The following is a 140738-nucleotide window of genomic DNA, read 5'->3' on the forward strand; positions in this document are numbered from 1 at the left end:
TGGAAGAAGTAGCAGGTGAACCACTGCTGGAGAATTAGCCGTCCAAAGCCTTGTGCTTCGCAGCGGGGCCCTGCTTGGTGCCATACTAGAAGATGAGTCCCTGGGGCCGGAGGCAGTGAGAATGTGACGGGGGAAGAGCTGCCTCCTCAGGGGAGAGCTGGTCTTCACGACGCAGACGGAGTCCAGGCTTTGGGGACCTTCTTTTGCTGACTGGCACGACTCAAGAGGAACGTCAACCGCTGCAAAGGCCCACTGACAATCGGAAACGGGACGTGCAGAGTGGGGGCCTCGGCGCAGGTGAAGCCGTCAGAAACGCAGTGCAGAGCAGGAAGAGCTCTCTCTTGGGTGTTGTGGTTGCTGTTGTTAGGTGCCAACGAGTCAGTCCCGACTCGCTGTGTCCCTGGGGACAGCAGACGGAGGCACTGCCTGGTCCTGGGCCACCCTACACTGGCAGGCGTCAGGGAACTAAAATGTATCCATCCCAGCCCTTCTGCCTCGGACAACCCTATGCCCTACTGCGTTGGGGATGACTCCTGGAAGGAGGAAAGCTGTTTCATGAAAACGTACTTTCCAAATCTATCTCGATACCACGCGGTCAGCAGTTAGAACATCTCCGTAGCCCCAAAGGAAGACCAGCTAAAAGGACCACTGCTAACACATGCGCACCAGTTACTAATGCTAAAGATGAGCACGTTGAAGATCTTCACCAACTTCCACAGGCTGAACTTGGTCAAATATGCCATCGGGATGCGTGGATACCTCCTGGTGATTGGGGTGCACAGCTGGAAACCGAGAAGGATCAGCAGTCGGAAAGCCATGGCCTCAAGGACAGACACAGAGATGGAGATCGTAGGACAGCACTTTGCAAGACCAACAATTTACTCATTGCAAGTTTCTCAACATCAAACAGTGCAGTGGTGTGAACTTTTTAATAGGATTCTCCGGCCATGTCTCTGTCATGCCTCCAAGTAACTGGGTAGGACTATGCCAAGAGGGCTGTGTAGCACTATCTAGGGGACCGGCCGTCACCACCTCCTGGCACTACAGCGGCCATCTTTGAGGCCCGAGAAGAGAGAGGAGGCCCAGGAGTTGGAAGAAAGCATGTTCAAGATCGTTGTCTGCAGTGGCAGAGTCCCAGACTGGAGACACTAGAGACTGTGCCAGAGGCTTTGGTCAAAGTACAGCAGTCCAGCCAAGACCAGAGGTCGGGGCGAGGAAACGAAGAGACAGAAAGGGGAGCAGGGTCGACATTGGGGGACGATGAGGCAGAGTGGCAGGCAGGCTGGCTTCGTGGTCACGGAGGACAGACCCAGAGATCACATGACTGAGAGGCGGAGGACCAGAGAGAGACCTGGCTGCCGGCTGAGGGGAGGTGTCGCTATGAACCGATGACTGCATCCCCATTGCTTACTGATCCCGACTGTGGGAACCCGTTCACGCCTCTAAGAAGTCCTTTTAATGGTGAGTATTGTTTGTGAGTTCTGTGTGGCAATCCCAATGAATTCTGGAGCCCAGCATAAACGTAAAATGGTGTGGGAGGGACAGTTGGGATCAGAACAGGTTAAAAAAAAAAAAAGGAGTGTGGAGGGCTGGCTGACCTCTGCCTCATGGGAAGCCAGAGGAGACCAGATCTGGCCTTGGTGCCCTTTCCACAAACAGCAATTACACGGTGGCCCTCACCAGATGGGACCCACAGGACTCAGACCGACCACATCAGTGCAGAGAGGATGAAAACGCTTAGTTCATCCGTCAGAGCAGCATCAGAGGCCAGTCGCAGAAACGACCATCCATTGCTCACATGCACATTCAAGTTGAAACTGAAGAAACTCCGAACAAACCCACGAGACCCAACATACAACCTGGAGCAGCGTCCACTGAAGACCACGGGAGCTGTGGGAGACCACCCAGACATCACATGTGAAGAAGGCCAAGGTCGTGAAAGAGACAGGAGGACAAGGAACGATCCGAGTGGATGTCGGGAGAGGCTCGGGAACTGGCTCTTGCATGCGGCACATCTAAAATGAGATGTTGACGCAAAAGAGCTGACGCGCGGCCGTCAGTGACGAGAGCACCACAGCACTTCCTCGCAAGACGGTGAGCCTCCTCAAGAGAAGCAAACACAAGAAACTCCACTTAGGGAAGAAATCAAGGGTGACATTAGGGCCCAGCCAAGAAGTTGGACCATCGCCGAGAATCAACAGATAGAGTCACTGCAAAAGTGTGGGGAACCCCGACAAGACCTGGCTGAAGCTGACCAACACCCCAAAGCCAGCCGAGGCACCGTAAGTGTGGAGAAACCTGGTAAGACTTGACTGGGACAGCGAATACGTCAGAGCCAGCCAAGCTGTCCATTTAAGCCTGGGCAGAGACACTGGCCTTTTGGAGAGCTGGGAACCAAGGACATCAGCCCCTGCTCTCTCAACTCTACCCGGGTGAGCGCACCGATGAAGGCCCCGCTGGCTGGAACTACGCTGAGTGGAGAGTGCGGTTACTGGGCCCTTATGCTCATACTTGCCCCAGGACTTTTATCCTTAGTGGTTTGACTCATTGTTAGATCGTTTGAGGTGTGTCTGAGGTGAATACACCGAGCATTCGAAAATGTCTGAGAGCGTTAAGTAATTATTGATCGCGCCGTTCATGGTACGGACGGTGGCCCGCGAGACAAAGTAGAGCGGGATTATACCCCACCGAAATATGCAAAGGCCGGCAGTTAGGAAGCCCAAAGGGCAGACGGCGCTCGATTCTTCTCAAGCTAAAGGAACTGAAGAAAACATTCAAGTCTGGGCTTACATGGACTGCTGCAGGAAGCATCAGAGGAAGATGGAACTCGTCGGCAGTTCCCCGTTTCAGGAGGCAGCATGTGAGCAAGAACCAAGGGTGCTGAAGGAAGGCGCCCAGGCTGCACCGAAAGCATTAGCCAAACAAGGCTCCAGGAATTGCTGGAAGACCGACCGGACTGCTTCAACGAGCCAGTGCAGCCCTGGAGATACTCACTCTTTATGCCAAGAACTTGGGAAGACCACGCCAAGGGATGGAAGAGATTCCACTGTGGCCCTTCCAAAGAAACGTGATGCGTTAAAATGTGGGATTCGTGGCTGTTGTCTGACTTGTTTGTCACTAAAGACTCTGAGTCCTTTCCGATGTTACTTAGATGTGGAAACCAAGCAGCAAGCATTACTCTCACACGCAAGTAAAATTTTGCTGAAGATGATTCAAAACCAGTGGCAGCACCACATTGCTAGAAATTCAAGCCAGATTCAGAAGAGGAGGTGGGATGCGGAAAGTAGAGAATAACAGAAAAGTATTTACTTGTGTTTCATCGACGCTGCCAGGCATTTGGCCGGGTGAATGAGAACACATAGCGATTGACGGAGCCAAGAAAGGGTAATTCCAGAACACTTCATTGTCCTCATGTGGAACTGTATATAGACAAAGAGGCAGTTGTTCAAACAGAATGTGGTTTAATGTCAGGAAAGGCGTGTCAGGGTTGTGTCCTCTCGCCACACTTATTCAATCTGTGTGCTGAGCAAACAATGCGAGAGCGGGGCTACGTGAGGAAGGACGCGGACGCGGCATCAGGAATGGAGGGAGACACACCAAGAGCCTGCGGTTTGTAGATGGCACCACTCAACTCGCTGGACGTCAAGAGGACTGGCAGCACTGGCTGAAGGCACATCAAAGACGGCAGCCTCCAACACGAAGGAGATGTTCTTCACACAATTCTTCGGACCCATAAGCAAAGTCACAGCAGATGGGGAGAACAGATTGAACTTGTGGGGGGTTTCATTTTACTCAACTCCATCCTCAATGCTCCTGAACACAGCAGTTACGAAAAGCACAGGACAGCTTGTGTGGGACAAATCGGCTGCCTGCAGCTTGGGTGGTTGGGCCAGCAGCACCTGGCCATGCCTGGAGAGGAAACTTCCCCAAGCTCCTGGACCCTGCTCAGTGCAGGAGGCTGGGGCTGCCCACTAGGTGGCAGGCGGGTCACTGCCTCTCCTCTGCTCCCCTCACCACCACTGGACTTTGAAACCACAGAGAGAGCACCTGGCTCCGTTTCCTGGGAGCTGGCAGCGTGTGGTTTGGATTCTTCTCAGTGCTGTTTCCCTCAATTGGAGACAAGCAAGAGTACCCCCCTCACCCCGCCCCCCCGTAAAGGCTGTGGCTGGCCAGGAAGCGTTGGGCCAGTGTGGGTGGAGGTGGTAAGAGAGGCATGAAAGTTCACAAGATGCTGGTACTGCCCTCTGGGGGGAGGGAGAAAGGGCAACGTCTTCATTGAAACTTGGCTCCTGGGAGCTCCAGGCCAGCAGGTTCAGGGGGTCCGGGGACTTAGAAGCCAGGGAGAGTGAGACCTTGGGGTCTCGCCAGCATGGTGGTGTTAGTACCTGCACCCCGAGCTGAAGCTCTGCCTATCAACCTTCCATCTGAGCTTCCTTCCTGCACCCCCACCCCAGCCAAGTGCCGGGATATGAAGCGAATGCCCCCGAGAACACTTGCCTCCCAAATCCTAAATCCTAGATTCCATCCCTCAACTGGCTCTAGAGAAGATAGATCCTTCTAAGCTCAATATGGAGATGAACCGGCAGCCAACGCCTTTCACTATCCAACAGCCCACAAATACTTCTTCTATCCTCAATTGGAGCTGTGCCCGGGTCTCAGGCCCCCTGTCTCCACTGTCTTTGGTCAGCAAGAAACCATGCAGAGGACACAGGGGGTCCACACGAGCCCTGTTCTCTGGCCGTGTCTTTCAGAAGGGTGGGTAGTTCCTTAGGGTCTGGCCGTGTTCCTACAGATTCCTAGTCCCTGGGGGGCGACCGCGCTGTGACCAGGTGTGGATGAGGAAAGGTGAGCTCATGAAAGTGAAGCAGCCCGGGCAAGGTCACAGAGCCGGTACGCTGCCCTCAAGTCTTGCTTACCTCGGCTTATCGCTCCCGACCCCTCCCAGGCGCCCGGACACCTCAGGCTCCAGGCTCGGTGTTTGTTTTCTATTTATAGGTGCCTCCGTCTTCTGCATTGGGCCGATTTTACAAGAGACCTGGAATTCCGCTGGGCAGGAGACGGGTTTGGCAAAGCTCATGGCCCGTCGAATCACCTGCCCATAAAGATATCGTGGCAATACTGCCGGAGAAGGGTGACCGGGAGCCCGTCTGAGTGCTGGGAAAGCCTTGACCGGCTGCCACACAGAGCACGTCATGTCCTGCTCTCTCAGCACGCAGGGATTGGCACCGGGGCCCACACCCGGAGGAAGTGGCTGGAAATGGAACAGCCGGTCTAGAGGCCAAGGTTCCTCACTTTACCTACTTTCTATGGGCCCCGCCAGGGTCTGCCATTCCGCCTGCAAAGTAAATCATTTGTAAAGACTCTCCACGGTAGGAAGAGCCAGAAAGGCCAGAGGTCCAAACCCACCAGTGCCTCCCCAGGAGGAAAACGAGGCAGTCTTCTTCCGTAAAGACGTGTAACCTTGGAAACTGGAGGCCCGCTCCTCTCTGCCCTGCAGGGCTGCTCTAAGCCAGCAGCCACTCAAGGCTCCGTTCTCCTGTTCTCCTAACGCTGACCGACACGTCTCACCACCTACGGTTTCTCTGCAGCTGAAGGAGCCATGCCGTGACTGTGCAGGTTCGAGGTGCCCCCGCCGTATTCCTCATGACCTTGAACGGTTCCGGGGAGCCAGCCCATTGAGGGCTGCAGCCCAGAGCTGATACCAGCTAAAAATAGAAGCTTTAAAATTTTTCCCTAACAAGATCTACTGTAAAATTTCTGACTCATCCTTTTTTCACTTAACAGCTTTATTGAGGTACAATAAAGTACACATAAAGTGTGAGTTTAGTCGTCTTGGAGAGGCGTGCCTTCTGATGAGGCCATCCACCACCAACCAAATGAGGACTCTCTGTCTCAGCCCGAGAATTCTTTGTTCGCTCTGTGAAGTTCAGATTCTCATCTGGATCATCTCCCCCTTGCCTGGGGGACTTTAATAATTCCTGTAGTGCAGGTTTTTAAAAATTTTTATTTTATTGGGGCCTCTTACAGTTCTTCCGACAATCCATCCATCCGTTGGGTGAAGCACATTTGTACATCTGTTGTCATCATCCTTTTCAAAACATTTTCTTTCTACTTGAGCCCTCGGTATCAGCTCCTCATTTCCCCCCTCCCTTCCCCATCCTCCCATCCTCGTGAACACTTGATCAATTATAAATTATTATTATTTTCATATCTTACACCAACCGCTGTCTCTCTTCATCCACGTTTCTGTTGTTCATCACCCTGGGTAGGGGGGTTGTGATATGTAGATCGTTGTGATCCGTCCCCTCTTTCTCTGCCCCCCTTCCCCCTACCCTCATGGTATTGCTACTTCCATTATTGTTCCTGAGGCGTTTCTCTGTCCTGGATTCCACGCAGAGAGCTCTTATCTGTTCCACTGTACATGCTCTGGTCTAGCTTGATTTGTAAAGTATAAGGGGGGGCGGGGGGAGGAAGCATGAAAGAACTAGAGGAATGTGGTATGTTTTGTTGGTGCTATACTGCACCCTGACTGGCTCTCCCATCCTTGTGACCCTTTGTGAAGCGATGTCCAATTGCCTACAGATGGGCTTTGGGTCTCCACTCTGCTCCCTGCCCCCACCTCATTCACATTGATATGATTATTTGTTTTGGGCGTTCTGATGCCTGATACCTGATCCCATTGACACCTCATGATCACACAAGCTGGTGTGCTTCATTTTTTATTATTAAATACTTTTTTCCTTTAACATTTATTATTTTAAGCTTAATTTATTCCCGAGCCATGAGTGTTTGCTTCTTCAGTTTCTTCTGGGAGATCTTTTTCTTCTGTGCAACCTCCTCGCTGGTTTGGGAACAATCTGTTCCTTCTCAGGATCATGTCAACGTGGCAAGGGGAGCTCACGGATGGGTTGATCCGACCATGAGCTCTGTGAGTCCGGCGGCGCATCTTGGGGGCTTTGTTCACCTGGATGTCCTCAGTGACCAGAGAATCTACATCTAAACCCTTCGATTCAGCATTACTTTCTGCATTTTTAAGCATGTAAGGCAAAAATTCAGCACGCTTTTTGGGCCACCGACCCTGGGTCCAACCCCACTGTTTGGCCTGGGCACACCTACCAACACCACCATTGTACTATCGGAAAGGGACACACTGCTTCTGCAGAGTGACATCTTTCAAGGATTTGGTGGCTTTCCGGATGTGCATGCCTTTGATGGCCTGGGCAGTTTCACGGGTGTTCTTTAAGTGGACCCGGAGGTTCGACCCTCTTGATTTGCAGGATTTTCTGGGTCAAGTGAGTAGCGAACCATTTGGGCAGGTCACCTCAGGCTGCTACAGTTAGAGCTTTTAAATACTTTTATTGGGGGCTCTGACATCTCACTACAATCCATACATTCATCCATTGTGTCAAGCACATTTGCACATATGCTGCCATCATCATTTCTCCTTGAGTCCTTGATATCAGCTCCTCATTTTCCCCCTCCCTCCCTCATAAACATTTGATAAGTTATACATTATTATTTTCATATCTTACTTTGTCCTCTGTCGCCCTTCTCCCACTTTTCTGTTGTTTGTCCCCCTGGGAGGGGGTTATATATTGATCCTTGTGATCGATTCCCCCTTTTTCCCCCCACCTTTCCCTTATCCGCCTGGTATTTCTATTCTCATTGTTGGCCCTGAGGGATTTATCTATCCTGGATTCCCTGTGTTTCGGGCTCTTATCTGTAGCAGTGTGCATGCTCTGGTCTAATCTGATTTGTAGGGTAGAATTGAGGTCATGATAGTGGGGGAAGGAAGCATTAAAGAACCAAAGGAAAGTTGTGTGTTTCATCGGTGCTATACTGCACCCTGACTGACTCGTCTCTTCCTTATGACCCTTCTGTGAGGGGATGTCCAATTGTCTACAGATAGGCTTTGGGTCTCCACTCCATGACCCCTACCTCTCATTCACATTGGGTATGATTTTGTTCTGGGTCTTAGATGCCTGATACCTGATCCCATCAACACCTCATGATCACACAGGCTGGTGTGCTTCTTCCATGTGGGCTTTGTTGTTTCTCAGCTAGATGGCTGCTTGTTGATCTTCAAGCCTTTAAGACTCAGACACTATATCTTTTGATAGCCGGGCACCATCAGCTTTCTTCACCACATTTGCTTATGCACCCATTTTGTCTTCAGGGATCGTGTCAGGAAAGTGAGCATCACAGAATGCTGGCTTATTAGAACAAAGTGTTCTTGCATTGAGGGAGTACTTGAATAGAGGCCCAATGTCCATCTGCTACCTTAATACTTAACTTATATGTACATAGATCTTTGTCCCTATCGTTACATATAAATCTATTTACATATGTGTGCATCTGTATGTAGACCTCTATAAATGTCTTTTGCCTCCTAGTTCTTTCCTCTATTTCCTTTTACTTTCCTCTTGTCCCACTATTATGTTCGACCTTTATTCGGCTTTCAGTAGTTCCTCTCGGCCACATTGCACTTGATCAAGCCCCACCAGGCATTAGATCTCTTGTTGTTCCCCTGTCCCTGGCTTTGTTGGCTCTCCCCTTTCTGTCTCTGCCTCCCCCTCTCCCATGTCCCCCTGTAGCCATTGGTCCCATTGTTTTCTCCTGGCGATGGTTGATACTGCCTATCTTACATAGATCAACATGAAAAAACAAACAAAAACAAAAGCCTATAAATAGTTCTAAGTCTGTCAGTTGACCTTCATGAATGTTTTTCGATTTAGCTGATGGGGTACCATGCCCTTGGCCGGAAGTTTATTTTCAGGATTCCTTGGGGACTTCGTTGCTTTGCTCCCCTTGCTGCTCCGTGGTGCTCCCTTCGTGCTTTGCCCCAGTGTGGGGGGGTCAGAGCGGGCACAATCCCCACACTGTGTCTCCAGTGTTGGCCCCCCGTAGGTAGCGCAGGTGTTAGTGTCAGTTCTTGTGTCTTAACATCTTTATTTTACCTTTACGATGTTGCTCCATTGTCTTCCGATTTGCATTGTTCCCAACGAGAAATCTGCTGTCCTCCTCATCTTGCTCCTTTTTAAAAAATCACAAACAGCTCTGGTGGATTTTTTTTTCTTCCAGTTTTCTAATAATTTTATTTAATAAAGGAGCCCTGGTGCCATGATGGGCTGCTAACTGCAAAGTCAGTAGTTCAAAAGCACTACACATTCCGAGGGGGAAAGACTCGCAGGGGCTGTTCTACCCTGTCTGATCTCCACCATGAGTCGGCCTCGGCTAGCCGGCTCTGCGCTTATTTAGAGATGATACAGGGACTTCTCGATTGAAAAAGAAGAAAAGAAAAACAAAAGCCACACATTTCCTTGTGTAAGGCCATATTGTATGGTAGCTCCAACTCTGTTCAGAGAGGTAGCTAGAATTAAATAGGACAGCTATATACAAAATGGAAATCGTTCCTCACAAATTTCTACAGCTGCATGTAGGATACATTTGAGCTCAACGACTTTGCATAAGCTTTATCATACTTGATTCAAAACAGTGATAGATGCTAAGAACAAATGTACAACACAACATTTAGTTTCCGGTGGGAAAACAAAAGCCGGTGTCACTACAAGTATCGCATACCAGATTTCACCACCATAAAAGCGTCTTCAGCCCTTCTTTGTGACTCTGATCTTGGCACTGATGCATCTTATTTGGACAGAAGCAGAAAATTGGATCAGCTCGCTCTGTAATGCTCAGAGATCAGAAGTTAACTGGGGCTCATATGTGTCTTACGGAGCGAGTATTTCTGGTTGCTCCTCAGGTTTTCCCTTTTAAGCTGTTTGATGAGGCTGTGCCTTCTTGTGTCTCGTACCTGCCATGTGGGGAGCCTCTTGGATCTGGGAACTTATGGCTTTCATCCAGTTTTGACGACGGCTGGCCATTGCTTCTTCAAAGGCTTGGTTCCCGTACCCCTGTTTGTTGGGGAGTCCTGTATTCAGCGGTGACAGCTGTCTCCAAGCGCACATTCTGTCTGCCATTTTCCACTTGGGAGAGTGTCTATTGCTGTGTCTACAGAGTCACTTGTCTTCCCTTCGGCAGTACCTGACCTGCTGCTTTTCTCTCTAGAAGGTAGAGCTTGGGCTCTTAAACCCTCCATGTCTTGGCTTAATCTTCCCAATCATTCTTCTAGCTTCTTGAGATGCCGTTGTCATAACCATGCCAATGTCCTTGTCTACCAACTCAGTCATCCGCCTCACTTCTGGCTTCATTCTGTGGCAATTTTTCTCTTCATGATGGTTTGTGTATTCTGACATCTTTCCATGCCCGGTGGTTTTCTCTTTATTGTATGACAAAACAGTGGAGAAAATGAGCCATTATGAATGTCGCTGTGTGAAGACCATGTAAGCATTTGGGATGTGGGGTGCTGGTACCCAGCTTCATGCCTCCTGCCAGTAAACAGAGGGGGAAATGAATGAATGATTGTTTACCACCAGTAATTGCCAACATGACCTTCTCTCCTTCTTTGCCTGCCAACTCCACCCCCCAGGAGTCCTGCCAGCATCACCTCCTACTTCCCCAGGGTAGGAAACTCCCTTGGTGGGCCAGTGGGGGCTTCCACACATGGTAGATCCCTGGCCTGACCTGAAATGTCTCTGGAGCACAGAGACCCTCATCAGGAGTGTTGTGAGCATGACAGCTTTGCTGGCTTGCCTCTGGGCCCCCAGGGCTCTCCATGAAGCTGGCTTTCCTGACAGCTCACCTGGGAGTGGGACACATCCCTCACAGGAGGCCTCTCTTCTGGGGTGCACCTGCCCAGGGGCCCCTGGGACCCCATCGGTGGTTGTCCACTGAGCATGACGAGCAGGGAGGAGGACCCCCTTAGATGAAGTGAAGGGACTTGAGTCTCCCAGGAGGATCAAGAATGGGATTGGTACTCTAAGGCTCCGTGTGCTGCCTCAGGTGACCGAGACTGACCCTGTCACCTGTGGCCTCTTCGGAAGACAGGAGGGCCATCACAGCCATCTTAAGTATATGGTGGTGATCCTCTATGGGCAATTCTTCACTCGGCACTGATTCCCAATGAGCCCTGCCACTGTCCCTGCACAAGGGGACTACAGCCCCACCGTGCAGCCCACCTGCCTGGTATGGTTCTGCCCTGTGCCTACGAGTCCTGCTGGGGCCCACCGCTGAGGTCTCACCTGGCCTGCATGGCAGTCTCTGGTACAGACCAGGGGAATGGGGCTCCTGGTGATATTGGCTGTTAATTCTTTAGCTGCCCAACCTGTCAGCTCCTCCCTACTCCCCCAGTCCGCCCCTCCCCATTTAAGTCTCTGCTGGGCGGCAGCCCCAGCCAAAGGCTGAGTGGGGTGGGCGCTTCTGGCTCCAGGTTCAGCAGGGTGTGTACCCAGGACTGTGGCCCCATGGACAGAGTAGAGGGTTTGTGGGCCCCCCTCCCTGCCTCCTGCTGAGCAGTAGCACCACTGCTGGGGCAACTGTGAACAGAGGGCCATCTGACCAGACCCTGGAGGTCAAGACATCTGCAACCTGTGTGGTGAGCCCAGTGTATGCTTGGCACTTCTTGGACCACCTGTTCAGTACCGCCCCCCCCCCCAATCCCATTGCCGTGCGCACAGTGAGACCACGAATCCTCTCTCGAGCCCCCTGGAAGAGTGCCTGGGCACAGTCCCCCAGGACATCACCTGTCCACTTGTTCCTCACATGGCCTCTGCCCTTGATCACAGGCTCCATCCTTTGAGATGACCAGCGTAAGCTGCAGTGACCCGATCCCGCTGGCCTGTCCCAGCCCCCTTGGACTGAATGTCCAGCCAGTACCTGGGGGTGCTGTGGCTGAGCTGGGGATGTAGGTGTCGCCAGGTGCTGGCTTCCTGTGAAATGCTAAGTGAGTGGCATCTCCCCAAGCTGGGAGCTGGGAGGGAGGGAGGGATGGGTGGGGTTAGTAGTGGGTCCTGTGCTCCCTCCCAGCTGCCCCCCTCCTCCAGGGCACAGGGAGGGTTGGGGTGTGTAGGAGGGCAACCTCTTGGGTCAGCCAGCTGCTATGCCCCCGCCTTTTTGGTGGGGTGTCTACACCCCAGGCCAGGTCGGAACCAAAGGGTCCTGCCCCACCTCCAGGAGGCCAGAAGGGTAGGAGACAGCAGTATCCCCGGGCTCCCTGCCTCCCAGGTGCCCCCCCGGCCCCCAGCAGCACTGCGTTCAGAGACACCTCCTGCACAGGTATCTGGGTGCACCTGGCTGCATCATCACCCCGGAATCAGGAAGTCACGGCACAAGCCTGAGCAGCAGCCCCATCACAAAGTCCAGGCACCAAAGTTTTACCAGGAGGAGTGGCCTGGACCCCACATGAGCAACGTTCCACCCAGCAGGCTGCTCACAGCTGGGAGAGCTAGGGCAGAGGTAGAGGCCAGCAGACGGGAGACTCCCCCCCCACCCCCCACCCCAGCCAACCCACAGCAGCAGCCTAAGCCATGCTGAGGGGCCTGTGTCCTGACAGAGCCCCAGGGGTGGCAGGCTCTCAAGAAGCCAAGTGGACTTTCCTCTCCATAAGCCCCAGCTGGCTCCCACCCCCTGGACAGGCAAGGTCACCTCTGTTCCCTCCTTGTCTGGCCCCCACCACGTGGCGGAGCCTGCAGGACTGAGGGCACCCAGAAAGGCAGAGCAGGGTTGGGGGAAGCTGATATCTGCCCCTCTATCCAGGACACTCAGCAGTGCTGACCCACCTCCCCAGGGAGCCCAGTGGCTAGGCCTGAGAGAATGCAAGAGGGTTGTCTGAGTGCCTGTCCAGCCTCCGTGGCAGACGGTGACCCTGTCCTGGCCCCCTACTTCTCTCTGGACCAATGCGCCTGCCTCTCCAGCCTGCCCGGAGTTTCCTGCCCTGCCTGCCCCACACTCAAGCTGGAGGGTCACAGTAGTCATTGCGGGGAGGGATACCCTCCACTGGGGGATCAGCGTGCCACACACCTGGTGGGCCCTTCATTTGGGACTTGGGAGCACAAAGGGCTGCTCAGGCTCCCCAGAACACCCGAGGACCCCCAGTGCGCCCTCCCAGTGTCTTCCCTTTAGGTATTGGGTGAGCCGAAGAGGTCAACCCGAACAGCCCCTGGGCAGTGAGAGCAGTGGGCAGTGGGCACCGAGCGGTGGGCTCCGGCAGCAGGCAGGGTCTGCTCGAGCTGAGCTTCTTCCCTTCAGGGGGTGAACTCGCCCCAGCTGTGTGGGGAAAGTAGCCCTGTGTTTGACATAGCCTCAATTGCCCTCCGGGCGCTCAGGACCTGCATCTGTCTCAGGGGGACACTCAGAGAGGTCGCTGAGTGCAGGAGCACAGGACGGCCGTGGTCCAGGGAAAGGCTGTGGGCTGCAGGCGTGCCTTCCTGGGCGCACTGTTCCACTGCCCAACTCCAGCATGGCCTTCTCTCTGCGTCCCCCCAGATCCTTAGTGGTGGCCCTTGGGATGACGTGACACTGCGTGGTCTCCAGCCCAGCCGCCTTCCCCATGGTGGCTCTCCTGAAGCAGCCAGCACTGGGCAGTGGGCTCCGCAGCTCCTCTGCTGACTGCCCCCAGGGCGGACCTGGGCCTGGGCCTGGGCCTGGCCTCCCAGATGGAGAAGCTCTTGTGGTCCCGGGAGCATTCCAGCTCTGGGCCTGAGCTGGCTGCCACTAAGCCAGGTGGGTTCCCTCCTCCACACCCCAATTGACATGCGCATGCTCCCCAGAAGGTCACCTCAGGCCCAGCTCCCCTCTGGTCCTGAGAAAGTGAGCTGGGTCTTTGAAGGGGGGGGGGTGTCCTGCTCCCACCAGGGTCACACACTCCAGGGATCAAAACCCCCAGACCCTCTACCTGTTGGTCTCTCTTCCTAACCCAGACCCTAATAGGCCACACCCCTGTGGCCCCTCCCCCTTGCCCCACCGTCTGCTCGCTCCTCCTGCCCGCAGTTTAGGTGTGAAAGGGACAGTGATGAGGGCAGGTGGCAGCGGGGGTGGGCAGACACAGAGGGTGAGAGTGAGGGTGAGGGGACAGGAGAGGCTAGTCTCTGGGACAAAGGCACATGTGTTGTGGGGGTAGGTTTGGGGGACTGTGAAGGCACCATTCTCACTGTGACCTGTTTTCCTAGGCTCCATCCTGCACCTGAAGCTCACCTGGGTACACATCGGGTCTCACACCTGGGCTGTCCGTCTATCCCTTCTCAGGGTTACAGGGAGATGTCACACCTGGGCCTGACAGGCTGTCAGCTTGTCCAGGAAGGGGGCCACAGGAGTGCCTGTGGGCGGCCCCACCAGTGTCTTCCTCCATGAGCCTCTTAGCAGCAGAAAGATCTACACCAATGCCAAGACCCTTGGGGATCCCGCAGCAGGAGGCCCCCACAGAGCCTTTCCCTATGTCCTGCCCCTGATGCCCCACCCCCGCCCAGCTGCCCCTCCTGTCTCTTGGCCAGACCTGGGCCCCCTCTGGACCCTGCTCCCGCTGTGGTCTAGCAGACAGGATGAGTCCCCCTGAGCATGTACTGCCCACATGCACACCTCACAGGGACCCTGCCATGGGGGTGCAGGGAAAAATCCCCCATCCCCACCCCCAGGCTGATTTTCTGAGGGAAGTGCTATAGATGGAAGGGGTTCTGGAAACTGGGAGGAGTGCCTTGGATCTTCTTAGGGAGCTGAGGGGGCAGTGGTCATAGCGCTGGTTGCTGACCGAGAAGTCCACTCTGGCAGGGGATGGAGCTGGTGGTCTGCCTGCACAGGAAGCCCCTGGGAGCTGACTGGTACCATAGGGCCACCGGGGGAAGTGCGGCCCTGGGAGAACAAAGAGTGTCCCAAGGTTTCAGACAGGTGGGTGCAGAGTCTTGTCTCAGGGAGGGGCCGGTAGCCAGCCAGGGTCAGCTGGGCCAAGGTGGCAGGGGAGAAACCGCATGGGGGAGCCCCTCCCTGATGTCTCTCCCAGCCCCACCAACTCCCTGTTGGCCTCTCAGAGAGTCTTGGGGCTTTGCTGCTCTTGGGTCAGTCTGTAGCCTGGCCCAGGCCAGCTCCTCCTGGGGGTCCTGCGGACCTGCGGTGGCATCAGCTGGCCGTGAGCCTGGTCCCTGACTATGCCCACTGGAATCATCAGAGGCAGTCACACCAAGGCCACGCTGGACGCCACAAAGTTACGGGCATGTCCTCCCACTGCCTGTGTCCCCACGCTGACGCCTTCAGGCCTTGACCAGCCCTGTGAGCTGACCCCTAAGAGAGGACACTTCAGAGAGCAGCTGGAGGGTGGGAGTGGGAGGCCAGGGCCAGGCACCTCTGACAGGTGGGCAGTCCTGGGCCCCAGGTCCCAAGGGACAGCCTGGGAAACTCCATAGGCCCTGGCGCCACCAGGGGACACTGAGGTCCCTCTAAGGGAGAGGGGTTGACAAGAAGTGGGGAGGGGGGAAGGCTGACTTTCTGCGTGAGGGGCAGGATGATAGAGGGCCCCTCTGAGGAGGCTCAGAGGCTCAGGGAGGGAGCTGGGGCCTTCTCCTGCCTCATCCTGAGGTGGTTTGCTGTGTGGGGCCTGGGGGTTGGAGAGACTTGGGGTATTGCTTTCTGAGAGGGGAAACTTAGGCCCAGGTCCCACAGGGAGGAGAGCTGCCTGTTGGGGCTACCAATTTGTGAATGCCCTGCTGGAGGATCCGTGGTGGGCCTGGTGGCCCCCAGGCCACTGTGTAAACATTAATTAGCACAAGTTAATATGTAATTCCACACCCCCAGCGGGTGCCTGGCCAGCCAGGCTATTGTTTGATAAGGATTTAATGAGAAGGAGCCGGCATAGATAACAGCTTCACTCATTGTGAGCCAAGCCAAGGGCACAAGGTGGGGGGTTGGGTGAGCACATGGGGACTTCTCCCAAGAGGGCCTTCCTTGTCCACACCACCCGCCACGGGCTTGGGGTGATGCTGGAGCCCCGTCCTGCAGGGCGTCTGCCTCTGGGGTGGTGGTTCTTCAGGGAAGCTGCAGCTCTGGTCACGGCACAGGGCGTCTTCTGGGTGCCCCACTGGCCATGGGCCCCATCAGTGGAGCCCAGGGACAAGGTCGGGGCCAGGGAGGGAAAGTCACCGTCCAAGCTCGGGCACAAGCTGTTCCCTTCCTCTCTGGTGACCAGGCGGTCGGAGCTGCATGTGGGGTGTAAAGCCAGGGTGTGACGGACGGGGCACAAACTCTCCTCCCTCCCAGCCCGTCAAGGGTCAGCACCTGAAGTCGAGGTGACGTGCCGGCTGGGAGGCGAGGCAGGACACAGAAGAGGAACAATTCAAGGAGGGGCCGCACCTCCTCCTGACCCTGGCCTCATTCTGGGCACCTTCGGTCACCACCCCGTCCCACCCCACCTCCCACCCAAGACCTTCGCACTGCTCCACCTGGAGATGTCGAGGTAACAAGGGGAACGGAACAGATGTCCCCGTGCACAGATGTGGATGGCCAGCTGAACTGGAGATGTGGCTACGGAGCCTGACCTTGGCCCCGCGGCACGCAAGCTACCTGCACACGTTCCCACACACCACACAGGTACATGCCTCGCACACGTCCCCAGACAGGCACATGCAAAGCACACACATCTACTGCACACTCCCCCACATGCACGCACACATACACCACACAGGCACACACATATACACATATAAACTTGCACACACATGAACACACATGCACGCGTGTGTCTACCACACAAGCACATACCCATACATCACACTGGCACACACAGTCTGCTGCACATGCATACACACATGCATACACACATGCATATGTATACCACACAGGCATGTACAGAACACACATGCTCACACATACATGCATACATGTATACATACACATCTGCATACTCCCGCACATGCACACACTGCAACACAAATGCACACACACAAGCATACATGTCCACAACATACTGCCACACACGTGCACACACATGCATATATACACACATGTCTACTGCATACTCCTACACATGCATGCAAACACTACCCATACACACATGTCTACCGCACATGCACACTCCGTGGACACATCCCTTATGTCTTTGCTTCAAACGTGTGGCCCGGATGCAAGGGCAGCTGTCCATTCGTGTGTGGAGGTCACTCCGGTGCCCTTTGCCAGCCTGAGGCTCTGCTGACACAGGTGGACCCGGAGCTGGGGGGCCATCGGGTGGGTGCAGTCAGAAACCGTGCAGACCTGTGGCAGGCACCCCGCAGCTGACTGTTCACCAGCAGAGTGCCAGGGGGCTGGCTGGCTGGCTGTGCGAGGGCTAGCGGGGCGGGGGGGATGGGGGGCGCCCTGGAGAAGCATTTTGTCTTGGAAACAGCTCTAGGCGGCCCAGCCCCCATCGCCAGCACAATACCTATCCCTAACCGCATGAAGTCAGGAGAGGCCCCTCTCCCAGCACATCTGGAACTTCCCTCCTCACTCCGGGGAGGTCACAGGGTGGAGCTCTGTGTCTCCTGGCTGGAGCTGACTTAAATGGCTACTCTCACATCTGTGGGGAGGCTTTCTCCACTGGTGCCCGCCTGTCTCCATCTGTGTCCACCTGGGGCTAGGTGCTGTTGTCCCTGTGCCCACTGTAGGAACTACTAAACCAGGTGTGAAGAGGTTAAAGGACTCCCCCAAAGCCAACTGTCTCAGGGACAGGCCCCCATGGTCTGCCCCAGCACTGCCTGTGGGTGAGAAACCCCCAGCAGGTGGGCAGAGGGGGTGCAGGGCCTGGTCTGTGACCTGTGTCACCCAAGCCCTCGACGCCCTGGCTGTGCAATGGGATTAGGGTGGTGAAGTGCCCAGGCTGCCAGCGTGTGTTCCCATGCGTATCGGGTGAAGCTGGGTGGGACGTGCTCCTGGGCGCTGCAGGTGTCAGGCGAGGGGCTGTTCTTATTTTTCTGCGCATTTAATACCATCTCTAAATAGGGAAGTTTGGAGGTGGAGGGAGGAACAATGCCCATATTCATTTGCAGACAGAATGAAGGGTGCCCATGGCTGGCCTGACTTGGGGCCCAGATGGGGACCAGGGCCTCGCCACCGCCGGCTCATGTGTGCCTGAAAGCATGCCCCTGCTCGGGCTGTTTCAGTAGCCAAGAGCAAGCTCGGAGCAGGACTACTGCCGGCGAGCCAGGGAACGTGGGCACCAGTCCAGTGAATGACACGCTGATAGGTTTTGCCCTGGTCCCAGGGAGGCCGCACGCAACGCAGTGCCAGTTCCGTGGATGGTGTGGTGTCGAGTGTCCAAAGTAGCATTGTGGAGCAAGGGTGTCAGATGGGGCGGGGATGCTGGGAGCACCCTGTTCTCTCAGGTCGAGCCTCAGGGGCTCTGTGGCCGTGGCTCAGCTTGTCACCTGGCCAGGTGTGTTTGTGTGTGAGGTGAGCGGGGCCTGAGAAAGGACACCATGCTCCTGGAGGGCTGTCCCCAGCCCGTCCAAGGAAAACACCTGCCTTTCCGCATGCCGAGACGGTAGAGCCATGAGAGATTGATTTTAAAAATATTATTCCTGAAATCTGAACTTGCAGCTGGCCGCTGCCTGGACCTGGGGCTCCAGCAGCCATCCTGGCCGGGGCGAGGGCGAAACGGTGGCAACTATGTATGTCCTGTGTGGTCTCAGCAGAGCCTACCTGCCCCATCCTGGCCCCCAGGTGTGCTGGGTGCAGCTGCACCCATGCCTGGGACCTTCAGGCCTCCAGGCCTTGACTCAGTCTGGTGGGTCCCTAGTCCTGCCAGGTCATAGATAGAGAATGCACGGCCCCTGCTTCTGGGGAGGGAAGCCACCCGTCTTTACAGCCCCAATTGGCCTCAGGCCGGCCACCTCAGCTCAGGGCGACCTGTGTTTCTGGCCAGCAAGACCTCAGAGGGCAGGAGTGTCCCGGGATGGGTGAGTCTCTTTGGTGAAGGGGAAACGGCATGGGGGGCCCTCAGAAGTGATTCACATGGTCACTTGGCCACTCCTCCCCTGGAGCCAGGACTGGGTCCTAACTCGGACCACCATGCATCCATGGTGCCCAGTGTATCCAGCCCCAGGCCTTGGGAGTCAAGGTGTGCATCTGCACCCCTGGATGTGGGACCTGGCTTCAGGCAAGACTCTGAGCTTCTGCCAGCCCCCATCTTCCGGCAGTGGAAGGCTCTCCGGACACCTGCATTGCTCCTGGCTCTGCTTCCCCAAGGGGAACCCCCCTTTCCAGCCTGCAGAGACAGTCCCAGCAAACTCACAGGGCCCCATTAGATGCCCACGAATCCTCACGGAGGGGGAGACAGAGGCACAGATGCAGGGCAGGCTCTGGGCACGACTGTCTGAGAGCCATAGCCCCTGCTGTGTAGCCGGTTTCCCCTGTGGACATCCAGGGTCCCACGAGGTTACCCAGGACCCAGGGTCCAGGAGGCTTGGTGACATTGCCTCCTGTCAAGCTGACTCAGTCCACTGCCTCCACCCATAAGCAGTAAGTGGAGATGGTGAGTCAGTGGTGAAGCACTTGGCTGTGATCCAGAAGGACATGGGTTTGAACCCACCACAGGCTGGTGGAAGAAAGGTGTGGGGGTGGGTGTCCCCTAGAGGAGTCATCTGAGAGATCGCTTGGGCAGTGTCCTCTGCCTGCGGGGCCCTGTGAGAGGGGACCCCCTGCAGGGGATTCAGGGAGGGTCAGACTAGAGGCCCATGAGAGAGAGCTGAAGACCACCAGCCAGATGGGTGGAGCAGGTGACAGATGGCCTGCTGCCCCTGCTTCCAGTCAGCCCATGTCCAGTGCTCTGAGTGACTAGCAGGGGAGGAGACTGAGGGTGAGGCAGGGACTCAGAGTCCCAGGAAGCCCACACCAGCAGCCTCAGCAGGATCTCATCTGAAAGGCTAATGAGTGCAAATGAGTGTCCCACAGGAATGCCCTGCCCCCAGCATTCACATTCCTGGTCAGGACGTTTCCATCCTGGGGGCAGGGCTAGTAGCTTGCCAGCAGAGGCCTTCTTTGGTGGCCTCCTGCCCCACCGAGGGTGGAGACCTGACTTAGGGACACATAGGGACATGGGTGTGGAGTGGGCCAAGGCAAGGGCCACCCTGCTCAGAGCTCCTCCACAGCACCCACTCAGAGACCCCTCTGGGGTGTGCAGAGGCAGTTAGGAGGTCTCCCAGTCAGGCCAGGCAGTGTCTGCCCACCCGGACTCAGATTCCAGGCTGAACACGGAACCCAGGCTTCCTGGATTGGAGTCTGTCATCAGAGATGACAAGTCCACAGACAGAGATAGGCCCAGGCGACACACTCTGCTCTCACTTTGGCCATGTGCCGAAGGGTGGGGGCCAGCAGACAGAGAGGGCCTCCGATTCTGTGCTGGACATGGCCCATCACCTCCTTGGCTGCTTCCCAGGCTCGTGCAGGGGCTGCCTCCCACCCAGAGACACAGAACAACAGAGAGTGACGGCAGGTGTGCTGGGTGCCCTTGCTTTCATGGAGGGAGGAGCACTGTGGGAAGCACTGTGGTGTGCACTGGAAGGAGCACTGTGGTGTGCACTGGGAGGAGCACTATGGGGAGCACTGAGAAGAGCACTGTAGTGGACACTGTGGTGTGCACTGGGGGAGCACTGTGGGAAGCATTGTGGTGTGCACTGGGAGGAGCACTGGGAGGAGCACTATGGGGAGCACTGGAAGGAGCACTGTGGTGTGCACTGGGAGGAACACTGTGGGGAGCACTGAGAAGAGCACTAGGAGGAGCACTGTGGGGAGCACTATAGTGGGCACTGGGGGAGCACTATGGGGAACACTGTGGGGAGCATGTGGGGAGTACTGGGAGGAGCACTGTGGGGAGCACTGTGGGGAGCACTGAGAAGAGCACTAGGAGGAGCACTGTGGGGAACATGTGGGGAGTACTGGGAGGAGCACTGTGGGGAGCATTGTGGTGGACACTGGGAGGAGCACTGGGGGGAGCATTGAGAAGAGCACTGTGGTGGGCACCGGGAGAAGCACAGGGGGTGAGCACTGGGGGAGCCCTGGATGGAGGGGACAGGCTGGTAGGGCCACACACACCGTGTCCACTGGCTGAGTGATAGCTGTCGGCCGTGGCCCTGCCCTGGGAGGCTCAGGAGGACAGTCAGCTGACCGTGGTAAGTCAGATACCAACAGTAATGATTGTGTGCTCTTACATCTATGGAATCTCTCCAACAGCCAGGTGGCCAAGCAGGATAGCCGGAGGCTCACTGTGCGGGAAAGAGCCAGGTGTCTGGAGTCTGGGCCCAAGCAGCCTCCAGGCTTCTGCCTGCTTGTGTGCTGTGTGCCTGGGTTGGTACTAAGGAGCATTTGCCCAAACCCTTCTGCTTCCCTCCCTGGTGACCTGGTCTTCACACTGGGCGTTGGAACGAGCTTCCTTGGGCTACAGTGTGCTGGTAGGAAAAGGAACACCCCCCACCCCCCCAACAATGGCATAGGCCCCTGCGGTGGCCAGGATGCACGTGGTGGTGTGGGGGATTCAGGAAATTCCCTGGGTGTGGGCCAACTCAATGTAAAGAAGACCCACATCCTCTCCACTAGCCCACGATCAGTGGGAAATTGAGTGGAAGTTGTCAAAGCTGTTATGGTGCTTAGATCTAGTCAGTGCTCGGGGAAGCAAGAAATCAGGCCTGTGGGGCCGGGAAAGCCAGCTGCACAGACCTCTAGAGCATTGAAGAACAAGGACGGTACTTTGAGGACTCAGATGTACCTGACCCAAGCCGTGGTGCTCTTCTTCGCATCCGATGCATGGGAAAGTTGGGCATTGACCAAAGAGGACCGCGGAAGAATCAATGCCTTTGAACTGTGGTGCTGGAGAAGAATATTCAAAGTACCATGGACCGCCAAAAGGACAAACAGATCCTTTTTGGAAGAAGTGCAGCCAGGATGCTCCCCAGTTGAAAGGATGGGGAGACTTTGCCTCCTGTCCTTTGAAACGTTGTCAGGAGAGACTGGCCCCTGGAGAAGGACATTCTGCTGAGTAAGGTGGAGGGCAGTGACAAAGAGGATGCATGGACAGCATCTGCTACAACGGGCTAAGAGACAGGGACAATTGTGAGGATGGCGCAGGACAGGGTGCAGAGGGGTCGTTAAGGGTCAGAGATGACTGATGGCACCTGGCAACAACAGCAAGGGCCCCTGGACCTACTCAGGGCAGTAGACTCTGGGTGAAAGGAGACCTGAGCCAAGGGGAGTCATGGGCCAGGTCTCACCATGGTCGCTAGTTGGCCTTCCTCCCTGCCCCCACTCTGCAGACCAGGGGGACAAGCCCTTGGCACTGCCCTGCACCATGTGAGGGCATCTCAGGGCATCCCCAGGACCCAGGAGACACTGTGGGAGCACTGTGTCTGTAAAGGCCATGCCAGGTGGGCGCGAATTTGGTCTGAGAGACAAGTGGACGGCTTATATTTGCCCGCCCAGAGGCTCTGCTTCTACCCAGGGAGATATCCAACAGGTCCAGAGACCTGTCCCTGGAACAGGGACAAAGGTGTGTGTCTGATGTTGGCCAGGAGGCTCCATCTGCAGCCCTTGGATGCAGCAAAGGGCTGTTTGGGTGTCACAGGCTGGGAAGAGGTACATGAGAGACACAGCACACGCACTAGATAAGGACGGAGAAATGCCATCGATAGTAGGCTGTAGATAAGCACCAAGCAGAAGGAGGGAGCTTGACATGGCAGTGCCAGTAAGCCTGAGCAAGCTGGGGCAGCCCTCTGCAGGTCAGACGCACTGGGCTTTCCAAGAGACATCTGAAGAGATGAAGAGAGATGCGTCCCAATGCCACAGCAGGCCATCTGGACGCAGCTAACAGGCCAGCACAAGCAGAGCAGTGCCCGCGAGAGGATCACCCCAGGGAGAGAGGAACCGATGCACACTCGGACCTGGGCGAGTCAGACAACAGTACCCTGGCTGAAGACATCAGACACCAGGGACAAATCCTGTCTTGGTCTCACTCTCCAGCAGGCTCAAGAACAAAGGTTGTAGAGACCAAAGATAGACAGACTACCAGAAGCTGGAGGGAGCGAAGTAGGGACTTGTTGCCTAAGGGGTACCGAGTTTCTTTTCTTTTTTTTTAGGGCTAGGGTTAGGGCTAGGGTTAGGGCTAGGGTTAGGGTTAGGGTTAGGGTTAGGGTTAGGGCTAGGGTTAGGGTTAGGGTTAGGGCTAGGGTTAGTTAGGGTTAGGCCTCCCAAGCAAAGACGCTTTTGGTCTGCCTTGGACAATATGCTCTTGTAAGAACTATCTATACAGAATCCATTTCAGTCCTGGTGGCATAGCAGTAACACATTGGGCCGCCAACTGCAAGGTCAGCAGTTCAAATCCACCAGTCACTCCTTGGGAGAAAGAGAAGGCTTTCTACTACCATAAAGAGTTATTGTCACAGAAACCCACAGGGACAGGTCTACTCTGTCCTGTAAGGTCACTGTGAGTGGGCATCGACTCGATGGCAGTGGGTTTACACAAAAGTTTTGATCAAAGTCCAAGGGAGAAATGCCTTGATGTCCGTGGGGAAGGGACAGTTCAGGAAGGAGTGAGGGTGGCAGCTCCTCCCTGCCACTGGTTCCTGGGGAAGCTTTTTGACAGGTATATGGTCTTGTGTGTACATTCTGAACATCCTCAACCCAGAGACTGGTCATTTCTCTGTGAAGTTATGGAAACAATGCTGATGGCGGGGGAAAAAAAAAAAAGGACAATTGATAGAACTGAAAAGGCATTGTGATTTGCCATCACAATGAAGATTTTAACTTGCCTTCTGCAGTTACTACCAGGAGCCCTGGTGGCATACTGGTTACGCATTGGGCTGAGATCCACAAGGTCATCAGCTCAAAAGCACCGCAGCTCCTCTAGAGGAAGACGTGGTTTTCTACATCCATAAACAGGTACAGTCTCTGAAACTCAGAGGGGCGGTTCTGCCCTGTCCTATGAGGTCACTATGAGTCCATATTAACTTGATGGGAGGGAGCTTTGGTTTTCATAAGTCCTTAGAGCAGCAGTTCTCAACCTGCCCAGCGCCACGACCCTTTCATACAGTTCCTCATGTGGTGACCGCCCCAACCATAACATTATTTTTGTTACTACTTCATCACTGTAATTTTACTACTGTTATGAATCATAATGTAAATATCTGATAGGCAGGATGCATTTTCATTGTTACAAATTGAACATAATCGCCTCTCTCCGTTTCTCTGCTACCCCGAGTGTGGTGGTGCTCCGACTTCACCATGTCGTCTCATAAGACTTTCAGGATTAAGAGATTCCTGGCCAAGAAACAGAAGCAGAATCGGCCCATTCCCCAATGGATTCGAATGAAAATTGGTAATAAAATCAGGTACAACTCCAAGAGAAGACATTGGAGAAGAACCAAGCTGGGTCTGTAAGGAGCCCCCTGAAGGGTGGCACGCATGGCCGCATTTTCCCAGGCTCAAATTTTGTCCCCATCTGATGACTTGAACTTCTATTGGCAAATAATCTGGTTTATTCCTTGGTTTTTTGCTTCCTAATCAGGTTTAACAATAAATGATGTAAGGCTGTTAGTGTGAAATAAAATTGAACATAATCAAAGCATAATGATTAATCACAGAAAACAATATGTAATTCTAGATTGTGAAATATTTATTTCTAATTACAAATAAATGACATTTTGTCTTGAAGCCCGGTGCATCATGGGTAACAGTGTTCACGCTGGGTACTCATATGTGGGCGGACCCGCCTGGAGACAACAGAGGAGCGGTGTATCGGTTCCTAAGACCATCAGAAATAGGTGTTTTCCAATGGTCTTAGGTGACCCCTGTCAAAGGGTCGTTCGAGCCCCAAAGGGGTTGCGACCCATGGTTAAGAAACGCTGCCTTAGAAGCTTCCTGGTGGCATAGTGGTTACGTGTTGGGCTGCCAACCACAGGTCAGCAGTTTGAAACCCCTAGCCACCCATCAGGAGAAAGAGGAGGCTTTCTACTCCTGCAGAGTTACCATTTCGTAATTCGCAGGGCAGCCCTGGTGTGTCCCAGAGTCGCTGTGAGTCAGAAGGGAGTTGATGGCCTCGAGGATTTGTGCTCTTGTTGAGTTCGTCCCTTAGTTATCGACACTGGGTAAGAGTCTCACAGATTAAACCCCACCATTTGATCTGAAGGTGATGCTCATGTACTGCCCTCCGCTTACCCCAACAACTGTGCAAGGCACCTTTTCATCCAGGGTGCGCAGAACACTGATCAAAATCCATCCTCGTTTCAATCACCAAGCACGTTTCAGCCACCATAAAGAGCCTGAACTCACAGAGAGCAGTCCCTGCAGTGGTGGCATCAGATGCCATTTCAGTAACTGAAAGACGTCAGGAGAACCCTCCAAGTGGTTGGACAGGAAGCAATTGCTGATGAAGCAATAACTCATATGTCAGAATACTGCCACAATAGAAATCAGGACACTATTGGAACTGAACAATAAAAAGACAACGCCTGAAATTGTTAGGGCTACAACAAAAGGCATTCTCAGCTGGGAATGTAAAACTCACCGAGAAAGTCAAATATTAAGAAACAGAAAACAAAGAAAGCCTAAGGCTAGGCAATGAGAATCAATGCACCGCCATCAAGTTAATGCCAACTCTTTCCAGGAGTAGAAAGCTCCATCTTTCTCCTGGGGAACAGTTGGTGGCTTTGAACTGCCAGCCTTGGGGATCACAGCCCAGTGTGTAACCACTAAGCCACCAAGAAGACATTAAAGCCAGCTGAAGTGAAAATGAAGAGGTGAGAAAAATCCACAGCGCAGACGACAGACACACAATCAGAAATATCCACACAACCAAATTCTAGTTCTTGGGAAAGATGAATAAAGTGATACACTTCTAGACATCTTGATAATTAAAAGGCGTGAAAAGAAAAATTACCCATGGGAGGAATTGGGTGGGAACATCCTGGCAAAGTCCAAAACAGCACCGAAATTCACAGCAAACCCCCTGTGGGCCTCTGATATTGTGATCGTTCATGGGAGTAGAAACCCCTGTCTTTCTCATGTGGAGTTGCTGGTAGTTTTGAACTGCTGACCATGGGGATTGCAGCCCAACACATAACCACTGCACCAGAGCTCTCTGTTGTGGTGTCAGCAGTCAGCCAAGGATATTAGGGGCATTCTATCAATGACGTTATCAAAACAGACTCAAAAAGAGTCAGAAAGTCTGGACAAATTCAATACTTATTAATTCTCTCGCATCGAGTCCACCCTACAGGATGGGGGAGACCTGCCCCTGTGGGTTTCAAGACTGGCACTCTTTACAGGAGAAGAAAGCCTCCTCTTTCTCCCAAGGAACAGCAAGTGGTTTTGAACTGTCAGCCTTGTGGTTAGCAGCCCAGCCCAGTGCTTCACCACTGCACCAGCAGGGCTCCTTGATATTTATTAGAGAAGAGCAATTCACCGGTAAAAACATTTCCCCCACGAGGTCTCCAGGTGCAGATGTCTTCCCGGACGGATTCTTCATAAACGTTTTGGCGTGTTTGGGGCTGGGCGCTTTTCCTAGATGTTTGTCATATTTTTGATGCTGCACAAATAGTGTACATTTGAATTCTAGCTCATTTTCTAAAACAATGTGCTGCTAGCGTTTAAAAATGCTGTGGAGATCCTGATGCTTGTGGGCAGCTTGCTGGAGTGTCTTCTCCATTTGAACGTTTGGTACGTTCTTTGGGCATGACGAATAGATACATTATCTCATGTGCTAAGAATGAATGGTTAGCTTCTCCTTTGTCCAACACTCATGCCTTTATTACTTTTCCTGCCTCCCAGTGCCTGCCAGGATGCCCCGTGCAGGGTTGGGCAGCGGCAGGGCAGCCGGGATTCTGAATTTGTTCCTGGTCATAAGGAGATGGCTTTCTTGTGTTTTAGCAATGAGTGTGCTCGACAGGTGTTGCAGATTGCCTTGACTGAACGCTGATGGCACCGTCACCGCTCCGGGGGCTGCCAACCACAAGGCCAGTAGGCCAAGCGCACCAGCCACCCTGCGGAGAAAGAGGAGCCTTTCTACTCCCACAGAGAGTCGCAGGCTCGGAAACCCACAGGGGCAGTTCTACCCCGTCCTATAGGGTGGCCGTGAGTTGGCATTGACCCCATGGCCGTGAGTTTGACCAAGCTCCTGAGAACTGCATCTTTTTAAGATCGCCCACGATGTCAATGATAGTATTCCATGACTTCCATATTCCATTGGGGCGCTTTTCTTCGGAATGAGCACACATTGGGACAGTTCCCAGTTGGCTGGCCATGTAGCTATCTTCCAGTTTCTTGGCACTGGTGAGAGAGGGCTGCCAGGGCTGTCTTGGTTGGTTGAAACATCTCGGTTGATGTTCCACCGATTCCTGGAGCCGGGGTGTTTGCCAGTGCCTTCAGCGAAGCTTGGACTTCTTTCAGACCACGGGTTCTTGAATAGATGCTGCCGCTGGAAATGGTGGGATGTTGGCCAGGTCTGCTTGGAACACTGCCTGGGCACGCCTCCGTCTTCCCTGGCGGCTTCCTGCCCATGTATGATTTTGTCTATATGGCCCTCGGGGCTGGCTTCCCCCATCTGGTCTCCCAGCGTGGGAAATGCTGAGTCTGTTCTTCCCTCTGGGTTTCCAATGTCAGGTCTCTGCACCTTGCCTTCTAATGTGCTACTCCGTCTTCCTAAGCTGCCCTTGGAAACCTTTGGTCCAGTTCCTTTATGTCATCATTTCTTCCTTCCTTTATTTGTTTTTAAGCTGGTTTACCATCAAGAGCAAGTTTCAGAGTCTCGTTTGACATCCTTTTTTAAAAAAAAAATCATTTTATTGGGGGCTCGTATGGCTCTTACCACAATCCATCCATCCATTGTGTCAAGCACATTTGTACATTGTTGCCATCATTACTTTCAAAACACTTTCTTTCTACTTGAGCCCTTGGTATCAGTTCCTCTTTCCTTTTTTCCCCTCCCTCCCTCATGAACCCTTGATAATTTATAATTTTTTTCATGTCTTACACTAACTGATGTCTCTCTTTACTCATTTTTCTGTTGTCCATCCCCTGGGAGGGGGTTTTATGTTGATCATTGTGATTGGTTCCCCCTTTCTCCCCCCACCTTTCCCTTCCCCTCCTGGTATGGCTACTCTCAATATCGGTCCCAAGGGGTTTATCTGTCTTGAATTCCCTGTGTTTCCAGCTCTTATCTGTACCCATGTACATGCCCTGGTCTAGCTGGATTTGTAAGGTAGAATTGGGGTCATGATAGTTGTGGGGAGGAAGCATTCAAGAACTAGAGGAATGTTGTATGTTTCCTCAGTGATCTACTGCGCCCTGTCTCATCTCTTCCTGTGACCCTTCTGTAAGGTGACTGGCATCCCCGTTTGTCATTTCTTTATTCCCTGTCTTTTTTCCCCAGGCTGTTAATCTTTTTTTTAATTTTTAATCATTTTATTGGGGGCTCTTATAGCTCTTATCACAATCCATCCATCCATCCATCCATCCATCGTATCAACCACTTTTGTACATATGTTGCCATCATCATTCTCAAAATATTTTCTTTCTACTCGAGCCCTTGGTCTCAGCTCCTCCTTTTTTCCCTCCCCTTTCCCACTCTCTCTTCCTTATGAACCCTTGATAAATTACAAATGATCATTATTTTCATATCTTATACCATCCGCTGTCTTCCCTCACCCACTTTTCTGTTGTTCGTACCCCTGTGGGGGGGAGGGTTATAGATCAATCATTGTGATTGGTTCTTCCCTGTCTTTTTAATGACCTTGTTGGTTTCTTTATGCATGATCCCCTTGATGGCTTCTAATAATATGCGTAGTCTTAGTCGTGTTCAATGTGCCAGATTGGCTCCTGTCACGGTGGCAATCCGGCACTTGTTGTCACTTTATTCTGATTCTTCCTGGGCTTGCATACGAGCAACTGATCGTCGGGCCTTTCCGTGACTGATGACACTGGCCTTCCCCACCTGTCCTCTCTCCCCCACAGATGTGGTCCATTTGATTCTAGGGCATTCCGTTCGGCAAAGCCCATGTGTAGTCACTGTTTATCTTGTTGGAAAAATGTTTTTAAAGTATTTTCAATGAAGAAGCTGTCGGTCTTGCCGCATTCTCTCACACAATCTCCAACTCCGTTTCTAACACGGTGTGTCTGGTTTCCCAATGACTCTTCCTTCCTCGTGTCCCCAACTTTTGCATTCTGATTGCCAATAATTATCAGTGCACCTTGACCACATGTTTGATCGATTTCAGACGGAAGAAGTTGGCAGAATCCTTCAATGTCATCACTAGCTTCAGCGGCTGGCACGTAAACTTGAATAACAATTTTAGGAGCTGAATTTCCTTGTACGGGGAGAGATAATAACCAATCACAGACAGCACTGTTCTTCACGACCGTGAATGTTCTCTTTGATGGTGAATGTGCTGCCATTCCTCTTGACCTTGCTTTTCCTGGCAGACTGAACCACATGGTTGTCTGATTCCGATTGGCAATGCCAGTCCATTTCAGCTCATATCAGGTTTTGTGAGTTCCATTCTATTTTTGACGACTTTCAGTTTTCCTATACTAGTCCATATTCTGACTATTATTAATTGTAATAAATCATTTTACCGAATCCATACGTCCACCGGATCAAGTACATTTGTACACACGTCACCATCATCATTCCAGAACATTTTCTTTTTACTTGAGCCCTTGGAATCAGCTTATCTTTTTCTCCCTCCCTCCCCTCGTGAACCCTTGATAATTTATAAATTATTTTTATTTTCCTAGTTTACAATGTCTGCTGTCTTCCTTCACCCACATTTCTGTTGTTGGGCCCCCTGGGGTGGGGATGGGGGGTTGTACGTCAATCATTGTGATCAGTTCCCCCTTTCCTTTCTCCCCCCACCTTCCCCCTACCCTCGTGGTATCATTACTCCCATTATTGTTCCCAAGGGGCTTATCTGCCCTGGATTCTGTGTGTCGAGAGCTCTTATCTGTACAAGTGTACATGCTCTGGTCTAGCCGGATTTGTAAGATAGAACTGGGGTCATGATAGCATATTCCAATTATTAATGGATGTTTGCAGCTCCCCCCACCTCATTCTCAGCTGTGCCCCATCTGCCTATGAGGGTTGTACCTCATCCACCTATTTAAGGTCACCTCTGCCGCGAGAGGTGCTCTTCCTCAGTGGTCTTTGGTGCCTTCTGACCTGAGGGACTCATCCTCTGGCACTATCTCAAGAGTGCTTTGCTGCTGTCGTGAGGTTTGTAGTGTATCAGGGGATGCTCAGCAGCTAATCCCTCCACAGTGGACAACCTCTTCCCTTTGAAGTTCGTTCTCAGTCTGGATGCTCCGCTGAAACCTGTTCCCCTGGGTGACCCTGCTGGCATGTGAAACACCAGTGACGTGGGTTCCAGCATCACAGTGACACACAAGCCAGCACCTGCAACACGTGACAGACCAGGATCAGTACCCTCAGCCTGTCGATTTCCAAGGTCTCCGTTCTTTCTCAGTCTGTTCTTTGGTGTGCGGCCAGGTGTCTGTTTTTCTCAGCAATGGGATGGGTCTTCCTTTCCCCCCCTTGGCTGGGTTTAGGGCAAGGCCGGTGTTGGGTCAGCCCATCTCCCAAGGTCCAGCCTGGGAGGAGAACCAGATTGCTTGTGGCCTGCTGGTACAGGGAGCAGGGGGTGAGGTGGGCTGCCTGGGGTTGTTCTGAGGATCTGGCAGGAATCCGGGGTGCTGATGACCAGCAACTGAGATGGAGATCCATCCATGTTCCTGGGTCATGGGTGCTCTGTGCTGGATGGCGGGCTGTGGGTAGCTGAAGGAGACCGCTGGCCTAGGGCTGCCCCAGGGGGACTCTAGCTTTCAGTCGTAGAGGTCTGAGGCTCTCAGAAAAGGGGGCACGGACTGGGATAGGGGACATCCCCTCCAAGGTGTCCTGCCTCTGGACAAAAGGAGCAGGGGGCTCAGTGGGCGGAACTGGCCTGGCTGGTGGTGATACAGGGAAGGGCAGCAGGGGAGCCCATTAAAAATAAGGCAGGATGGGGTGTTAACATCGGGGCCAAGGTGGAAAGTTCAGGGCTGGCCATGGCCTCCCCAGGGAAGGGGCGGGGTCACTTTGGGAGCGGGCAGGGCCAGCCTGCTCAGTCCTGAGCATGACCAGGAAGACGCCACGCCCACACCCACATCCACAACGTGTCCCCCCCACCCCCGTGTCACCCCACTTACTTCACCAGGGCAGGCCCAAGGACAGGCACTGCGGAGGGGCGGGCACCTAGGGGCCTCTTGCACCTCCCTCTTTCCTTCCTTCCCTTCCCCCCTCCCTCCCATCATCTGTCCATCACCCTCCTTCCTCCCTCACCCTCTCCATCTCCGTCCACCTACCCCTCCCTCCCCTTCTTCCTCCATTCCACTCAGTAGGCAAGGGTGGGTGGGGAGGGGCGCCCTGTGGAGTTTACGCTGGGCTCAGGACAAGGGGCTTTCCCACAGAGCTACCAGTGCAGGCCAGAACCCCAGACTAGGATGGGAAGCCTGGATGGGGGGGGATCGAGGGAGGGGGGGGGCGGCGCCAGAAAAGGGCTTCTCTGGGGTCCTGGAGTCATGGAAGTCGGGGTGGGGGCTTTCCTCTGGGTTGGCGAGTTCTGACCTTACGGATGGGATTGGGTTCCCCTGAGACCACCAGGAGGGATTCGTGCAGGGGCACACTGCTCCCAGGCCCTGGCTTGTGCGGAGGGTGGAGTGGGTCCGTGGAGGTTGGAATGTGGTCGCTCCCGCCCGCCGCCTGGCTTGAGAGCGCAGGGTTCCGGCCGGCGGCTGGCCGCCGGCGAGGACAGCCCTAGAGGCCGGCAGCCCAGCGAGCGTGGGGCGGGTGGGCTTGGCTGGGAGCGCGGGCGCGCACGCTCGTTCTGGCGGGGTCTGTGCGGGTCCCGTGCGCCCGCAGCCGCTGGAGGGACCCTCGGCAGGGCCGGGCGGACGAGTCATCGCGGCAGGCCCGAAACCTGAGGGGGAGAATGGTGGGGTGTCCAGAGGGCGCCGGTCTCTCAAAAGACAAGTCCGCAGCGCCCTCCCCGTGGCAGCGGGGCAGAGGCGTGCGGGGCGCCACCACGGGGCCCCGTGAAGTCGCTAACGAGCTCCCTGCTCGCGGCAGCCAGCCGGGTCGACAGCGCCGGCTCAGTCCTCTGCGCTGGCTCCAGCTGTCCTGCCTGGGGCTCGGGGAGGGCGCTCTCCCGGCGGGGGACGGGGGGCGGCGGGAGTGAGGGGCGGGGCGGGCGGGCGGCCGAGGGCGGCGCGCTGTCACCTCGCGCGTGCACGGCGGGGGCGGGAAGGCCCCGCCCCGGGCGCGGGGCCCGGGGTGGGGGGGTGCTTGGGATAAAGGGCGCGGGGGCGGGCGGGGACGGTGACAGCGTCAGCCCGGAGCTCGCTGGGCTCGGCGCCGCCCGTCCTGCGGAGCGCAGCAGGACCTCTGAGACATGCGTGCGAGGACCGGGCGCTGAGTGGCGCTGAGTGGCGCGATGGTGGCGCGCGGGGTCCGGGGCCCCGGCTGGGGGCTGTTGCTGGCGCTGGCGCTGGCTCTGGCCGGGCTGCCGCGGGCGCGCGGCGTCGAGGTGGAACCAGGCGCGCACGACTCGACCGAGGGCTTCCAGGTGGTCACCTTCAAGTGGCACCACGTCCAGGACCCGTACATCATCGCGCTCTGGATCCTGGTGGCCAGCTTGGCCAAGATCGGTAAGCGCTGCTCCCCGGGGCGCCATCCTACCTGGCGGACAGGAGCCAGGAGCCCTGCAGCCGTGCGCCAGGGGACAGAGCCGGGCGTCCGCCTCCTGCTCTCTGAGGGGTGTGCGCGTTGGCAGGGGGCTTGGGTCCGAGGGGCGCCGTCGTCCGAGCCTGGAGTTCTCGGGGTGAGGTCCGCGAGGTTTGGGGCGAGGAGTCGCGGGCGCCGTGGGTGCGCGGTCAGAGCCTTGGGCTGCGCAGCTTGCTTGCGGGGCGCGCACGGCCCCATCTCTGAGCTCTCTGTATATTCCGCTGGGCTTTCGCATGTGCCCCTCTGGGGAACGTCCTCGCCACGTGATACTGGGGTGACAGCTTTGTTTGCAGTGCAGAGGAGTGACATCCAAGACAGAAACCCAGTGAATTCTTGCTTGGGGGTGGGGCCACTCTCCCTGGGCTCTGGCCAGGCTTGGGCCATCTCCTGCTTTCGCAGGTAGAGTGGGTCTCTCCCCAACTCCAGGCAAGGTGACAGCAAGGTCAACTGTCCACAAAGCAGTACAGGATCCAAGTTTCCACGGGTGGCTGTGGGCAGGGTCCTACCTGGGGCATTGTGTGTGTGTGTTGAGGGGCGCTCTTATTTATTAAGTGGAGGGGAGGGGGCTCCTTGGTGGCCAGACAAGACCACAGCTGTGGTTCTGAGGGAGGTTTCTGAAGGTTTGGGAATAGGGAGAGGGAAGACAAGGGAACAGTCTCTTTGGGGGTTTTGGGAGTCTGGGTCCTATGGTTGGGGGTCGCTTGGGGGACGGGTTTGGGGGCCTTTGCTTCCTGGAGTACCTGGTCAAAAGGTTGGCTGCACTGCCTGGGATCGGCCCTTTTTTACCAGGGACCTCCCTCCCTGTAAGGCTCCTACAGCCTCCAGGCCCTCAGTGCCCCAGACCCTCCCTTCCAGTGTCCCTGTTGCTCCCTCTTGGTCACCTGGGAGAGGTGGGGTTGAAAGGTCTGCCTTCTACCCACCCCTACCAGATGCTGAGGTGCTCCTCTCTGATCAGACTCAACCAGGCTCCTCTCTGCAAACTCCCTCTCCATTGCAAAGCCCATCTCAGGGCAGAGGGGTTCCCAGCCTGGGGGAGAGAGGAGCGGGACGGCAGTCACCTCCAAGACCTCCTTCCCTCATTACCAGTGACTCTCCCTGCACCCCTCCCATGGGGGTCTGGTACCCCCGGTGAGTCCCCCTGTACCCTACCTGTGCAGGCCTGGAGATCTCCCCTCAGTGACCCAAGTCACCCCTCCCATGGGGACCTGCAGGTCCCCCCCACCAAGTGACTCCCCCGTCTTCCCTTCCTGTGTGAGCCTGAAGCCCCCCTCCAGCTCCTCCATGCACCCCTCCCATGAGGGCCTGGAGGCTCATCCCCCAGCGATTTCCCCTACAGCCCTTTGGAGCAGCCTACAGGCTCAAACCCAGAACAGAGTGTCCCACGGGGACAGAACATAGTCTTTATCAGCCCCACATTTCTTGTGCTGACTCCGGGAATACAGAAGTTACCCTGAGACCAGGGGGAAACCACAGCCTATAGGGTCAGCGCCAGGGACATGAGGCACCCATTCCTGTGCAGTGAGTGTGTGCTACCAGTGCAGAGTAGGCCACTGCTGGCGCACACGGTGCAGGGTGGGGTGAGGGGTGGAAGTTGCTGGAGAAGGGCTGGGCCTGAGGATGCTGCTCCCTGAGGTGCCTCTGCCCAGCACTGTGCCCTGGCACTCTGTGGTGGTGATGGGGTGGAAGGAAGCCCGTGCTCATGGGCCCCTGGTGCTACTGGTTAAGTTGATGCATGGAATGAGCCCTGCCCCAGGGGGCCAGAGCGAAGTGCTGGGGGTGGCTTGGGGGGCTCCTAACAAGCAGGAGCTTGGGGAGACCCTGGTGGAGCTGGCCAGGCTTCCCTGGACACTCTTGGCCTGGCCAGACCACAGGCTTGCCGGGATTGGCCCTGTTGTGTGTGGGATGAACTTCACTTGGACCCCACGTAGCTGCCCCTCCCACATCAGGCCTCAGCACCTACAGTCCTCTAGTTCCCACATTTCTCATACTCTCACCCAGCCCTGCCCTAACCAGGCCCCAAAACCCTTCCTTGGGCCCCTCCCTTGGGTTCTGCAGAGCCCACACCTGACCCTCTCTCTGCCCCTGCTTGAGATGTCAGTGGTCCCAACACGTGGCCCCCAACCCCCGTCCCCGGTCCCTTAGCTATTTTCCACCCTGCACCTTCCATGGCCCCGTCCAGGGTCCCAAACATACACGCTGCCACCCCCAACATCAAAGCTCAGCAAACAAGCCAAATCCATTGGAGTCACCTGAGGCTTCCTCACTGCTCCTAGAGCCACCACAGGGGGTCAGCATCCCCCCCTCCAACTGTGTACCACACACAGCCCCAGTCTCTGTCATGCCCACACACACCCAGAATTTCCCCCTAGGCTGGCAGCCCCACCTTCTCCCCTCTCCTCTCCTGGCCTCCCCAGACCCTGGAGGAATTCAGAACACCCTCAGATCAAGGCTGAGCACCTGCTTCCCTAGGAGACCATCCCTGCACCTCAAGCCTGTGCTCAGGGTTTGCCGGCTGTCCCAGCCTTTGTGGGGTGCCCCACTCCTATTTTAACACTGAAGAGGTGTGGGTCACCTCCCTGGGGTGGGAGGTGAGGTGGGAGTGGGTGCTGGACCTGGCCCATCTGGCCTGTAAACTGCTGAGAGGGGCTCTCCGCACAGTCTGATGTCAACCAGAGGGCGGGGCCAAGGGATCAGTCTCAGTCTCAAGGTGGTGGGCCTGGGGTCAGGGACACAGGAGGAGCAGCTGTGGCCCCCACTTTGCCAGCACTTCTGGGGGACCCAGGAGGTGGACAGCCCCTTAGTGGTTCAGGGGTGGGGGCAGCCTCCTGGAACTCAGCTGGCAGCGGAACTGGGCCCTGCACAAGTGGGGGAGGGGGCCTCTCCCTGGACTGGTCTGGACCCCCATGCCCTCTGGGCATTTGGCTGCAGCCCCCTTTCAGTCTCCCTCACACCAAAGTTTCCCTGGTCACTGGGGTGCTTCTCTCATATGAGTGCCCAGAAAGGAGGCAGGGGTGGGGGAGGGGCTGGGCTGCAGGCTCTGAGGACTTTGTCCCTGCTTAGGGCTCCAGGAGGAGCAGGGCCCGGTCAGCTCTGGTTCTGGCCCATGACCCTGGTGGGAAGGACTGAGGGGATGCTGGGGGCTGACCAGAGCAGCTCAGGACCCTTGGGGCCCTGTGGGAACATGGGGGAGGGGTCAGCTGTTCAGAAGGAGTGGACATACCCATCCTCTGGGTGCTCTCCCCTACCCACCCACCCCCTCTGAGCTGCTCTCACTGGTCTGACCCCGGGGACGGTCCATGCAGCCCGAAGACCCCAGCTCACACTGACTAGGGACAGAGGGTGAGGGGCAATTGGCAGAGGTCACCTGGGCCCTTGGGACCTTCATCTCGGGCTGGGGGAGCTGACACCTTATGTGTTCTGGCTGTGTGCTAACTCATGAGTTAGGCAGACCTCAGGAGGTGGCCAGAGACACTTCCAGGGGCCTGTTTGCCATGAAGAGGGCCATGGAGCTGATGGCTGGGGCTGGTGGGACCCCCAGTGATGTGGGGTGAGCCTGTGCAAGTCCCACGAAGGGACACAGTGGATTGGGACTCCAGAGCTGAGTGACCTGGGCAGAGGTGTGGCAGAGGGCAGATGGAGCTTTGAGGGCGCTGATGGGGGCCAGGAGGCCGCTGATGGTGGGAGACAGAGGCTTGTTGGAGAGCCCTCATAGCTGGCAGAGGGGCCGGGGGACCAGCAAGCCTGGCCCCAAGAACTGGGCCAAGCCCCTGGGGTGAAGGTCCTGTGATTGATCGGGGGCTGCTGAGGCTGGGGCTCTGTCACTATGGTGGCCTGTGTGTTGTACCCTGACTGTGGGCTGTGCTCTGACTGTGGGCTCTGGGTGCTGGGCCTCCCCAGGCCCTGTCTGGAGGCTGTGGGTATGCAGGCTGTGCTCACCACTTGGGTGTCCTGTACTGTGGTTCTGGAGGCCCTGACCAGAGCCTCCCACCTGGCCTGCATCCCACACCCAATGCTCCTCTCCCATCATCTGAGGGGCTGCAGGGCTGGGCCTCCTGCATAGGCAGTTGTCACCCACAACTAGACACTCCTTAAGTGACCCCACGAGGGGATCCCAGGAATGACCACAGTCTTCGGGGGGCAGGATGAGCAGTGAGAATTCTCCAGAGAAAAGGAGTCAGAGTTCCCAGTGGACCTTACTTTCTAGAAGAGAAGGCAGAGCACCCCATGGACCTTGAGCTCCTGGGAAAACAAGAGCCTGAGTCCTGAGTGGACCTAGTCTTCCCAGGAGAGGGGTCAGCATTCCCAGTGGACCACATCCTCCCAGGAGAAGAGGAATCTAAGCCTCCAGTGGACCCTGTCCTCCTGGTAGAGGAGGAGTCCAGGCTGGAGCTGAGGCCTCTCCCTGAGTCCCTGCGGCAGGTTTTGAAGGCGTAAAGTCCCATTCTAGAACTGCCCCGGGAAGGAGCTGCAGCTGTAAAACAGTAGGAGCAGAGGCAGGGCCCAGGAGTCATCTGAGAAAGGGGACAAAGGTCGGACAGGCTGATAGCACCAAGGGTCAGTACATGGCGACCCACCATCCCTGCGGTGAATTCCCAGAGCCAACTTCCCGCCAGCAGTGCCAGGCGATGCCGGTCTCCTTAGGGCCAGGCTCTCTGGGCACTTGCTGGCTGGCAGCAAGCAGCCTGTTTCTCAGACCTTGAGCCTAGCACCTACCTCTAGTGGGCGTGGCAGCTCCAGCGTCCTTGCTCAAGGACAGTGACCAGTGGCCTTGGGCCTGCTCCCCCTGGTCCTTTCCACCAGCTGGTCTGGAGCGTGGGGCACTCAGAGAGGGGCATCCACCCCAGCACTGTCCCCATTGTCCTCTCCTGGCTCCTGGGCCCAGGACTCGACTCTCACTGCGTGCCCAGGGGTCTGCGTTTGATGGCTGCTAAAAGCCAGCTTGTGCTTCCTGGCCTCTTCCCACCCATCCTGGCCTGGCTGGCACTGGAGCTTCAGGAAGGGGCTGGGGTTGACTTTCTATGGGGCTCCTGCTGGGGTGCCAGGGTGAGCCTCTGCTCTGAGGCCTGGTCTCAGGGTGCTAGTGTCAGGTCTGATCTTGACGAGTCAAGAGTGAGCAGTTTCCTCTGGGCTGACATGGAGCAACTGGGCTCTCTGTAGATGCAGTCCAGGGTGGACCACAGACCCATCCTCCCCTACCTCTACCTGCCTTACTTAATCTGCCTCTCTGGGCACCTTTATCGTCTACCCCACCCCCCACCCTCTCAGGCTGTGAGGGAGGCAGGCACTGTGCTTGGTTACTCCTTTCTCCCTGGCCACACACCCCAAGGAAGCCTCAGGACTGAGGGGTCATGAGGCTGTTTGTGGGCAGGGGCAAGGTCTTGAAGGGAGCAGGGTGGCCTGGTGGGCACACACACCCCTCCCCACAACCCTGCCCTTGCATGACTTCATTTGCTGCCAAGCACTACCCACCAGGCATCTCTCAGGCCCCTGTGGTTACACACCCTCTTCAACTTGGGTGCTGACAGCCTCTCCCACCTGCCCCAGTGGGACCCCCAGTGCCTGGGAAGCCTCTCCTCAACACAGAGGTCTTTGCCTTAACTGGGTGGGTGTCATTTGGTCTGTTTTGTGCCTGTGGTGGCCTGGTGCTGGAACACCACTAACCCGGCAACGTGTCTGTGTTAGTGGTGGTGCTGTGGATGGAGTGGCCCCGGGCAGGACAGCAGAGACTCCATGGCTGTGCCTGAGCCCGGTGCTGCAGCCACCGTGCCAGTCCTTCTCCAAGAGGGTCTTCCCCTTCTTCACCATCCGTCTACTTTTCCAAGCATGATGCCCTTCTCCAGGGCCTGGTCTCTTCTGACAACATGTCCAATGTCTGTCAGTAGAGATCTCTCTGTTCTTGCTCCTCAGGAGCGCTCTGGCCAATGCATTTGTTGTCAATTTCAAAGTTAATCTCTTACACACCCCACCATGTGAGTGTGTCCCTCCGTTTTCCTTACTCACTGTCCCACTTTCTCATGCTCCTGAGGCGATGGACAATGCCGCAGCCCAGGGCAGTCCTCCACATGAGGTCCTTGCCCGTCAGTCAGCTTGACGGAGGTCTTGTGCAGCAGACTTGCTCCGTGTCATACGTCACTTGGTTTTTTGGCAGCTGCCCCACGAGCATTGATCGTGGATTCAAGTAGAAGTAAGCCCATCCCAGAGCCACCTCTCTCTCTATTGTGTTGCTTTCTGCTGGCCCGGTTATGAAGGATTCTGTTTCCTTTACATTGAGTTGTAACCCACATGGAAAGCTGCAATCGTTGACCTTCATCAGCAAGGACTTCAAGGCCTCCTCACGTACAACAAGCAAGGTGCAATCGTCTGCAGAGGGAAGTTTGTTACTAAGTCTTCCTCTTCCTGATGCCACACTCTTCTTCATGGTCCAGCATGATGTGAATCTGAGAATGTGCGGTAGCACCAAGGATGAGGGAGCCAGTGAGTGAGTGAGTGGATTAATGCACAGAGAGGTGACTTTTTGTGGGTGTGTGAAGGAATGCACAGAGGGATGAATGAATGAGTGAGAGTATAAGTGAATGAATGAATGAATTCACATGTGGGTGGGTGAATGAAGAAATGAGTGGGTAGGTGAATGAAGCACATGGATGTATGAAGGGTGCGTGTATGAAGGGAAGATTGATGGATAAATGAATGAGCACACACTTGAATGAATGAATTCACATGGGGATAAATGAATATGTGGGTGAATGAATGAAGAAATGGGTATATAGATGAACACATGGATGTATTGAGTTAATGGAAGGATGTATGTATGAAGGATGGATTGGCAGATGAATGAACACACACTTGAATGAATGAAGAGATGTAGGGGAATGAATGAATTCACGCAAGGGGTGATGAACCCACAGCTGAAGGGATGAACAGATGAGTTGGTAGAAGGATGATGGATGGATAAGTGAAGGATGGATCAATGGATGGGTGGATGAACTCACACTGTGTGAATAAATGAATGGCTACATGGGGGATAAGTACACATATGGGTTAATGAGTGTATGGTGAATGAATGAATGGATTCACAGGTGGATGAACAAATAGATGGGGGAAGGAACAAGTACACATGTTGGTGAATGAGTGCATGGATGGAGGAATGAACAAATGGGTGGGCAGATGTATGTATGGATGGACAGATGGATGGAAGAAAGGAAGCATGTATATATGGATGGATGGATGGGTGGAAGGAAGCATGTGTAGATGGATAGATGGATGGAAGGAAGGATGGATGGACGGATGGATAGATAGAAGGATGGATAGGTGGAAGGAAGCATGTTTAGATGGATAGATGGAAGGAAGGATGGATGGATGCAAGCATGTATGTATGGATGCGTGGAAGCATGTATGGATGCTTGGTGGAAGGAAGCATGGATGGACGGATGGATGGATGGATGGATGGACATGCGCACTGGAATGAATGGATGAATGGCTATGTGGAAGGATGAATACATGATGGAGGTTGCAGAGACCTGGGGTGTGATTTCCCATCTGCCTGTGAGCTTTTCCAAACCACCCAACGCTGGCCTGGGAGATGCTAGTTCCATAAACTCATGAGCTCAGTTCTCCAAATGCCCCCGCCAGCTCTGAGTGGCACCGCCCCTGAGTGCCAGCACCCCCAGGTGCCAGCATCTGTGTGGGGACAGGGTGCCGTCAGTCTGCAGGGACCAAGACTGAAACACAGCCAGCCAGCCGGTGGGATGGGTGGGTGGGGCTGAGGTGGGCACAGTGCTCACCCCCCTCCTACAGCTCACCCCAGGGCAGGCTCCCCAGGGGCTTCACTATGTCCCCATTCCCCTCACATCCACCTTATCTGAAGGGGCCGGGGGTGTCTCAAACTGTGGTCCTGTGGCAGGCACATCTGGGCATTGCAAGCTCCCACCGTTCACCAGTAGCAAACATTCGGTGACTTGCATGAGTCTGTTCAAGAGTAGACGATGGGGCGTGGGGTGGGGCGAACGGCTCAGGGGGTGCAAAGCAGGCCTGCATTGTGAGGGTCCACCCCACACATCCTTCAGGGAGGGTGGCAGAAATTGCAGCAGTGGGCACCGGGGAGGGAGTTCTGTGGGTGAGAGAGATGGGAACGGCCAGGGCAAAGCTCTGAGGCATGCCTGTGCAGGTGTGTGTGAGATGCAGCCTGGGGAGCCATGGATCAGGCCCAGGGGCCAGACTGTGTCACAGGGAGGCAGGCGGTAGGATTAAGAGCAAGCTGAGTGCAGGTCTGGGTGGAGCAGGGGGACCTCACCTGTTTGCAGCAGGTGAGCGGACTCTGGCCAGCAGCAGACAGAGGCTGGACAAGGCTAGGCGGGAGAGGGGGTGGGCACCCCAGCCCGGGGAGCTTGGCTAGAGGACACAGACTAAGATTCTGCATTTGAGAGGGTTGTGGTCCCGGATAAGAGTTTTGCTCGTGTACCTGCAAGGTCACTTTGGTGCCAGGCTTGGGACCACAGAGAAGCTCTGGCTGACAGTGGGAGAGATGCCCTCACTGGAGACTCAGGGGTGTCCCCTAAGGAAGGAGAGGGGGAGGGCCATGAGGTGGCAGAAGAGGGAGGAGAAACAGGCAGAAGAGAAGGAGGAAGGGGAAAGGCCTGATTATGGCCTTCAGTGTGGGGGCTGTCTCTGCCTCCGCGGGTCTCAGGGGTCTCCTTAGCGGCCCCTGGGTCACCTGTCATCAGGTTCCTTGAGCGAACACCAGAGGGAGGAGGAGAGAGCGGGGAGGGTGGGGTTGTGCGTGTGGAGGCCCTGTCTTCACTCTGGCAGGCAGCTGAGTGCCTGGGCGACGTGGGGGATGCAGAGCACAGAGGTAGGTCACAGAGCGCATGGGCTGGTGGCCCCTGCACACGTGCCAGGTGTGTGGCCATCCCCACCTCAGGTCACAGGGCCCCTCGCAGGGGTGCCTTCCCGACCACACCCACACCCTGCCGCAGGTCAGGTTCTTCTGCATCACGCAGCCAGAAAGCCCAGCTCCTCAGGGCCCAGGGCCTGGCTCCCAGAGGAGAGGGTGTGTTCTGCAGGGGTGCTGACAAAAGGTTCTAAAAGAGGCCTGGGGACATTTCTTGAGGGGGGTCCTGACACACACCACCGCCACCACCACCCTGCCCTGTAACGACAAGTGATTTGCACACAACTGTCGCACAAAACTGAAACCACCCAGACAATTACCAGGAGCTGGGGACACCTCCGCTCAGGGTGAATGTGGTGGAGCTGGATCCCGACCTGGGGTGCCCGGCTGCTGCTCCCAGCCGACACCCAGCCAGGGTGTGTGTGTGTGTGTGTGTGTGTGTGTGTGTGTGTGTGTGTGTGATATGCAGGGGGAGAGGGCAACCCCGCTCCCACATCCACACTGCAGGTACTCTTCTCCCAGTGCCCACCCTCCCTGGGGGCTCCCCAGGGTGGGAGTAAGTTTGAGGCTCCTCCTGGTGGCTGCTGGTCCCTCACCATGTGACTTCCCACTGGACGTGCTCCACACAGGCTGGGCTGCGAGGGTGCTGGGTGTCCGCCCTGAGACTAAGGAGGGCCTCAAGACAGGCCTCTGGCCAGCCTGCTCTCCTTCTGTTAGGATTTGTGGGTGGTTTCCTCTAGGGCAAAATTGCTAGGGTGCAAAGTGGGGGTTACATTTAAAAATAGAATGGATGGGCAGAGTGGCATGCAGGTGTTGGGGGGGAGGGGTGTCTCCAGATGGCCTACTCCCAGGTGGGTGAGCAGGACAGGTGCAGATCCTGCACCCCTTCCTTATACCATCTCCATTCAGGATTGAGTGGGGGACGGAGCCAGGGTCTTGGTTTCGGCCTTCACTCATGAATGTGAGGCTGAGCCGGTCCCAGTGCCCTCTGTCCTGGGCTGGCTGACTCTGCCCACACACTACGTGGGACCCTAGCAGAGCACAGCCTGGCCCAGGCTTGCTGGGTAGCCTTGTATGAGGGCTATTTTGCAGCAAGGACTGTCTGGGCCAGCAGGCCTAGCAGGGGACCTGTGGCCAGACACCATGGGCACTTGGGGGTGGCAACAGGAGGACTCCTAACCCCTGTAAGAGTTGACTGGGACTAGTATCAGGAAAACCCCCCAAGCCCCCAGGCTCCAGGACACTTCTTCCAGACCCTCTCCCAGATGCCAGCCCCTGATCCTCCCCAGAGGCCTCACCCCCACCCCTGGGCCATCCATGGACCCCAGGGATAGAGGATTGGGGTACCCTCCAGCAGGGTTCCCTCTGAGCCAGCTGTGTCCAGTTGGGAAGAGGGTTTCAGTGTGAGTGGGCAGGCCTGAGGGGTCCCGGCTGGCAGCTGCTGACCAGGCTAATGCTGTCACCACGGTCAGAGCTGTGCATCCTGCAGGCCGCACTGCCCATCATGTCCCTGAGGGCTGATGCGGGCTAGTGGTGAACATGGCCCCCGACTGGACTCAGAAGATTTGTCTGTGGGGGCATTTAGGTGGAGGCCAGACCGCCTACCACCTTCCATGTCTCCATGGAGCTTGGCTTGGAGCTCAGTGGGCAGAGCTCCTGCCCCGCCACCACAGGCCCGGTCACTGTTCCCGTGGCCTCCAAGGTCGGCCCCAATGCTTAACTGGGAAGTTAACGTTCAATGGGAACAGGGCCCTGCTCCGCGAAGGGCAGCATGGGGCCAGCGCCTTTACCCCAGGAAGCCCCTGGGTTGCCTGCATGTGTGCACACCCAGTGGGGCATGTGTGCTGGCATGGCTTGTGTGTGAGATGATAGCATGTGCGTGCAGGTGTGATGCATACGTGGTGGTGGTGTGTGCACAGTGGCAGTAGTATGTACATAGTAGTAATGTGTACATGGTAGCAGTAGCGTGTACATGCAGTGGCATGTGCATGGTGGCAGTAGGGTGTGCACAGTGGTAATATGTACATGGAGGTAGTGTGTGTGTGTTGGTGTGTGCATGGTAACAGTAGTGTGTACATGCGGGGGTGATGTATAAGTGGTGCATGAGCATGCGTGGAGGTGCCGTGTGTGTGTGTGTGTGTGTGTGTGTGTGTGTGTGTGTGTGTGTGAAGCGACTGCAGGAGCAGTGCTCAGAGGGCTCACAGTCAGGAGCCTGCAGATGCTGACATGGGGTGGGCAGACTTTGAAGGTGCCTGCCAGGGCCATGGGATTTTGGGGTTTGGAGTCAGTGGCAGGGGTGCAGGGAGCCTAGAGGCTCAGCTCAGGGCCTGCTGAGCTTGGTGTGCAAACCTCTCTGCCTTCTGGAAAGTTCTCTCCCTCCACTCTAGGAGCAGACCCTGCCTGCTGTGGTGAAAAGACCCCCAGGGTCTGTGTGAGGTGGTACTTCCCCCTGCCCACGCACAGGTGCACAATGCACAGATGTGCACACATGTACACATGCACTTGCATGTGTGTGCACACACACCACAAGCCATTAGGTCTCTAACGAGGGGAGGGTCCCAGCCACAGGGCTGGGGGGTGGGGGTGAGGGCTGACTCCTCCCAGCTCCATGCCCTTCCTGGTGTTCCCCCACTGGACCCCAGTCTGGCCAGCTAACCTTCAATGTTGGAGGCACTTGGCAGGTACCTCTGGAGGAAGGGTTTGCCTCCACTCCGACAGGGCCCTAAGTGACTCTAGTCCTGGCTAGCGGTGCTCAGAGGCTGCTCTGCCTGCCTGCCCGCCTCAGCCTCCTTGGGGTGGGTGTCGGTGGTCATGCCCCAAGGCAGGCCCACTCTCCCCACTCACACCTCTTCTTTGCTTCTCTTGAGCCTTAGTCTCGATGACCTGTTACAGCCGCAGGGTGTTCTGTTGTTGTTGTGTTGAACGATCATTTTATTGGGGACTCTTACAGCTCTTGTCACAATCCATACATGGATTGCACCAGGCATGCTTGTACATATGTTGCCTTCATCCATTCCTAGACATTTACTTTCTACTGAGCCTTTAGTATCAGCTCCTAATCCCCGCCTCATACCCCCTTGGTAGATTATAAATTATTATTGTCTTTCCTCACCCTGACTGCTGTCTCCCTTCTTCCATGTTTTCTGTTGTTCTCCCCCCTGAAGAGGGGTGTATGGTTATATGTTGATCATTGTGATTGGTTCCCCCTTCTTCCTACCTTCTCCCTCTGGTATTGCTATTTCTACTCCTGTTCCTGGATTCCATGTGTCCTGAGCCCCCATCTCATAGCTACTCCTGTGTACATACTCTGGTCTAGTCTAAATTGAGCAGCAGCATTGGGGTCATGGTAGTGGGGGGTGAGGAAGCCTCAAGGAACCGGAGGAATATAGTGTGTTTCATCAATGCTTTACTGCACCCTGGTTGACTCATCCCTTCCTGTGGCCCCTCTGTGGGGGATTGTTCCATTATCCACCGCGGGGCTTGGCAAATGCATGATGTCACAGGTCTACAGGGACAGCATGGTAAACCTGCCCCGGCTCTCCCTGGCCGGCCGCCCTCTCCCTCCGCCCCTGGCCACCTGTGCTCTTTCCGCTGCCTTTTCTAGAATGCTCCACAGTCTAGAGCATGTGTCTGCACTGCTCCCAGACTGGCTTCTCTCACTTAGTGGGGTGAGTGCTCTCTCGGTTCCCGGGCCCCCTCTGCCATCAGTGAGCTCCACACGTGGTCAGGACGGGCTGTGACTCACCTGTGGAAGGTGATTGGCCATTTCCCGTTCGGGACAGTGTTGGGCCAAATCCGGGGTGACCATCGGGGTGCAGATTGCTTGGTGGCTATGACATTTCAACTCACGTGAGGGATGACCAAGGACGGGTGTGGCTGATCCCGTGGCCTTGTAGGAAGCAACATGGGAGCTCCCTCGGGCTTCCCAGTCAGCAGAGAAGAAGATGCCTCCGCCACACAGCCTCACCAGCCACAATACCCAAGAGCGGTCAGCGGTTTGGGTTTTAGCTTTTCTGGGAGCAGCCGGGGACCCCATGCTGCGCTTTCTATCCTCGGGGCCCAGTGGCCTGTGAGCCCGGGCCTCCCCCTATGCCAGCTGGCGTGGCGGCAGCAGCGGTGGCAGCGAGCGGCGTGGCTTCCTGGCTGAAGTATTTGCTCAGATCTTCCGTCTAGTTTGTCCGGCATTTTAATGGGGTGGTTTGCTTTCTCATTGTTCCTTCTGAGAGTTCTTTGTATGTTTTGGCTACAGGTCTCTGATCGGACACGTGCCAGGCAAAATGCCTCCTCGCGCCTGTGGCTGCCCTTGTCATCCCCCCAGCAGTGGCTTTCAAAGAGCAGCCACGGCTTGTAATGAATTCCTTCTGTCCCCTCTCTCACGGATCGAGGTTTTGGGGGTGAATCGGAAACCCCGTTGTCAAACACCAAGGCACCACGATGTGCGTCTGTTCCTTCCACACATCTTACCAAGCGCATCTTATACTTGGGTCCAAGACCTGTTTTGTGAGCCCTGGTCGTGGAGTGGTTAGCTTTGGGCTGCTAACCACCAGGTCCATGGTACAAATCCACCAGCCAGCTCCAAGGGAGAAAGATGAGGCTTTCTGCTCCTGCCAAGAGTTGCAGGCTCGGAACCCACGTGGGGCAGCTCTACCCTGTCCTGGAGGGTGGCTGTGAGTCAGAATCAGCTTCCTGGCAGTGCGTCCATCCATTTGTGGCTGAGATCTGTCTGCACGATGGTTTCTTCCCCTGGGACGGTCCCGTGGTTTCGGTGCCACCGTCCCCACGGTGCCACCTTTGGCCCTTGGGCCAAGCTTACGGTTGTGTGAGGCTCTTTCCGGGGTTGTACTGTGGGTCGCTGCTGAGTTGGCCAGTCTTTCGCCAACACCTCTGTCTCTGGTACCCGGTGTCTTCACAATGAGCCCGTTTCACTTCCAGGTTTTAAAAAAATCATCTTTATTCAATGAAGCACAGTAAGTACATTAAAGAAAGTAAATGTCCCTTTGGCTAATATTTTATGGAGGTTAAGGTGAAAGTTTACAGGTCAAATCCGGTTCCTAGGTAATGGTTTCCACTCCGACTCTTCAGTGATTATCAGTGACTTTCTTCACTGGCTTTCGGTCTGGTTGCACCATTTCTGAACTCTCGCGTCCCCACCTCTCACCGTCTCTTCTTCGAGTTAGGGTCTTTTTTGATCGTTTGGTCTCCCAGACGTGGCTTTTCTTACAGGAGCTCGTGACTCACAGGCTGTAGTCTTTATGTTACAAGCCAACTTGTTCTTGAGCCAAAAGGTGCCTGCGAAGGATCATTCTGGCTTCAGGTTTTATGTGTATCTCAGGCGATGGTCTCAGGGAGTCCTCTGGTCTCAACTGGCCCAGTGAGTCTGGACTTTTTAAGCATCTGAATTCTGTTCTACATTTTTATCCCATTCTTTCAGGATCTGTTGCTTGTGACCTTGATCAGAGGGGTCAGGTCATAGTAGCTGGGCGCCGTCTCGTTCTGGTCGCAGGGGAGATGAGGCCATGGTCCGTGCTGTCTCTGTCTGAGAGACTACTTGCTCCTTCTGGGTCTTTGGTCACCGTCTTCTCTCATTGCGGGTGGGTACAGATCAATAATTGATAGGCGCTCACAAGCCATTGAGAGCCTAGGTGCGACTTGCTACAGTGGGGTGTAGAAGCTCGTGCTTGTCGGGTCCTCTGAGAGAGCCAGCCGGTGCTCCTGCGCCAGCTCAGAGACATTGTCTACCTCGGCTGGGCTGCGCAGACCCCACCCCAACCCCAACCCCCCCTCCGCAGTCAACGCTACCTTTCCCATCACCAGACACCACAGTGCCTACCGACTCGAATCTTGGGGGAGATGCTGCCGGAACGCTCCTTAGCAGCAAGATGGCAAGGCTCTGTCCATTTGCTGTGGGCATGTCATCAGGAGGGGCCAGGGCCTGGCGGACAGCCTGCTTGGAAAAGTAGAGGGTCAGCGAGAAAGAGGCAGACCCTTAATGAGATGGACGGACTGGGTGGCTGCAGCAGTGGACTCAAGTATTGCCACCGACTGTGAGGGTGGCCCAGGAGCGGGCAGTGTCTCTTCTGTGGCACGGGCGTCACTGTGAATCAGAACTGGCTCTATGGCACCTGACGACGACACCACCAAAAACAATCTAGATCAGCGGTTCTCAGCTTGTGGGTTGGGACCCCTTTGGGGTCATCACAGTAGCAAAATTACAGTGATGAAGTAGCAACGAAGTAATTTTATGGTTGGGGGGTGACCACACCATGAGGAACTGTATGAAAGGGTCGTGGCCTTAGGAGGGCTGAGAGCCACTGCTCTAGATGGTTCTTTCCTCTCACTGCTCCCGCAGTCCTTGGTAACCCCGAGTGACCACTGGTCTCTGTACAGATCTCTTCTTCTTATAGAAGTGGGATTATACTATACTTGTCCTTTTGTGACTGGCTTATTTCATTCAGCACAATGTCCTCCAGGCTCACCCATGTTCTATTTTGAGATCTTGTGATTGGTTAGGGTTGTGTTGGATTCTATTGTGTGTGTGTACCATATTTGTGTGTGTGTGTGTACCATACTGTTTATCCACTCATCTACTACAGCTGTTTCCATTGTTTTCCAATGATGAAGACCTGCAGTGATCATTGGGTGTGTGTGTGTGTTGGTGTGTGTGTGTGTTTGTGTCACTGCTGTTAGGGTAAACCCCTAGCGGTGAGGTTGCTGGATCACCAAGGTTTTCTACTTATGGCCTTTGGAGGAAGTGACAGCTTGTTTTCTGTATGTGTTTTCCAATGCACAACCCCACCCACAGTGGGTCAGGATGCCAATCTCCCTACCCCCGTCCCCAGCATTTATTGCTTTGTGTGGTCTAAATTGGTGCCATTTTCACAAGAGTGTGTTGGCATCTGATTTCAGTTTTGATCTGCATCTTTCTGATGGACAACGATCACAGTCATCTTTTCCTGTGTTTGTTGGCCACCTGAAGGTTCTCGCTGGTGACATGTCTGCTCATGTCCACTGTCCACTTTTAAGGTGGTCTGCCTGCCTTTCCTTTTCTGAGCTGATGGGAAGGTTTAAAGTCAGGCGGAATCAGTTCTCTGACTTTGTTCCTCATTATTGTGCTAGCCACTCAGGGTCTGTAGCCTGTCCACATAAACATTAACATCAGTTTGTCAGCAGCTACAAAATAACTTACTTGGATTTTGATTAGGAGTGCATTAATCTATGGATTAAGTTGAGAAAAGAAATTGACATCTTAACCTTATTCCCTAGTTGCACCGGTTTGTTTTGTGAGTTTTATGACTGTCCTCATATAGTCTTATGTATATAGACATACATGTATATATAATATGTATTATGTATATATAGATTGATGATTATTTTAGCACTAATGTAAAGGGTGTTGTAGCCAAAGTTTCAAACTGTAGTTGTTCATGCTCATCTGTAGGAAAGCATTTCAGTTTTGTAGATTAAGCCGATATCTGGTAACCTTGGTTTAATCGCTTTTTGATACCAAACCAAACCCACCCTTGTCAGGTCCATTCCAACTCACAGCAACCTTGCAGGACAGAGGGAAGTACTCCGTGGGTTTCCGAGATGTGGAGCCTTTCTTGATGGGAGCAGGGAGTCTCAGCTTTCTCCTGTGGACCAGCTGGCAGGTTTGAACTGCCCACCTTTTGGTTAGCAGCCACACATTGAGCAGCAGGGTCTCACTGTTTGCTTTCTGAAATTCTGCATGGATGGCCTGACCTCTGTGATGCTCCTGCCCTCTCCTTCCCCTCTGCAGAGAGGCCCTGACCCTCAGCGGTCACTCTGACTCCTGATTCTGCTGACTGACTTAGGGTATCTCAGGATATCTTGGCCAGGGTCCTACATGTGGAGAGAGAGAGGGCCTGTGGGAGTTGTGCCGTGCAGGGATGAGTAATGTGGGGTGTTCTGTCCAGAGAAGCCCCCGGAGGACCCCATGGAGCAGCGATCAGACCCTCAGGAGCGAGGGCCCAGGCAGCTGAGAGTGGGCAGGCAGTGGGAGCCATGGAAGCCTTGGGGCACACAATATTGCCCTGGACCCACCCTGGGACCTTCCAAGTCCTTGTCTTGGCTCCTCTTGCCTTGACCTTTCTGAATCCAGCCAGGCTGCTGATGCCATCGACGCACAGGTGACGGGAGTGGGGTCCCTGGCTGTGGCTTGTCCACCCGGCCCCTTGGGGCCACCACTGTGCCTCCAGAAGGTCTCTGGGTGACATTCTCCAGACAGAGCTTCTGGAACAGGAGCCGCTGCCATCCTCTTCCTCCTTCACTTGATCAGATGAGCCATCAAGTGGTTTTAGGCTGGCTTGATAGTGGGGAACCCCTGTACACACACACACACACACACACACACACACACACACACACACCTCGGCTCATCCTGACTCTGCAGCTCTTTCGGTGTGTGTGTGGGGGAAGGCTGCCGTGTCAGCGTGAGCATGTGGGGTCCTGGTCTGAGCCCCACCTCGCTGGTCTTTCAGGGCTGACCATCAATGGAAGGGTTCATGGTCAGAACTGATCCTGTGGACAGGTTTGGAAGGCTCCCATTCACAGGGACATGGCAGCTGCATTGGCCCTCTCTGAGGCTCTGAGGGAAGGCCTGCTCCCAGCGTCCCTGGGCTTCCCACTACTCCATCGCTGGGCCATTCTCTGTCCCTTCCCCTCCCTGCCCGTGTCTACTCTCCTCTCATGAATACACCCGCCATGTAAGCCCAGGACCCACCTTCCTCCTGGCCATTGACAACTTCTTCACAGACCTTGTTTCCAGACAGGGCCGCATTCCAGGCCCAGGGGCTAGGGGACACACCGTCTGGCCTGCAGCAGTTCCTCTCCCTCCCGCACCTGTGCGCCCAACCCCTCGCTGAGGGTGCTGTCCATCCTGTTTCACGGCACTTGATGGTCGTCGCCCAAGCCTGCTTCTCGCCAAGAAGGTGGTCGCCTATGAGCTATTTATCTCCCCAGCGCCTCCAAATGAGGTCATCAAGCAGTGACCTGATTGACAGGCTAAACTCCACCCCTTCCCCCTTAATAGTCTCAAGTTGACAACAGATGATGTAATGACCACATAATCCATTCTTCAATTTTAGAGTTTCCATTTGGTTCTTTTGACAGCTTCTATCCCAGGGGTCAGTAAACTATGACCCGAGGACTAGCCACCTATTTTGGTCAGGAAAATGTTATTGGAACGCAGCCACGCCTCTTTATTTATCAAGCATTGTGATCACTTGTATGCAGAACTCAGTAGATGCCCCACAGATCATTGGCAATACAGCGTCTACAGTATTTACTACCTGTCTCTTTAAGAAAACCATTTGCTGGCCCCGACTGTTTCCTTGCTGAGATTTCTCATTTGTCAATTCTTTCGGGGCGTGTTTTCCTCACACCCTTGAGCCTGCACAGCCACTTCCCATCGATCAACAGGTTGGTTTCCAAAGGCCAGGTCACTGCGGGAACGTCAGGGTGGTGCCAACACTAATGGAAGGTGACCACATCAGGGCACATCGCAGAGGTGGCCCACACTGTGACACAACTGCCAAGTTGTGTCATGACATACCTTCAAGAGCAGTGTGAGTCACGGCCCACCCACGTTGCCGCGTCACCGTCACAACCACCGTGACGCTCACCTAGAGCCACGCTCACCTAGAGCCTCGGCCTTTGTTGTCGCCAGGCTTGCGACTGTTGTCTTCAAGGCTACGTGTGGTCAGTACGTGAGGAGTGGCCACCTTCATCAGGGCGAGCTTTACATCCTCTGCTCATTCCAACATCGGGGTCATCGGGGCACCCACCACTGACTGACTCCGGCCCCCCGGTCCTGCTTCGTCACAAGCCTCCTTGTGTTGAGCTGTATCCAAGACACGAGCACGGCGTGGCAGAGCCTCCGTCTGAGAGAGGACTGGTGGCGATGGTGCTGGTTTTCCCTTGGCAATTGGCTTGACTTCCATGACCATCGCCCCTCGTCCTATTTAGACACAGGCTCGAAGAAAACACGTGGTCCGTGGGGACAGGGAGGACGGTGGGAGAAAGTAAAGCCGCCTGCGTGAACTCGCGGCTTCAAGGGGCAGCGAGGGGATATGTTCTCCAGAGTTAGACCCTGTGGGGGGCATCAGTGGAGCAGACGTTGGAAGACCAAACTTACAGGGACCAAGGGGGGGGGAGGCTTGGGCACATTTCTAGACAGCTACCAGTGACTGTGGGCTGTGGAGTCTGTCTGTCTGTCTGTCTGTTGGGATACCCAGAAGGCCGGGAAGTGGCTCGGAGACCGGGAGAAGGCCCCCCTCCACTCCCCCCTCCCTTCTGTTACACATCAAGGTATCATGGCTCGCACAAAAGCACCCATCACTTCTTTAGGGGCTATTGGTTTATGTTTTATTATTTCATTTTAAAATTGAAATAACCATTTGCTTGAGTTTAGTAAAGTGGAATATCTCCCAGTCGGTGGCTCAAGGACCCATCCTCAGAGGACGAATTATCTTTGAGACCATGAAACAATGTCTATGCACCTCAGACTCCTGGGAGGCAGGCACTTCTGACCAGGGAGCTCCCTTGAGACTCTGCTGGGCGAGCAGCGTCTTGCCCACCCTCCCTGCGACGGCTGGGCCCGCTCCTGCCGCATCCAGGCCCCTCGGCCTCGCTGCAGGCAGCAAGGTGTGGAGGTTGGTTAGGTAATATTTGCAGAGGGCCGTGAGGCGGACACTATAAATATCTCTACTTTCTTCCTGGGCTTGGCGCTGACACACTTACCGTGGGTCCCCGCGCAGCACAGCTGGGGAGCATGGCAGTATTGAGGTCGGGGAAGCAGAGGGTCCCCTGTGGGTGGTTAGTGCTGCTGGGCCGGCAGTGTGGGACAACAAGCCCTCCAATCTGACCGACAGCGCTCCTGGAGAAGTACTGTGGGGGGCCCGTGTGTCCCCATGGTCGTGTGAGAGTCCCGTGTGCCTGTGTGTACCTGTGTGAGTGCGTCTCTCCACATACCTGTGTGTGTGTATGATCTGTGCCTCTGTGCATGCGTATGAGTGTGTGCTTTGTGTGTGCATGCCTGTGGGTGTCCTTTGTGTGAGCGGGTCTCTTTGTGTGGTATGTGTGTGCGCGCACACGCCTGTGTCCATGCCCTCCTACATGTGTTTCCTGTATGTATCTTGTGGTCTTTGCCTCTGTGTGGAGGACCTGTGTGGTTTGTGTGTGTCCAATGTGCACCCACGTGAGTGTCTCTGTGTGTGTGCTCTGCAGCTGTGAGTGTATCCCTATGTGTCCATGTGTGGTCTCTATGGGTGAGTGTGTACCTGTATGTGTGTGGTCTGAGTGTATAGTCTTTGTGTGCACTTGTGTGGGGTCTTTCTGTGTATAAACATGTCTCCTGTGTGTGTGCGCTGGTGTGTCCTGTGTGGTCTCTCTCTGTGTCTGTGTGAGTGTGTCCTTGTGTGCATGTGGGGTCCGTGGCTGTGCGGTGAGCCTGTGCATGCACCTGTGCATGTACGATGCCCCAGCCAGCCTGCCCCTGGCAGGCCAGCTGCAGGATGGTTTCTGGCTGGTCGGCATGGGGCTGGCTGGCTTCAGGCACCCCACTGGCCGGCCGCGTTAAAATTAAACCAGGGGATTTACTGTGCTGCGTGCCTCAGTGGACTCGGCTGAGTCGGCACGTCCCCATGGGTCAGCGGGGCTCTAGGGGACTCGGCCGTGACCCAGGGGTTCTCACGGCGGCTCATGTGTCCAGGGGGTCTGACTGGGCAGCGTCCCCGTGAGCCTGAGCTCCTCACCCACCTTGCCAGCAGAGGCAGGCTGGGAGACCTGCTCTCTGCAGCGGCCCCCAGAGGTGGCTAGTCAGTGGGCAGGCGGGCTCGTAATTAGAACTAAACACGTGCTGCCCGCTTGTTGCTGTCTCTCAGCCGCACCGTTTGTGCTTAATTAGCTGTAACTCGCCAACACTTGACAATCAGTGACCAGTTGGCTTGGGTGTCCTCACATCCCGGGCCCCCAGCACCCTGCGAGTTGACCCCCCTGGACTGTCCTCGCCACGTCGGCCAGCCCTACTCATCTCTGTCCTGCTGTTTCCGTCTGTCCTTCTCTGTCCTCTCGTCCCTGCCGTGCCTGTCCATCTGTCCACCGGTCTTCTCCAGGCTCTGGCCTGTTGTCACCGTGTCTGCCTGTCCCGGGAGTGACTGCACTTCTCGCCCACACCAGCAGGCTGCTCCTGGGCCTCAGGAAAGCGCATCTCCTCCTACTAAGGCGGTAGGGGTTTGGGCCACTGGTGGGGCAGATGTCGGATGCACTCAGGTGCCAACTGAGACGAGCCCACCCAGGGAAACTCGGGAACAGGCCCGAGGTCACTGCTGCCACATAAAACAGGGGACACTGGAGGAGGAGCAGCTGGGCCAAGCCTCATCTCAGCACCGTGCCTTTGGCGCCAACTCTGGGGCAGCTGGCCCCAGGCCTCCACCCTCCCACCAGAGGGCTGGCCGTCCCTGGAGCCAGACACACACAACTCCTCCTGGCCACACCAGGTCCTGCTCCTGCAGGGGGTGGGGAAAATGTGAGTGACAAGGAAGCGTACTGTGTGCTGGGCTTGCCTTTGCTCTTCCCCCAACTCTCTGGGCTCCATAGAAGCAAGACTGAGGCCCAGCCCCTCCACGGGCCCCCTGTGGCCCAGGGGCGTGGCCTGGTCTCCTGCACACTGGCCAGGAGGAGTGGGTCAGCATGGGGATCCGTGTGAGGAGCAGGGCTTGGGAGGGGTACGGGAGACCAGGCAGGAGAACCGATGCAAACACCAGCTTCTGGAAGCTTCTGGATGCGTCCCGCTCTATCTTCTTCCTCTTCTCCACCACACCTCTGGAGAAGGGGGGCTGCCCAGGAAGAGTGAGCGGTCCATCACGCGGGCTGCAGGCAGCCATCGTGAGGAGGAGCAGTTGGCCTTCGTGAGGGGCCAGTGGCTCTCAGTGGGGAATGCAGTCGACCATCACAGGGTGGGCATAGCATGGGGGGGATAACTATCACGTGGGAGGGGCAGTCTGCCATCACAAAGGTGGGGAAGGACAGGTGGGGTAACAGGTGTCAGTCCTCCACCCCCTACAGGTGCACCCACGCCCAGGGGGATCAGGCGGGCAATAGGCTGGGCGGTGGTGGGTGATAGACGGAGGGCCTGGGAGGGGAGGGGCCTGGTGGCAGAGGCTCCGGGCTGGACCAGTTCTTGTGCAACCTGGCGCGCCCACTTTGCACCATTGCCTGCGTCACGGTTCCCATGCCCCGCTGGGTGCTCACTCCGGATGGGTTGGCCCAGTTAGACTGGCTGCGCCCCACGTCCGGTCTGACAAGTGTGAGCTCTGCCTGGTCCGAGTGGTCTTGCTTGCCTCCCTCCCCAGAGGACGCCGGGCCAGGGGCCTGGGCCGACCCCTGTAGACTTTTGCCTCTGCATCACAGTGAGCTCATTAAGCCGAAGCTGCTGTAGCTTGAAGGCCCATTTGCTCTGAGGTTGTGCAATCACGTGCTCAGAGGGACGTGACGGCTGGTCGTTGGGTCGCTGGTTTGGGACGTGACCCTGGGCTGGAGGACGGAGACCCTCCCCTGGTCAGACTCTCAAGTGCTGAGGCCAACTCCAGCCAGAGCACGCTCCGCTGTCCAGGGAACTGGACGCCACAGGGCAGCCAAGCTGAGCGATTCCAGAAATGCCCATTACGCACTAATTGCTGGCCCCCGGGCAAATTGCACTTAAAAGTAATGGGGTCTGCAGCTCCCTTAGCCCGCTGCTGTTCCAGGAAGGTGCCTAGGGCCGGCCCAGGCAGGAACCTGCTCTGAGAGCAGCCTCCTGGCCCATCGGGAGCACGCTTTTCTAGGCAGAGGGCGACGGAGGCCAGCAGCGGCTCCCCTGGCTCGTCACTCCCAGGCCAGTGAAGACTAACGAGCCAGTCGCCAGAGTGGATGGAGCATGTCGTCTCCTCCATCCGCACTCACTCACGGAAGCCAGGGTCCAGACCTCGGCAGGAGAGTGTTGACCAGCAGAGCTGTTCCTCTGAGGACTAGATGTGCCTGGACCAAACTCCAGTGGTGTCCAGTCGCCTCGTACGGGGGTGAAAGTTGAACACCGGGGAAGGAAGGGCTGGAGAAAACTCAATGCACTTGAACGATGGCGTCGGCGAGACTGCGGAAAGAACAGCTTTGTCTTGGAAGAAGGTGGCCCGGGTGCTCCTTGGAGCCAGGGCGGCGAGACTCAGCCTCACGAACTTTAGACAGGTTGTCGGGAGACAGCAGTGCCCGGAATAGGGCGTCATGCTTGGTGAAGGAGAGGGGTGGCACAAAAAGAGGAAGGCTTTTGAAGAGAAGGGCAGATGGACAGACACCACAGCCACAACCATGGGCTCAACTGTAAGCGAGAATGTGAGGACAGGGCGGGGTGCGTGGGGCGGTGTTCCATTCTCTCGGCCTTGGGGTGGCGGGGAGTTGGAACCAGCCCACGTCACTGGACAGCCACAGCAGTGGACACGTTTCCAGGAGGGGCCAGTCCTTGGACATGGGCATCCTGCTCGGTAGACGAGGGTCAGCAAAAGAGAAGACTTCAAGGCGATGAATGGACAGCACGCAGCAACAATGGCCGCCGGTTTCTCGTGTGGGCTGGACACCATGCGGGGTGCGTGGACCGAGCGGTGGACCAAACGCCCTGAGGCGCTTTCTCCGGGTGCGTCCACTAGGAGAGGGGTGCCTGCCGATGGGGCGCAGGGCACCCATGAAGCGCAGGGTGTCTCGGTGGTGGTGAGCACCGGGGAGAGTAGGAGCGGGTAGCAGATCAGCCATCCTGCTGGCCCGTCCTCAGATGAGGTCAGCAACGGCCAGTCCAGGGGAGGAAGTGGGGAAGCTGCAGGAGACAGCCCAAGAAAGTGAGTTTTAACGGGGGCTACTGTCAAGGCCTGATTTCAAGGATGGGAAAATGCTTCCCAGGACCAGGCAGAAAAGCAAACCAACTCGAGCAGCCCAGATGGGGGACACTGGGAACAGGCTGGCCTGGCCTTTCTCCCAGCACCCAGCAACCTGGAGAGACAAGCAGACTCCACGCGGAGCCCCGGAGAAGTCGCATGCAGCCCAAGGCGCCCACCCAGCCGGCCCCTCTCTAAAACCTGCTCTGTCCCGGCTCTTCTTTCTTGGTGGTGGTTAGAACCCCACTTCTCCGCTCCGGTCTCTCTCCTCTCTCTGGAAAGACAGAAAAGATGTTGTAGGCCACACAGCAAGGGGACTCATGGTACCTCCGAGGGGACCGTCACAGCCCACCCTGGTCTCCTTGCAGTGGACTGACCCCATCAGATCGCATCCTGGAGAGTGAAGACATCGTCCCGCACCTGCCAACCACGGGGCACCATTCCACCTGAGACGCTGCCCTCCTGATAGTCTCGCGTGGACCACACGGGCCTTCCAGGCATCCCTTGGAAATCACCTAACAGAGTATCTATCGGAATATCTATCCTCTTGCTTCATCACCAAGTCCAGAGTGCAAATTCTTTTTTCCTGTGGATTTTCAAAGTTCCCTCCTCCTTCTTCTCCACTTGTAACCATTAGCTAGGTGAAGGTTGACAGAACCCACCCATCAGCTTTATACTCAGCGATTCATGGGTGGTCTTTGTTGACGCCTCCCCGGGCCATCCCTTCAGGGTCAGGGACTCACGACGCTCCAGATCAAGTGTCCGAAGGGTCTGGAGGCAGGCCGTTTCTTGCTTACCCCGTTTCCAAATTAATAAGATTGTACAGTAACCAGCAGTCCTCCAGGAATGTGGCTGGGCTCAGGCTGATAGCAGCCAAGAGTACTTTGCGTTTCTAAAGTGCAAAGTTTTGTTGCGGGGCATGTTGAAGATAAGCTTGTTTCCGGGCCGCCTCCCTGCCCTGCTGGCACAGGCTCAGGCCCCCATGGGGCAGCGTGGCTGCCTGGTGACCTGGTCGTAGCCAGAGGCCTCCCCTCTGGCTTCTGAAGAGCTTACAGATGAAAGGCTGAAACTACCTGAGCAAATCGTCCCGCTCCAAGAGGCCGCCCGTCTCCTCGCTGCAGTCAGGGCACTTTCAGAGCTCGCCGGCATGCTGCCCGAGGCTGGCCTGGGCACCTGCTGACCAGCTCCTGGGGACGGGCCATCTCTTTCAATCACTGAATGTCATCCTCCAAGAGGCCCACAGGCCCATGGGGACCGAGGGGTCATGAGCCTCCCACGCCACCTGGATGCTTTATTGGAGACGCACACTCCCCCAATCCTCGTGGCCCTGAAGCAGAGACAGAAGCATACGGGAAACGGGTTGGAAACCAGGGCTTCACCAGGTCTGAGAGGACGGTGAACGTCTCCCAGGCTCTCCCCAATGGGCCCAGCTGACAGCATCACAGTGAGTGGAGAAAAGACAGACCTGAGCAGGGATCTCAGTTCGCTTGGTGTAAAGTGCTCACGGACGCAAACTATAAAGAATGGAGTGGACGCCAGCTCACAGCCAGCCGTAGGAACAGGGCAGAACTGCCCCTGTGGGTTTCTGAGACTGTGGCTCTTTATGGCAGTAGAAGTCCCCCTCTTTCTCATGCACAGCAGCCGGTGGTTTCAAACTAGAGACCCCATGGTTAGCAGTCTGACACGTAACCTCTGTGCCACCAAGGCTTCAGCACATGGAAGCAGCGATCAAGAAACGAGTGGACTCCTTGCATTGCGCCGTTCTGCTGCGAAGGACCTCATCTCATGTACTACGGATGTGTTGGCAGGAGGGACCAGTCCCTGGAGAAGGGCATCATGCTTGGTAAAGTGGAGGGACAACCAGGAAGAGGAAGGCCCTCAGGGGATGGGCTGACACCATGGCTGTGACCATGATCCCCCACTCAGTGATGAGGGTGACCATGGCAAGGAAGGGGCGGGGCTCCACTGTGGCCATGTTCCACTGGTCGCTCCGAGTCAGAGGCGACCCAGCAGCGCTCGGCCACACCGAGGCACTCATGGCTGTCACAGCCCACCTGGGGACCTGCAGAGGAATGGGAGGCAGTGCTTCCTCCCAAAGAGAAAGGATGTGCATTTCCAAGATGGTCCTAATCAGAGCTCCTTGGCATCAAGGCAGACTTTAGGTCACTAGGGAAGACGAGAAAGGGACAAAGGAAGGGAGGATTCCACCTAAGGGGGAAAGGGGTACTTGGCTGGAGATATGGGCGTGTCCCACAATGGGTCCTTCACACGACTGGCGGCTGTGGTGACCCCCCTGAGCACAGAAAGGATGGCACAGCCGGGTGACCCAGCCAGGACCTGATGGGGTGTGCCAGGATTCTCTCATGCGCTGGGAGCAGCCATCTGGGCCTATGGATTTTCTCCCTTCACTGGTACAACTGTCTAGGCCTACAGTGATTCTCCCATCATGCACCGGGAGCAGTCTATAGTGAGTCTCCCATCATACACCTGGTTCAGTTGTCTGGAGCCCATGGGGATTCTCCCATCATGCCCTGGGAGCAGCCATCGGTGCCCACAGGGATTCTCCCATCATGCCCAGGTGATCCTCTGATGCAGGAGACCAGCCTCTGCCCAAAGCTCTGAGATCCAGGGGGTGGTATCCTGCATGCGGCTTCCCAGACCACACGGGGCCCTCAGAGCTGATGGGGGGGGGGGCTTTTTGAGATTGCAGTGGCCCCATCACCCTCAGCCTTGTGTGGAGCAGACCAAGGTGGGGCCTCGCCCTTCCTTACCCCACCATCACCTCTCCAGAGCCTGGGAGGTCCCAGCAAGGGTACACAAGCCTTTGCACCCTCCAGTGTCGCCCTGCACCAGCACCATTGAAGGCAGCCGGAACCGTTCAGGCTGAGGGCCTGGGAACCGGCAGGCCATGTTCTCCTGGGCCAGTCCTTCCCCCAGGCACCACACCCCTGAGCTGCATTAGTCATTGGGCCAGAGCAGTTAGGTAACCACCACCCGTGTGGGGTCATCATGGTGGCGCCTCCTCCCACGGCTGCCAGGCATCCTGGCCTCAGGTCCCAGGAGTCCCTGAAGAGAAGAGCAGAGTCCCTGCGCAGGCCTCCGTCTGACCTGAGGGAAGTTCTGGAAGAACAGCCAGAGCTTGTTCTGGGACCAGGACTGGGGGCGCCACGAACCCCTGACCCCTGCAGCGTGAGTGCAGGTGAACTAGGGCGTTGCTGGCCACTGGAGCAGCACCTCTCTGGCCGATGGACCCTCTGAGGATGTGTGGTCTCCTGCCCCCTGTTGTGCCCCCCTCCAACCTCCCTCTTCGGGCTGATGAGATGAACTGCCAATCACCTCCAGGCTCCATCCAAAGGCCAGTTAGGAAAGGCCCGGGGGCCCCAGACTGCAGGAGCTTCCAGCTCTCCGCAGAGCTCAATGAGGACAGGGCAGTGGTGGGGACAGCCCCTCAGGACCTCAAGATCCTCCCTGCAGCCCTCCTGAACTTGTCTGCCAACCCAGGACCCCAGGGACACGTCCTTTCTGACCACTGACCGCTCCCTGTCTCCCCCCCCCCCCCGACCCCTGCACTGTTCTGACTTCCAGGGCCTTGCTGGGAGAGGCCATGGGACTGAGACTGGCACCCCTGAAGCCCTGTGGGCTATCTTGAGGACTGGCCCACTCACTGACCCCCTCCTGGGTGGAGAGCTGAGAAACGCCCCCACCCCTCACGTGCCCTGAGGGTGGAGCTTCACGGCTGTGGGGTCACCCTGACCATGTGGTCAAGGGCCACCCCAACTTAGTGACCTTCACTGGGTAGAGCCCTCTGAGAGACAAAGCCAGCGGGCGAGGGGGACAGGGTGCATGATGATACACAGAAGAGAATTAGCCAAGAGGGTACGGCCCCTCCTCTCCCTGGTGCCAGACCCCATAATTAGGGGTGAGGACTCATCTGGGTGGGTGGGGCTGACCTGGTTAGGCTGGGAAGTGGGGAACCCTGGGAGGTGATGGGAAGCAGGCAGCCCCACGCTCACTCACACACTCTGAGCCAGGCCAGGCCTGCGCTGGTGGGAGGTGGGGCTCACGGGGACAGGTCCTCTCCCCAAGGGCAGCATGGGACCTCCCCTCCCAAAGGCTCCAGAGAGTAAACTCACCTGACCCCAGGACAGCCGCCCCTGGGGCTGTGCGGGGAGGTCACTCACCTTTGAATGTCCAGGTTTTTCAGTAAGAACTTTTGCAGACTGAAAGCGTGAACTCACCCCGGGATGGCCTCACGTGCAGTCCACTCCTGGTCCTATGTCCTGAGTTCAAAACTCAGACAAAGGGGCTATTTGCCTCCCAGCCCTGCTCATGGCGGGGAGGGCCCAGCTGGGACCCTCTCAGTCCTAAGGACTGATGACTGACAGGGGACCCCAGGGAGCAGGGGCATTGCCAGGGGAGGAAGGGGCCTGTTGTCCGCCCTGCCTGGGAGAACCTGGGGAAGGAAGACCAGTTCTCACTGAGAGCTGATGGGGACCCCTACCGGGGACCCAGACGAGGTCACCCTGGGGCTGTGGGGTTCCGCCAAGGGCTGCTCTGGGAGGCCCCGCCTGGCTGCCGCTCTCTGCTCTGAAACCTAGGCATGAATGAGGTGGGGCTTCCTGCTCTCAGGGCAGGGCTGGCTGTGGACAGAGGACCCCAGCCCCAACCCTTTCTGGGAGTCTCACTTACCTCTGCTCCCCAAAGTGGCCAGGCATGAGAGCGGACGGTGCTGTTGGTGACCACACATGCCGTGGCTGTCCCTGCCACAGCATGCCTCCAGAGCCCGAGCCCAAGGATGACGGGAGTCCCACAGCAGGATTGGATGCGTCCTGGCCCTGAGGGGCTGTGAGTTGGGCCTCACTCAAACCCAGCCCCCTGACACCCCAACCCATGTTCCCCCTGTCAATCAAAGTCACCACCCTTGTATGAGAGTGAGGGGCAGTGGAGAAGGGTACTGCCCATACCTAGCCGCACCCCCCAGGTGCACAAGGTCACCAGCATGGGAGGGGGAGCCTATGGGCTGGTGTGGATGGGGGCGTCATCACGGATGGAGGCTATGGGCAGAGGTGGGGTGTGGGTGAGGTCACGGACGGGCTGTGGGCAGAAAAGCTCCCGCTCATTTGTCCCCTCCCCTCCCCCCCCCCCCCCCGCAGCATTCCACCTGTCCCACAAGGTCACCAGCGTGGTCCCTGAGAGCGCACTGCTCATTGTGCTGGGCCTGGTGCTGGGCGGCATCGTCTGGGCGGCTGACCACATCGCCTCCTTCACGCTCACGCCCACCGTCTTCTTCTTCTACCTGCTGCCCCCCATCGTGCTGGATGCTGGCTACTTCATGCCCAACCGCCTCTTCTTCGGCAACCTGGGCACCATCCTGCTCTACGCCGTCATCGGCACCGTGTGGAACGCCGCCACCACGGGCCTGTCCCTCTACGGGGTCTTCCTCAGCGGGCTGATGGGTGAGAGGCTGGGGGCAGGGTCATCACAGGCTGAGGAGCAGTGCGGGGAGGGGTGTGGGCAGTGGGTAATGGGGGATGGGTTGGGTGGACCACAGACTGGGGGCGGGGGACAGGTGGGTAGAAGACACAGGATAAAGGCTGGGAAGGTGAGGGTCACTGTCCATGGCGGTCTCTCCTGGGCGTCTGAGCTGAGTCCACAGTGGCCTTAGGAACTGGGGCTGCTGTACGTGCATCTCAAGGGCTGGGGCTGGGGGTGGGGCTGGGGGGCTGGGCCTGACGACCGCAGCTGTCCTTTGAGCCTCAGAGAGGTACGACCCCACTCTGCCCCCTCCCCAACACCAATGGTGCTCCAGGTCCCCTGGGAGATGGGAAGAGGTCCCTTTGGGCCTGGGAAGAACAGGGAGCTGCAGCAGATGGGTTGCCCTGTCCCCATCGGTCACCTACTTGTCTGCCCTCCTCAGCACCCCAGCACCTGCTGTACGTGCCAGCCCTCACTTCACAGCTACAGACTCCCACCTCCCTCCCTCCCTCCCTCCCTGCCCTGCCCTGCACATAGATGGGGCTCCCGGCCTCAGGAGAGGGGACCAAAGTCCCAGCCGGGAGAGTTGTCACTTGGGACTTCGTCCTCTGTCAAAGGGACCACACGTGCTCCCCAAGTCAGCCAGCACCTGTTCCTGCACCCGAGGGTGGGGCGAGTGAGCCAGGGCCATACACCTGGCCAGGTCCAGGCCTGGCTGGCTCACCATGCCAGCTGATGGGCCCAGCTCAGGTTCAGCGCAAACCCTGGGGCTATACTGCCCTCCCATTCCCCATCCACCCTCACCCAGCAGCAGGGGGCTGTGGGGTCCACGCCTGAAACTGAGCAGCAGAGGCAGTCTAGCTCAGAGTCAGAAGGTCTCCCGCGGGTGGTCTTGGTGAAGAGTTGGACCTTTCTGGAACTGTGGGCGAGTAGGATGGGTGAGGCACCAGGCCCTGGCCAGCCTGGGATTGGACACCGCCCTGATGGTCTGTCTGTGCCCCAGGGGACCTGCAGATCGGCCTGCTGGACTTCCTGCTGTTTGGCAGCCTGATCGCGGCCGTGGACCCCGTGGCCGTGCTGGCGGTGTTTGAGGAGGTGCACGTCAACGAGGTGCTCTTCATCATCGTCTTCGGGGAGTCGCTGCTCAACGACGCCGTCACTGTGGTGAGTGACCCGGCCTGTGGTCAGCACCGCATCTGGCGTGGCAGGCCTCCCCTTCCACACAGGGTCACCGCTGCCCCTCGTGACCGGAGTTGTAGAGGTTCGCCTCCAGTCTCCCTGGGAATCTGACGCGATGGCACTACCTGCAAGGGCCCAGGGGGCAGAGCTCACTGCTGACTGCCAGGTGGGCAGCTCCACCCACTAGCCACTCTGTGGGAAAAAGATGAGGCCATCTGCCCCTGCATACATGGCACCCCAGGGGTCAGCCGGCCTTTCTCTGTGAATTGCTCTCATGGGAGACGCTCAGTGTGGGAGTCGAGCTGGGCCCCACTGGGCTGGTGTATGACCTGTCTTCCAAGGCCCCTCTAGGTGGTCTTGAATCGGTAACCTTGTGGTTAGCAGCCGAACATGTTAACTACTTGCCCCTGGACCCTCAGGTCTGAGGACTTCCGCCTCCTTTAGCATCCAGGTGCGTGGAAGGGCTGAGGGGGTCATTAAGATGTGACACCAGGGTCCCCACCCCAAGTTCTGCCTTTGTTTGGTGGGCAATTTCACCCTCTCAGGGGGCTGAGGACTCTGTGAGGGCCCCTCAGACGCACACCACAGGGGTGCCTGATTGTGGAAGGATTTCTTGGGTCTCCTCGGTCATCCTCCCTGAATGAGGCTCGGGCCTGTACCAGGCTGCTGGGTTGTAGCCCCTGGGACCTGGGCTGCCTGCTGGCCTGGACTTCCCACCGGCCTGGCTCCCCAAACCCAGGCAGTCTGTCTTCTCAGCCTTGGGAAAGGGGTGGGGGAAGTTCCAGCGCTGACCGCAGAAGTCCCCTCAGAAAGCGTTCCGTTTGCCCTGGGAAGGCTGTGCTTCAGGCTGGGGCAGGGTAGGGTCTGAACGGGCCGACCACCACTCCCGAGTCCAGTCGGCAAAGCAAGGCCTTTGAGAAGTAGTCCAGGGACCGAGGGTGGGAAGAACCGGGTCAGCATCTGGCTAGTTTGCTCTGGAAGGTTCTCGTTCCTTCCAGAATGTTCCCTGCCTTCACTGTACAGACTGTTACTGCCCCAGCGTGCTTCCCCCCTGACAGCTTCCTGCTCCCAGGGGACTCACCTGCTTGACACTTCCATCCCTTCCCTGGTCACCATGAGGGGCAGGCGTGCACCGAGGTGACCAGACGTCTCCTCTGGCCTCCTCTCCCCTCAGGTCCTGTACAACGTGTTTGAATCCTTTGTGACACTGGGCGGTGACAAAGTGACAGGCGTGGACTGTGTGAAGGGCATAGGTGCGTAGCCGGTGGGCAGAGGTGGCCAAATCTAAGCCTCAGCCTCGGTCCCCACCCTCTTCTGCTGGGTCCAGTCACACGGGGGTCAAGGCCATTGCCTGTTTGGCAGACGAGGGTGGGCCTCACTGTGCCCCACGGGGCCAGCCCCAGAGGCAGGTCGTGGCTCCCAGACACAGCCATGGCTGCATCCCCCGGGACAGGCAAGCAGGGGAATCAGCCCTGGGAGGGAAGACCCGGGGGCTGACGCCACGCCTGTCCCTGCACAGTGTCCTTCTTCGTGGTGAGCCTGGGGGGCACGCTGGTGGGCGTCCTCTTCGCCTTCCTGCTGTCCCTGGTGACACGCTTCACGAAGCACGTACGTATCATCGAGCCCGGCTTCGTCTTTGTCATCTCCTACCTCTCCTACCTCACCTCCGAGATGCTGTCCCTGTCGGCCATCCTGGCGTAAGTGCCCGCGCACCCCTGTCCTTGTCAGGGACCCAGCTCTCCGGAGGGCATGGAGCCCGCCGGGGCAGGGAGTGAGGCCAGGCAGGGGCTGGGCTGGGGCGCGTCAACTGCCCACTTCCCCATGATGGGCAAGCGCGTGGATCAGGGGGATGTTTGTGTGCTTGGGAACCCTGTTAGCACTGTGAGGCAAGCATGGGCTGCACACCACAGGGTTGAGGGTTCAGACCCACCAGCTGCTGCCTGGAAGGCAGATGAGCCTGCCCACTCCCTTAGACCTGGGCACTCTTGGGCCCTCCATAAATGGGAGCCTGCGAGGAAGGTGGCTGCTGCACACACTGGGCAGAGGCTGACCTTGTCACAGACCCACCTGCCAGTGATGTCAGGGCTGGCCCCCGGAGGCAGAGTGACTCCAGGAAACCCCATTGCAGAAACATCTGCCCCAGCCTTTGAAACTAGGGGCTGCTGGTGTCCCCACCTATCTTGCCGGGACCCAGAGGCCCGAGTCCACCCAGGGCCCCCTCTCTTCAGGGCCGAGCTTGGAACAGCCCTCGCTCTGTGGGAGGGCCTGGCACTGTGGGAGGGCCCCGCTGTGGGGACACAGTACCATGCGCCCAGGGCTGGGCTGGCTGGAGGTGGTCCCTGAGGACAGTGAGCCAGAACCAGGTTGTGTGGCCCTGAGCCTGAGAGCTAAAGCCACAGAGGACGGACGTCTCTCCAGGATAAGCAGTGTCTGTGATGCCGCTGCCCAGGCCAGCTGTGCCCTGGGCGGGCCCCTGAAGCCCTCGTGCCTGGGGGTGGAGGGGGCCTCTGCAGGATTGGCTGGCTGGGCGCAGCCTCATGCCCTCCATGTTGCCTCCTGCCACCCAGGATCACATTCTGTGGTATCTGCTGCCAGAAGTATGTGAAGGCCAACATCTCTGAGCAGTCGGCGACCACGGTGCGCTACACCATGAAGATGCTGGCCAGCGGGGCTGAGACCATCATCTTCATGTTCCTGGGCATCTCCGCCGTGGACCCACTTATCTGGACCTGGAACACGGCCTTTGTGCTCCTCACACTGGTCTTCATCTCCGTGTACCGGGCCATCGGTGAGGGGCACAGGAGGGCGACTGCGGGGGCAGGGGGTGCTGGGGATAATGATGGGTGCTGAAAGGTGGTTGAGGGAGATGGTGGGTGGTTGGAGGGTGATGGAGGAGATGGAGATGGAGGAAGTGGAGATGGGGATGGAGATGGGGATGGAGATGGGAATAGGGATGGGGATGGAGGAGATGGAGATGGAGGAGAGGAAGATGGGGATGGGGAGGAGGAGATGGAGATAGGGATGGGGAAAGAGAAGATGGAGATGGGGATGGAGGGTATGGAGATGGAGATGGAGATGGGGATGGGGATGGAGATGGAGGAGATGGAGATGGGGATGGAGGGGATGGAGATGGGGATGGAGATGGAGATGGGATGGAAGAGATGGAGATGGAGGAGGTGGGGGTGGTGCTGGAGATGGGGATGGAGAAGGAGATGGAGGAGATAGAGATAGAGGTGGAGGAGTGGTGGGCTCTAACAGAAGGGCTCGTGAAGGTCTGGGCTGGGCCTCAAGGGGCCGGTCCAGCAGAGCCATTGAAGCAAGGGTGGTGTTTGCTGGTCTGCTCTTGCCCATAATCAGAGCCCGGATCCCCTGGCTGGGAGCCTCTCGGGCTCTGCCTGTCCATCCCCATTGCACCCTGTGACTCAGGCACCACAGAGAGATTAGTGCTGTTCTAGTCATGGGTCATGGTAATAGTCTGACAGGGTAGAATGTTCCAGATCCCCAAGGGTGTAGGCTGAGGGTCCAAATGGCATCATTCTGAGGACAGGTCTCAGTGGGTTGGGGAGACTGAACTCAGATGGCCCCGGGCCACCAGCCAGGAGCTCCTGCTTCCCCCCACCTCCTGGTCACCAAGGCCTGGCATGTGGGTGCTGGAGAACAAGAGGGATGCACCCCCCTGTGAGGCATGAAGGCTGCCAGGGTGAAAATGCCAGGGGTTAGTCTGCTGCTGATCGCCACCCCCATGCCCAGGCATGAGATGCCCACAAAGGCCCCAGTGAGGAGACTGGAGAGGCTTATGGAGCCTGGGTTTTCCAGACACCACATGCCAGCCGGTGATGTAGCTCCCCAAGCAGGGACTCGGAACCCTGAGGACTCAGAATGGGTGGGGTGGTGGCGGCTTATTTTCACCCCATCCCTTGGTCCCTGCCCTCCTAGGCAGGGTCAAACACACACACCCCTTACCCAGGATGCTCAGAACCCTATGAGCTCTGCAGGCCCTGGGCGGGGGTGGCCATCACAAAGGGCCACTCACTGGGAGGCTTCTAAGGACAGAAGTCTATTGTCTGGGGTGGTGGTGGTCAGGGGACAGAAATCAGGGTGTCCGGCCCCCTTCTGTCCAGCAGGAAGTCCCTTCCTTGCCCTGTGACGCCGGGGTTTCCTGTGACCCCTGCTGTGGTGCCTCCCTGCCCTGCGGCTCTCTCCTCTTGGACAGGGACACCAGCATGTAGGATCAGCACCTGGAGGGGCACAGTGGCTCCAGCACTCCACTGCGACCTGTTCTTGGGCGTCGGGGGCAGACGGGGCTGTGCCTTACAGAAGGCACACGGGGTGGGGACAGAGCCTGCACCTCAGGGGCCGCCCAGGGCAGTGGGCGAGGGACCCCATCGGTGGCTGAGCGCACGCGCCCCCACAGGCGTGGTCTTGCAGACGTGGGTGCTGAACAGGTACCGGATGGTGCAGCTGGAGCTGATCGACCAGGTGGTCATGTCCTATGGCGGCCTGCGGGGGGCCGTGGCCTACGCCCTGGTGGTGCTCCTGGATGAGAAGAAGGTCAAAGAGAAGAACCTCTTTGTCAGCACCACCATCATCGTGGTCTTTTTCACCGTCATTTTCCAGGTGGGGGGCCCCCCCCACAGGGCCCCACCTTCCTACCCTAGCTCCGCCCCCACCGGCCAGACTTCTGTGCCCTGGCAACACAACCCGCTCCCCGGTGGCCCCGCCCCCACTACCCAGCCTTCCTACACTGGCCTTACAGCCCCTTTGTGGGCCCACCCCCGTGGCCCCGCCTTCCTACGCTGGCCCTGCCCAGTGGCCCCGCCTTTATACCCTGGCCCCACCCCTTCCCCTGTGGTCCCGCCTTCTGTGCCAGGTCCGAGGGGCTGTGGGAAGCAGTGTCGGGCTGCAAGGCGCCGGCCCTAATTGGGTTTTATAATTTTAGTAACATTTTGTAGGTTCTCCCGAGGCCCACTGGGGATGCCACACAGCTTGCCCTAGAATGTTCTTGGTGTCGCTGATTAACGAGGCCGGTTAATGTTACACCGCTGTGCCCAGCAATGTGGGCAGGCCTAGTGCCTTGGGGCCACGGCTGACCTGGGCCAGGGGCGGCAGCCTGCTCCTCAACCCCCAAGGGCTGCTACCACGCGCCCAAGGGCTTCAGGCCTAGCTGCCAGCAGCTGGGAGGACGAGGAGGGGAGGACTCGCACAGTGGGGACGTAGGGAGCAGCTGGTCTTGCCCAGGGGGCTGAGCAGGTATGAGGGCCCCGTCCCCCAGCCCCCTTGAGCGCCCCCCGTGCCCCATCCCCAGGGCCTGACCATCAAGCCCCTGGTACAGTGGCTGAAGGTGAAGAGGAGCGAGCACCGGGAGCCCAAGCTCAATGAGAAGCTGCACGGCCGGGTGAGGGCTGGGGGCGGGGCCTTTGGGGGCGGGCCCCGGGCGGGGCTAGGGGAGGGAACTGAGGAAGGAGGGGGTGCTAGGAGAGGGGGGCCAGGGAAGTGGGTACTGGAGGAGGGGGCAAGGGGCAGGTGTATTAGAAGATGGGTTACTCGGGTGGAGGGGCCCCCCCGAAAAGGGGAGGGCCTGTGGGAAGGGATGCAGGGGATGGGGGTGAGAAAAGGGGGCAGGAAGGAGGCTGTGGCAGGGGGTAAAGAGGGAGGAGGAGCAGGAGGATAATGATGGGGGGAGGGGCATGCCGAGGGCTTGGCTGGTGTCCTGAGCACTAACCAAGCGTCTCCCTCCCAAGGCCTTTGATCACATCCTCTCGGCCATCGAGGACATCTCGGGCCAGATAGGACACAATTACCTCAGAGACAAGTGAGTGCCCCAGGGCAACAATGACAGATCTGCTTAGTTGTTGGCCCTCCTGGCCCCGTCCCCCAGGGACCCCCCCACTAAAGGGCGGCTGGTGTCTGGGACAATGGCTGCTTGTCTGGAGAGACCAAGTGCCACCATCCTGGTTCCTGGGGGGATTCTGACAGAAAAACCAGCTAGAAGACCCCTCGTGGCCCAGCCTTGTGTCCCTCTCCCCCTCCCACGTGAGTTCAGGACCCCAGGTGTGCGTGAAGGTCGGAGGGGTCTCTCCTACCCTGAGGGCTCCTGGACATTCAGAAACAGTGACCCCCCCCAGGCCATCACACTGTCTGGGAGTGGACGGTCAGCCAGCAGCCATCATCATCCTCCCTCTGTCCCCGCGTTTACATTTTATTTGTAAAACACAGTTGGCCCTTGGGACTCGTGCAAATGTGGTCATTGAAAGCCCTCAATGCCCACAGGGTTGGCTTCACACGGGCAGTCCCCGGTCCCCAGCGGCTGGTTCTGTTGCTGCGTCTCTCAGTTACAGCTAGCATCAGCCAGCCAAATGTTTGCCTTTGTCAACAAGAAGCTTCAACAGGCTCGTGGGAAACCCCCACGATCTCTGACTGCCGTGTCCCATGACCTAGGTGCAGCCCCTCGCACAGTGGGCGCTGCCATGAGTGAGGCAGGAAACCACTGCAGCTGCACTGCAGCCTCTTCAGCAACGTGCCACACACTCACTCACTCCTGCCATGGGGTCAGCCTGACTCGCAGCAGCCCCACAGGACGACAGGGTCAACCGACCCCTGCGGGTTTCCAGGAGGAACTGTGTATGGGAGTGGAAAGCCTAGCCTTTCTACCACAGAGCAGCCAGTGGTTTTGAACTGCTGAGCTTGCAGTTGGTCCAAACACCAAAACCAAACTCACTGCCATGGGGTTATGTCAACTCGCAGCAACCCTACAGGACAGGGAGAACGGCCCCTGTGGGTTTCCAGGACTTTAACTCTTTACACTCTGCTGGTGTTTTCCCGCTACTGAACCTTGCAGTTAGCAGGCTCACGTGTAACCACAGCCACACCAGGGCTCCTTTTTATCCCCCCTGGGGATCCCAACTCACGCCCCTGACTGCTGTAATCGGGGCTGCCACTTCATGGTGGTTGCCTGGAGCCCAGTGTCACTGTCTTGGTAGCCAGGGACTGATTTAATCGGATCTCTGGCTGTGTGGCTTCAGTGAATTGATCTAGGGGCTCCATGCATGACCCCTAGGGTGGACATCTTGGTGGGGCCACTCCTGGGACCTCAGGAAAAGACTCCAAACTCCTTGCTATCAACCAAGCCGGTTCCAACTTGCAGTGGTGGCATAGTGGTTGTGTATTGGGCTGCTAACTGCATGGTTCACAGTTCGAAATCACCAGCTATTCCTTGGGAGAGACGAGTCTTTCTACTAATATAGAGTTACAGTCTCAGACTCCCATAGGGGGCAGTTCTACCCTGCCCTATAGGGTTGCAGTGAGTCAGAATTGCAGTGTGTGTGGTATTGTGGTGTGTGTGGGTGGTGTGGTGTGGCATGTGGTGTGGTGTGGGTGGTGTGGCTTTCAGACACCCCACATAATATGTGGTGTTCAGGGCCTGGCTCAGGGTGGCAGCAGCAGGGGTTTGAAGGAAATAAGCAAGTGGGAGCAAGGCTGCACCAGCTCTTCCAGACTCCTGCCTCCAGGGCCACCAGGCACTCCCTCCCCCTTGACTGCTGCCCTTCAGTTCCAACCACACCTACCCTCCCCTGGGGACCTGACTGTCCAATTCCGTTCAGCCTGGCTCCTCATGTCCTCACTCAGCAGTGTGCGGTCCCTTACCTCCCCCTGCTGCCCTTGCCTGGCTTGGCCCTGGTCCTGGCCCCCAGCCCCACACCCACCTACTCAGGGGCCAGGGAGCACCCTGTAACCTGGGGCCATGGAGTCCCCAACATCCAATTCCTGCTGCTGCCAGCTGGCTTTGGAGGAAGGAGCTCAGTCAAGGACACACAGGATAACAGGGGTCTCGGCTGGGTGTGGGTTTCCGTGGTCACTGTACCCATCAATAGGAGGTGGCAGCTCCTGGGTGGCCCCCAGTGTGGTTGGGTATTGGGGGCAGCCCCTCCTGCTGGCAGCACCCTGGTGGATGCCTATATCTGCCCCCTGCTAGGTGGTCCAACTTTGACCGGAAGTTCCTCAGCAAAGTCCTCATGAGACGCTCTGCCCAGAAGTCCCGAGACCGGATCCTGAATGTCTTCCACGAGCTCAACCTGAAGGACGCCATCAGCTACGTGGCTGAGGTCCGGGGTGCTCGGCCCCCATGGGTGCTGGTGGGTGGGAACGCACAGGGCCTGGTGGTCAAGGTTCTTCGTGACCACCTACCCCGCTAGGTCCTCTGGCATCCCACCTGGACTTCCTTACCTGGAGAACTGAGGGCTGGGACCCTGAGGCGGGGGCTGGCACTCCATCAGCTACATGGTTATCTTACCAGTGGGCCTGAGATGAGAGGCCATGTGTGTCCTCAGATCCCTGGCTGGTATCTTCCTCTGATGAGCTAGACAGGGCTGGGGCCAGAACTGCCCAGCACATGCACACACGCGCCACACCAGCACACACACACTCGTGTGCGCGCACACACGCACATGCTTACGCATGTGTGTGCATGCACACACACACGTGCGCACATACGCACGCTTACACATACCCCTGGCTGATTGTCTTACAGGGCGAACGCCGAGGATCCCTGGCCTTCATCCGCTCACCCAGCACAGACAACATGGTCAACGTGGACTTCAGCACACCCCGGCCATCCACTGTGGAGGCCTCTGTCTCCTACCTGCTGTAGGTCCTCAGGGAGGCCTCCCTGCCAGGCCCCAGCCCAGCCCTCCCCACCTCAGCTCTGAGAAATGCTCTCTGGGGGGAGGGGGACGGGTTGTCCCAGGGGGTGGCAAGGAACCAGCATCCCCAAAGCAAGGCCAGAGGCCCCCTCTCTCACAGACACATCCATTCTTGCTGGTCAATCCATATGATGATGTCAGTGCTTGCAGTGTCCACAGAGGGGAGGTGGGAGGAGGGAGAGGAGGACCCAGGAGAGAGTAGGGGGAGGGAAAGGAAGGCTCCCACAGGGCCTGGTTTTCAGAGGCCAGGTGAGTAGTGGTTATTTGTTGGGCTGCTAACCACCAGGTGAAGTTCAAAACCACCAGCTGCTCTTCTGGAGAAACATGAGACTTTCTACTCCCGTGAAGAGTTAGGATCTTGGAAACCCACAGAGGCAGTTCCACCTTGACCTGCAGAGTCGCTCTGGGTCGGAATTGGCTCTGGCTGTGAGATTTGGGGCCTGGCCTGTGGAAGGAGCCCTTGTGGCTCGTGGGCTGCTAGCCGCAAGGGCATTATTTTGAACCCATTATTTGTTCTGAGGGAGGGAGATGAGGTCGTCTGCTCCAGTAAAGGCTCACAGCCCTGGAAACCTTGGGTTTTGTCTGGGGCCTGCTCTGGGTCTACAAGGAGCTCTGGGGGTGCCAACAGGGCCTATGGTTCAAACCCACCAGCTGGTGGGAGAAAGATGGGGCTTTCTGCACACCCCATGAGTCCTTCTGGCACCTGGTCCTGCACTGCAGAGTCCCCTCCCCCTACCCCGTGGCCTCTTCTGGCCCCACGAATTTGTGTTCACTGGGACAAGCCTCTGTGCTCCTGGCTCTTGGGCAGTCAGTCCCTCCAACAGCAGGCTTTCAAGGGGCACATAGCTCACCCCTGAGGGGGGGCTGTGGCCTGGCAGCCATCTGCTGCCGCTGCCGCCAGGGGAAGCAGCCTGCCATGCGCTCCCTTTGCGCCCCACAGACGAGAGAACGTCAGTGAGGTCTGCCTGGACATGCAGTCGCTGGAGCAGCGGCGGCGGAGCATCCGCGACACGGAGGACATGGTCACCCACCACACGCTGCAGCAGTATCTGTACAAGCCGCGGCAGGAGGTGGGCGCGGAGGCCCCTGAAGGGGTCCCTAGGCTGGGCTCTGGGGTGGAAGGAGGTTGGGGTGGGGTGGGGGGAGAGCAGGGAGACTCAGGCTGCTGTCTCGCAGTACAAGCACCTGTACAGCCGGCACGAGCTCACGCCGACCGACGATGAGAAGCAGGACAAGGAGATCTTCCACCGGACCATGCGGAAACGCCTGGAGTCCTTTAAGTCTACCAAGCTGGGCATCAACCAGAACAAGAAGGCGGCCAAGCTCTACAAGCGGGAGCGCGCGCAGAAACGGGTAGGGGCGGGACCTCAGAGAGCCGGTCTGAGGGGCGGGACCTCAGAGGGAGAGGAGGCCTGAGGGGCGGGGCTCGGAGGGGCGGCGGTAGAGGTCAGCAGAGGGCTCCGCGGGTCATCACATGGAAGCGGGCAGCGCAGAAGGGCAGGGTCAGCCGGGGCCCTAGTAGGTGGGGAGGTGGCGGGACTGGAGGCAGCGGGCGGCCCTTGGCTCACCCACCGCCTCTGTGCGGCCGCATCACAGAGAAACAGCAGCATCCCCAACGGCAAGCTGCCCCTGGAGAGCCCCCTGCACAACTTCACCATCAAGGAGCGAGGTAAGCACGGCCCTGCGCTCGCCCTGCCCCTCGAGGAGGGGCTTCTCTGCCGCTCTGGGGTCCGCGTATGCTTCATAAAGTAGCCCTCCCAAGCCTCCTCTTGGCCCCATGGCCCCGGCTCTCCCTTCAGCCCCCAGGTCCCCGTGTGCATGGAGACACCGGGACCTCAGGAGGTGTCGCCTTGCCTGGCCCCTGGCCTTCTCCTGGCGCCGCTGGCCTGTCAAGTGTGCTTCCCCCCTTGTCCCACCCCCTCCTTGCAGATGACCTGGAGTTCTCCGACCCCGAGGAGACCCAGGAGGACAGGAGCGGCGGGATAGAGTTCCTGGCCAACGTCACCAGGGACACCATGGCAGACTCCAGTGCAGGTGAGGGACAGGGGGGGATGCGCTCGGGGTGGGGTGGGGGGATGGGGGTCCGCTGGCTGGAACCCGGCGTGGTCTGTGCACAGTTGGACAGGCCTGGGGGCTCACGGGGCGCTGCCAGGGCCTGCCACTCACGTGCTGGCCAGCTGAACGCCTGTGCCTGCCCACAGAGCCATGGGGAGCAGTCCCTGGTCCGTGGTGGGGGGCTCTGCGACAGGGGAGCTCCTGCGTGGTCCAGCATCGGGGGTCTCTGCGACGTCGGGGGGGGCGCGATGAGAGGCTGTGCTCTGGGGGCTCCGAGATGCGGGTTCACAGTAAGAGTCCGTGGTAGACGGTCCCGCTGTGGGGGGCTTTGCGATGGGGGGGGGGGGGGCTCAGCCCAGGTCCAGGCTGGTTGGTGCTCCGCAGGACTCGACCTCCGCTTCCAGATCGCTGCAGAGCGCTGGCGCGCGGAGCCTGAGCCCCCGCCCTCTCTTCGTAGGTGTTGACAACCCTGTGTTCTCTCCGGAGGAGGACGCGGGCGTCCTGGCCAGGGTGCCGCCGTGGCTGTCTCCCGGGGACACCGTGGTGCCCTCCCAGCGGGCGCGGGTGCAGATTCCCTGCTCGCCTGACCACTTCCACCGCTTGTCCCCCATCCGGCTCAGCACCAAGTCTACGGGTGGCGACCCCGAGCCCGAGGAGGCGCCGCGCGCCAGGCCGCCGGAGTCCACGCACATGTAACCGCTAACGCTGCCTCCGCCCTGTCTCTCCGCAGGCCTTTCCCTCGCGCGTCCTGGCCCCAGCGAGCTTCGGCGGGACTTCCGCTCCCGGCGCCTGCCTTTCCGGTCTCCTGCCTCTGCTTTCCTCGTAGGCGACGCTAACTGACCCTCCGGGCCTTGGTTTCTCTAAGTCACAGGGCTTCCGCGGACGCGGGAGCGGCTGCCCAGCACGCCGTCTTACTGGAGCTTGCCTTTAGACGGCGCCCTGCTCACAAACTAGGCAGTCCATGGGAGAAAGCGGTCCTCCGGCTCCCCGAGGGACAGGGACGGCAGCAAAGGGGGTTACGGACCTGGGGGGAGAGGAGAACTGGTTGCTCAGGGGGAAGAAGGGATGGAAAGGGGGAGGGGGACCAGGAAGAAGCGGAGGGGGAAAGAGGGGAGAGAGGAAAGGGGGAGGGGAGAGAAGACAGGGGGAGGGGCGAGGAGGGAAGGGCAGGGAGGGGAGAGGAAGGGAGGAGTGGGCAGTGTAGAAGCTAGGGAAGGGAGAAGAGGGCGGGGTAAGGGGTGGGGAGAGGGCAGGGACCCCAGGAGAGGCACCTACTCAGCAGGCCACAGGGAGGGCTCCCCTGCACCCGAAGGATATAGAATTTCGTCTGGTTTTAAATGGCTGGTCTGCCTTTACTGTGCTGCCTGCCCCCCTCCTTCCCCAGGGAAGGGGGTTCTAGCATCAGAGACAGGCCTTGGGTTCTTCAGGCTCCTTAGCGGGACAGGTCGGTTTCTCCCCTGTGGCAGGCCTAGGTGAGGGGGCGTGGAAGCCCAGTTGGGGGACCTGCAGGTGGGCGATCCCAGGCAGCCCCACTTGAACAGCTACGCTGGTGCTTTCCTCTTGAGAGACAGTGGACTTTCTTTCTCCTGAGCCGCTGGGTGATGCAGGGTCGGTGACACACCTGGCCTGCACCCGCACTGGGGCCGCTGGGCACACACTCTCAGAAAGGGCCCTCGCAGGACTCTTGCTGCGCTCCGTCTGCTTGCTGTCGCTCCTGGGCCGCCTTCTTCGTCCCTCTAACCTCTCCTGGTATCCCTTATCTATGGCCCGTGTGCCCAGAGAGGTACACAGATAACGTGTCGGGGCGGAGGGCACGATATGGGCCACGCTTCTGTGAATCGGACCTATTGGCCACCCTGTCTCTATGCCGCCAGCGTATGGCCCCAGAGCGAGGGGTGGGGCGGATTTGGACCAGGTTTGGGAGATCAGCTTGCGGTGGCTCCCTGTAAATCTCCCTGTGGCTGAGTACCCCACCAGGGGGGCTTTCCAGGACCCAGCTATAAGGGCCAAGGTAGGCAGAGGGGCACGCCGGAAGGCCCCCTGCTCCCAACCCACTCCATGCCTGCCATGCTCTGGTCCGCAGGGCGAGACCCTCACAAGTCCGGACCCCGTGCCCTGGGGAGGACCCGCGGCCCGCAGCCGCTCTGCCCCATGCCTGCTGCGGGCGCGCTGGGGGCGTCCACGGAGGAGTCGCCGCCGACCACTCGCTGTCCTCCCGCAGGTGACACGGGATCCGACGTGCCGCTGACCGGACGCTCCTCCCCGCGCGAAAAGCCGCCCGCCGCCCCCGAGACGCCCCTGCTCCCCGCGCGGCTCCCGCGCCCGCGCGTCCCGAGCCCCACGCCGCCCGCCATGCCCGAGCTGCCCGCAGCGCCCGCAGAGCCTGTGCGGAGCCCAAACCCGGAGCTGGGGGCGGAGCCCGAGCCGGGCGCGGAGTCGCGGCCCGAGCGCCGGACCCTGCCTAACGCGCACGCGCGGTCGGCGGCGGCGCGCCGCGTGCACAGTCGGCGCTCCTTCCAGCGGCCGCGTGCCCGCCGCCGCCCCGCGCTGCTCAAGCTGGCGTCTCTGCAGCCATCGTGCCACGCGCCGCCGCACTCGCTGGAGCAGGAGGAGACGCCGCTGTGAGGGCGCGGGGCGCGCAGCGTGAGGGGACTCCCTAGGGATTGGTGTGCCACCTGGGGATGGGAAAGAGCAGACCCTGGTCCTGACCCAGCGAGGGCCTCATCAGGTTGACACCCGGACCCCAAACGTGTCCCTGACCCCCGCCGGACGTTGAGGTTTCCGGGGATGGGGAGGGGGGCGGCGCTCCAGCAGACAGAACCATCAGGTGGGTGGGGGGTCAGCAGGGGGTGGTGAGTTCCTTAAGCTTCGTGTGTTTAACACAGAGAGGACAGGTACTGCCGCCCCCTCCCCGAAGTCGCTATCTGTCCTACATGTGCACAGGCCCCCAAACGTCTCTAGGGCCGAGATCCTGCAGAAGGGATATTGGCTGAGACTACCCCACCCCCTCTCCTGTCTCCGGAAGCCATCACCCAGTTGCCACCCAACCGTACCAAGTCTCAGGAACATGTCCTCAGAGGAGAGGTGCCCCAGGGAGCTCCAGTCCAGAAGAGGCCCCTGCCCCCCTGGTGCTGAAGCGGGCGCAGTGACCACAGGCCACCTGCCTTCCTGCAGTCAGGTCTGCCTCTGAGGACCCCCTGCAGGAGTGAGGGGTGCTGACTGGAAGGCTGCCTCTGAGCTTTTCCCAAGCAAACCAGACTGCTCTGCTCAGGAAGCATTCAAGTTCCTCATCTTCTGATCAATTTGTGACACTTCAGGTTCTCAAAGCAGCCACAGGTGAGGCGCGTGTTTTAGCAGCTTGCCCTGTGTCCTGGCTGCACATTGAGTCCTGGATCCACACTGTCCACAACGATCTGCCCGTCACTTTACCGCAGGAAAGGGGTGCCTAGAGAACCAGCGTTGGCCCCTGGCCGTGTGGTCCCTGGAGTTCACTCACTGTCCATGGGCAGGTTCTTCTTTTGTGAATCACTGGCTTGGCTGTTACCCGAGGGGGGGGGGTGCATGGCATGTGGCCGCCAGGGGGTATTCTGTAGACTTTCCGACCGTGTTAATCGACTCTCTTTGAGCACAAAACTCAGCCCCCAGCTATGCTACTAAACCACCTCGGACTCGCCCCCGCCAGGAGCCTCCATCACCAGCCCTGGCCAGGGAGCTGCACTGATGGCTGCCCTCACTGTGAAAAAGGATCCGTTTAGAACAAGCTGAGTCCTGGCCTCAGGGGTCCCACTGCCCCTGGGGGCCTACCCAGTTGCCACATCTGCTTTGCAGCGGTCTCGGTGGCCAGAAGGAGCAAGACCACCTTTCCAAGTGCCTCCCAGGAGCCCAGAGCAGAGCGAGAGCAGGCATCTTCCGTGTCCCTGACTGGAGGCCCCAGTGCCCGAAGGAGGCCAGGTCCTGGGCAAGGCCCGTGGGAAGGTGCAAAGCACACCTGCTAATCTGCTTAACAAAGTGTCCATGACTTCCGGCCCAGTTTCCAGGGGGCTCTGTGTTTCTGTGGACTGCACAGGTTAAGCAGGTTCACGTGGCCCTTTGCAGGTGCGGGCTGTTCTCTCCCCCTGCCCCACCCCCACCCCACATGTAAGGTCCACCTCCCCGCTCCTGGCCTGTCCTGACCTGTCGAGGGCCGCAGGCACACGTCATCCCTGAGGGCGTGCGCTCCATTTTGTCATCGTGAAACAATGTAAAACATGAATGTATTTCCTTAGGAAAACTGTTGTAAGAGTTTGACTCAGAAAGATTTCCTATTTATTTAATACTGAACTGTGGCCGACGGTGTGGTCGCCCCTATAGAGTGCATGCGTTTGAGAAATCGTTGGTTCACATTTTGTTACTGTGCCCACGGGGCTGCGTCCAGCCCGGATGGGGTTCTGTTGCCAAAGGCAGCCTGGGGTTGAACTTCACCCACTGCCCCTGGAAATGCCACAGGGGAGCCGCCTGGGAGGTGGCCAGTTGGTTTGGTGACTGCAGTCCCGGTATCTGTGTCATCCCAACCCCAAGTGCCTTAAGATGCCCCTCCCTGTGTGCTGTTGGGAGGGGATGGAGAGGGGGCTGCACCAGACCCCTGCAGCGCTTTCTGGATCGATTCCATTAAAAACTGTTTTCCAGGCTGTTTTGGGTGCACTTTGTGATTTGAGAACTCATCCACAGGGACCCCCTTCCCCGAAGGCCAACATGTCGAGTGTGAGTGTGTGTGTGTGCGCGCGCGCTCAATGGCTCTTCTGGCCACCAGGAAGCCACAGGCCATGGGTCTCCAGGCCATCAACACTCAGGTTATACTGGGGACAAGAGGGGTGGGAGGGTGGGCAATGACCACCTCGGCCCAGGTGGAAGGTCAAATATCTGAGGCACCAACAAGCTAAGTGGGCTGGGCCCCAGGGTTCCCCCAGAGGCCTTGATTCTAAGAAGCTGGAGAGCTTTGAGCAGCTGACGTGAGGACATGGACATCTTCAGAAAATTGTGGTCCACATGGCAAACGGTCTTGGAGACTAGTGTGGCGGGATCTGTGGTTGGCCAGAGATGGGCATGTCCCTCTAACCTGGCACAGGCTACTCTGACTGGACCCAGGGTCCCCACCCATCATCCATTCTTGGACTCTGGGGGCCACGGTTCCTGTTCACCAGGTCTGCATTAGCGTGGTATGAAAATAAGCCAATCAGCCAGGGGTCTGGCTGGAGCTGACAAATCATTTCAAGCTGGTGGCAAGTCTGAGAGAGGGAGGTGTGCACAAGCCCCGCCCCCCAGTCAGGGACGCCCACTGAAAAGAGCAGAGAATCAAGGCTTCCCATCACGAGAGGCTTCTTGCAGAGGAATCATGGAGTCTTTCATAAGGGAGGGGCCACAATTCAGGGGGGAGGTGGCACCGTGGTCAGAAAAACACCCCCTCAATGAGGTATACCAGATCAGCACCCCCAGGTGTACCTCATCAGACCTCTCCACTGAGGTGTACCTGACCAGATGGTGTGCACTTGATCAGGGCTCCCCAAGATGTCCTCGATCAGCATCCCCCTACACACACACTGTGGTGTAACTGATCAGCCCCACCCTGCGAACTGTACATGAACAGTTTCCCAACCCTGCCACCAGATGATCTCGATCGTACTCTTCCACAAGGTATACCTGATCAAACACCCCAACCCCAGCCCGCGACAGTGTTGATGAAACCCTGTTAGGTGGGGGTCTCTAGAGAAGCAAAACCAGGGACACTTAAGAGATTCTATCAAAAGAGCAGTCCACAGTCAGAAGGCGGGTGAGCCAGCCCAGCTCGTCCCATGGTGAGAGGCTAAGGGGGAGGTTCTTCCCGAGAGAGGGCTGATGAGCTAGGAGGTGGGAAGACCACAGGTTAATGGAGGCAGAGTCCAGTCTAAGCAGGGTCAGCAGGCAAGGTGATGGGCTGCCAACAGCTCCCAAGGTTGGCAAACATGGCAGGCCACCAGCCCAAGTCCCAAGAATCCAGATGCAGGATCCAGGCCAGCAGGAAGATGAGCATTCTCCACAGTATCTATTTCTATATGTGGTGCAGGCCACCCCCCACCCCCAGGAGACATCATTGGGCTGACCTGAAAAAAGCAGTCACACTCTACCCTAATCTTGCCACAACTGCTTTCGACAGTGGTTAGGTCACTTGCGGGGGAGGCCTTACCACATGGTAGCCAAGTTGAAAGGAAAACTGACTATCACAGACCCTCCCCAGTATACATGACCACACCACCCCCCTCAGATGGTCCTGATCAGAACTCCCCCGCCCCATTCAATAGACCTTATCAGACCCATAAGCACCTGATCAGACTTCCCCTAAGATGTATCATACCAGAGCGCCGTGGCCAGTGGGCCTGTCTCCTTCTCTGAACCCACTTTTCCAGAAGCATTCGCAGGCCGACCTGCTCCTCAATGAAGCAGCCCCAGCCTGTGGGTTCACACCCACCCAGGCCCACATCCCAAACCTGTGCACCCCACCTTAGGAAGGGGCTGGCCTGCTTGCTGGAAGTTTGGGGAACCCCTGAAGCAGAAAGGATGAGGCCGCAGCTCTGTGTGCAGAGGTGGGAGCCTGGGGCAAAGGAACGACTAGGTCCTTCCTCTTTCATAGTCTTGGGGAAAGGCGGGGTCCTAGGGCGAAGTTTCAAAATAAAACTGGTTTCAAATGAATGAACAACACGTAGCTGATACCACTGTTGAAGGCAGGCGTGGCAGAGATGTGCCAGTACAGGAAGGCAGCAGTGGAATGTGCACACCATCCACAGGGCACCAGAGTGCTGCTGCAAGTGCTCCTCAGCACCTGGCATCTCCCCACGGCATGGCCCCATGTCCACCCTCTGCAGGAGGCAGGCGGTGTCCTGAGGGCAGTGGCATCAGGGGCGGGGCTGGGGGGCCACAGCAGAGGAAAGAACTCGTCCTGATCCTGGATGGCCCGTGGCTCCTCCCGCAGGGCCCACAGCCTCGAACCTTTGGAGCAGCGGGGGTGGGGGGGGGGAGGCGCCCAGTGACTGACTGTGGGAGACAAGACACAGTCCAGGCCGCACATACCTGCAAAGGGCTGGAGCAGCACACAGGCCACAGGGTGCGGAGTCCCCGACACCCTTAGTTGCTGTGACCAACGACCCAGCAGGAGAGGCATCTAGTATCTGAGTCCCGGCCATCAGAACCCTTGGTTCATCAAAGGCCTGGTCCAGGGCAGCCTTAACGACAGAGCTTCAGCCCAGGAGGGGGCCGGTGGGCTGCAGAGAGCAGAGCCGAAGAGTGGCTGGGGGCCAGGCTGGGAACATGCTGGAGGGAGGGTGGTGGAACTCGGCACTGCCCCACAGGAAGCTGCAGCACCAGCTACTTGAGGAGCTTGGTCACGTTCAGACTGGGCACGATGATGTCCTTAAAGAGCGGCACGTAGTCTGGGTTCGTGGGCGTGGAGCCTTGCTCCAGCGTCTCGATGATCGTCTGCTTCATGTCTCGGCTGGCGTCCCCCCGCACGGCCAGCAGCGCTCCGATGTGCTCATCCCTGGGGAGGGGCAGAGGCATGCCCAGGTGAGGACGCTGGCTTGGGGAACCACCCACTTCGGTGCCCTGAGAGGGGTCCCTTCAGGCTGTGGGGGGGGCGGGTTCCGTCACCTGATGTCAGGGTACTTGCTGACAAGCGTTGAGACCTCCAGGTACAGCAGTGAGGGGTCCGTGAGCTTAATGACCTCGGCAATGGCTACGATGGTGTCACAGTGCCCGGCGGCGTCCTCCCCAAAGCCCTGGGAGCAGAGGTATGGAGGAAAGGTGGCGGCTGGATCTGTCCACAGGTCACCCTGCAGACCCAGTTGCCCACGTCCCTGGGAGCGGGGCTCCTTGGGGCTGGGGATGCACAGGGAGTGGAGTAGAGGAGATCAGGGGAGTGGCCCAGGGTGGTCTCATGTAAGAGTCAGGGACAAGTCGCTTAGGGGTGGGGGGGTGACAAGTCGCTTGGAGGGACAAGTCGCTTGGGGGGGGCGGGCAGGAGCAGGATACTGGGATGGGGGTCTCCAGTGGGTTGGCACTCACTGAGGCCAGCTTCCGGAACAGGAAGCGGAACTGCTCGGCCTCCTTGAGCATGCGCTCGGCTCCCTCCTTGCGCTCCTCGGCAGTGCGGAAGGAGATGCGCTTCTGCATGACAGCGCGCAGGTACTCTACCACCACACGTCGGTGCGCCTCGGCCGCCACGCGCTGCCGAGCATGGAGAGTGTAAGGGGAGCCTGGCGAGCAGAAGGGGGTCCCGCGGGAGCGAGTGCCTGCCCGACAGAGCCACTTCACACGTGCCACTGCCCCACCTCCTCAGGAGGCCGGGACCTGAGCGTGATGAACCAGCCCCCTGAGTCTCAGGGGTGCCACGCTCCAGACACAGCTTAGCAGATGGAGACTCTCCAGAGGGGTGTGTGTGGGGAAGGGGGGGCAGGTGGCTGCAGGGGGTCCTCGGCAAAGAAAGTACAGAAAGAAAAGGACAGGCCACTTCCTGTCAGGCACACACCCAAGAATGAGGAGCCCTGGGCAGTGCGGGCACCGTGGGGCACAGCGTCAGTGCCCCCGCCACACTGCACCACAGGACCCGTGGCTGTTGCTGATGAGCTTGGGCGAAAGGCCTGGCAGCGGCTGCCCCGCCGGCTTACAGGCAGAGCAACCTGTGTCGGAGGGACCTCAAGACGACCCAAGCGAACCCAGACGCAGGGGTCACACGGGGTCCAGGCCGGCCACTCGCAGAGAAACAAACTGCATCAGCAGGCATTCATGAACGCTCGCAGGGGACTCAGCGCCCACAAAGCATGGAGGGAAAGCCCCAGCTCGGCTAAGGTCTTTTCAGGGGGTGGTTTGGGTTTGTCTGAAGCCACCTTGAAACCATGGAGCCAGGACTGAGCCCAGCACCTGCCCACCTGTGGGCGGCAGGCTACTAAAGGGATGCTGGGCCTGCTGTCGGTCCAGCCATCCAGGCCTGGACTCCTGGGTGGACACATGCTGGTCCCAGCTCCAAATGGAAAGGTCATTAAAGTAGCTGTCACCCAAACCCTTCTTGACACCACAGTCCTCAGGGAGTCCGCTGCGGGAGCTCTTAGGCCACCAATGGCGTAGCCCGCCCCTCCCGCTGGTTCGGGCTGCTTAGAAAGCCTGTGTGGCTGCAGCAGGCACTGCCACCTGTCTCTTCCTTCACACGCCCACCTCGGCTGCCTGTTCACCTCTCAGCCAAGGTGACCACCTCCTGTCTCTCCTCCCAGATTCCTAAACTCAGCTGTGCCCGGGGGACTGTGGCATGGCGCCAACCAGGCAGTAAGGTTGGCAAGTGCCTACACGCTCACCTTTTTATATGGCTTCTTGATCTTTGCAAAATCGTTGAAATAGTCTTCCACGGTGACACAGATGGTGTCCACGGCGTTTGACCCTAAGAGCCACTTCTTGGTCATCAACTCATTGAGATGTTGCTGGAAAGCAAACCCAGAGACCCTTCTGAGGACGCTCTCCCAGAGCAGGGCACGCCTGCACTGTCAAACATGAGATTGACACTGTGCATGGAATTCTGTGGGGTATGTCAATGTATGGTTTACTTTTGGTAACCACGGGTTAATGACAAAGGGGCTAAAAAACAAACAAAAATAAACACCTGGGAGGGCTTTGAGACCAAATGGGGATTGAAAAGTCGTGGAGTTTTCCCAGGAACCTGTGGCAGCAGCCCGGTCCGGAAGAGCTGCCATGTCCTCACGGGGAGTCAGCTTTCACAGATGTGTGGAGCCGAGTTTGTGGGGCCCTTTGTGGGCTAGTGGGCACAACTCAGAATGAGTAGTAGCAGCTGCAAACCACTATCCACTCATCACCTGACTGCGAACCGGACCGTGTGATCGACACAGACTGGAGGTTCAAAAAGGTTCAAGTGACAGGGCACCCACACAGATGGGTCGTCTGGGCCTGGACTGACTGAAGGGGACTGGGACTGGCCATTCTGTGGGGGACTAAGCCAGGAAGAACAGGCTACAGAGGAGTGACATCTCATTGTTTAAAGGCAAGTGTCAGGATCTGTCCTGATGCACGAGTTCATGGAAAAATTCCACAATCTTTCAATTCCAGCTTTCCGCAACTTTCTGAAGCCACCGTGTACAACACGGTCAGTGAGAGGATATTTTCTGTCACTCAGAGTCACTCATGCCACAGATGAAGGGTAAGCGGGAAGAAGACAGGCCTGGGATCTACTTCCAAGATCACAGCCATGAAACCCGCGGGGACAGCACTCGGACAGGGTCGTGGAGAATCGGATGGCCTCCGTGCAGCTGGGCTTTGGTGTCATTTGTGGCCTGGCATGCCCCTGGCCCAGTGCTCCATTCATGCTGTGAATGGTGTGTGCCACCTATGTCCATGTGCCCGGGCTGTTTAGGTATCAGGAGTAAGCCAGTGACTGGGGTCAGACTCTATCCTGTCATCCACCAAGCGGTGTACTATCTGTCGGACGGCTGCTAGGGTCTCTACCCAATTGTGTCATGAGGTGGCCCCAAACCTGAGCCTGAGCAGCGTGCTGCATTGGAAAGCCCTGGTTGACATGTGTGCTACACCTGCAAACAGACTCCCTGCAGGTCCCTCCTGCCCAGACAGTGAGAGGGGCCCACCTCCAGGTCCAGGAAGACCTCCTCCAGCAGGCTGCTGCAGCCGTCCTTGGCGATTGCGTCCAGGACGGCGTCCATGCTGGGCTGGCTCATGGCCAGGCCCTCTTCCAGGTCGCCTTTCAGGTACTTCCTTTTTAGGCTGACAATGGACTCTCTGTAACAGAAGAGCCGGGAGCCGTGCTGGGAAGGTGTTCACCTCACCCTGGCTCCTTAGCCCCCAACGCCACTGCCACCATCGCCCTCACCGGAAGGTCTGGCAGTTGTTGACGACGGCGATCATGTACTGGACATAGCACTGCGGGCACTGCCGGTTCCTCAGATGCTCCTCCTTGTACAGCTGCGCCTCCTCCTTGTATCTGGGAGACACGGTCGCCAGACAGGTGACCCAGCGTGGCGGTGGGCGCCATCTGAGCACACTGACCAAGGCTGCAGAAATGACACTCCAGGAGCGCAGTGAGACCAGACCAACCCCGGGCCCGGAAGTGGACCCTGGACAGGTGTTCCCATAGGAGGCAGTCGCAAGTTAGGTTTCCCCATGCATAAGCAGCCTCCTTTAGCACATATGGCTCCCTCCAAGGAGGTACAGCAAAAAAGGCAGATTGTCCCAAGCGCTCCCTGAGTCCAATCTCGGCAGTACTGAGCACACGGCTCAGACTGGGGCGGCCGGCCAGCCAGCCAGGGGTGTGATGGAGGGGTGGGTCCCTTCAGAGTCCTACTCCATCTCTCAGTGTTTCCAGTGAACAAGGGGCAGTGAGGGACAGGGGACCCCTGGGGGATCTTTCAAAACCAAACCAAAGGACAGGCTTAGCAGGAACTACAATTTTTGTCTTCTAATTCCTAGATACACACTTTAAAAACGAACGCACTGGCAAAAATACATACCTATTTAAGAAAGAGTTCATTTGCTGAAGACACAGGACCAGTACCTTGATTTTCAAATCTTCGCTGATCTGCGCAGCCACTTGGAGGTTCTGCTCAAACATCTGCAAAGCAAAGAGTGGCTGGTCCTGACCGAGGCCTGTGTGAGGGACCGAGAGCACCGGCAGGTGGAGTGCAGCCCAAGCCATGGCCACTCCACTGACTCCGACTCCTGGAGACCCCGTGGGACACAGCAGCACTGCCGTGGCTGGCGGGTTCCCTTCGCAGCCCAGTGCTTAGCCCAGTGTACCACCAGGGCTCCCAAGTCGGATAAGATCATCCAAATCCGGAGAAAAACCACACTACCTGAGGCACAATCAAGTTAGCCTTAGGGAAAAAACGAAAACAAAATCCAACCCAAGCCAACATGCTCCCCAGCTAAAAACCAAGTGGCTCACATTCTGACTCTCTGGGACTGGGGGGTCTCTCCCAAGGGACTAGACAGACCTTAGCTGGTGGAGCTTGTTACCCTGAGGCCCCCAGGAAGGGGGAGGGAGGCCTGGAGAAGTGAGTGACAGGAGTCACCTGTCAGAGCCAGGTGTTGGCTCCAACTTGGGCATCCTGACCTCAGCCTGTTCCTGAAAGTATCTCCAGTTCTAGGTGTACAGTCTGTAGAGACATGGGAAAGCCCCCCATGCTGTGGACAAGAGCCGGTGAGCTGGGGACAGAGAAGCTAGGAGGGTACAGCTTTCCTCAGGTCATCCTGTACAGGACGTCACAGGGACAAAGAGAGCTTCCAGAGCACAGCAGCAGAGGATGACCTTGTCATGGGAGCAGCCCACTGTCACGTGGCTGATGCCCCAAGCCTAACTCAGGGGACAGTCTGAAATCAATGTCCTAACAAGTCAGCAGCTCCTCTCCTCGGCCACTTGTGAGGCGGAAACGGTGAAGGGAGGGTCCAAGGGAAGTGACCCTGTGAGTGAACAGGTCCCATTGCTATTTACAATGCAGGGTGACCAGTCACAGGTGTGAGGACCCAGGCGGCAGCTTCTAGCGCAGACCCAAGAGGGCACAAGGAGGCAGCCTCTGCTCCAGGTATGGACAGATGCCAGGCTTGTGTGCTGTACCGCAGCCCCCGCCCCAAGGCCTCCCCGGAACACACCTGGAAGACAATAGCGGGGAGCGTGGTCTGGTAGTAGCCGTCCTGGTCGGCCTCAGGCTCGGTCTCCTTGACCCAGTCCTTGCGGTCCGTCTCCAGGGCTTTGCGCAGCCAGGCAATGATGTTTGACTACAGACAGTGGAAAGAAGGAGCAGCTGCTGCAGCAGAGACAATTTCCCAGCAATGGTGACGGCAGAGGGGTCTCAGCCCCACAGGTGACTCGAGCCCTTACGTCTCTACCCAGCTCCAGAGAAGCCCCTCCCACCCTCTGCAGACTTGAAGCAACATCGCTCAGTCTGAAGAGAAAGGACTGGGCAACCCGTAGTGCATGCTGAGTGGGGGTGAGCCGGGCTGTGGGAGCTGAGGCATGGGTGGGGCACTCACCCATGTTACAGACGGGGAGCCCTTGACCCGGCAGCAGGCTGGCAGTGTCACCTCCCACCTCTAGGGCAGCCAGCCCCCAGAGAGGACCCTGCCCTGCACGCACTCACGTGGGGAGCCAGATTCCTGAGTGGCCCAAGCAGGGGAATGCTTGGCCAGGCTCAGTGTGGCAGGAGCCGAGCCTGCGCCCCAGCCAACCAGGTCTCACCGCCTCTGGGACCGAGAAGAGGCCTGTGTCCCAAGCCTAGGGGTCTCCTCCCCTGAAGGGGCTTCCTCAGGGCTGGGGTCCTGGCATCATAAGTCAGATCCTCCCCAGACTTGGGCCAGGCCTGCATGGTGCTGTCCTCACCTAACTGGTCTCTGGTCATGGAAACAACCAGGGCACTGCACATGGGCTACCCCCACGTGCCTGGGGCACCAGCACCTAGGCAGACCCCATGGCCACCCTCACCCACCTGGGCAGAGAGTCCCGCTCTAGCCCTGCCCAGCAGAGCTGTCCTACTCACCGTGAGCGTGGACATATACGTGCCCAGCAGCTCTGCGACCACGTGCGAGGACAGCAGGGGCCCCAGGGCATCGGTGTCCACTTCTGGGGCCAGTTCTGAGTTTCCCATCATCTCTGCGCTGTGTGGAAGGGGATGGGGGTGGCGAGAACCCCTGAGGAGCTGACAGTGTGGGCCCCCCTACCACCGTGTCTATTGACACCCGATTCCTGCCAGCACTTGGGGTCACTAAGCGCAGGCTCCACCTTGGCCCTGCCCACTGTGCCCAGGCAAGGCTGTCTCCCGCTCGACTGGCCACCAGGGGGACACCCTGAGGGCCAGTGGGCAGTAGGTTCTGATAAAAGAGCATTGGTGACAAGCACGTGACTGAAGCACCTCAGGCACACAGGTGCTCTTCAGCCTAGTGGGTGGGGATGGGGCCAGTGCACACCACCACCACCCACCACCACAGGGGACTGAGCAGGGTACTCAGCCAGCCTGCTAGCCTCCCCAGGAGCTGTGGACATATCCACACTAGCATGCAATAAGCCCCCTGGGCAGGACCAACACACAGGCCAGTGGCTGGCCCACTTTCACTTGCCCTTGCCAGGCTGGTCCTCATCTAAAGGACACAGGGAGGGTGTGAGGACCCCCGAGTGGTGGGGCCTGACACAGCTCAGGAGGCAGCGCCCTGACATGCTGGGCACGCTGGCCTCGGGGAAGTGACAGTGCAAGTCAGCCTCTCGCTGTGTCCCTGTATTGAAATACTCAGTCTCCACTAAAGCAGGGAGCTTAAGAAATCACACCAGACAGCAAGCACACCCAAGGACAAGCTTGCTCCCGAGTCCTGAAGTAACTCATTTCCAGCACAGCAGTCAAAGGGGAGATTTTATCCACAAAACCAGGCTAGTGAAAACAACCCACCCCAGCTGGCCACTCCTAAGGCACTCTGGAAAGCGCATGGCCTCCTCCTCCTTGTTGTCCCAGCAGCGGACAGCAAGGCCTGCATTCCATGCAAGGCCCATGAGCCTCCAGCTCAAACACTCCAGGGACCCAGGGCTTCTGGAGTCTGGGTCCCTGTGACCGGTGTAGTGGGGTGCAAGGAGCAGAGCTGGTGGCCTCACCCTGGCCTAAGGCTCCTGAGTCCACAGGGTCACCAAGCAGCAGAGGGGTCAGGTAAACGCCCTGCTGAAGCCACAGGCCCCAAAGCCTAGTGCTACCACAGTGACCAGAGCTCGGCCGCTGTGATGGCCCCCACAGATGGCCACAGACACGCCAGGATGCCCCCGCAGCGGCCCTACCTCGTGTAGGTGTTGAGGACCCAGGTCAGGAGGCTCACGATCTCGCTGGCCTCCAGGCCCTCGGCGGCCAGCTCCTGCATGCGCGTGCTCAGGGCCTGGTGGTACATGGCCAGCAGGCTGTGGAAGATGTCGTAGTGCGGGGGGAAGCATTGCACCGCCAGGTTCTTGGCCACAATGAGGTCGTCCAGCACGTACTTGCGGATGATCTCCAGGTGGCGCACCAGCCACATCTTGTCTGATTCCCGCGTATCGGCCTGCGTGCCCTCAATGCGTGTGGTCACTGTCTTGTCCAGCACGGCGAACATCTTCTCCTTCCACTTCTTGGGCCGGCCGGGTGGGATGAAGCCTGTCTGGCGGCCACGGTCCAGCATGCGCCTGTCGATCTTTTCCTCCCGCTCGATGATGCGCACTACAGACACCAGGAGCGTGGGGTCGCGGCGGACGGTGACCAGGGACCGCTGCAGCACCATCCACAGCTGCTTGGCCAGCTCATCCGAGAGCCGCTGCATGCTGCCGAAGTAGCTCTGGATGAGTGTCATATCATGCGCGTTGCGGCTGTCCATGCGGTACTGCTCGTACAGCAGGCCGTCCCGAGAGCACTCCAGGTCCACCAGCCTCCGGTGAGCCTGCAGCAGCTCCCCCCGCTCCGTCAGGTCCTCCGTCTCCCTGACAATCTCCGGCACTGGGGGGGAGGGGGCACACACAACACACGCCTCAGTCACAGCAGCAGAGCTACAGTCCTGAACCATGGGCATCGAGGGTGTTGGCGGGAGCCCGCCCTCCGATCGCCAGAAAACCGACTGCTCCCAGCAAGGGCACTGTGGCCCTGGCCTGACAAGACTGGGGGAAGTTGGAGGGGAGTAGTACGACAGGGAATGAACTGGGCAGCTTGTGCGTGTCACAGAGGAAGCTGGGCAGGGCTGGGCACTGTGCAGTGGACGGGAAGCCATGGCCTGAAGACTGCGGAGTGAGCTGTGAGGCGGTAGGACACCCCCGTCCCCAGGGTGGGGGTGAGGACAGGGTCAGACATGGCGGCCGTGGGGGAGTGGGAGTGCACAGTAGACGTGACACAAGGGTGACTCCTGGGGACAGCAAGTCAGCTGAGAAGCCAGGGCAGACACTGCGATGGGGCGGGCAGGCCTCGCACTGGACTTCCTGTCTGAGTGGGATGAGGGGAGCCTGCAAGGCAGAGGCTACAGTTTGAACCAAAGCTGGGGGCAGCTAGCCTTGTCCGGAGATGGCTCCAGGTGGGTGCGCAGCCCCTCACCCCGTGGCAGGAGGCCCCCAGCATGCCTCCCCCATGGGGTACCAGCAGGTCAGGGAGTGAGGGGCTGCCTGCAGCTGTCACTGAGCATCAAGAGTGCAGCCGGGAGAGGTGCCCTCAGACCCCCGCTGGCGACCACTGAGCTTAACACCACCTTGACCTCGATGCCCAAAGAGGCCTGCAACACAGATGGGTGAGAGCTCATCTCGAGTGCTGCTTGCCCCACAGAGAGCAGGCATCAGAGGGGTACCTGAGAAAATGTTCTTGAGGTTCTCCACGGCGGCAGCGAGCTGGCTGTGCTGCACCACAGCCTCCTTCACGTCGCGGAGGCTCTCGATGGTGCTGATGCTCTGCCGCCAGTCCTGGCTGACATCGCCCAGGGACTGCTGGATGGCCCTCACGTCGCTGAGTGCACTGTGCAGCTGGCTCAGGCCCGTGCGCACCCCATCCAGCTGGGACTGGATCGCAGCCTGTGGGCACAGCTCAGTGAGAGCCCCGCTCCCCTAGCAGGGATACCTCCCCTCAACTTACACTGGAACCAGATGACCAGCAGGGGGAGTCAGAACTCAGTAAAAGGTGATGGTTGGGGGGGGGGGGCACACAATAATATAAGAAACAGGGATTTTCATGCACTTTTGTGTGCTCTTCCCCTGCCTTGTTTGCATTGCTGTCTCTAGATGGCATGGCTGGGGAAAGCTTTGTGGTGACCCCACAAGTCGGGCCCCCAGCCCCTCAGTTGGAAGGTGTGGACACACCCAGGCACGGCTCCCAGCCCTGGCACCTCTGTGACAGGCCTGCATACACACATCCCTGAGGCACCACATTTCCCAACCAAGAACCAAGTCAGAACTTCATGACCAGCTTTCAGGGGCAGAGTCTCCTCGTCCAGCCAGGAGGCCACTCTGCCGGAGGGCAGCCAGCCTCACTGGGGCCTGAGGGCTTCAGGGTGACCACCAGAGGGAGAGGGTGGAGCCAGGCAGGGCAGTGGAGGGATGGTGTCCCAGTCAGAGCCTGGAGCACCTCTCTCAGGCACCTAATGACACTTAGAAACATGAGCAACCATGACCCATGACCACGCGAGGCTTCTACTTTATGACTGATGACGGTCAGCTCATCTGGTCACTTCTCAAATAGGTGAAATGCCCAAGATACAACTATAATTATAGGGGGATGGACAACAGAAAAGTGGTGAAGGGAGACAGCGGTCGGTGTGAGACATGAAGGAAATAATTTATAAATTATTAAGGGTTTATGAAGGAGAGAGGGTTGTGGAGGGGGAGGGAAATGAGCTGATACCAAGGGCTCAAGTAGAAAGAAAATATTTTGAAAATGATGATGGCAACATATGTACAAATGTGTTTGAGGCAATGGATGTGTATGTATGGATTTTGATATGAGCTGTACAAGACTCCAAAATGATTTTAAAAGAAAAAAATTTCCACAAGAAAACAAAACACACACAACCCCCCCCCCCCCTGTTTCAAATTGTTCTTTAAAGTTACTCTGTGCTTTGTTGATACAATGAAGTGCTTCGTATCCTAGCTCAGGAGCTCCGGTGGCACACTGGTTACCCACTGGACTGCAACCTTCAGGGTCCGAGGTTTGAAACCACCAGCCACTCCTCTGGAGACAGAGAGGGCTTCCTACTCCTACCATGTCTCACAGGGGCAGCTCTACCCTGTCCTACAGATTCACTCTGAGTCGGCATTGACTCGATGGCAGTGAATTCAGTTTATTTTCCTCCTGTCTCATCATACCTGCTAATACCTTGATGTTATTACACATTTTTCAGTTTGGGGATGAAGTCAATGCCATATCAGTATGGGAATTAATGTCCTCAAAGGCATTCTGGTGAGTCCCCAAGGCCATTCTCCTCTCCTGCCAACTACAGCAGGAGATGCACCGAGCCTGCCCCTCCAGTAAGGCTCCATCTCTCACATCCATGGAAAGGTGCTCGGACTCTAAAAGGCCTGAGAAGGAGGCCTTTCTTTTCCACCTCCACCAAGTGCCCAGCTCTTCCCTCTTCCCTCCCCCCCCCTTCCTTCCCCAGGCCCAGCTGAGCACCTGGCTTGCCGGCAACATCTGCAGAGATGAGCACTCACTGCACCCCAGTGAAGCGCCACAGAAAAGCCCTGAATGAGGGAGAGCTGTGGCTACCACCCCAGGGTCATAAAAAGGGGTAACCGCTCCTAGAGGCTCACGGTGTGCTTCCAAAGGGGGCTGCTCTGGGAGTGCCAGTCCCACCAGGTCCTTCTCTGCACACTGACTGACTGGTGGTCATCTTGGGACGAATTTGCTGCATCAACGTGAGCTTCAGCTTCACCCTTTCCCATTAGTGCAGAGTGTGCTTCAACAATTACAAGGGGGATAATTCACTCCCTACCATCAAGTCGGTGCTGACTCACAGTGACCAACAGGACAGAGTAGAACTGCCCCCCCCCCCCCCCCGGTTTCCGAGAGCCCCATCTTTATCCTGGAATGATGACGTTAAGCACCTAAGAATGAATAATTCAGTTCGCGACTCTGAACGTCAAGAGCTCTGCCTCTGTCTGCCCAGGCACAAAGATGGAGGGAGCTGGTTTTCTCTGCCTCCGTACCTTCAGCCTGGCCTCAACAGAGGCCTTCTTCCGAGCCTCTCTTCTGCGATACTGCTCTACTTTGTCCAGCTGGTCAGGGCGCTGAAGCATGCCAGCCACCCTCTGGACTGCTGTCGCCACGGCTTCCCGGTCTGTCTCCTCCATTGTCAAAAGGCAGGTGGAACTCTCATCCAGGTCATGCTAGAGGATTCCTGGTGGGCGGAAGGAGGGTGAAGTGTGCTGGACAGGCAGGGGTGTCCGTATAAACCTGAGCTCTCCCCTGGAAGTCAGTGGGCCATGATGGGGAGATCAGGAGAAAGTTTGAAAAAGATCATTGATAAAGTAAACTGGGGGCGGGGGGGAGACGAACTAGGGTTATAAACAACTAAACAGGGAACAGGAACTCTCAGAACTACAATATGAACAGGACGGCTTCGGTCAATAAAATAGCAGCACTTCGCAGTCATGGGAAATGTAAACTCTCCGAAGACAAGTCCATCCTCGCTGTCAGCAGCCAGTTTCTAAGACGTGTCTCTTCCTCAAACAAGGCTGCTTCCGCATTTCTGGAACACGGGCACCATCCTTGGCCAAGCCAGTGAGGCAGCCCCGGGAGCCCATGAGGAGGACACACACACCACACAGGTATGACACATGCCGCCAACATCCCACGACAGGCAGACAGACAGACAGGCACACACCTCAGAACCCCTCACTGAGGACACACCCACTGCCACCCCCCCAAAACTCCTAAGAGGGGACACACACACACACACACACGGCCGCTACCTCAGGGGATGTGCACACACTGCCGCCAGCACGGCAGATACGGTGGGGACATCACTTCAGGGGGGGTGCACACTGTTCCCACTCCGACCCCTCAGCAGAGCACACACATTAAGCCCACGTGAGAGGGTGTGCACACGGACTGCCACCATTCAGCACCCTCAATGGCCGCCAGTGACAATGGGGGTACTCCCCGCAATCACTTCGGGGGATGTGCACGTACCCCCGGCACCGCCTCGGGACGCCTCGCCGGACCGCCACACACACTGTCTGCCCTCGGGGCACACGCGCGCACCGCTCAGAGGGTGTGTACGCACCGCCGCCACCCGGACCCTCCGTGGGGACCCTCACACACACTGCCACCAGGGTCTCGGCAGAGGGGGCCATGGGGGGCGGCGGTCTGAAGCCTCACCCCGAGCTGTCACGCCGCCGCCCACCGCCCACCGCCGCCGCGGCCGCCCCCGGGCCGGGCCCACAGGGCACCGAGGTCGGACCCGGGCGACCTCCGGCCGCACAACCCGCGCCGCCGCCCCCGGGCCTCACCGTCCTCAGACCTCCGCCTCCCGCTACCTGCCGGAAGCGGACGCTGCGGGGAACTTCCGCTTCCGGCGACGCGACCGGAAGGGCTGGGCCGGCCGCCGGCGCCGGGGAGTCGCGTCCAGGTCGGCCCGGGCTGGTGGTCCCGGCGGGTGGCGGCCCGGCCGCGGGGCGCTGGTCCACCGGCTGCTCTCCGGTGAGTGGGTGCCAGGAAGCGGGCACCGTGACAACGCGCCACCACGGTCCCTTTGGCCGCGTCCCGGGAGAGGACTGGGCAGCGCGCCTGGTTCCGGCGAGGCGCCCCGGCTCCACGCTAAACCTCGAAACCGCCCCCCGCGCCGCCTGAGAACCCCCCCCCCCACACACACACACCCTTCTGACCACGGGACTGCCAAGGGGGGCCCCGGGGAGAGGCAGTAGCCCTGACACAGAGCAAGGGCGTAAAGGGAGCCTCCCTCCTAACGAAGACCTGCCCTGCCCCGTTCCGCGCTGTTGGATCAACCACAGCAAGACAGCCCTTGACTGTCTTTACCCCCCAAGCTTTATCCTAAAGACCGCTGGAAAAGCTATTGTTCTTGCTTAGCTCGTGTACAGAAAGGATCAAGCCACCACCAACCTTGTATTCTAAACTGTTCAGTTTGTTACTGCTTTTTGGACCCAGGCAGACAGCTTTGAGGCTTGCCCGTCTTTCTTTTCCGCACATGCCAAATAAAACTCTTGTTTTCCTAACTATTATAACTTTGCAATAGTTTTCTTCTCTGAATGCGGGGGGGGGGGGGGCAAGAATCTCCCGATCCCTGAACACACAGCAATGATTCTGCACAGCACATGGCTTTAAGTACTAGTCTTCAGAACCTGGGTCCCAGAAGCCACCCCTCCAGCCTAGGAATTAAAACTAGAGGCCATCCCTTGGCAGATGCAAACAGACATGTTTTCAGAGACACTTCTCAGTCTTGACACACAAAATGCCAGAGCATTTCTAGAGTCACCCAGGAGCCCTGGGGAGCCACGGTGATGCACTCCCTGCTAAGGAGCGAGGCCCCAACCAGCTGCAGTCTCTGAAGGGAAGGGGCTTGGCAGCCTCTATAAAGATTACAGCCTTGGAGACCCAGAGGGCCCAGTTCTAGAACCCTGGGAGATGATGGGGTTCATGAATTACAACGGATGCAAAAAGCATCAAGAATAGAAATTAGCCACTGAGTAGAAGAACTGTTTCTTCAGGTTCTTTATACGGGGACATTATGGTTGCTTTAAGACTATCCTCTGTATGTGAGTCACTACTTTTCTCCTTTCTTCCAAATTGTCTGACAAGTTTAGGCACTATGACTCAGACGGAAACTTTCCATTAGAGAAGCTAAGGCGGCTTAAGCAATGGGTTACAAGTAGATGTCCTGCGAGGTCCCAAACAGGACAGTTTTCAGCGTCTTAATATATGAACATCACAGTGTCCATATTCATGTTCAGGTTCACTTACAGTCTGAGATTTTTTTACAGTGTAGCTGCTTCCTGGTGTTACTCAGATTTGGAAAATCACCCCGTGGTACTTAGTGGTCTTAGTCTTCTATGTTATTTTCCAACTTTCGGCTGCCTCGTTGATATTCTTGTTCTGCCTCTAGCTCTCATGGAATTTAGGGGCAGCACCTACAAACCATTTGTCACCAGATGCTCCTCTTAAATTTGGGGGCTCAGGGAAACAAAAACCTGGTGCCCAAAAGCCATTTTTTAATTTGAAGGATGGTCCAGAAAAAAACAGGATTTCATTTTTCTCTGACCGCTGTGCTCTATCGCAGAATCTAGTCTGTTTAAAGAAACAGGCTCCGAGGAGAAGGAAGATCAGATCAGTTGATTTGGGTTTAGGCAGATGAGTAACCACTTACTCTGGTCTCCCAGGCAACGTTTTGATGTGTTCATATAATGCTTCGCATCCACGATGGCTCCCTGATGTATATTTTAAAAGGCAGTCTCGAGGGGAGGCTTCACCTCATCCGGGTCAGTTTTAAATTTGTGGGAGGGGACAAAATCATTTCCTTAATCCAGCATTGCCCCGCAGTTACCCTGATTTAGCAGATGCACCCACAATGGTGATCAGTAAATTTCCATGGAAACTCATGATCAGAGGAGGAGATGATACTTTTGTCTCTGAGGTCATTATACTTCTCTTAATGGATAAACTAGGGAAGGGCAGTTAGCGCTGGGGTAAAACACTTACTGTGATGTATAGATTCCACACCACCCCCAGTGGGAGACTCTCCCTGTTTCATGTTGCTAATCGTGTATTTTTTACTTGACTTTCTTTTTGCACCTGGTGGTTCAGACCTTGTACTTTAGGCCGCCTGGATTTTAGATTTTGCCTTTGTGGCGCCAACAATGGTCACATTAGGGGGTCTGGAAACCCCATCACGGGACCTGGGCTTTACCTTAAACACACCCATTTCAGATGAAAAGCCCTGAAATAGTGCTTTGGGCGTAAAGCTGGAGCACCCTAAGGTGAGGAGAAGCAGAGGCCAGCTACCCAAAGGTTGTGCACTTTGCAGTCACTGACCTTTATTCAAATCTCTATTGCTTTTGTGGTGGACCAATAACTGCCAACTTGACTACTGTGCGTTTGCTGTTTTCACATTTGCTTTCTGTGACATGTCAGTTCTGCAAACAACAAGTAGTCCTGCCTTAGTGGATGAGTTATTGAAACAGTTGCCTCATTGTTTTCTTCAGCAGTATTATGTCATGGTTTTTTTATTCGTATAAGAAGCCTTCCACTCATTTTAGTCTACAAAGCTTTCTGTACATGAGTATCTTCCTCTTCTCACTAGCATTGTAAATTCTGTGCTTTTGACCACATGAATTGTATGATTATTAGAATTTCCAAATGACCTGTGGACATTATTTATTAAGAAGCTGATATGCTGCCTACAAAATGGACCATAAATAGCCAAGTCATAAATATATGAATGGATTCTGAGCTCACACTTCTTTGTAAATCCCAGTCTGAGAGCAATTGGTTCTTATGATGTGGCCCTGCTTGGTACTTGCCCTCATGAAATGATCGCTGAAGGTATCGGTGCTACATCCAAGTGTGGTGAAGACAACAGATGGTTTCCACGGTCAGAAAAAAATAGTGTCTGAGATTGTAAAGCCTTGTCTGAAAACAAGAAACCATCAAAGTAAGGTGTCAGCTAGTCCACATAGAAGAAGCACCCCAGCCTGGATGATGAAAGGCTTGTGAATTTTTTTAAATCCATGACCAGAGGAGGGGATTGTATTCAAACTTAAATTTTGAGCACTGGGTTTGTAGAGGGCTATGGAAAACATAAAAGTCCCAAATTCATTTGCGGAGTCCCTACATGGACTAAGCCTCCATACAATTCCTTCTGACCATACACGGGAGTGTGAACAGTCTTGTCCTACGGCAGAATAGACTCAACAGTGGTTAGCACCAGCCTCCTGCCCAGTCCAGGGAGGGGCAGTCTCTCTATGGAGCTTTCCTAGGCCCTGGACCAGTTTCTAAGCCCTTCTAGGTAACATCATGTATAAGTCCCACTCATGGACCGTTCATGTGTCTGCAGTCTCACCTGTACCCGTGACGTATTGCTCTGCCGCCAATCATGCTTTTGTGATGCTTTCACTGGCCTTCCAAGCCCTGTTGAATCCCATGAATCTCACAACCCCTTGGACTCTGACATCTCGCTAATGATCTCCCTCATCAGAGCGACGTGGCTGTCTTCTTAAGACTCAATAAAGGTGCTCCTTAAGTGACACAGCAGGACAACATCAACAATTTTTTCCCTGCTGTCTTGGTTCTCAGGCCCATTACTGGGTTATGTGGGGACACCGATTCAGAAAATCGCACTGGACAGACTGCATCAGCTCTTGTTTCTTAGATCTGGCGTTCTACTCTATTAAACTACGGTATACCAATTCATTAATTTACCATCTTACTTTAAACTATGAGGATTCAAACCCACAAACTACAGGATAGGGCCCCAAAAAGGGGAGAAATGTTTGAAAACGATTTAGGGATTAAGGCGTTCCAAGGGAAGCTGTATTTGTATACAATGGTGTCTAGTTGGTTTCACATTGAACTGCCAGTCATAAGGTCAGTGGTTCGAATACACTAGCCACTCGCAGCCTTTAAAAGATGTGAAGGTCTGAAACCCCAAGGGGCAGTTCTTCTGTCCTACAGGGTCCCTGTGAGTCAGACTCCATTAGATGCCGGCAGGCTTTTCTTTCTGGTGTGCAATAGACACAGAGACCAGATGCTGGATTCTGCAAAGCCAGACCACAGCTCAGAGTGGAAAGTGAGAGACCAGATGCTGGATTCTGCAAAGCCAGACCACAGCTCAAAGAGTGGAAAGTGAAAAAAATGGAAAAGGCACACATATGGAAGTTCTGAGGACAATGTAGAGTGTTGGCCGTGTAATGCTCTATAGTAATTTTCGTAATTATTGGAAGATGGAAGTTTTTCTTCTTCAGATTATGTATTAAACATTTCAGAACAGATTTTAATAGATAGAAGTCCATGGATAATTCATGTTAAATGTTTCAGAGGTGAGGTTGACGCCAAACTTCTTTATAAGAAAAATTCGAACTTTTCTTTTACGAGTTTCTGTTCACAGGTGGAGTAATTGTGCCATTTTATAACAAGATGGGAGCATTTTGATAATTTAGTTTTGGGAGCAAAAGTTAAGGGAATATAGTGTTATAACAGTGTTGAAAGGAAAAACAAGAGGAAAACCAAAAAACCCTGAAAAACAAAACTTTACATGAGTGAAAATAAGCCTTACAAATGAACATGAAAAATATAAATTCCAATAATACACACAAATAATTAATAGCAGATCTTCACTAGTAGATATTTTAAAGAAAATGTATCTCACTGAATGAAATTTTTTAGAAAAAAAGTCAATTTTTACAAGGAATAAAGAACACTAGTAATGGTAAATATGTCAAATATAAAAATAGCCTTTTAATCTGGTCTCTGTCTCATTAAATAAAAACTGTCTGCATAATGTAAAAAATAAATCATACTAGTAATGACTCAAAATATAATTTAATAAAGGACTTTGAACTCTGACCCAATTTGGGTTTGGAACATATGAATCTCTATTTAGTGTAACAAGCTCACTACCAGTCAGACAATTAAAACTCACGGCCACCCTAAGGGACAGAGTGGAACTTCTGCGCATTTCTGAGGCTGTCAATCTATGTGGAAGCAGAAAGTCTCACCTTTGTCTTGCAGAGCAGCTGGTGGGTTTGAACAACTGATCTTGTGGTTAGCAGTCAAGTACATAGCCCACTACATCTTCTGTGCTCCTTATTTATTGGACAGTAACTTATTTCTGGCTCCCTTTTAAGATCACAAAGGAACTGCCTGCTATTTAGTTCCTAATGAAGGTTGTGGCAGTGGCATCATCTGTCAACTTGTGAAGGGTTGGAATCCAGCCTGTCAATCAAGTTGCAGCCTGATGACCTCATTTGGAGGCATAATGGAGATAAATAGCTCACTGGAGGCCAGGTACACACAAACACTCTGCTTGTCTTCCTGCTGACAAGACACTTGGAGACCCCTGATAGAACCAGAGCCCTGGAGCTAGAGGAGCCACATGGAGACCCAGGCCAGCACTGAGATGCTTCTACCACCCCTGCATCCACAAGACGTCCCACCCACTGGTCTGTGATCTTCCTGCACTCGGCATCATTGCAAGTGTTGTGTGAGTCTGAAGAGGAAATTATAGACTGGTATCAAACATACGGGCTAATATCAGACTTATGGACTTGATCTGGGATGTTTTCTTAATATATAATTACTCTTTCATTTAAAGTCCTCTATGACACACATGTGAGTTTCTATGAATTTATTTCTCTAGTCAACCCAGTCTAACACAAAGGTGAAGTGATACTTGGAGGGGAGTGGGGATTCCAAGTTCATGTAATTTGCATTGCTCGAATGTATCTTTGGATCGGGGGACTCCATGAAGTATACTGTGACATAAGTATTTAGTACACCGCAGACGCCTTTAAATAGTCAGCATGCACGTCCTCTACCTCAGGCCAGCTAGCACCACGTAGACATGTGCCAATGCTTCCTGGGCGAGCAGAGTGGAGAGTGGACGACGGCATACATTGTCTCTCAACCACTCGAGCTGATCGGAAAGGACTGGTGCCGTCATCTGGGCTCAGCAGCTGCAATGCACCTGGAGACAAAGTTTAACACTGGAAGCTCTACCATGGGCGTAGGCCAGGGTTGTCCCTGAGATTCGGGGTCTCTTTTGTACCTTACAACAAAAGGAGTGAAGATGAAATGAGAGAAATATCCCAAGAGTATTCATAAGAATGAGGGGGATTCCCTGTCAGCCTCCCTCCTCGGACCACACCCCTGGACTTTCCCCCTCTGAGCCTCGAGTCACGGAGATGGCTCCTTCAGGTCCTGGCTCATGTCGGCTTCCCAGTGTGGTCTTTGCTCGGCTGCCTGATGAAACCACTCTCTAGTCACAGTGGTGGCAGGAGGGAAGGTGTGGCTGCCAGTGGGCACTCATGTCTGCCTCCTTGTTCTCTCTAATGTCCCTGGCATGGTCACAGGGCCTGCCACTCAGCAGGAACTAAGCAAATGCAAACCCTGTTGGACAGATGATGAGTGGTGCAATGTACCAGCAGCAATGATTCCCGGCTCTCAGCAAGTGAAGATGCCTGACAGATGTCAACGAGGACCCTCTTGGGGCTGTGGGGTTGGCATGATGGCACTTCCACGTTAGAGTGCGGCTAGGCAGGAACTCTTGAAGCATTGCATGGCCATGACTCAGCACATGTCCTGCCGAGGGCCTGTGTTGGGCTGGCTTGTCTAGGGAAACCACACCAGTGACATTCACACATGTATTAGGAAGAGCTTCATATTCAGAAGTTATCATATCAAGAAGGCAGCCCAGCCCGGTCTGATGGAAGCTGTCTGATGTGAGCTGGAGCAGCACAGACAGGAGAATCGGGATATAGGAGGTTCCAAGCCTGGTGGGTGCAGAGTCGGATGGATCCAAGGCCAGGGGGACATGGCAGGCTAACGACAGCTTTCGGGGTGGGCGGTTCATAAGGGGCCATCCCTGGAGGCAAGCACAGAGAGAGGGACAGAGAGAGGCCAGGGGCCCTGGAAACACCACCCAGAAGGCATCATCAGGCTGTGGCCTGATTGACAGGTTGGACTCCCACACACACGCTCCTCCACAAGTGCACGTGGGCATTAAATCTAGCTGCCCCAGGGTCCCAGGAGAGTTGTGTCCAGGCCCAGCTGAGAGGGTGGAGATGACCTGGAAACATCCACAGCAGGAGGGGAGGGGGGGGGGCAGAGTGGTCTAGTTCTACATGGAGCGCGCCATACCACCGAGAACACGTGTGTATCTGTGTGCCGATATGGAAGGGTCACAGAGCAGCGCGGAGAGCCCACATGTGGCCTTGAGTCCAGTGTGTATTGCTGTGGCCAGAGGAGGTGTGGTGTAAGCCAGCATCAGGAGCTGGCTCTTCTGCAGGGGCGGGTTCGGGGGTGGGAGAGCGATGGAGAGTGGGAGACAGGGCTCGGAGTGCACCTTCAGTGCCTAATTCCCTCCCCACTGTCTCTCCCAAATGCTAGCTTTTGTTGAAGCTGGCTATGGCACTAGTGCATAAGCTGCTGTTCTTGTAGGTTGAAAATGACAAAAGGACGAGGGACGGCCTGGAGCCGGAAGCCAAGTAAGGGAAATCCCATGAGGGAGGCCAGCTGGCCTGGGCTGAGATGGACAGGAGACGGGGACCACCCCTTGCCAGTGTGTGGGAGTATGCCACAAAAGGCTGGTCTGCCTCCCACGGGGGGTGCTCCCTCCACTTCTCAGAGCCCCGTCCATGGCATTTCCTTTGGGGGCCGGCTCTTCCCTAGGCTCTCAGCCCCTCAGATCCTTCTCCCGGGGGTCCTGCGTCTCCTCCTGCTTGCACAGCACAGGCCTCCCTGGGGCTTCTTGGTGGGGAGAGGGTGGACATGGTGGGGAGGAGGAGGATGTGTGGAGGTGTAAGGGGTGGACTGTGAGCAGATGAGGGGAAAAGGGAAGGAGGGCTTGAGGGAGCCTGGGATGGGGAGCACCTTGGCGGGACCCAGCACGTGTGGGAGGTGGAGGAGCAGGTTCACCTGGGCAGGCTCACCTGGGCAGGTACACCCAGGCAGGCTCACTGGGGCAGGGCTCTGGAGAATCAGAGCCAGGTCACAACTGGGGTCGGCTCTGCTGACAGTGGCACAGAGGGAGGCAAGGCTCCCTTTACCCCTGGCAGGTACACACTCCAGTTCTACATGGGAGGGGTGCCAGAACCGGACTGGTTTGACTGTGCCTGGCAAGGGCATTCCACGTGGGAAGCTGAAGTGGTGGCTGCGCCTGGGCCTTGATGTCCAAGTCCACCAACCCTGCCAATCTTCCCTGAGAGGGCTCCTTGCCAGGCTCCAGAGACAGCCCCCCAACCCACAGATAGGACCCCAGTTTGACCTTCCCTCCACCCTCAAAGGTAGAGGTAGTGGCAGGCTCGCCCAGCCCTTCAGAGAGAAGCTGGGGCAGTGGGGTCTTGGGACTGCCCCTCCTGAGGAGACAGCACTGCTGGCCTGGCAGTGTGGACGGTCCCAGCTGTCCCTAGTCTTCAGTGGAGCTCGGGCTCCAGCATGGTTTTATACTCTTGGTTTCTATCTATCATCTATCTATCTATCTATCTATCTATCTATCTATCTATCTATCTATCTATCTATCATCTATCTATCATCTATTGCTCAGGCACCGTGATAGGGTGAGGGAGCCACACCCACGAGAAAGGAAATGCAGTGTCTCCATTGGGAAAAGCACCGGGACCCTCGTTCCCGCAGTCACATGCGGAGCGGTTGCTGTCGGTGTTCACAATGTACTGGGAACCTTGCTCTCCAAAGTGCACTAGGAAGCTCCCGGGGAAAATCCCAAGGGAATTGTAGAGCGAGTGGCACTGATTGCATGCCAGTTTAAAAAATCCCACGTCAGTCTATACGACCAAAGCCTTTTTATTCCCAGCAGAAACTTACAAAAAAAGACATGTTTTATTTGCCCCTCCCTCCCCTGTCCACGTTACACTTGATTTTCATCATCTTCAGGCTCCACAGTGAGGTTGAGCCCAGGGGGTGGCCCCCTGTGGAGCTTTAAAGTAGGAGTCGTAAAACCTTGGCCTTCTACCTCCCGTCTGCTCCTGGAGGGCCATGGCTTCCGTTGGTGGCACTGGGAGGTGGGGGACTGCACAGGGGGTCCAGCAGCCACCTGTGGGTGCGCGGTGTGCAGGGTCCTGGCTCTGCCCAAGCAGAGAGAGGCGGGCGGAGGGTCAACTCCAACACTTTGGGAGGAGGTGGTCAGGGGCGCAGGGCCCCGCGATGAACCCCGTCTGCGCTCCAGAATGTCTCGATGTCTCACCGGAGGCAAAAGGGCAGCTGCTGGTGGGGCGGGCGCCCCAGCCACCTTTCTGGCCCAGGCCGTCGTCGCCAGCGGCAGTCTGTTCTGTGGGCAGAGCCCACCTAGGCCCGGTGCTGCCAGCGATGGGGCTAAGCATCAGTCTGTCTCGTGCGTGGAGAGGGGCCCTCGCGCTGGACATGCTGACCCGCCACGTTATCAAAGGAGCCTTAGTAATGCAGTGGGCTAAGCACTAGGCTCACTAAAAGGTCTGCAGTTTGTGCCCACCAGCCGCTCTGGGGGAGACGGTGGGCTCTGTAAAGAAGAACACGGGTGGGGGATGGGGGCTGGCTCTACTCGGGCCTGCTGTCAGCTGGAACGGACTTGATGGCGGTGGGTATCCTAGCTTTTCGACTTCAGCAAACGCCCAGGTAGTCCCAGGGCATGGGGCTGCTCCTCCTTTGGCGGGGAAGGGCTGGGGGGCAGCCATATTTCCTAACCCTCCTCTGTGAATTGGTGGGGATTGGGTCAGGGCCCTGTGCCCCTCCTGCCTATGCCCCCAGGCCAGCAGATGGTCTTTCTGAGCAGGCTTTTTCCAGCTCAGGGGTAGAGGGTGGGGGTTGAGGGGACATGTGCCGAAGCAGCAGGTGGTGCTCCTATAGAGTGAAATGTGGGTGGCCGAGATAGGGAGCAGTGAGTCCCCCAGGCTGCAGGGACCAGACCCTGAGTGCTCCCCCAGGACTGTGACTCTCAAGCCCTGGACCACACAGAGCCCACTGGGTTGGGGCCTGGACACCTGGAGCCTGGGAGGGGCAGGGCTCACTCCTGGTTATCTCCTGGGGACTCACATTCCCTGATCTATGTGGCCTAGTGGTCACATGCACTGGACAGCTAACTGCAAGAACAGCGATTCAAAACCACCAGCCGCCCTGTGGGAGAAAGATGGGCCTCTACTCCTGTCAAGAGTGCGTCGCAGACATCCACAGGTCCGGTTCTGCCCTGTCCAATGGTAACCTGTCCCTTGGAGCTGGTATTGCTTCGACGGCAGTGAGTTTTTGAGATACTCAGAAGGCGTGCCCATAGCAACCACCACCTCCCTTTAAAGTGCAGTTGTCTTAGCTTTCACAGGTCTTCCTGGGGAAGGGGGCAACCCCACCCACCCAGTCATGCCCGCTCAGAACCCCTTGAGGGCAGTGGAGAGCTGCTTCAGGGGGCTTCCAAGGCTGCCATGCCTTGGGTAGACCACACTGGCTCACTGTCTTCCCAGGGAGTGGCTGGTGGGTTCTGAGGGCTGCCCTCTCTGGCACTTTAACCACGACACGCCAGCAGGACTCTCAGGAAGACAACCTCACTTGAGAGGCTCTGGGCCCAGCAAGCAGGCAACCCTGCCAGTCACCAGCCTGTCTTCCTGCTCCTTCTCTCTGCATCCAGCCTTGGTCGCCTCTGCAGCCCCCGGGGGCAGAGAGGGCAGTTACCCTCAGCCGCCTTCAGAGAAGTTTCCAGAAGCAACCAGAGAGCATTCCATTAGAAACTTGAGAGTCTGCCCCGCAGCTAAGACCACAGACTGCCTGCTGCAGTGAGTGTAACCCCTAGGGGCTGGTGAAGCTTCTGCTTCATGTCACAGCACGTGGATCTAGATTCCTTCCATGAGCCGGTTCACCTTTAGCACTCAAAGTGGAGTCTTCGTTTACCAGGCACTCGCTGAAGTCCACTCTACAGCCGGATAATCCTGCTTGCCGCCCAGCAGGTCAGTGCCTCCCACCCAGAGCCCAGACTGCAGCCCCACAGGCACCCAGGGCGGCTGTCCCAGCCCCTTGTTTGGCGACGCAGTTCTTCCCAGAAAAGGGTGGTCACACGGAAGAGCTCTGAGTCCACTTCCAATGCCAGGACACAGAACACACGCCGGCACAGGCCTCACCGATGCACAAGGGGAGAGAGAGGGTGTGGCCCCGCCGGGTGTCACCCACCTGGCTCAGGCGTTGGCCCCGGGGCGGTCACAACTACGGTAGGAAGGTGCACTCCGCGGCTTTGGACGGCATCCACGTGGCCAGGGCATTTTTGGGGAGCAGCCCCCGTGCCCCAGCCTGGCTGTGCGCGGCCCAGAGTGGTGAGTCCAGGGGCTCACGCTTGACCACGGGCGCAGCCCCTCTGCCATCGTGCCGAAGCGCGCATGGGGGGCGCGTAGGCTCTGGCTGCGCACGATGAGGCGGCTCCGTGACCTGCCGGCCACGCAAGCGCTCCAGGCAGGCGCAGCCCGCTGGATAGAAGGGGCCGGGCCTGGCCGTGGCCTGGCAGCTGGGCCCGAGGTGCGGGGCATGGACGAGGGCCCCGGGGAGGTCGGGCTCTCTTTTTAGGGGTATTCTGTTGGGGAACGTGACCGCCTGCCTCCTGGCCAGGTCTCCAGCTCCCAGCCACTTCTGGCCCAGCGGCGCCAAGTAGCCATCCGCCATGTCCTCGGAACCGGAGTCGCTTTCCACCTTGATGGGCACCTCCAGCGACAATATCGGGCTGCACAGAGCTCCGGCGGGCACTGCTAGGCTTCGCAGCTTGGCGTCCTCGGGGAGGTAGCCCCCCACAGGGAAACGCGGAACTCCAGGGTGAGGGAATCCGTTCCCCATACTCCCCTGAGGTAGGTGGCAGCTGGTGGGTGGGGGCACCAGGGTCTGGTCACAATCCCGCCAGGGCCTGCTGGTCCGGCTGCAGTGGGCACTGGGGGGACGGTCTAGCGGGTGGGTGCTGGGCACATTTCTGAAGGCGGCGACCCCGCTGGCAGTGAGGGCGCCCTGGACGCCTGGGTAGGGAACGCAGGTGCCCCGGGGTTCGGCTCGCACTGAAAACGGGCCACTTCCACAAGGCTCTGGCTCCACCTTGACGCCGCCTGTGTGCTGCCTCTCGGCTGCCCAGCCCAGATGCCGCGTTTTCCCAGCGGCGTATGCGTGTACTTGCCGCTGCCCCCTCACATTCAGCAGCCTCCCTCGAGCCTCTTCCTCCCTCTCCCTGCAGAGAAGACAGGGCTCATTAGAGCAGGGCGGTGGGGGGGGGGCGCTCACCAGCGAGGTGGGCAGTGCTCTCCAAGAACCAAAAACCCACCACTCCTGGGTCCTTTCTGATTCACAGCAATGCTGCAGGGCAGGGCAGGACTGCCCCTGAGCCTTTCAGAGACTGTAACTCTTTCCTGGAGGAAAAAGCCTCAACTTTCTCGGAGAAATTGGTGGGCTTGAACTGATCACCTTGGAGACACTAAATCGGGTCCCTGCTCACTCTGGCTCACTTACCCTGTGTCCTCCCTGTTCTCTGCGGGGGGTGGGGGGGAAGCCTTACCTTCCTGAGGCTCCCAGCCACCCACGCCCCTCCTCTTCCCTCCCAGCACAGCCCCAGGGCTCTCTCACACAGGGAGTCTCCTGACCACCAGTGGCCAGACCAGTGCTCAACCGACCCCAACTCCTGGCCACTTTGGGTGCCTGGGAGCAGGACGTGCCCACCGGGTTGCTGTCGGCTGTGACCTTCCCCAGGTGCCTCTGGGTGGGTGAGACCCTCCATCCCTGAGATTACAGCCAGTGCCCTCACCCTTGTCAGCAGTCCAGCACTGGTCCACTGAGTGGCCTCACTTGGGACACCTGTCCCCAAGGACATGCCTGTGCAGTCTTGACCCCGAGGACAGCCAGACCCAGTGCCCCAGAGACCTTGCCCACCCGCGACACAGCCCTCCCCTCTGCTGGGAGAGGAAAGGACCAGTTCAAAGAGTCCTTCTTTTTTGGGGGGGAATGGGTGCCCCCACTAAAGGAACTTTGCTGGCAAAGTGTGTTAGCATTGGGCTGCTAATCGCAAGGTCAGTGGCTCGAAATGGGCAGCCGATTCAGCCAGTGCCCTCAGCCTTGGCAGCAGTTCAGCCATGCTCAGGGGAGGCCATGGGGGCTTTCAACTCCAGTAAAGGGCTGGTCTTAGAAACCCACTGTCAGTCCTGCCTATAAAGCCTCAAGGAGCTGGAGGCCTCTCCATGGCAGTGAGCTTGAGACAAAGGCGGGCAGAAAGTGGCAGGGAGCAAAGGGTCCCTGCCCCTGGAGGGCACTGAGGCCCCCCACCAGCCTGGCTCCCGCCTGTGGAGCCCGGCAGCCCCAGCAGAAAGTGGGCAAAACATGCCCAAGAAGAGATGGTACAGTGTGTAGCTAGGGCCTTCCCCAAGCCCAGCCCCAAGGCTTGCTGCTGGGATGGCCCCGGGCCTGTTTTCTGAGGTGCCTCAGCTGCAACGGCCCACCCCTCTGGGATTCTTTCTGGGAGCTGAGCACTCATTGTTTACACCCCGGAACCTCCCTGAGCCCCCACAGATACCAGAAGTGCACCTAAGCCTCCCTCCCTCAGGGGCATCCGAGCCTGGTCAGCACAGGGCCCCCAGAAGGGTGTCTGGGGAGAGGAGGAAAATGGAGTGTATGGAGGCCCAATGCAGCCTCAGTGGGCAGTGGAAGCCCCTTTGGGTGGGCAGTCCTGGGACACGCTGTGGTCTGTGTGCCACAGGAGAAAGCCAGGTCAGCTGTCATGGTCAGAGCACGCAGGCAGCTGGACACACCTGTGACTGGGCCAGTCTGTCTTCTGTGGCACTGAGTGGTGCTACCACCCAGGCCCCACTTACCCTGCAGCCCCCTCGGGGTCAAAGATGAGGTCAGCACCACCGAGACAGAGGCAGGATGCCCTGGCCGGTGTGTGGGACCAGCGGTCAGCGTCGGCGTGCGCTGGTAACACCGGGATGCCGTGCTCTCCGTTGCTCCTCCCTGTGGACAGGAGGGGACAGGGATCAGTCCTTGAGCCTAGACTCACCCTCCAACCTGGTACACCTCAGCCAGCACGCCGTGAATCCTGGCATCCTTGGGATGCTGGGGCAGGGCACAGGGACCAGCCAGCAGCCGCCACCCCTCCGCCACCACACTCCACAAGCGAGGGAGTGCACCAGTCTCCCAGGGGGCCGGTGGATTTCTGGACAGCTGTGAGTCAGGAGCTGGCTTCGCATGCCCCCTAACCCTCCAAAGTGACCAAAAATAAACTCAGTGTTTACCTGCCGAGTAACTGGGCATCCCCTGCAGCTCTGGGTCACACAAACTCCCCATTGCTTTGGCCCTGTGAGGAGCAGGTAACAGCAAAGTCAGGTATGCACACAAAACGTGATCTCACAAGCTGGCCAAGAGACTGAGGTGCTCCCGTCCTTTCTTGAGAGGTCATACTGAAAACATGCCACCAAGTCCCTGTCAGGACAGGTGGGAGAGTGTCTGAAATGACATTAATGACAGGCCATCTCTGGGGACCTCGCTAAGCACCGTCCAGAGTGACCAGAGCCAGGGCTGGCACTCTGCACCACGCAGAGCTCAGAGTGAAGGTTGTGATGGGTACGTGGGAGATAGGTTCTGAATTCGCTCAGAGCAGGGTGGTGGGGCACCATGTGTCGTATTGTGGTGGCTTGTGTGCTGCTGTGCTGTTGGAAGCTATGTCCCTGGTATTTCAAATATCACCCAAAGTGAATAGGCGAATGATGCACGGGTGCATTTGCCGCACAAGACCTCTTGAGAGTTATTGCAGAGCAAGGAGGTTACCTTGAGGACTCAGGTGCACCTGACCCGGAATACCACGGTGTTCTCATGGCACCAGATGCGCGTGAACATTGGACCCTGGGTAGGGGAGACCGCAGAAGGGTCGATGCGTTTGAACTGAGGTGCTGGCGAAGAGGATACAAGGACATGCCGCTCTGTCTTGGAAGAAGTATGGCCAGAAGGGCTCCTCAGAGGCAAGGATGCGAGACTGTCTCACATGCTTCGGACATGTGGTTCGGAGAGGCCAGGACATCATTCTTGGTAACACAGAGGGGCAGCCAACGAGAAGAAGGCCCTCAACTAGACGGACTGGCAGGTGGCTGCATCAATGTGCGCAAGCATGAGGACCCTGTGAGGCTGGCCCAGGACGGGGCAGTGTTTGGTTCTATTATGCACAAGGTCTCTGTGGGGGGCGGAGCATCCACTCTCTTAACAACTAGGGTGGTAGGAAACTAGGAAGCCCCATCACTCCGTCCCTGCTGCTGCCATAATTATGGTGTTCGCCTGGCCACAAAGGAAGGTGGGCGGTTCCGGTCGTCTGACATAGGCTGAGAAACCAGCCCTGGGAAACCCAGGGACCCAGCTCCTCCCTGGTAGGAGGGGGAGGAGGAGGGGGAAGTCTTAGCTTCTTTTTAAAAACCGTGAGCTAGCAGCTGTAGAGGACCCCTGGTGCTTGATGGTTTCATGTCAGACTGCTAGCAGCCACTCCTTGGGAGAAAGACAGGGTTCCTAGGCCCACGAAGAGTTAGGGGCTCTGAAACCCACAGGGTCAGTTCTGCCTTGTCCTACAGGGTCGCTGTGACTCCGCATCGATTTGATAGCAGTGAGTTTGGTTTTTGTTTTGTTATTTTTTAAACCCGTCGTATTTCCCCTTGGGCTTTTTCTCTTCTCTCCTTTGAAGTTTCAAGACTACCCTCTACTAGTCTCTAGAACAATGGTCCTCAACCTGTGGGTCTCGACCCCTTCGGGGGTCAAAGGACCCTTTCACAGGGCTCTCCCGATTCATAACAGTAGCAAAATGACAGTGATGAAGTAGCAACAAAAATAATGTGATGGTTGGGGGGTCAGCACAACACAAGGAACTGTATGAAAGGGTCGCGGCCTGAGGAAGGTTGAGAACCACTGCTCTCTATATAACGTGGAACCCCAAATCAGACTCCCTACCATGCAGTCCATCCTGACGCCTAGCAACCCTGTGTAAACCCCACCCCTTGGCCAGTGAGTCAATTCTCTAGCACAGAGTAGAACCGCCCAGTGGGGTTTTCGCAGGCTGTCAATCTGTGTGGGAGCGCAGCGCCACACCTTTCTCCCTCCCAACTAATGGTAGTTTGACCCCTGAGCGCCGGGTCTTTGTCGAACGGCTATGACGATGACCTGTGCAAGCCCTGCTGTCCATTCCTACACGCAATCCCCACAAGGCCTGCGCAACACCTGGTCCCGCCACGCGCCAGCTGGACCTGCAGTTCCCCGCACGCGCGGCAGGGGGCGCGCCCCCACACCGTCCCCCACGCCAGTTCGCTGGTTTTTAAGACGAGGGGAGAAAAACAGGAAAGAGCGTTCAGTCCGTGCGCGTCATTTCAGCTCCCCAAACAAAGCCCAAACCGCTTTAGGATGCATGAAAGGATGTCGGCAAGGAAGATGACGACGACGAGGATGCCCAAGAATTGAAGCATCCAGAAAGCCGGCCCCGCCCACTTCCAGTCGCCGACTCGGGGACCCTGCCTCCCAGTGTGTGTCGGTCGGAGTAGCGCCGTGTTCCACCGGGATTCCGAAGCCGATCGCCCGGCCTTTCTTCTGAGGGTTTCTGACTGGGCTCAAACCTCCGATCTTTCGGTGCGCAGCCAAATTCAAAAGGTTCACGCGACGTGAGCCACTTTGGAGACGACCTCCGAAGAGCCCTGCGGTGGTTCTCCCAGGGGAAAGACCTGGTTCTGCTTCTGGGCAGGTGACAGCCAAGAACACCTTAGGGGCAGTGAGTCTGCGCTGAACCAGAGCACCAGCAGGGGCTCCGGGTGCAGGAAGCCCCTCCCCCGCTCAGCTCGCTGCCTCCGCGGCGGTCATTGTTCTCCACCACCCCCACCCCCACCCCCCCACCCCCGCACGTCTGCTTTCCCTGCCGTTCAAGCGCTGCGCCAGTTAGTATTCAAGGCCTTGCAATACTTCCTGATGAACATGGAAGATGCCAAAAGCCAAGCTCCCTGACACGGGGCCCAGGCTGACGCGGCTACCCGGCAGGACAGGGAGGACCGGCCCTGAGTTAGTGCCCGAGACTGCAACTCTTCCCAGGAAAAGAAAGCCCCCGTCCTTCCCCCAAGAGCGGCTGCTGGTTTCGAACTGCAGCGTGTAAACGCAGAGAGGAACCAGAAATCGCCACAGGTGGGCCACGCAGCAGCATCCAGGCGGAGGGAGAAAAGTGGAAGCTGGGCGGGGCTTCCCCGTGCTTCGCCCCACCCCCAGCCAGCCCCCAGCCCCCAGCCCCGGGAGCAGCAGCCAGACATCCTGCGCTGGGGAAACCTGCTGCCCACGGCCTCTCTGAAGTGTCCGAGAGCAGAGATGTCCTTGCTTTGAGGGCCAAAAGCCAAAGTCGCTGTCATCGAGTCAACGCTGACACAGTGCCCCCTACCCCATCCCCCGTGGGTTTCTGAGACTAACTACTGACAGGAGCTGGAGGTGGTTTCAAACTGCCGACCATGCGCATGGGCGCTGCAGCCCGCCCAGCCTTGTTCTCTTCAGTGGCCCCACACGCATGAGAAGCCTGGACAGGGAACAAGGAAGATGGGAGAAGAATGAAGAGAGGATGCTGGCCGCCCGGAGGAAGAGCAGGCCTCTGTTGGAGAAAGTCCGGCCAGAGAGCTCCTTAGAAGCGAGGAGGGTGAGATGCCATCTCGCATACTTTGGACATGTTGTCAGGAGAGAACAGTCCTGGAGAAGGACCTCCTACCTGGTAGCCAGGCAGCGAAAGACAGGAAGATGGGGCGGGAGGTGGGGGGGCGGGGCGGAATCCTGGGCTCGCACCTGACCAGGAGGGTGAGGCAGGCACAGGACGGTGGTGTTTCCTCCTGCTGAGCACGGAGTGGCCCAGAGCCCAGTGGGACCCTCCTCACAGAGGAGAGGGCCTGCCCTTTGGTACCTTTGGTGGGCTCAGCCCCAAGGCTCCTGCTGACATGGCCTGCCGGGTGACCATCTGCGCAGAGAGGAACAACGGCAAGCAAGGCGGCCAGCTGCAAAGCCTTTCCAGAGCTGGGGCCACTGTCTGTCCAGACGGTCATTTTCAGGAGGCAAATGCCAATCAGGGATTATCGATAAAAAGGCTGTGATCCACCTTCCCGTGGTGATGGTCTCTCAACGAGGGCTTGAAAAGGTGGTGGCCAGTTGGGGACAGCCAGGGGAGTCCCTGGGCCTCGGCCTCAGAGGCACTCCACATTCCTCCTTGGACATCACATTCCTCCCTTGGCCACCACGGCGTCCTTGGGAATCTGATGGCGGGAGCTGGGGCCTGGAGGGTGTGGCTCGATGTCCGTGGCTGATCCCCGACCCAGCTGACCCAGCAGGCCGAGCACACTGAAGGTGACAGGGAGACAGGGGCCAGAGTGCCACCCCAGACCTGACCACCCCACTGGCTGGGTCTGAGAGTGTCGGTCATATAGACCGTGTCAGAAGGCAGGGCAGAAGGGGTGTGTCTACAGAGCAGGTAAAAGACCCAAACCCTGACCACCTGACTTGCAGAAGGTTATGAACAGCATTGGAAGTGGAAGCCCCAAATCCATGTGCAGGGTCCGCTCATAGATTAAGCCTCCAGTGAACCCCCTCTGGCGACAGTCGTGGGAAGTGCATAGTGTTTGTGATCAGACAGAGTAAGTCCGTTATGGTGGAGAGAGTTAGGCTAAACAGGTAAAATCTTATTTGATCTCCCTTTTGGCCCATTTAAGAGTTGTTCACTTTCAAAGGAACAAACATAAGCATGCAGATGAAATGTGCGTGGATTCAGCCCCCATGCCTCCCTCTGATCACAGACCAGGGAGGGTACGAGGCTTGCTGACATGCCGAGAGCCCTGGAAAGTGGATCACGGCAGATGCCGCGAGGTCAACACTCAGCACTTGACCTTCCTTTTGACTAATTTTAAAGTTGTTCTCAGTGATGACGGCAGTACAGGGACAAGTTAGCTTTGGTGTTGGGTTTTTAGTATGTTTTTCTGTATACGAAATCCAGGCTGGGTGAATCTATAGAGACAGGCCACCCCCCACCCCTCGGCAAATCACAGTTTACACTTTGCAGACAGGTGTCTGAAAAGCATGTTGCTACACACACACCGTGGCCCGTGCTGCTCACGAGCTTTTGAAGCACCAGTCGTGCCCGTTTATCGCCCACTACACGGGCCCCTGAGGCTGCAGACGCTCTGACACTGGGTTTGAAAATGAACACCCCCCCCGGGGGGGCGGGATGGGGGGGGTGCAGCAGCTCTCACTTGGTGTCTGTGGTGGCCAGGGTGTCTCTGGGCTTGGTCCGGAGGAGGGAAGTCTTCATCCTCATCTCGGCCACAGAGGGCAGCAGCACCGGCACCGCCACACAGAACAGGGAGAGCTGGGGGGGCAGGGCTGTCCCCGAGGGCGCCTTCTTCTTCTGTCCAAACAGGAACTTCAGTTTCCCCTGAAACTGCATCGTCTGGTGTGTCAGAGACAGAGATGAAGAGTGAGTCAGCAATATGGTCCTAAGCGCGGGGACAGAGCTATGGAGAAGACTGGCCTCGAACTCGGTCCCTGGAAGCCTTTGACAAGCAGGACCATCTCACGTGCGTACCCTGCCAACCCCCATGGAGGCCTGCAGGACAGGACGAGAGAGGCCACCTGCCCAGCCCTCCCCAGAGCCATCAGCCTGTCTCTGAGTTCATGCCACTCATAGGTGGTCATTCTACAGCCACAGGGATGAAACTGAGGGCAACTTGATTTCATTCATCTGGACGCTAGATTCCAGAGCTAAAGGGCCAGTGAACTGCTTAGAAGTTTGTGCTATAGGAAAATAAAAGGTTTCTTCATCGGGGAAAATAAAAGGTTCCTACAACCAAGCCGGTGACCAAGTGCCTCCTAGATGCCTTGTCCTTCATGGAAGAATCACCCTGCAGCACGGGCCCTCTCTTCTTTCCATCCACCCACTGTTCTGTCTTTCCTCCCATCCATCCATCCACCCACCCACTATCCACGTGTCCATCTACCCACCCACCCACCCACCATCCACATGTCCATCCATCCATCCACCTGTCCATCTATCCATCTATCCATCCACCCACCCACCCATCATCTACCCACCATCCACCTGTCCATCTATCCATCCACTCACCCACCCATCCACCCACTCACTTATCCACCCATCCACCCACCCACCCATCATCTACCCACCCACCCACCAACCAACCCATCCACCCACTCACCTATCCACCCATCCACCCACTCACCTATCCACCCATCCACCCACTCACCTATCCACCCATCCACCCACTCACCTATCCACCCATCCACCCACTCACCTATCCACCCACCCACCTACCTATCCACCCATCCACCCACCTACCTATCCACCCACCCACCTACCTATTCACCCACCCACCCACCTACCTATCCACCCACCCACCTACCTATTCACCCACCCACCTACCTATTCACCCACCCACCTACCTATCCACCCACCCACCTACCTATTCACCCATCCATCAATTCATCTTTTCTTCCTTCTATCCATCCTTCTATGTTCCCTACCATCCATCCATCCTTCAGTTCATCTATCTTCCTTCCTTCTTCCATCCTGCTATCTATCACCCTTGCCTCCTTCCTTCATTTCTTTCTATCCATCTTTCCATCTGTCAACTCATTCATCAATCCATTCACCCTTCCACTAATTCCACCTACCCATTCCTCAATGGATTCTTCGATCCACCCACTCATCCATCCAACAATATATCTGTCCATCAGTCCATTCATCCACTTACTCATCCGGCCATCTGCCCATCCCTCATCTGCCTATCCACTCATCTTTCCATCCATCTGTAGACTAGTCACTGAACAGCCCCTTGCAGAGCACCTACTGTCTGCCCCCCACACGCTCCGTGTGGAGAACTGAAGGCAGTGATGTGCTCATAAACGTTCAGTGTCCAGCTCTCTGAGGGGCAAAGCCCTAATTGGTTGTTTGCCAATGTCTGTGGTGTGCACACTCCTGCCATGGCTGATTTCAAGCCACCCCTGTGATAACAGCAGATCTAAGAACTTCTGCAAAGTTACCAACCAGCGCTTGTGGGCAGCACGAGCTGGCTCTGTGGGCAGCACTCTGGCCAGATGTGGAGGAAGTGGCTCTCACAGCCACAGGGTGTCAAGTTGGGAGGGGTTTGTGGGCACCTCGGGCTGCCATGTTCCAAATCCTGGCACCTTGCCACAGTGTCTAAAACAAAACTGAAAGTCTATTCCTGCTCATAGTGATGCTAAATCGGGTTTCCGAGGCTGTAAATCCTTATGGGAGCAGACAGCCTCATTTTCAGACAGCTACTTGAGTCTGTATGAAAGTGTTAGGGTGGAGTCAAACCCGCCAATCAGGTTGCAGCCCAATGATTCCTCCTGGGGGGTGTGGCCTTTTCATGAGACACACTGGGGGTCCCTCCTCTCTCTCTGCTCCTTTGCCTTCCTGCTGGCTGGGACTCGCTTGCCTCCAGGGCCACTGGACCCTGAGAGCTGTCTGCACCCTGCCATGATGCCACCACTGACCTTGGATCCACCCCACTGCAGCCACTGGCCTGTGCCTTTCCAGCACCCTACTGCACCTGTCTGCATCCATGGCCTCCAGTGACGTGAGTCTGAAGGGGGCCCCGGCTAGCATCAGCGTGAAGGACTTTACAGGGACTGGACTGGGTTGCCATGTTGATGTGAAATTACTTCTTGATATAAAGTTCTTTCTTGTACATGGAGGAGTGTCACTGGTTTTGTTTCTTCAGACAACCCGGCCGCACACACCTCTTTAGCTAGGTGATGGCCTCTGCTTGATGGGACAGTAATCGGGGCCACTGGGAAGCAGTGTTTTCAGAATTAACCCAGGATAGATGGTCCCATTAAAAAAAAACAAGCAACAACATTACTTATCAGCTAGAAATCCTTACTATCTTACACAATCACAACTTAGGAAATGAATGTGTATTTTAAAAAGTGCCATGACTTGTCTGTCAGTGTGTTGTACGGTGGTGGTTCGTGTGTTGCTGTTATGGAGAAGCTCAGGGTCACCCAGTGAGAACAGGTTTCAGCAGAGCCTCCAAACTAAGACTCGACTGTGAAGAAGGAACAGGCTGCTCACGTCAGAGAAATCAGCCACGGAAAGCCTCAGCAACAGCAGGGAAACATTGTCAGATCCCGAAACCTCCGAACAGAGGGAGAACATGCCAGAGACAGCGCAGCTGTGTCTTTCCTATCATCCAAAGGGATCAACGTATGACCAAGGAAGAGGTGTCTCTCAAAGTACTGCCAACCCTAATGCGGCGAATGAAGACTGTGTGGGTCAGGCCTTAAGGACCGTCAGTGGCTGATGGGACATTGCTCAAAATGAGGGGGGAAAATTGCAAACATCAACTCATTTTCAGAACTTGTAAAGCACGAAGTATGAATCTAGGAAAACGGAATCATCGAAAATGAAATGGAGCGCATCACGTTTGAGATCGTAGACATCAACCAGGGAGCTGAAATGGACTGGCATTGGTCATTTTGAGTCAGAAAATCATGTGGTTTACTGTGCTGGGAATGGTGCAGCCAAGAGGAATGGCATTGTGTTCATTGTCAGAAAGGACATGTCTAGGTCTGTCTTGAAGTACAGGCTGTCTGTGTTGGATTGTATCTACCCACCTTCAAGGAAACCCAACCGATGAAACTATTATTCAAATGTGTACACCAACCACAAAAGCAAGTGAAGAAGAAATTAAAGAATTCTACCAACATCGTCTTGCTCTAAATCCTAAAGTAGCTAAAGCAGATTGAAGAAAAAATGAAGTCAAGGAGCTGAATAGGACATTTCAAACCGCAGCTCCGGAAGACAAAGCCAAATATTATAACGAAATATGCAAGGAGCTAGAACTATAAAATCAACAAGGAAAAACACACCCAGCAGATCTGAAATCAAAAGAACTCAAGGAAAAGTTCAAGCCTCAAATTGAAATTCTGAAAGATTCCATAAGCAAAATATTGAACGATACAGAAAAATCAAGAGAAGATGGAAAGAATATACAGAATCATTATACCAAAAAGAACCAGTCGGCAGTCCACCATTTCAGGAGGTAGCATGTGAGCAAAAACTGATGGTGCAGAAGGGAGAAGTTCAAACTGGACTGGGAGCATTAACCAAAGACAAGGCTCCAGAACCTGATAGATCCCGCATTGAAATATTTCAGCAAGCTGAAGCAAATGTTTCTGAAGATCCTCCAACCACAGCTGCAGTAGTACACTGACAGAGAGCTGCCAGGGATTCAGGCTGGATTCAGAAGAAGATATGGAACAAAGGAGATCATTGCTGATATCAGACGGATCGTGGCTCAAACACAGAATACAAGAAATGTGTTTACTTGTGTTTTGTTGACAATGCCAAGGCATCCCACTGTGTGGACCATAATGAACTGTGGGCAGCTACAGGAGACAACGCCCAATGTTGTAATGAAATGTGCAAAGAGCTAGGATTGGAAAAACAAAGAGGAAGAACATGTTCAGCATATCTGAAATGGAAATCACTCAAGAAACAAAAATTAAGCCTCGAGTTGCAATCTTGAAAGATTCTATATGAAAAACATCGAATGATGCAAGAAGCCTCCGAGGAAGATTGAAAGACTACACAGAATCACCGTACCAGGAAGAACTACTCAACACCCACCCACGTCAGGAGGTAGCAGATGAGCAAGGACCACTGGTCCGGAGGGAAGAGGTCCAAGAGGCACTGAATGCATTAGGCAAAAGAAGGCTCCAGGAACAGATGAAATACCCACTGAAATGTTTCAACAATACTGGAAGCACTCACACGTCCATGCAAGGAAACTCTGGAGACAACTACTTGGCCTGCTGCTGGAAGAGATCCATATTTGTACCCATTCCAACAAAAGGTGACCTGGCAAATGCTCCAATTATAGCACAATATCATTGATGTCACATGCAAGTAAAATTGTTCTCAACATCATCCAACATTGCTTGTAGCAGCACATTGACACGGAAGCTGACAGAGGTCTGGACGGAGTCACAAGATGACATGGAACAAGGGATATCATCGTTGATGTTAGATGGATCTTGACGCAAAGCATAGAATACCAGAAAGATGTTGACTTGGGCTTCGTTGACTATGTCGAGGCATTTGGCGATGTGACTCTAAACAAATTATGGCTAGTCTTGAGAAGAATGGGGATTCCAGAACACCTCATTGTGCTCATGAGGAACTTGTACCTGGATCAAGAAACAGTTATGCAAACAGACCAAGAGAACACCGCATGGTTCAAATCAGGAAAGGTGTGCATCAGGGTCGTATATGAAGAAGAACGTGACATCCGAGGTTGGAGGCAGGCTTATTAACAACCTGGATATGCAGAGGACACCACCTTGCTTGCTGAAAGTGAGGAGGGCTCCATGCATTTGCTGATGAGGACAAGGATGCAGTCTTCTGTGCGGATTACGAGCCAATGTGAAGAAGAGCAAGGTCCTCACAGCTGGACCAGTAGGTAGCATCATTACACAGAGAAAAGACGGAAGTTGTCGAAGATTTGATCTTGCTTGGATCGACAATTAATGCTCACGGAAGAAGAGTTGAAGACACCAGAAGAATGGGGTACCAACTAAGTCCACATGGAAGAAGCACACGGGTTTGTGTAATCCAAGGACTAAATAATAAAATCAAAGTCGCAAGGAGGGAATGGTGTGTGAGCTTCCAATGGGAGCAGCTGGTTTTCATAGACTATGGATGGCACTGGGAGCTCAAGACACATTTTGAGACCACGACACAGATCAGGCCTCAAGGACCCTGCCCCTTGACCACAGTGAGGAATGTGATAGCCTTGTTCTCAGACAGAGGGCACTGTACAAGCAATTATGGCAAATGTGGTTAATTAAAATTTAACATCATTTGAACTCCCTTTTGTCCCATTTAAATTTTGTCACAGATTAAAAAAAAGTGAAGGAAATAATATGGATTAAGTCTCTGGTGAATTCCCTCTGATCAGAGACCAAGGATGTGAATAGGCTTGTGAATAGGCGTGTTTTACCTTGTGAATAGCACTGGAGATGCAGTTAAGTTAAAATTTCGTACCTTATAATTTGATCTATCTTAATTTTGTTCTCGTTTTAAAAATTATTCTGATTTCTTTTTGATAAAAAATTTTATCTGTTTTACTTTGTTATTGTTGTTAGTATTTTAAAAATGTTTTTCTGGATATGAAATCCAGGACAGGTGAAGTTATAGCAACAGTTACTGGATTAATGGTTCCTTGGGGACATGCCTGGGGAAGTTGGGGGCAAACAGGGAGATAATAAAGAAGAAATGTTCTAAAATGATGGTGGGGATGATTGCATAACTCTTCTTGATGTTCTTAGACTATTAAATTGTATCACATATGAATTATAGGCCCATAAAACTTTCCTTTAAAAATAGATGAGAAGAAGTATTGCTTTTGGTACATCTGCTGCACCAGGACCTCCAGAAAGTCTTGGACGGCAAGGAGCCTACTTTGATGACTGAGGTGTCCCAGACCCAGGCCACGGGATTGTCAATCGCCTTATATGCCTGGGAAAGTAGGCTAGACACTGAAGAAGGAAGACTGAAGAAGAATCCGGGGTTTTATAGTGGGGCTGGTGGGGAATATTGAGAGTACCATCGACTGCCAAAAGAACAAACACAGCTGTCTTGGAAGGACAGCAAGAAAGGGCGACGAGCCTCTGTCTCGTTCCCTGGACATGTTGTCAGGAGAGACCTGCTAAAGCAGAGGGGCCGGGAAAAAGAGGAAGGCCCTCAAGGAGACGGATGGACACAGTGGCTGCGACAGTGGCACAGTCAGTGCTGAGGATGTGGCGGGACAGGCAGTGTGTCGCTCTGAGCTGCTGAGTCCTATGAATGGACATTGGCTCCATGGCAGCTAACAGCAGCTACGGCAATGAGGGACAAGCGCATCTTTTACTGGGCTGATATTTTATTCTGCGCCTCATGTGCAGGTGAACTGCGTGCCTAAGGAAGATGAGGGACGTGGAGACCTTGTGTGAAGCCCAGTGCAGGCCTGGCGCAGACCCCGCTTGAAGTCCGAGGCCACAACGTGCTCATTCAGCACCCCACGCAGGGTGGGGTGAGCGCGTGGGCCAGGGCACTGAGCATCCCAAGGCTTCCCGCTGACCCCAAGGAATGACCGCCCCCTCCGGCTTCTGCCCCAGGCTCAGCCGCAGTCCCAAGGCTGTCCTCCTGCCTGGAAGCCCAGTGCTGCTCTGCTCTGTGAGCAGTGGGGATCCCCAGGCTTTAGGGACCGCTGGCCACCTGGCTCAGGTTTCAGCAACCAACAAGGGGAGCACAGGGTCCGAGTCCTCTGGGCCCTGGGGCAGCGGGGGGGCTCAGCGTCGGCCCGGTCCCAGCCCCTCCTTCCTCCCCCCTCCCCAGGGGAGGGCAGGACCCCGACTCACCAGGAAGCCCGAGGTGCTGTCCAGCAGGCAGCGCACGCGGCACACGAAGCATCGCGTCAGGAAGGCGGCCCCGTCCTGGGCCTGGAGCAGCCTCCGCAGGACCGCGTCCTCGCCGGGCCCTGCAGCACCGCGGGAGACCGCTCGTGGCCGCCCAGTCTGCGCGCGCGCCCCGCCCTCGGGAGCGCGACGCCCCTGCTCTGCCTGGGTCCGAGCGCGCGGCCTCCCCGGAGGAGGGGCGGGGCGTGCGGGCACCTCCCGGCCACCTTCACCTGGACTGTGTCTAAGAGCCAGGGGGCAGTTGTCCCTCGGCTGGTAGAACTTCTCCGGGAACGGGGACCAGGGAGGCTGGGGGGGAGGGAGCGTAGGGGGACAGCTCTGTGCCCCGAGGCCGCAGGGTCCCCGCCCACCGGCCCCTTTCGAGGGGTGACTTCCATTTCCTCTGACCTCCAGCGAGGAGAGCCTGAGCTGTGGGGGTGGAGGTGCGGGTGAAGGGTGGGGGCTCCGCCGGGGTCACGGGAAGGTGTGGGGGGGCTGGTTTGCATGGTCCTCACACAGCAGGGAGGGCCACCATCCTGCACAGGAAATACTAGCTCAGGTAAATTTAACAGGTACCAAAGAAACTTCTGGAATATGCAGCTCCATAGGGGAAGTGAGGTACGCCCCGCCGCTTCTTTGAATGGTAGCTTCCCCACACAGCAAAGTAACCAGCAGAGTTTTGCCCCCAGAACCAGAGCCCTGGGCCTGCCCACAGAAGGGGAGGGAGGGAGTAGGGGGGCGGCTGGGGCCTGAGCCTAGGTATCTGCACGCAGATGGGGCGCTGAATGTCCGCGGGGTGCACGACAAACACGGTAAGGTGCCCCCCCACCCCCCGCCCCGGGATAGGCATCCTCGCCTACTGCACCCAAGGCCTCCACGTGCTCCGCCGCCCTGCCCATCACCTCACTGCACCCATGAACTCACCTGTCTCTGGGGGCGGTGGCTGGCCTGGCACCGCGGGGGGCGGGTCCATGGCCCAGTGCAGTTGCCGGCTGAAGTCCTGGCGGTCGTCCACGTGGATGTAGTCGTACACGTTCTGATACATCACGTCTGTCTGCAACACGCAGCAAAGTTACTGCAGCCTAGCCCCGAGGGAGGGCTCTCTCCCCCATTACTGCAGCACCACCCGTTGGAGCAAGTCTTGGCCCATCTCCCCTGGATGGATGCCCGTGCTGGGCGACCCTGACTTGGTCAACCTGGCAGAGCCAATTCAAGGTCAGTAGGGCGTTCCTAGATGGAGTGTCCTCTGGTCCTAGACACTTGGGGACCATATTGTCAACCAGGAATGGCCATGCCAGTGTAGACCATTGCCCAAATGGTGGGACCTGTAAGCCTTATTGAATTGGCAATTGTGTCAAGCACATGTGTACATTCATTGCCCTCATCATTCTCAAAACATTTGCTCTCCACTTAAACCCTTGGTATCAGCTCCTCATTTGGGAGGTTTTCATAATATACAAACACTCCTTGATAAAGGTGCTTCCTCTATCAGCATCTCTGGATTTATTTCTCTAGTCAACCTGGCCTCACACACCTTCCTTCTCCCTTTTCTCTCGTCTTCTCTCTTCCTCCCTCAAAATACCATCCTTGCTCTTCAATCCTCTAAAGAGGTCTGTGCAGCTGTTCTTAATTCTTTGTATTTCCATATAACTTTTGGGATAAGCGTGCCGATTTCCAACCAAATAGAAGTATTCCATTTTTCTGTGACTGCACTAGCTATATTGATCAATTTGAAGAGAACTGATGTGTACATAACAAGGCCTTCAACTCATAAATTTGGTCTATACTTCCATTTATCCAGATCTTCTTTTTAAAATCATTTTATTAGGGACTCATACAACTCCTATTACAATCCATACATACATCAATTGTGTAAAGCACATTTGTACATTCGTTGCCCTAATCATTTTGAAAACATTTGTTCTCCACCCAAGCCCCTGGCATCAAGTCCTCATTTTTCCCCTCCCTCCCCACTCCCCCCTCCCTCATGAACTCTTAATAATTCATACATTATTATTTTGTCATATCTTGCTCTGTCCCACGTCTCCCTTCCCCCACTTTTCTGTTGTATGTCCCCCAGGGAGGAGGTCACATGTAGATCCTTGAAATAGGTTCCTCCCTATTCCCTCCCAATATCGCCACTCACACCACTGGTCCTGAGGGGATCATCCGCCCTGGCTTCCCTGTGTTTCCAGTTCCCATCTGTACCAGTGTACATCCTCTGATCTAGCCAGACTTGCAAGGTAGGATTCTGATCATGACAGTGGGAGGGGGGGGAGGAAGCATTTAGGAGCTAGAGAAAAGTTGTATTTTTCATCGTTGCTACGTCGCACCCTGACCGGTTCGTCTCCTTCTATTTTCTGTGTAGACCTACCATAGTCAAGATAACTTGGCAGCTTTATTCGTGGGAGTTTGTTTGTAGGCTTGTTTCAGTCTATTGTAGATGGTGTGTGCCTCTATGGCTTCATTAAAGGAAAATAGTGTATTATTCTGTGCACATCAGAGTAAGTTTAAAAGCCAGTATTACAACTCCACCATTTTTCTCTGTAGGCTGTGTAGAACCCCAGAGAGTAGCAATCCCCCACCCCCTCTGGTCAGCCCATGGGTCTCTTGGATGCCCTGACCATGATCTCAGACGTGTTAGGCCAGGGATGGGAATGACACGTAGGATTAGCATCCAGTGTGGGCTGCAGTGAAAGCAGAGCAGGACATAAGCTAACTTGGAGGATGGCAAAATAAAACCAGAAAAAAATGTTTCTGATTTAAGATCTTTTAACATGGGATGAAATGTAAAAGCAAAAATAGATTAAAGAACCAAAGATTGATACTTTAATAATTAGTGGGGTATGTCCACTACCCTTAGTCTTTCTGAAGCGCTCAGATGCGAGGTGCTCTGGTGTCAAGAGAATCAAATGGTAGGAGAATTCGAGAAGGAGGGGCCAGAATAATAAACAATTGCTCTAATAATAAAAGTCATACACTACTTTACACAAGTAGAGTTCATTTTACCGTGAAGCGTTGTGCTGTTAGGTGCCATTGTGTTGGTTTGGCCTCATGCACAGACAAAACACTCCCAGCCCTACCCCGCCCTCCTAACGGTTGTCTTGTTGGCCCATCAGTGCAGCCTCAATGTCCATTCACTTCCATGAGGGTGGCCCTCCTTCCCTGGCCCTCTATGTTACTCAGCGTGACGTCCTTCAGGCATGAGCCCTGACAACATGTCCAAAAATGAGAGGCAAAATCTCGCCTTCCTTGCCTTAAAGGAGCATTCCGGCTATACTTCCTCCAGGATAGATGTGCTTGGTCTTCTGACAGTCTAGGGTATATACCATATTCTCTTTTTTTATATGTAACATCTTTAAAAGCATAATTTTATTGGGAGCTCGTACAGGCATGATAGCAATCCATAATTCAATTAGATCCAGCATGCTTGTACAATTGCTGCCACCACCAGTTTCAACACATTTTCTTTCTTCTTGACTCTTTGATCTTAGGTCTCCTTTATCCTCTCCCTCTCCCACCCCAGCCCCAGGAACCATTATTAATATATCACCTATATATTACTGTTATTATTATTATTGCCGTGTCTTAGACCATCCAATGTATCCATTCAACTACAATTCTATTACTCAGTCTCCTCAAGTGAGTTATACAGTCACCATTGCTATCAGTTTCTCCCCGTCCCCCTCTCTTCCTGCACCCTCAGGGAATCATTACCCCCATTGCTGTTTCTGAAGGGTTTATCTATCTTGGATTTCATGCATCGAACTATCTTAATTAGACAAATGAATATCCGATATATTCAGTATTCTCCACCAGCTTCAAATACATCATTCTTCTTCTTCAATCCTGCTGATCCATCGCCCAGCTTTCAGAGAGATGTGAAGCAATGGAAAGCCTCATGGCTTAAAAAGTCTTGTGCTCAACTCCGCAATAAGTCACCTATGAACGGCTGCATGAATAGACCTGCAGGGTGAATGGGTGTGGGAGCCAGTGGGACTAGACCCATTGACATCTAGAGACTTGACAGATGAGCTTTCTGAAAATACGAGGCATACAGAGGACAGCAGGATGGAAACTTCTTAGACATAACCAAACACCTTGAGGGAGTGAGTCACAGATTCTAGGAGCTGGAGATCGTGATCTGGGGGACACCGAGGGCAGAGTTCAGAAGGGTCAAGAAAGAAGGAGGCGTGGAAGTGGCAGACACATAAATGGTGTGGCATCATGATGACCACAGGCGATGGCATGATACAAAATGCACATGGATAGTTGAATGGAAAAATGATTTGCACTGTAAACCTTCACCCGATTCATAAGTCAATGTCCAAAGAGAACGAAGGGAAGGAAGAAGGGATCTCCCCTTGCATCAGGCTTGCCCGATACAAGCCATCACTCAGTTTCCATGACTATTGCTCGTGGATCCAGTGGAAAGAATCCGTTGACAACTCTAACAGCTGCTCTCTGCACCACGGTGTTGCTTACTGATCCAGTGGTGAGGATTTCCGTTTCACTCCTTTGTGTTGAGGTGTCATCCACTCTTGGCGCTGTAGTCCTCACTCTCTGTCAGTAAGTGCTTCAAGCCCGAGCGAGGTTGTGTCGTCTGCATATCTCAGCTTGTTCGTAGGTCTTCCTTCCATCTCAGTGCCCTGTTCTACTTCACACCAGCCAGCTTCTCAAATCCTCTGTTCCACATACAGGCTCCATCCATTTGGTGAGAGAAGACAACTCTGACATACATCTTGCCTGGTTTTAAACCATTATGTATGAGGTTAAAAATAAAATCACTTCCAGGACTAATGAGCTGCCCGTCCCTACAGTTATCGCTGCTGCCTTTCTGTGCAAAGGTGTGTACATGTCATGAACCATGCCTGTGGGATACTTTCAGGAGCCCTGGTGGTATATGGTATACTGGTTACACATTTGGCTGCTAACCACAAGGTCAGCAGTTTGAAACCACCAGCTAGCTGTTCCTTGGGCGACAGACGAAGTGGTCTGCTCCCATAGAGTTAGCGTCTCCGAAACCCACGAGGGTAGTTGGTTGTACTCTGTCGTCCAGGGTCGCTATGAGTCAGAATCAACTCCATGGCAATGAGTTTGGTTTTTGATTCGGTGGGACTCTTAACTGCTCTGGTTAACAAGCTGTGCCAGTCCAGGCTGGTTCACACGGGCCGCTTCCCCCCACTGTGGTTTGAGAGGAGGCACCGCTTCCTGAAGCAGTAAATGTCAACAGCAGTGGAAATACACAGCTAGCTGCCCATTGATTCGTCACAAAGAGAACCGAGCGAGAGGCACTGGAGCGGTGTGCTCGGGCTGTGATCGGAAATCATCGCTTCCTGGCTTTTCCATGAGGCATTGTGCGCTAGGAGCTCACAATGGCACGGAGCACTTCTGACACTGCCACGAAATATTTTGCATACACGAGGGGCGGTGCCTGATGGAATGACATTTGGAAACAATTTCCTTATAATAAGTAGCAAGGGCCATTTCATTTCCAAGGCTTGGGGTGCATAAGCAAGCTGAGAAAGAGCAGAGATCTAACGAACAAGGTCAGACCTAGACTCAAAGGTGCTCTGTGCACTTTTCCGTCTCTTGCCTACACCAAAGTCCACTGGGGAAGACCACCAAAGATGGCTCCCAGAGACAGACGGCGCTGGGTGGGCTGAAGAACATATGGGCAACTCAGGTTAGTGCGCTTGGAGTGAGGGGCAACCCCGAGTGTGTGAAAGGCATGACAAACAACTACTTTTTCTCGATTCAGACCTGCGCACGAAACCACAGGGGAACAAGTCAAAGAATGTGCTACCTGGGGTGCTGCACCATGACCTCACATCACTCCTTTCAGCACTCCTACTACCACCGGGCCACGCTTTGCAGCACCTGGGGGCCGGGGCTGTGCTTCCCATGTGCCACGTCCAAACAGCAAGGCAGCAATGGAGTCAAACTGCTCCGCCAGTCCACGCTTCACGAGCTCCGTGTGACATTAATGCACAACACAACAAAACACTGCCTGGTCCTGCACCCGCTGTCTCCAACAGCAGCAGGTGGATCTGACCATGACACCCATTGTTGAGATGAAGAAAATGAGTCACAGAGTGGTCACATAACTGGTAAGGTGGCCGATCTGACCCCAGTGATCACACCCCCTAAGTGATGCTCTAGGCACCATTCTGCATCCCGAATATCACGCCCAACGCGGCATGCCCTGTGGAGGTCTTGGACATGTGCACTTTATCCGCTTTTACCCTAAGCTGGCCACGTCCCCCCAGCACGCCTCCTCCCCACAGCCTCAGGCTTCAGAGCCCCCTGGCAATCGGCTGTGCCTAGAAGTGGACACTGGAAAAAGGCTGACTTGGGCGGGAATGTCCAGCATGAGAAGGATGAACAAAGGACCAGGGAGAGGCTTGGAGCATAATCGGGATGCAGATGGATGGGGACGTGTGTGGTCCTTGCCATGGCGGACGTGATCAGGAATTAAACGTTGAGGCAGACGTAGGATGAACTACTTCTGCAGAATCACTGGCCAAGCTACAAGTTATTTCCGTTAGGGAGACGATTCAAAGTGACGGCACTCACGGACGCTGGACAAGACACTGCCTCTGCGTCAGAAAGTGCTAGCGTTTTCTGAGGCCACACTCGATTTTTGAACGCTCTGCTTCCGCTGCTGCTTGCTTCCTACATTCCCCTCAGCTGCCCGCCTCTCCGTAACTTCCGTTGTCATGAAGGCATGTGGCAGCTATCAAGGTGCCCACCGCTGCCAAACCACGGCCACAGCTCTGCTTTCATCTTGGATCTTGCACCATTTGTCCTTCGCCAGTCGTGGGCACTCAGGACACGCAGGAGGAAGTGGCTCTGCCTGTGTTCTTCAGCGTCCCTTTGTTGTTCATTCCATGTCCCCAGCCATCTAGCTGCCCTGGTGTATCAGAGTGGACCTGTTTCCCACTGGGTTGTCAATGGGTGGTTTTTCTAAAGTAAATCACCAGCCATCCCTTCTGAGCTACCTCGGGCTGGGCTCAAATCCCCGGCCTTTCGGTCAGCAGCCAAACACTTCAATCACCTCCACCCCATAGGAACTTCCATTCTAAATCAACAAACCAAGCCAGTTGCCTCAAATCTGCGCCCGCCCATGCGCTGTAGAGCAGAACTCTGCCCCGGGAGATTTCTTAGTGATGGCCTTCACCGGGTGGATTACCAAGTCTTTCTTCCACACCACCACTCTGTGGGTTCCAGCTGCCAGACTCGAGGCCTGGAGTTGAATGGGCACCAAAGGCCCCTGCCAGGGACCCTCTGATTCCATGTTCCAGAAAAACCCAAACGCACTGCCTTCGAGTGGATGCCGTGTCAACAATGACATCGCTCTTTGATCTCCTCAGGCAACACCAAGGAGAAAGAGAACCAACTCCACGCCAGCCCAAGTCTGACCGCCCAAGGCAGAGGTCAGCGTGCCTCCACCCTCCATCCTTTTCTTTCTCTCTATTCTGACACCAGCATTCTTCCCACAGACGCTACGTCTCTGCTGCCTTCCACAGCTCATTGTAATGGCCACGCAGAACTCACAGCCATCCTCAGGGTTCACGGTGGTTTGTTGAGGAGGTTACCGGGTCCTCACAAGCCAGGATCAGAAGACATGATGGGCACACACAGTCTTCTGTGGACACACAGCAGCAGCTCTGCTCAGCCATGCTGGCAGGTGTGCCTTTCCTGTCCTGGTCCCTCCCACTTTGGCCCCTGGGGCCCAGCAAGGCTGTTGCCACTGCCTCACTGCCTCCTAGTCTTGGTGCTCCTGGGCACAGCTCCTCTGCTGACTCTGCGGCTTCTTCATGCAGGGGTCTCACCCGTGCTCCGCTGGTAGCTCTTCTTTCTCCTCCTGCTTCTGAGCCGGCTCTCTTATACCCAAGGGCAAGGCAAACTGACCAATCCCTGAGTAAGACTTCTCTACACCTAATTTGCATGTCCCCGCCCCATCATTTGGTGGGACTTAGAGAGAAATGGTTAGAGGAGCCGTAAGAAATCAGTTGCCCTTCACCACACACGCTCTCTTCTGCATCTGGCTTGAAGAGAACTGGCTGAAGGCAGTTCCCTTGCCGATGGGTGCTGCAACCCTTTAAAAAATGCCCTCCACGGGGATTTACTCGCATGCGAGATTAATGGTGCGATTCCAGTTCCCACATCCTGTTGGGCACCTTACTTTTGGAACGGCCACGTACATGCGCCCTTGGCTCAGGTGGCTGTCTTCCAGATTGCTTGGCTCAGACCAGTGAGCACAGCCAGCATTACCTCTGTTGGTTGACACCGCTTCATTGGTGTTTGTTTTCTCACTGATGCCCTCAGAACCTCTTGGGCTTCTTCCTTCGGTACCATCGGTTCTTGAGCACAGGCTGCTTCCTGAAAGCACTGGACTTTAACCAATTATTTCTGGGGGAATGACTCCGTGTATCCCTTCCATTTTCTTTTGAGCCCCTCCCCCACCCCGTGTTGTTCAATATAGTGAAAAACTGATCATCTTGGAGCCCCGGTGGCATGGGGGATGGCGTGTTGGGCTGTTCAGTGCAAGGCCAGCAGTTTGAAACCACGAGCTACTTCCAAGGGTGAAAGATGAAGTTTTCTTCCCTCCTCCCCCTACCCCCCTCCAGAGAGTGACAGTCTCAGAACCCCCCAGGGCAGTTCCACCCTGCTCTGTCCGGTCGCTATGAGTTCAAAACAGCTCAATGACAGTGAATTTGCTTGTGTTCTCTTTTTTAGAATATCTGTAGAGAGGATATTGCGGGGAGGGGGTTATGGAAGTGTAGCTAAAGACTCTATGGGGTGCCCAGGAGATTTCTTCAGCCTAGAATTTGCTATCTTCAGATTTGGGGATTGGGGGAGTTGGCCTTAGGCAGTGTGGGCATTTGGAGTTGACAAATCCTGACTGTCGCTCACAAAGGCCAGGCGGACAGACCCTCCGAGGGAGAAAGACAAGGCTTTCTGTTCCCATAAGGAGTTACAGCCTGTGAACCAGAGGATGTACACTGGTACAGATAGGAACTGGAAACACAGGGAATCCAGGGTGGATTATCCCTTCAGGACCAGTGGTGAGAGTGGCGATACCCGGAGGGTGGAGGGAGGGTGCAGTGGAAAGGGGGAACCCATTACAAGGATCTACATATAAACTCCTCCCTTGGGGACGGACAACAGAAAAGTGGGTGAAGGGAGACATCGGACAGTGCAAGATATGACAAAATAATAATTTATAAATGATCAAGGGTTCATGAAGGAGTGGGGAGCAGGGAGGGAGGGGAAAATGAGGAGCTGATGCCAGGGGCTTAAGTGTAGAGCAAATGTTTTGAGAATGATGAGGGTAATGAATATACATTCACTCATTGCTTTACACAATTGATGTATGTATGGATTTTGATAAGAGTTATATGAGCCCCTAATAAAATGATTTTTAAACGTTTTATTAGGGGCTCATACAACTCTTATCACAATCCATACATACATCAATTGTGTAAAGCACATCTGTACATTTATTGCCCTCATCATTTTCAAAGCATTTGCTCTCCACTTAAGCCCTTTGCATTAGGTCCTCTGTTTTCACCCCTAAAGTGATTTTTTAAAAAAAAAGTTACAGCCTGTCCTGGAGCTGAGCGTAGTGATGATTGCACAACTTTTAAAATACAACTGAACTCTGGAAGCATATGCTATATCAAGTACATCTCAATAAAGCTATTTAATTTTTTTAATTTAAAGAGTGACATCCTAGCAAAAACCCAGAGCCTGCCCTCTGCCCTCTGGGGTAGCTCTGAGTCAGAATGGCCCCCACGGCAGGGAGAAAGTTCTACTTTCATCAGACAGGGACTCCCCCACAGCGGCCAGCCGCAGTTCAGGGGGTTGTGGTGGTCTGGAGGCAGCCCCCGAAAGCCGGGTGTCATGTGTGCAGGGTGACCGATGGCCAGTCACACCAGTGGCTCAATCCTCTCACCTCCAGCGACACCCCCCTCCCCCATCCCACAGCTTCCTGGCTGAGGTCTTCAACCTGAGGTGTCTGGCACACCTCCCAGTTCGCAGCCCCACCCACAGCCCACCCTGCCATCAGAGAGCCGCTGGCCACTAGCTTGCCTTACATGTACGTCATTCACCGCTACAATTTTAAAGGCGTCTTCACAACACAAAGTCACTCGGTACAAGCGCAGCTTTGTGCATCGTTAGCAACCCAACGAACGAGTAACTCCTGGGCGAGGTAAGTGAGCAAAAGAGAAACGACGTCTCGTTTAAAGCTTGCGCCCCGGACGCACGGACGCAGTGAGGAGGAGACCGTGGCCAGCTCCGCCCGCTGAGAAGTCCCTTCGGCCCCACTCACCTGGTGAAAGCCCAGATAGTCCACGATCGTCGCTGACGCGTAAAAGATCACTCCCTCCGCGCTCACCACCAGCGCGAAGCCGTTGAGAGACTAGAAGCCAGAGAGGAGAGTCAGAGGGGCGCCCGCGCCTGCCTGAAACCGCGCGGCATGGTCTCCCTTACAGCGCCCACCCTCTCCTCCTGCTGGCGGCGTCCCCCTCGTTGCGGTGCTGCGCCACCTGTGCCAAGGGGACGCAGGCAGGACCCTGAGGTCATGGCGCAGGGAGCAGGAACCCATCGCAGACACAGAGACCTTCTGGTTGGCTCTGCAAGGCGCTGGCCCAGGCGCGCCCCTTTTCCTCTTGGGCCGCTTATTTTCCCAAGAGCTCTTGGCATAAAAATGTTGGTGCGAAGCTCTTCTATGCATGGACTACCCCTGCGGGTCCTGCAGCCCCTCCAGGAGGGAGCCCTCGGCGGTGGGTGAATCATGCCTCCAGCCCCGGCAAGAAGCCTGTCTCCCCAGGATTAAGTCTCAGACCCTCTGGGAACAGAGACCGGCTGCAGGCGGGAGGGCTATGCTTGCAGGGGTCCTGGCTGGCACATCCACGCGGGATTTGATGGCAGACACACATAATCAGCGGAAAGTGAGTGGGACCCAGGTCTGGCGACCCCGCCGGCCAGTTCCCATTTTCAGAGTGGACCTCCCCACCTTGCCCACAGGGGCCCTCCAGGGTGATGGCCAGGGCACCGGTTCTGCTGGCCTGGGCATCCACCTGGCCACCTGAGTGGTGTCCACAGGACATGTGGAGTCAGAAGACACTCGAATGAGTAGATCCAGGGTCCTGGGGTTGGGGAACGGCGGGGGACAGGTGGGTAAGGCCAGGTTGGTTGGGCTGGGTGCTCCAGGCGGGCAGGTTCCACCCACAGTCTCCCTGCTGGGACACCATTTGCAGGACAGCTGTCACCTCCCCTGTGGCCCACACTCCCCACCCCCACCCCCAGGGAGAGAAGTACAGCCAGGTGAGTGTCCCCCTCTGATGAGGTGAGGCGCTGCCCCCACTGGACATGGTGGTGTGTGTGTATGTGTGGAGTATCCTCTCCGGTGCCATCGGCCAGTGGGGGTGGGCTGGGGGAGCAGAAGGGCTAAGGAGATAGCCCACAGTCCCCTCACCCCACCCCTCCATCTATGCTTCAACCTGGAAAGCCACCCTCTGCAGCTGTGGCTGGACACCGAGGGTGGCTGACACCCCCCTCCCCCGTCCCCCACCCCCACCCCTGGGACTGCAGGTGCTGGAGAGACTCTGAGAGGGACAGTGCAAATCGGGAGAACAATTGTGGTGCTGTGAACTCTCTGAGAGGCCCCTCTGGAGAAGGGGGCAAAGGGGTGTCGTGTGTGGGTGCAGACTTGTTCTCCAGAGAGAGGCCCACTTCTTAACCCACCATTCCTGAGGCCTAACCCCAATCCTCCTGAACTGTGGCCTGAGAGAACGAGTGAAGGACAGACTGGACTCTGGGAAATGGAACCTATGCCTTGTTCCCCAGGGCAACGATGGGGGCCCAGCAACCCTGGACCCCAGGACACTGCAAGGAGAGAGGTTGAGGCAGAAGGGTGTGGGTAGGGTCCTGTTCAGGTTAGCCCCCCTCCCACCCTCCGGAAGTACAAGAACCTGGCAAGGAGACAGTTCCCTTTCCCACCACCAGGTGGTGTCCACGCAGACTCATGGCAACCCTATGGGGTGGAGAAGAATTGCATTGCCCACCACCCCCTGGGTTTCCAAGATGACTGCTTAGGTGAGCAAGCAGCTCCATCTTTCTCTGCAGAGAGGCTGGTGGTTTCGAACTGCTGACTTTGCTGTTAGCGGCCCAGGTGGAATTAAATAGATTGCTGAATTATGGAGAAATAAGAAACATCTATGGAACATCGTGGCTTGATAATACCATCTCATCACATAATGACTTTTACTATGCAAAAATTCCAACACGCATAAAAGCATATTTAAAAACACTATATAGAAGCCCTGCGTGCCCATCAGCCAGCCTCAGTGATGACCAACTCCTGTCTAATTTTGTCTCATCTCCAGTTCCCTGCCACCGCCGAATTGTTTTGAAGCAAATGCCAGGCGCCAAACCCAGAAATGTTTCCATTTGTAAATTAACTATCATGAAGTTTGTGGTCATCAGCAGTAACGCATAATTACTCATTTCCCCGAAACTTAACAACGTTAAATAATCTTACAGAATCTGGTACAATAAATGATGTGACCATTGTTTTAATGATCATTTCATTGATTACTAATGATTGCAAAGACATTCCACACCTTCACAAATCATATCGTGTGAAAAATGTTGTGGCACATCATTTGTCCGATTTTCTAATATGGGTTTAAAATATCAGTGTCTAAGAGTCTTTAAAATATAGACACTGGAGACGGAGACAACGGAGAATAATAGCAGGGACCTAAGCACACGTCTCCCACACATCCTAGACCCGTGGGAAGCCAATGATCAGAGTAGGGAAACTAGGCACACCAAGGTCCTTGGCATAACTCAAACCCAGACACATGCTGTGAGCTCGAAATTATGTGCAAACTAAAAAATCAGCATCAAATCCCAGTGGCTTAAGGTAGTTACAACACAAAAGAAAAAAAAAGTGCACAGCTGTTCTGCAAGGAAATAGAGAAATAAGAGCTGAGTTAGACCAATGCTGGCAGGAGGGAGTCAAATATAATTAAGAATCAGAATGGGTAAATTGTGAAAATTGCTGAAAAAGGTTAAATTATGGAGAACATCAACAAAGCCAAATGTTGGCTCACTGGAAAAGTTACAAAGCTCCTAGGAAGACTGATAGGGACAAACCCAAGTTACTGGAACCAAGAATCTAAAAGGCACACCATTGCAGGTCCGACGGCTAGGAGAAGGGCCAGAGAAGAAGAATAGTCAGCAGATTAAACAACTTTAAAGCAATAAACAAATTCTTTGAAAAAAGCACAGACTAACAAGTGATAAAATAACTACAAAATGTAAAGAACCTATTACCTATTTAACAAGTTTAATCTGTAATCAAAACTCTTCCACAGAGAAAACTCCAGGCTCAGATCAAAAACTGCAAAACACCCAGGAATATAACTAATGAAAAGTGAGCCAGACCTGAATATTAAAAACGGAATTACTGAGATAAGATCTAAGTAGATAATATGTATATATTGAAAGTTTCAACATAGTTATAATATCCAATCTCCCTAAGTTTGTTTATCAAGGCAATGCCATCCCAATCATAAACCCAGTAGGGTTGTTTTGTGTTTGCTTATTTGTTAGTTGTAGATTCTGAAAAAAAATTATTCTAAAATGTATATCTATGAAATTACTAGAAGAACCTAAGTAATCTTGTTAGAGATAAAAAACATGACAGGACTTACAATGATTCATGACTTACTATAAAGCTATGATAATGAACACAATGTGGCATTCGTGTAAGGACAGACAAACTGACTTTCAACCAAGGTGCTACATCAATCCAATGGGAAATTCTTTTAAAAAATTCTGTGCTAGGACAACTAATTGTTTTAAATGGAAAAATAAGCCTTTATCCTAGCTCATTACAAACACAAACATTAATTCAAGATATATAATAAACATATATAAACATAAATATAAAGATTTCCTTCTATAAACTTTGTAGTTCTGGGTTATATAAGAAGAAAATATCTTACAGAAGAAAATATCTTTATGAATTTAGGGTAGGGAAATTTGCATAGCACATAGAAACACTAATCATTAGTGTAAAAAAATTTGGAAAATGACTTCATTGAACTCACTCACTGCCATCAAGTCCCTTCCAACTCACAGTGACCCCATAGGACAGGGTAGAACTGCCCCCGTGGGTTTCTGAGACAGTCACTCTTTATGAGAGTAGAAAGCCTCCTTTTTCTCCCACAGAGCAGCTGGTGGTTTCAAACTGGTGACCATGCAGTGAGCAGCCCAACAGGTAACCAGGAAACCACCAGGACTTTATTGAAAGACACTGTTGAAAAATGAAGGGACAAGACACGGGAAAGAAAAATACACAGAACAGTAACAAAGGAATGGTGACAAGAATATTAAAAAGAAACTCTACAAATCCATTCTTTTTAAAAACAAGGAGGCCACAGCTTGAACAGCCACTTTGCAGGAGACAGAGACTGTTCACAGGAAAATGTGCTCGGCATCAATGGCCACCAGGAAATGTACGCTAAGCCATAGTACAACACTCTCCCTGACAATATAGCAATATCATGATAGCACATGCCAGGAAAATGGCACTGAAGCGCATCCAACAAGGATGGCTGCAGTACACTGACAGAGGACTGCCAGAGCTTCCGGCTGGATTCAGATGAGGACATATGGCCAGGGACATTGTTGCTGGTGTCTGCTGGATCATGGCTCAAACCAGAGAATCCTGGTAAGATGCTTACTTGTGTTTTACTGACTCTGCCAAGGCATCTGACTGTGTGGACCATAATAAGCTATGGATCACCTTGAGAAGAACAGGAATTCCGGAACACTTCATTGTCCTTATTCGGAACCTGTACAGGGATCAAGAGGCAGTTGTGGGAACAGAACAAGGGGATACTGTGTGTTAGACAGGTTTCTCTAGAGAGATAAAACCAGATTGCTAGTAATTATATATATATATTTAAAAGATAGATATATAACACAAGAAAATGAACCGTTAAATTATATACAGATAGATAGATAATACAATAAATGAACAGTTAAATTATAAATTATAAAGCAGTGAGACACTAGCAGTCCTTTAAGCATTGAGAGCCGCCAGTTCCTTTCTGTAGAGAGAGCTGGGCTATATATACCCAGGTAGCAAACAGCAAGGCAGGTCACCAACTGTCGGTCCCCAGCTCCAGAGACGAACATTCCAATCATGTGGGCTTAAAGGGATCTTAACTTACAGCGACACAGTCCACAGGCTAGGCGTCCCACAGGTAGCGTACCCTTTAAATTGAGGCACAGAACAAGCAAGGCAGCCACACACAGGTCCGATGATTAAAGAGCGAGAGACAAGCAAGGCGAGGCTCACCGAGCCATTTATCTCTCCTCCCTTCAATTAATCCTACTTGTGTTTATCAGCCAGGCTGGCACAATAAACTATCGCATACTGCATGGTTTAAAATCAGGAAAGGTGTGTGACAGGGTTGTATCCTCTCTGTCACCATATTTGTTCAATCCGCATGCTGAGCACATCATCGGAGACACTGGATGATAGGAAGGAGTGTGTGGCATCAGGACTGGAGGAAGGCTTATGAACAACCTGCGACATGCAGATGACACACTTGGCCTGCTAAAAATGAGGACTTGAAACGCTTGCTGATGAGCATCAAGGACTGTGGCCTTCACTATGGATTGCAACTCAGTGGAAAGAAAACCAAAATCCTCACCAGACCAATAGGGAACATCAAGAAACATGGAGAACAGGTTGAATTGTCAAGCATTTTGTCTTACTTGGATTCACAATCAGTGCTCATGGAAGCAGTCAAGAGATCAAAAGATGTGTCGTATTGGGTAAATCTACTGCACAAGGCCTTTTAGAGCATTGAAGAGCAAGAATATTACTTTGAGGACTAAGGTGAGCCTGACCCAAGCCATGGTATTTTCACTTGCTTCACAGGCATGTGGAAGTTGGACACTGAATAAGGAAGACTGCCAGAACTCTTTAAATACAGTTCCTGGTGACCCCCCCACAACCATAAAATTATTTTTGTTGCTTTGCATTTTTGCTACTGTTATAAATTGGGTGAACCCTGTAAAAGGGTCATTCGACCCCCCAAAGGGGTCATGACCCACAGGTTGAGAACTGCTTCTTGGAAGAACAAATGCATTTGAATTGTTGTGCTGAAGAATATTAAAAGTATTATGGGCTGCCAAAAGGCCAAACCAATCTGTCTCAGAAGAAGAATGACCTTAGAAGCAAGGATGGTGAGACTTCACCTTATATACTTTGGACACGTTGCCAGGAGAAACCAGTTCCTGAAGCAGGACATCTGTCTGCTAGAGTAGAGGGGCGGCAAAGGAGAGGCAGGGCCTTCAGGAGATGGAGTGACACAGCTGCTGCAACAGTGGGCTCAAGCGTAGGAACAATTGTGAGGAGGCACAGGACCAGGCAGTGTTTCTCTAGGTCGTGCATAAGGTCTCCATGGGTCAGAACCGACTCAAGGGCAGCTAACAAGACACTGTCTCACACACATGAGAATGATGACAATGAAAAAGACTGGTGACTGAAAATGGGAACTCTGTGTATTGTGGGCTGGAGTGTAACACGCTGCAGCCCTTTAAGAAGATGCTGCAGCAATTGTTTGTCAAGGCAGTGAGGGTGTGCCACACTCATGGCCCAGCGATTGCTCTGCGGGCGCTCCCGAGGCAAATCTGGAATGCCCACAAAAAGACAAGAATGATCACGGTAGCTTTGTTGCTAACGTCTCAAGGAGAGCAAGCGGGTCAACAAGTGACGGTCTCTAATGGAACACGACACCGCATAAAAGGAACAAACTACCGATCGTGCGAAACCCGGACAGATCTCGAGAGCATGACACTGAGTCAGAGACTAGATGCAAAAGTACGTACTGTATGAATCTATTTACGTGAGATCCAGAAGAGACTAAGTCCACCTATGTATTAGAGCGCAAAATCTGAGCACCTCGTTTGTAGAAGACTAGGCTCTTCAGAGAACCATGGACCGCTTGGTAGTACAACCAGAATGCCTCTCAGAAGCACGCAAGGCGCGACTTCGTCTCATGACTTTGGACATGCTGTCAGGAAAGACCCTGAAGAAGGCTTCATGCTCAGTGCAGTGGTGGGACAGCAAAGAAGAGGAAGAGCCTTGATGAGATGGGTTGGCCTCGTGGCTACGTGGATGGGCTCAGCAAGAAGAGTGACTGTGCGGCTGGCACGGGATCGGGCATTTCTGTTACGCACGGGTCACTATGAGTCCAAACTGACTCGATGGCACCCATCATCAACAACAGCAACATGAATAACAACGAAACCCAAAGTTCATTGCAGAGTCCCCATGTGGATTAAAGCCAAAACAGAACCAAGCTCTCTGCCACCATGTCAATACCAACTCACAGTGACTCTACAGGACAGGGTAGAACTGCCCCTGTGAGTTTCCGAGACTCTAACTCTTTATGGGAGTGGAAAGCCTGGTCTTTCTCCTGCAGAGTGGGTGGAAGTCTTGAACTGCACACCTTGCAGTTAGCAGCCCCACTCGCAGCCACGACATGCACCATGTGCATTAAGCCTCCATTAAATTCCTTCTGACCTTTAACCCGGGCCATATGAACAGTATTGCCCGCCCGCAGGCAGAGTGTATTAGAACGGGGATCACCGTCACCCCTAACCAGCTCAGGGAGCAGCAGTCTCCTGCAGGGGCTTGCCTGGGAGGGTCCTTCATGGAGATGCTCTACTGGGCTCTCACAGTCATGAATCATGCCCTGACTGCCTCGGTTAGAAGGCCCTGGACCAACCTTGTAAGCTCTTCTGTAGAACACAAGGTAGATGGCTCAATTATGGTTCTGTCATGCCCCTGTGGTCTCACTGAAACTGTGCTGTATTGATCTGATGTTAATCATGTTTTGTGACCGTCTCGTATGCCTTCCCTTGTCCTTTCCAAGTCTCTGAATCTCCGCAAACTCTTGGATGCCTTATGACCTTGGGCTAATGGTCTCCCGCATCTGGATGGCATGTCTTTGTCCTGTTTAAGGCTTCATAAAGATTCTCCTTAAATTATATTTGAGATTTGGGGCCTCCTTGGTATACCCTAAAACACCTACAAGGATGTATGTCTTAAACTAGCCACTGGCTGGATAATATTTCCAATAAGAGGAGGAAGCAAGGCCAGGAGGCACGCTGTCACTAATGGATGAGGGCAGCAGGAAGATGTCAGGTGCCATCATGGTGTAACAGAGCAAAACCGGGTGCAGCCCTCGTCATCCTCACAGCCGTTCTAGGTCTGAGCCGTGGCAGCAGCCACAGTGTGAGTCCATGGCCTTTTCTTCAGGGACCCTCCACCAAGCATGATGTCCTTCTCCAAGGGTTGTCCGCCCTGACAGCACGGCATTCCTAAGAAGAAGCCTGGCTTTACTTCCTCAGCCCGGCCCGGCACCGCCCTCACAGTGGTTGCTACGCTTGAGCCCGTTGCTGGAGCCACGGTGTGCCCCCTCTCACGCTCCCCTTCCATTTCACCGACCCCGCGTCCTTTCCCAAGGACGGCTCTCTCCTGATGGCATGTCCAAAGACGAGGGAGCCTCGAGGGAGCATCCTGGAGGTACGTCTTCTTTCGATAAAGACTTGATTGGTTGGTTTGGCAGTCTACGGCACTTTCGGCACCCTTCAAATGCACCCGATGCAGTTCTTCCGGCAGCCCGTGTCAGAGCTGAAATGATTCCCCGACAAAGGCAGCCACTCTGCCTGAGCCTTCCTTCCTCACTCACTGCCCGTTTTCACATCGTACGCGGCAATGGAACAAGACATAGCCTGAGTGAGATGTACCTTTGTTCTTAAGGGGAAAATCTTTTTTAAAACACTTTAAAGATATTTTTGCAGCAGATTTCCCCAAAGCAATACATCATTTGGTTTCTTCACTGTTGCCTCCATGGCCAATGATTGTAGAACAACAACAAAAAAAGAAATCCTTGATAATTTCAATATTTTCTCTATTGATCATGATGGTGCTTATTAGTCCTGGTTCACAGATTTTTTCTTCATATTGAGGCATCATCCATACTGAAGGTTGTGGTCTTTGATCTTTATCAGTAGGCGTGCACCAAGTCCCTTCACTCTCAACAAGCGAGGTTGTGTCAATTACACACTGCAGGCCGTGAAAGGCCCTTCCTCCAGTCCCGATGCTAAGTTCTTCCTCACACAGGCCAGCTTCTGGGTAATTTGTTCAACAGTCGGATGGAAGGACTACAGTGAGTACATTACAACCCTGACACATACCTTCTGGAATCTCCATTCTTCACAATGTTACCTGAATTTATTATGATCCATGCAGTCAGATGCCTTGATTTCATCAATAACTCAGAAGCTAGTATCTTTCTGTTATTCTCTGCTTTCAGCCAAAATCCATTTGTTGTCAGTAATGATATCACTCCTTCCATTTCCTCTTCTGAATCTGGTTTAAATTTCTGGTAGTTTTCTGTCAATGTCCTGCTTCATCCATTTTTAAATCATCTTCAGCAAATTTTTCATTACATGTGATATTGATGATGCTATTTGAGAATTGCCTCACTCTGTTAAATCACTGGAACAGGCACAAATACAGGTACTAGTTTTTTCTAGTTGGTTGACCAAGCAGCTGTCTTTCCAATTTCTTGGCATTGTTGAGTTTCAGCACTGCATCTACCTCCTGGGCATCTCAGTTCCTATTTCACCAATTCCTGGAGCCCTGCTTGCAGAGCTTGGAGTTCCTCCCTCGGTACCATTGGTTCTTGATCTCGCGCCACCTTGGTTGAATACCGACCGATTATCTTTGGCACCACAGTTGTATATAACCTTTATACACACGTTTTCTGAGTTTAAACGCTGAGTCTTCCTTCCAGCTTCTTTCGACGCTGCCTTTGTTGTCCACCCCACCCCCCCACCCCCACCGTCACCTGTAGAATCCTTCAATCTTGCAACCGAGGCTTAGATTTTTTTTTTTTAAGTTCTTTCAGCTTATTAATACCAAGTGTGTTATTCTCTTTGGGTTTTCTAACTCGGTCAGTTCATTCTAGTAGCTCGTCTTCTTGACCTGCCCTTTGACATCTTCAGTTCGGCTCTTTGACTTCATTTCTAGTCTGATTTCGCTACTCGAGGAAATTCCCGAGTCTGTCCTGACACGCACATTGGGTCTGTTCTTTATTGCTTGTTTGGTAATAACCG

General features: G+C 55.5%; 3 protein-coding genes across 8 annotated transcripts in view; 1 reads left to right on the plus strand and 2 right to left on the minus strand.

Annotated features, from left to right (window-relative positions):
* The first annotated feature begins 32354 nt into the window (after window positions 1-32354).
* SLC9A3 (solute carrier family 9 member A3) lies at window positions 32355-74860 on the plus strand. The gene is made up of 16 exons (XM_075542973.1): window positions 32355-32568; window positions 61600-61902; window positions 62925-63085; window positions 64275-64353; window positions 64620-64797; window positions 65668-65888; window positions 67515-67717; window positions 68406-68495; window positions 68842-68912; window positions 71073-71202; window positions 71628-71743; window positions 72740-72869; window positions 72976-73152; window positions 73396-73468; window positions 73729-73833; window positions 74312-74860. Exons 1-16 carry the CDS (start codon window positions 32355-32357, stop codon window positions 74548-74550), a joined length of 2490 nt encoding a protein of 829 aa, XP_075399088.1. The 3' UTR covers window positions 74551-74860.
* A 4753-nt stretch (window positions 74861-79613) lies between these two features.
* On the minus strand, window positions 79614-94021 carry EXOC3 (exocyst complex component 3). Of its 6 annotated transcripts, none has more exons than XM_075540837.1 (13): window positions 93848-94021; window positions 92543-92733; window positions 90196-90415; window positions 88682-89363; window positions 87405-87522; window positions 86521-86646; window positions 85383-85483; window positions 84746-84856; window positions 84504-84654; window positions 83208-83330; window positions 81925-82086; window positions 81511-81638; window positions 79614-81400 (listed from the first exon to the last, which is right to left on the minus strand). In XM_075540837.1, exons 2-13 carry the CDS (start codon window positions 92684-92686, stop codon window positions 81229-81231), a joined length of 2238 nt encoding a protein of 745 aa, XP_075396952.1. In that variant the 5' UTR covers window positions 92687-92733; window positions 93848-94021; the 3' UTR covers window positions 79614-81228. The 6 variants fall into 6 exon arrangements, with proteins under 6 accessions (XP_075396952.1, XP_075396954.1, XP_075396955.1 ...); XM_075540839.1 differs by having other exon boundaries at window positions 92543-92801; window positions 93848-93864; XM_075540840.1 differs by lacking the exon at window positions 93848-94021 and adding an exon at window positions 93717-93807.
* Window positions 94022-102848: 8827 nt separating this feature from the next.
* AHRR (aryl hydrocarbon receptor repressor) overlaps window positions 102849-140738 on the minus strand; it is a 112554-nt gene continuing 74664 nt past the window's right edge. Inside the window, exons 5-11 of the mRNA XM_075540842.1 lie at window positions 130849-130938; window positions 121434-121563; window positions 120474-120592; window positions 113285-113481; window positions 108290-108351; window positions 107870-108008; window positions 102849-106239 (exon numbers count right to left, since the gene is read on the minus strand). Of these exons, the coding sequence (XP_075396957.1) occupies window positions 105243-106239; window positions 107870-108008; window positions 108290-108351; window positions 113285-113481; window positions 120474-120592; window positions 121434-121563; window positions 130849-130938 (1734 nt within the window). The 3' untranslated portion in view covers window positions 102849-105242. The remainder of the gene's footprint in view (window positions 106240-107869; window positions 108009-108289; window positions 108352-113284; window positions 113482-120473; window positions 120593-121433; window positions 121564-130848; window positions 130939-140738) is intronic.

Source organism: Tenrec ecaudatus, chromosome 2 (genome assembly GCF_050624435.1).
Source record: "Tenrec ecaudatus isolate mTenEca1 chromosome 2, mTenEca1.hap1, whole genome shotgun sequence".
Taxonomy (NCBI): Eukaryota; Metazoa; Chordata; class Mammalia; order Afrosoricida; family Tenrecidae; genus Tenrec; species Tenrec ecaudatus.

Bases quoted from the DNA above. Each gene is read 5' to 3' on its own strand.
- EXOC3 (XM_075540837.1), bottom strand. From the start codon at position 92,686: ATGGAGGAGACAGACCGGGAAGCCGTGGCGACAGCAGTCCAGAGGGTG. The intron at 89,364-90,195 runs GTACCCCTCTGA...CCTCCCCCCCAG, and splicing joins CCTCAAGAACATTTTCTCAG to TGCCGGAGATTGTCAGGGAG. The intron at 85,484-86,520 runs GTGTGTTCCGGG...TTTGCTTTGCAG, and splicing joins TCCCCGCTATTGTCTTCCAG to ATGTTTGAGCAGAACCTCCA.
- SLC9A3 (XM_075542973.1), top strand. From the start codon at position 32,355: ATGGTGGCGCGCGGGGTCCGGGGCCCCGGCTGGGGGCTGTTGCTGGCG. The intron at 61,903-62,924 runs GTGAGAGGCTGG...TCTGTGCCCCAG, and splicing joins CTTCCTCAGCGGGCTGATGG to GGGACCTGCAGATCGGCCTG. The intron at 65,889-67,514 runs GTGAGGGGCACA...GCGCCCCCACAG, and splicing joins CTCCGTGTACCGGGCCATCG to GCGTGGTCTTGCAGACGTGG.